At 39.7% G+C, this 144,179-nt stretch overlaps 5 protein-coding genes across 11 annotated transcripts; 2 read left to right on the top strand and 3 right to left on the bottom strand.

Annotated features, from left to right (window-relative positions):
• Nucleotides 1–24,763: 24,763 nt before the first annotated feature.
• Nucleotides 24,764–39,918, bottom strand: znfx1 (zinc finger, NFX1-type containing 1). Of its 2 annotated transcripts, XM_026166879.1 has the most exons (20): nucleotides 39,904–39,918; nucleotides 39,123–39,297; nucleotides 38,186–38,272; nucleotides 37,252–38,081; nucleotides 36,583–36,817; nucleotides 36,060–36,412; nucleotides 35,707–35,886; nucleotides 35,464–35,570; nucleotides 34,391–34,629; nucleotides 34,139–34,270; nucleotides 33,734–33,882; nucleotides 33,330–33,473; nucleotides 33,119–33,236; nucleotides 32,528–32,760; nucleotides 31,418–31,557; nucleotides 30,744–30,876; nucleotides 30,020–30,187; nucleotides 28,283–28,393; nucleotides 28,032–28,127; nucleotides 24,764–27,825 (listed from the first exon to the last, which is right to left on the bottom strand). In XM_026166879.1, the coding sequence occupies exons 3-20, from the start codon at nucleotides 38,229–38,231 to the stop codon at nucleotides 25,372–25,374; spliced, it is 5,868 nt and encodes a 1,955-aa protein (XP_026022664.1). In that variant the 5' UTR covers nucleotides 38,232–38,272; nucleotides 39,123–39,297; nucleotides 39,904–39,918; the 3' UTR covers nucleotides 24,764–25,371. The 2 variants fall into 2 exon arrangements, with proteins under 2 accessions (XP_026022664.1, XP_026022665.1); XM_026166880.1 differs by lacking the exon at nucleotides 39,904–39,918 and having other exon boundaries at nucleotides 39,123–39,310.
• An 11-nt stretch (nucleotides 39,919–39,929) lies between these two features.
• Nucleotides 39,930–45,771, top strand: tbc1d20 (TBC1 domain family, member 20). The gene is made up of 8 exons (XM_026166883.1): nucleotides 39,930–40,372; nucleotides 40,495–40,680; nucleotides 40,793–40,873; nucleotides 42,498–42,684; nucleotides 42,852–42,953; nucleotides 43,607–43,748; nucleotides 44,254–44,432; nucleotides 44,591–45,771. The coding sequence occupies exons 1-8, from the start codon at nucleotides 40,321–40,323 to the stop codon at nucleotides 44,853–44,855; spliced, it is 1,194 nt and encodes a 397-aa protein (XP_026022668.1). The 5' UTR covers nucleotides 39,930–40,320; the 3' UTR covers nucleotides 44,856–45,771.
• A 1,419-nt stretch (nucleotides 45,772–47,190) lies between these two features.
• Nucleotides 47,191–54,613, bottom strand: rbck1 (RanBP-type and C3HC4-type zinc finger containing 1). The gene is made up of 12 exons (XM_026166881.1): nucleotides 54,335–54,613; nucleotides 53,817–53,961; nucleotides 53,405–53,501; nucleotides 51,598–51,796; nucleotides 51,320–51,462; nucleotides 51,039–51,212; nucleotides 50,403–50,563; nucleotides 49,560–49,656; nucleotides 49,189–49,368; nucleotides 49,000–49,098; nucleotides 48,154–48,297; nucleotides 47,191–48,054 (listed from the first exon to the last, which is right to left on the bottom strand). Exons 1-12 carry the CDS (start codon nucleotides 54,372–54,374, stop codon nucleotides 47,974–47,976), a joined length of 1,560 nt encoding a protein of 519 aa, XP_026022666.1. The 5' UTR covers nucleotides 54,375–54,613; the 3' UTR covers nucleotides 47,191–47,973.
• Nucleotides 54,614–55,219: 606 nt separating this feature from the next.
• necab3 (N-terminal EF-hand calcium binding protein 3) lies at nucleotides 55,220–97,945 on the top strand. The gene is made up of 13 exons (XM_026166878.1): nucleotides 55,220–55,517; nucleotides 59,947–59,971; nucleotides 70,533–70,641; nucleotides 72,278–72,303; nucleotides 73,701–73,798; nucleotides 76,435–76,571; nucleotides 79,654–79,775; nucleotides 83,986–84,065; nucleotides 89,631–89,684; nucleotides 91,623–91,735; nucleotides 92,109–92,186; nucleotides 92,740–92,831; nucleotides 96,860–97,945. The coding sequence occupies exons 1-13, from the start codon at nucleotides 55,395–55,397 to the stop codon at nucleotides 96,886–96,888; spliced, it is 1,086 nt and encodes a 361-aa protein (XP_026022663.1). The 5' UTR covers nucleotides 55,220–55,394; the 3' UTR covers nucleotides 96,889–97,945.
• An 8,703-nt stretch (nucleotides 97,946–106,648) lies between these two features.
• cbfa2t2 (CBFA2/RUNX1 partner transcriptional co-repressor 2) lies at nucleotides 106,649–142,963 on the bottom strand. 6 transcript variants are annotated; one of them, XM_026166871.1, is made up of 11 exons: nucleotides 142,711–142,963; nucleotides 117,597–117,755; nucleotides 117,167–117,408; nucleotides 116,985–117,074; nucleotides 114,693–114,877; nucleotides 114,346–114,599; nucleotides 112,651–112,736; nucleotides 110,919–111,111; nucleotides 109,479–109,547; nucleotides 109,128–109,315; nucleotides 106,649–108,546 (listed from the first exon to the last, which is right to left on the bottom strand). In XM_026166871.1, the coding sequence occupies exons 1-11, from the start codon at nucleotides 142,736–142,738 to the stop codon at nucleotides 108,205–108,207; spliced, it is 1,836 nt and encodes a 611-aa protein (XP_026022656.1). In that variant the 5' UTR covers nucleotides 142,739–142,963; the 3' UTR covers nucleotides 106,649–108,204. The 6 variants fall into 6 exon arrangements, with proteins under 6 accessions (XP_026022656.1, XP_026022655.1, XP_026022661.1 ...); XM_026166870.1 differs by having other exon boundaries at nucleotides 109,128–109,318; nucleotides 142,711–142,962; XM_026166876.1 differs by lacking the exon at nucleotides 142,711–142,963 and adding an exon at nucleotides 127,974–128,206 and having other exon boundaries at nucleotides 109,128–109,318.
• Between the last annotated feature and the right edge of the window lie 1,216 nt (nucleotides 142,964–144,179).

The raw sequence follows: 144,179 nt of genomic DNA, 5'->3' as shown, positions 1-144,179 counted from the left end.
ACTCCTCCAAGGCGAGCTTGATGGCAAGAAGTTCCCGATCGCCAATGTCGTAGTTGCGTTCTGCGGGGGTGAGACGACGGGAGAAAAAGGCACACGGGTGGAGCTTACCATCCCTCTGTTGCGAGAGGACCGCTCCTACTCCCGTGTCGGATGCGTCCACCTCCACCACAAACTGCAGGGTTAGGTCGGGCTGGACCAGAATGGGTGCTGAGGCGAATCGCTCTTTCAGCTCCAGGAAGGCTGATTGGGCAGCATCGTTCCACTGAAAAGGAACCTTGGGAGAGGTCAATTGTGTTAAAGGCAGAGCTACCTTGCTATAGTCCCGGATGAACCTCCTATAGAAGTTAGCGAAGCCGAGGAACCGCTGCAGCTGCCGTCGGTTGGGGGGTTCAGGCCACTCCACCACGGCTTTCACCTTAGCTGGGTCAGGACGTAGGTCTCCCTGCTCGATGACGTAGCCTAAGAAGGCAACTGTGGACACGTGGAAGACACATTTCTCACCTTTTACGAACAACCGATTTTCCAGCAGGCGTTGCAGGACCTGTCTGACGTGGGTCTCATGCTCTGACAGTGATTTGGAGAAGATCAGGATGTCGTCGAGGTAGACGAAGACGAACCTGTTGATGAAATCCCTCAAAACATCATTAACGAGTGCTTGAAAAACTGCAGGAGCATTAGAGAGGCCGAACGGCATAACCAAGTATTCAAAGTGTCCAAGGTGAGTATTGAAGGCGGTCTTCCACTCGTCGCCCTCTCGGATCCGAACTAAGTGATATGCGCTCCTCAAGTCCAATTTGCTGAAAACTGTCGCCCCCTGGAGCAGCTCAAAAGTGGAGGTCAGAAGTGGGAGTGGATATTTGTTTTTGATGGTTATGTTATTTAATCCACGGTAGTCGATGCACGGGCGGAGAGACTTGTCTTTTTTCTCGACGAAGAAAAACCCTGCTGCTACGGGCGATGAGGATGCGCGGATCAAGCCGGCGGCGAGGGACTCTGAGATGTATGACTCCATAGCCTCTCGCTCCGGTAGAGAGATGCTGTAGAGACGGCTAGTAGGCAATGGCGCGCCAGGGAGTAAGTCGATAGCGCAATCGTACGGTCGATGAGGAGGCAACGACTGGGCCCGGTCCTTGCGAAACACTTCGGCGAGATCATGATAAACAGGGGGCACTCCGGACAAATCGGAGGGCGCGGTCGACTTGGCGAGGGAGGCTGGTGTGTGAGGCGGTGAGGCGGATTTAAGGCAGGTCATATGGCATTCCTCTCCCCACCCCGTAATGCGTCCCGTAAGCCAATTAATGCACGGGTTGTGTTGACGAAGCCAGGGGTGCCCGAGAACGAGCGGCGTCCGAGTGGCCTTAAACACAAAAAAACATATTTCCTCAGTATGGTTGCCAGACAGAGTAAGAATAACGGGCTCAGTGACGTGAGTAATGTCAGGTAGGCGCTGGCCGGACAAAGCAGTGACATGCAAAGTGTGGGGAAGAGATTCCTGCCCTAGCTGAAGGCGGTCTGCTAACTCAGAGTCAATAAAATTCTGTTCCGCCCCTGAATCTATCAAAACGGAGAGAACATGACCTTTGGTGTTGACCGTGAGCTGGGCAGACAGCATTAACCGTGGAGGAGATTTGTCTTGGCTGAGACCGCCCACCAGCACTCCTACCGTCACTGGTGGGCGCGACCTTTTGCTCGAGATGGGCAAGAGGCGACCACATGTCCCTTGTGGCCGCAATAGAGGCACTCACCGGCAGAGATACGGCGCTGGCGTTCCGCGGAGGAGAGATGCGAGCCTCCAATCTGCATGGGTTGCTCTCCTCCGTCTGCGCTCTCTGCCTGCCGGGAAGAGCTGGGCTCCGAGGTGGAGCCAGCCCTCCACTGCCCCGTGGCCTCCTGGGAATTGTAGTGCCGCGGCAGACGACGAGCTCGCAGCCGGTCATCCACCTTGATACATAAAGCCATTAACTCGGTAAGAGAGTCGGGGAGATCTCGCATAATGAGTTCATCTTTCACCTCTTCACGAACATTATTGAGCAGTGCACTCCGTAAGGCCTCCGGGCCCCAGCCTGTCTCTTCGGCCAAAATCCAAAAATCAATAGAATAGTCAGACATTCTCCGCTTCCCTTGTTTGTAGTTCAGCAGACGAAGCGCGGCGACTTCAGCGCCTGAGCCTTTATTGAACACAGTCTGGAATTTAGACAGGAAATCAGCATAGGCAATCCCGGGATCCGAGCTAAGCACGACCTGAGCCCACTTTAAAGCCCGGTCCCGCAGCAACTGGACAAAAAAGGTTATTTTGGCACCGTCGTTGTTATGGAAGCGCCGCTGCTCACGGAACACAAGAGTACATTGAGCCAGAAAACCAGCACACTTGTCCGACTCACCCGTAAAAGGTTCCGGCGTGGGCAGGGGTCCGTCCGAGGGTGGCTGAGGTGCCGGAGGTGTGCTCGCAGCGGCAGGCGCAGGCTCCTGGGGGGCGGGAGCCGCCGGCCGGGGATCACTCTCCAGAGGTGTTAAGCGAGCGACCGCCTGCGTAAGCGCCGCCATTTCGTGGTGGAGCCGCTCGAGCATTTGCTCATGTCGAGCCAGAGCAGCTCCCTGAGCGATGAGTGCCTGAGCGACAGGGTCCTGAGCGGCTGGGTCCCGACCTGCTGAGTCCATGATGGCTGGATCGTTCTGTCAGGTTTCAGTTAACGGACTCAGGCGCAGACCGGGACTCCTTACAGGATTTACAGATTTTATTTACACAACGACACCAGGTGATGCTATTTACAAAGTGCTGGAGGGAGGGGAGGGGGGTCCAGGGTTCCGGGGTATGTGAGGGAAAAGACGGGAATCTGACATCCTCCAAAGGCTCTCTCTCTTCACTCCCCACACTGGGGAAACACCATCCACTCACTCGTCCACGGGATGACAGGCAGGCAGGGAAAGGTCCGGGATAGATCTGTACACAGAGATTATAGTTAGAGGCGAACAGACGGAACGAACTCACAGATCCTTATTTACAATCTACTGAGCGACTGACGCTGATAACTCAACGATCCAGCGACGAGTGACACAGTGCTGCTGTCTTAAATCGGCCTTGTGATTATCCCGATCGGCAGCAGGTGCGTGGGCCAGGGGCGGGAGCCCATAATGAGCATCGCCCCGGCAGGAGAGAGAGAGAGAGAGAAAACATGTTGCCTAATACAGAATCAGCTGGTGAGGCACAGGGACCATGACATCTAGTCTTTCTAAGTACAAGAGAAAAATGCATAGCAATTGTATTGCAAGCTAACAAGTTGATGTCAAGGAAGTTCAATTCTAATTGTTTTCTGATTATCGACTCACGGACCGGTACCGGTGTGAAATGTATAGTTTTCAGGGTTTTTATCGGTTTTCAGCGTTATTTTGTTATCGTTTTTATCGTTTACTCGGTTTCCCTGGGTCTTTTCATGTGTGTTATGAATAAATTTTCTTTTTTTCGGTACCGGTACTAGTTTTATTTTGTTGTATTTATCCGCGACACCTTAAAGGCCGGTCCATGAAATTATTGTCGGGCATAAACCGGTCCGTGGCGCAAAAAAGGTTGGGGACCGCTGTACTAGAGGTTCCAGGTCACCGTTCACATCTGTTAGTTTGACAATCTGTTTTTATCAGTTTTATCTTACACTCATTACCAGTTGTCCAAATCCCACTTGCCATTTTATTTTTACTCTTCAAACCTTTCACCATAGCTAATGTTTTCCCTTGTGTTTCCAACTGGTCTCCTTGTTTTTGACCTTTTAGGTTGTTTTATGATCTTTGTCTTTTGCCTGCTCCTCACCTGCTTTGTTTGCCACACTACCCGCCTACCTGTGCATGACCACTGGCTGTTTTGGAATAAATATCTGGATTTTGGACTTTTTCCCAGCCGCCTGTATCCTGCATTTGGGCTGTGATGTGAAACTGTCACATCAGTGATGAAATACTATTGCATTCTTATAGCATTCTTAAAGTATAGGCCGAAAGTGTAGAAAAACCTTTCCATCAACTTCTTAAGACTTTTTTCCCCCCACTGTTATGAAATCCAAGTCCTAAATACATTTTATTTAGTTCCCACTCTAATTAATTATATTTCATTTCTATTTGACAAAGTGTTATGTTTGTACTACATGCACAGGTGCAACACAAAGCTAAACTATTCCTTCTTACAAAGTCATACGGCATCTTTATTTTTTAAGAAGATCCATTGTTGTTAATAAGAGGTTACATTGAAGAAGTTCTCTATATTTTCACACATTATTCTATGTCGTTTATTCTAAACGTAGCATTTCCAGTGGAAGAAACATATAATCACTCATCCAAGTGAATTGTTCTGTCTGGAGCGAGACTTTGAAGAATCAATTCTTTTGGATTTCCTTACCTGGGTGATTGGGCATCAAGACATTATTTCTAGTATTTGTTTTTTTCTATGTGTGTGATACGCGTGTTGTCTGTTCTGTCCTGAAGAGAAGTATATATATCTATCATCCAATATCTAGTAATATCTCGTCAACTATTTTCCATTAACATTTTAAAAAGAAGGAAAACACAATCCTTGACTGCAAAAAGTTGGTTCTGCAAAAAGTTTTGTTGAATGGGCTACGTTCAGAAAAGGTTAGCTTGATTAAAACTTACCTTTTAGTCAAAGGAAATTGAGAGACACTCGTCAAAAAAATGAATTACCATTTACTCTACATTAGAGATAAGATAAGTTAAACCTTTATTAGTCCCACACGTGGGAAATCTTTTGGTCATATTCATATTATTTAGTTAGAAAAATTATGTATTGAAAGATTATTTGGCTTTTTAAAAACTCAAATTATATTTGTTCTTAAATGATGGCAATAGCCATCTAACCTACCACCTTTAAAAACGATTTCAGAATTGAACACTCCGTGCAAAAGTAAAGATGGTAAATATTTTATCACAGTTCTGATTCATTCACATTCAAATTTCAAAACTCAGATATTTATATAAGATACATTTTTGGCTAATTATATTAAACATTCCTTTTTAAAGTTCACAATGATGTTCTTAAATTTCACAGATCAGTCTTTTGTCAGGTGGATCTTTGACAGCCACATTAGCCCAAATGTCTTGCTCCAGATTGAAAATAAAAATGCCTTATGAGAATCCCTACCTTACCCCACCTCTTCAGACATTTCAATAATAAATGATCCCTCCTTCCTGAACCTCTCCCGTGGATCAAGGGCTGATGTATGGGAGCCCAGAGGGGACATATGGATGCATTAGCTGGGCTCAAGTCTGCACAAATAAGAAGTGAGTGATGGCTGAGAATGTTGACATCCTCAGACATCTTAGACAGAGAGAAAACAAGGTATTGGCATTTAGGCCATTGCTAACTGCAGACAGAGTCAATTCATACTGACACAAAAGAGTATCTGCAGGACTAAAATACAGGGCCATGAGATAATTTCTTGCTAAACTCAGGCAAGCAGTTAAATGTTTTTGTAATCACGAATCATCCCTCCTTGGTATTGAATTTCTGTTACAATGTGCCTGCTTTGCATAGTGCAGGCCAATTAATCCAACTTGGCTGCTCCCCTTTGAGTGCTAATGCGATTAATGGGATTGTGACTAAAGCTAGTTGGATGTGGGTGACCATACCCTTGCTAGAGAATAGAAGTAGTGACAGAAAGACATATGTTTAAAGTTGAAAGCTGAAAAAACTAAAGAGATATAAAATCACTTTGTCTAAAACACAAAGGTGGAAAAACCACTGTCATTTTACAGAAGAAATCTATAATCAAGTGCAGGAGGGAGACCATACATTTATGCCTGTGTTGATTAGGCAAACAGAAATAAATCTAATGACTTCATTTTAATTATGTAGATTATGTTGAGTGACTGTGAAGTTGTTCCACGATTCAGTAATTATTTATTTATTTGTTCATTTTTTATCCTGTCAAACAGAAATTAGCAGGCTTTAGATAAGTTTACAAAGCTGGGCGATAGCTATTTGCCGTTTTAGATGTTACTGTGACACATGCCGTGATAAAAGCTTACAGTCACTGGACTGCACCTAAGCTTCTTTAAAAACCTAAAAAAAAAACATAACTCAGTGTTTGTGATGAACAGATAAACTGGAACTTCATCTGTGTGGTCAGTTCAGCTACAAAAAATGGTCCACGGTAAACTCCATCCCACAGAGGCCACTGCCCTCGGAACTGCAAAGCGGCTCAAAGTGTTTCGCAAATCCAGAGACAAAAGGCAAGCAAGAGTGAGCAATTTAGTGCTAGCTGCTTTGTGAAGGGCCTTGCAGCCCACACAGCACCATTCAAGGGACTAAAACACAGGCGAGGATTACGCTTATCAAGCATCAACTGTTTGGTCACACAGACAAAGGCTTATTGCTGTGGGACAACTTTAATGGCCTGTGGCTGAGTGCAAAGAGCGCCTCTTATAACACAGAAAGAGGGTGAGTTGAGGGCGAGAAAGGCAGGGAGCGACAGCAGCACAATCACTACTTTCGATAATGATGAGAGCAAATGAAGGGATGAGCAGTTAGGGTTTGTTGAATGGTATTATCTCTTTGGACCGCAATGAAAAGGAAGCAGCACATGAACCACAGAGGGAGAGACTCAATAATTGCAATCCCTAATTATCCAGAGGTCCGTGTGAGTTTGAGAAGTTACAGTATAAATAGCTGGACAGATGAAAAGTCCACTTGAGGTGCTGAGGAATTCTGATCTTGTCCATAACACATAAGTAGCTGTTGCTGTTCATTTGGCAAAGACTCATAAAATCTGGTACAAGCTTTCATGACCTTGGTCCTTTCTCATCACTCACTAAATGTTGCCATTTTAATCAGTATGTGGCAATATTGTTACAATGAATTTACCTGAGACAAAATATGACAGACAGGTTGTAAACAACCTCGGCGAGGTAGCTGTGGTCAAAAGAAAAATATTGTAGTAATCCAGTAAAACACTGGTCAGGTTGTTCAGTCCGTCAATTTTGTCTGAGCTGCTTTATTTAAAACCCCTTTCAGCTTTCATATGTCCATTGCCTCTTTTAGGCTCTCACTTTTGAAGTGTGTGAGGAAACCATATTTCTGGTTCAACTGATTCTCTTCTATCCCATTCTAAATGACACCACTTCATCTGCACTTTTCTGCCTACAGTACTTTAGCTCATTTCATGTAATACTTTTATCCTGCGTCAACATTACACAGAGCTCACCTACCTATTGCCATAACCACTGATACACTCTCCCAAATCCATCAGATATAGTCTTTTTCCCTGCAAATCCATTCAAAAGTACATTCTATGTAAATCCTGTTCTCCTTTTTTCCCCAACTCCCTGTTATTCTTATTTCTATAATCCTCAGCTCTATCTGTTCTCCATGTCTCTTTTCATATGACTTTATTCCTTTCTTACATGGTCTCTCTCACATCCTCGTCGTGTCCTTCCGACTTAAAAATGACAGTCCTCCGATGTGCAGCTACTCAAGGACAATATGTAAACAAGAATAAGCGATTTGGTGTTTCTCAGTGTAATTCATTTCCTTGCACTTCTCCTCTGTCACTTTAGTGCTGCTGATGTAATCAAAAGGTATACAAAACATGGCTGCACGACAAGCTCATCTGATCAGTGATCTACAGTACAAGAATCTATTATATGATGCTAACTGCTGACAAAAAAATGAAACCTACCATTAGATGCTTTTCACCATGCTTTTTGACTGATGTTTGAGCTTGGTATTTTTAATTTATGTATTCATTTGACAGTTAAGCACTGCTAAATTATCATTTGATGGCAAAGCATAACTACTGTCATGGAGATATGTCACAGTGGATCTAATTTAATTAATAAGATGACAGCTAACTGTTTGGGGGATTTCCTGTGATCTCAGGACAGCAGTTGTTCCAATAAGATGCGTGTTTGTGTCTTTGTTAGATAGACCCAGCATTTGAAATGGCAAGCAATGGACCAAAGCCTTCTCTGCCATCTCGAAAACCAGGCCATTACTCTGCCTATTGATATTCCATAAGAGTTCACATTCTAAGGCTTCTCCTCTCTTGCATCCCACTTCTTTGCTCTGATGTGACAATCCTTACTTGCACACAAAAAACAACATAGGGCAACACAACTCAACACAGCGCAACACAACAAGGTTCCACAAAAACGCAGTCAAAGGGAGGGAGGTCGATCAGCCATTCTCCATTTGCGTTTGTTCTCAACGTGACAGACTTTCCTGTGGAGTCTGTGGCAGCTGAATACTAAAGAGAGAGCAAGGCTGTGATGTAGAGAAGGCAAACAGGTCTCAGTCACCTCCCCAGAGACACCAGGTGCTTCAGAGAACAAGGGAAGAAACGGAGACTTGGACTTTATTCATTGATACCGCCCACCAAGCTAAAGAGTTTCAAATGGGTGGAATTACAGGATCAATAGTGTGATTAGCAAAGGCCTTGTAGCTATAGCATGTTGCTGGCAATCCATTGCATCAAGCTAAACTCAGGGGACAGGGGGGTTGTTACTCCTTCCAACCGTGGAGGCGAGGGGCGGAGGAGAAGTGTGTGAAGAAAAGACTCAAACAGGCCTAACTTGTGCCAGATATAGCAAGCATTTCAAACGGTTAAAAGATTTTTGCCAGTGTCACAGCAAGAATGAATGTCACTCGTTGTTATTGAATATTTGAAAACTTAAGCATGTTGAATAACTATTATTATAGTTATAGTTATATTGTAGTTACTGGTGATTTGCCAAGGGTGTGAATGTAAGCATGTCTGTCTGGTTGTCTCTCTAATCATTCTGTGTTAGCGCTGCAACAACTGCCAACTTGTCCAAAGTGTACTGAACCGCTCAGTGTACTGATGGATGGATGGATGACTTGAAATAAATCTACTGCTATCAAGGTTATTCCATTTGATAATAATAATAATAATAATAATAATAATAATAATAATAATAATAATAATAATAATAATAATAATAATAATATAGGTGAATTCCACTAGTGGAGCTAAGTAGTGTTCACAAATATAACTGCCTCTACTATAAAGCAAAAAAAGACAAACTGAATTTTTTTAAGAAAGAAAAGAAGACAATAGAACTTGTGAGCTTCTGAATAATGCGTACATATTTGTTCTGGCAGTGTGTCAGTTTTGCTCTAGTTTTCTATTTGAAAAGCAAATCTAACTGTAATAACTCAAAAAATTAACCACAAAGGTATTACTCATATACTGTTATGTTCATCAAGAGGCTGGAGACCATCGCTGTTCTGTTTTGCAACCAATATATGTATATAACCCAAACAAATATATAAAAGTTTCACATTTCAAGTTTCAGGTTTGCCTTCAGCTACTAAGACTTGCTATTGTCCTCTACCCATCTGTGTATATCTATTGTTGCTGGAGATATTCTCTGTACTAGCTATTGAAAAATGTAGCTTGTCATGTTGCCTCTGGCCTGGTTGACAGTGCCAGGAAAGTCCTTCAAAACACAGTCAGCACAGTCAAAGCAATGCATTTCAAGTCGGTTTTTGGATTTTCATGAATGGGTAAAATGGATGAGGATTCCAAACACACATTTATTTCAATAAAAGCTATTCACCAGTGCATTCACTGTAAAATCTTCATTTAATCTTTATTTACATTTTACATGGGTGCCAATAAGGCAAGCTCATTAGTGTCCTTTTCTGACTGCGCGTATATGTATGCATAAAAGGCACCAAAACAATAATTTGATATGGTTCTTTTAGACTTAAGTCCAAATGAAATTAAAAAATACATTTTTTTCAGCTGCAGCATGCAGTGTTTTCAGCTGTACATACATATACAGTGCATACACAGTGTGAGCTCTTTATATAATTTCTGTACTTTACTTGAATATAAATTGAAAAATGAAGGCATCACGTTGTTGTTAATGCGCTTTTATTTGGTTATCTTACCTATCTCTGCATTAATGGAAGTGTGCAGGACAATCATTTTTAAATTAAATTTCAGTTTATTCAGTGTTTCACACTGATCTTAATTTTAAAGCATCAGTCTAAATGAGCCATGAGCACTTCCAAAAGTGCAGAAAATCAGAGAAAATCTGGCTCATATCTCATTGAGCTAAGCACAAAATGAATTTGGCCTTGCAACCTCCAGTAATGGACTAAGGAGTGAGTGGTCCAGCTGGTTTTGTTTTTTGGCACCAAAACCATGCCTAAATGTGACTGCCAAAGAAAATCCCTAACAAACGGCTAACTACAACACAAGTTCATGACATTACATAAAAAAAAAAAATCCCCTGCAGGTCCAAACACAGAGTGGTTTTCTCTCTCAGCAAATTTGCTCCACTGTGTGCCAGCACCTGTTAGAGATGTGATGCACGGTTGCTAACCTTCACTTAAAGTGGTACACCATGCAGCAGTCACTCTGTCCGCTGCCTTTCCTTTGTAGCTCTAGTGTGTCACCAGTTTACTCCTGTTCAGCCCAGTCTTTATCAATTTAAAGCCAACATGCTCTGAATACTGGCTGAATTTCATTATAGCATTCTATTACACTAGCAAGCTGCTGGGGTTGGCCTCAGGATGAGAGGGCCAATCAATACAGTCAGTATCTGCCCCCTCTAATCTCTGTCGCCTGTGTCAGTCGAGCTATCTGTAATAGATCTTAAGGATTAGGGGACCCTTCTTAAAACACTTCTTTTTGCTGAGAAGTGGCCAACGAACAAGACCCATGTGGACCAGACGCCATCACGCTGCTCCAGCATCAGTCACATGGGGAGTGTTGGCAGGACGGTGGGAGCAAAGCACTCAAAAAAAAAAAAGAGAAGCGGTGGCAAGAAAGGGGTGGGAGACAGAAATAAGGGCATGTCACACAGGAGGGAGGTGAAGCAACAGAGCAGCTATGACATGGAGAGATTGATATAGATGGGCGAGGAAGAAAGAAAAGGACACCACACTGGGAAAAAATGGTGATTATACAGAGAGGAAGACGGAGAAGGTGAGGCAGCGACGAATGAAAAATACAGAGAGCGAGAGAGAGAGATGAGCTGAGAGGGGGATAAGCAGCAGGCCAGGAAAGGAGAGAGCCTATGTAATTTCTCTAATCCTCCTGGCATTTACACTTTCACCAGACAGATAATAAAAATGAAAAATAAAATGGAAAACTTTCCCTCTCGGACTGGGCCAAGGTTTTCCTTTTTTTTTTTTTTTAATCTCGGTGTTTCTTTTTTTTCTCCCCATAGCACAACGCCAGGTGGGTGTGTGCTGAGTCAGCAGAATTGTTGTGTTATTACTGAATGTAATGTGACTAAGATGATAGATAGATAGATAGATAGATAGATAGATAGATAGATAGATAGATAGATAGATAGATAGATAGATAGATAGATAGATAGATAGATAGATAGATAGATAGATAGATAGATAGATAGATAGATAGATAGATAGATAGATAGATAGATAGATAGATAGATAGATAGACTGTTGTGACTGGACTGTTGTGAGCAAGGTAGGGGGCGAGAGCCATGTCCAATTGTTTTTAATGTGCTTGGCCTGAGAAAGCAGCTTCTTGTAAAAACACACTTGTAAATAAGGACAGGCAGCAGCCAGCCAATTAGAGACATGTCACTGTTCATAACTTACAATGCATGTTTCCATTGCTTATGCTTGTCAGGAATACAAGACAGGCATGGCAGAAATCAGTGGTCCAGTCATTCCTTTAACATTGTTTTCGACAAAGAGCATGTGGAAGAATCATGTCGACACTTTTAATGTTGTGTATAACACTCCCTGTTACTATTTTGGTTCTGTAGCTTGCTTTTACCAGCCACATCCTTTCAGAGCACATGGCTCCCTGCACAAAGCGCTGAGATAATTACTCAACAAAGCAATGAGGAATTTTATATTTAAACTTCTTGTGAAGATTTAAATTCACTTGGGTGCTTCACCAAAGGATACAAAAGGGCTCCTCCCTCTTGAGTGAAAAATCAAGATGAGAGAAAATTGCAGCACTTTCTAGGAGGTACACAAAGCACTTCACTCTCATCTACAGCTCCTTCTGGGCTCAGGCAAACCTGTCCCTTTTTTCTAAGCACATCACAATTAACTCCAAGTGCAGCCAGGTCAGAACGAAGTCATTTCAGTCATTTTTATTCATTTTTATTCATTTCTACAACTTTGATGATGCCACTGCCCCTAAATCTTCCTGAATACTCACTCTGTGATTAGTTCAGCCAAGACCAGGATTAATGTGTGTGTCTATAGCTGTAGGCAAGCGATTGTAATAGCAAAAAAGAAATGCACTCATTACAACTATAATCCGGTTTTATATCACTTCCGATGTGTGTAATCAAGAAGAAATTGGAAAAACTGTGATATTGTTTATCATTCGATACTTGCAATTTGGAATTGTTTTTGTTTTTTGTTTGGTTAACATTTTTTTTAACCTTCCATTGACAACAAACGCTGCTTGACTGACTTCCTCATTCATCATATAGAAGCAGGAGAAACTCACTGTTAAGAAATAATCTCTTGAAGCTGCCTGAGAATTTTATAAATTCTCACAGACTGTCGAGGTTTTCTTCTGTTTACCAGGTGATTTCTTTGAATTTCACTCCTTTTAACAATCCTAGCAGCCCTTCAACCATCTGTCACAACTCTTTCAGTACCAACTGGACGCTTTTGCAAACAACACCACTGTGACTCCACCTATTAATTCTTCTGTGTTAAATCACAGAGGAAGGCAAGGCATGCTGTGTTTACAAGGCTACCTACTGCTATGAATTTCTCCATTGTGGGTATTTGCCATTCCTTCAATTGCTTCCATGAGAGAGACATATATAATGTGGGATGAACCGCACTCTGTATCCCGGAGAAGCTCATGACCCAGAAAGTGTTGAAATTACATGCATATGAACACATGTAGTGTGTCCATCAGCATGAACATGAACACACTGGATACATGCTAACAAGCAAAAAGGCTACCTACAGTCAATTGCTACTTTCCACAATGGGCTAGGGACAGCTCTCTAATACATACATACCACACACCAAGCCAGACCGTGTGGGTTTGATAAAGAGGGGAACAAATGTAATCTATCAAGTTGGTATATAAGGTTATTATGTTCTTCAGTCTGTGGTAGGCTACACCACAAAACCTGTTGATGTTGTTCTTGAGACATTTCTTCTTTGCTTCTGCAGAAGACATGTGGCATGTACAGCTCATCACGATCAATATCATTTAGACTGATTGTAGTGCAAAGTTTCTTTCATCATTCAGTAAGTGGAAAAAACTTTTCCAGGCATCATCATATGTATGCAATGATTTAACAATTGTTTTCAAAGGCTCCTGTTTGACAGAAGAAGAACAAAATCAAAGTTTCATTAGATGTGTAATGATCTCTACTTATGTAACTTTATTTTTTGCTATTTATTGAGCTCTTTACTTTTTTGGATATTCCATTTTATTGAGCTCCTTTTATATAACTTTTTACGTTCCTGAGCTATTTGGTTTTGTTATACTGCATGTATCCCTTAGTGAGATAGATAGTTCATGTTTTGGCTGCTCTAACACAAAAATCTTCCATCTTCTGGGATAAGTAAAGTGTTTCACACACATTCAACTATTTACACACATGCTCCCACAAATTCAAAAGAAATAAAAGGAAAAACCTCTGTCACCCATTCAAGGACCCACATCGCCCTAGGTCATAAGGAGCTATTTTTCAGTGAAATAACTATAACCGCAACCACACACACACACACACACACACACACACACACACACACACACACACACACACACACACACACACACACACACACACACGCACAGGAAATTTAGTGAAATGCAATGATACTTATAAACATTTACATAAAACAAAAAGGGCCAGCTACATGAAATTAAAAGAAAAGAAACTTTTGAGTGGAGTTCATTCTTCATTTATATGACTTTAAATTATAGTCTGCAACTCCAGAGTAAAACGTTTTTGAACCAAGTCAGTTAAAGTCTGTCGAATCTTACTGTCATCACAAATATTAGCCAGTGTATAAGTGGCTAACAATGGACAATCCTCCATTTTTAATTTTTTTATTCAGTGTTACCCAGAAAGAGTGAGTGAGCCCTTTAACTCATACATTTTCCTTCCTTTTTGTAACCACAGCTATCGCCGTCTGTTGTATTTCAGGCAGAATACAGGTTTAGGTCACTTCCACACATGCTTAATTTTTCCAACCTGGAAGCTACATCCAAATTTTTCACTGTCTGTAGGTACTGCCATCTGCTGGAATCTGGGTCCTCTACTCTGGATTTTCCTCTTAGAAAAACCTCGACTTGCATTAAAAAAAATATGCATTCTCTGTATCCCATGTTGTACAACATTATGCTAGATCAAGACAACACCAACATAAAGTACAGTTTCTTCACATTTTAAAGATAAATGTTCTGGCCCTTTGGTCAACTTCCAAAATACTCAAATAATGACAGAACTGGTTTTGACAAAGGATGAGATGGTTAAAAAAAAGTGACATTAAACTGTTTCAGTTGAGCTCATAAGTAAATGCCCAAGATATAAATCATGCATGCATGCCAAATGTGACCATTTAATTTTTCCTTTCTTAATGAGACAACTGCATACATACATATATTTGAAGCTGCAGTGATAATCAGGTAAAGGTCTGGTCACTGTCAGTGTGGGCGCAGTTGTGTCACTAACAGGACAGAGGGAAGGCTTTTCAACGGCTTTTCTCGCGAATCCTGTTTTGCTGTTGCAGTACAATGTGACTATCTCAACCTTGACAGCTATCCAAATTCATTCTCCCTGCTCACACAAAGCTCAAAGCCTAAAACATTTCTTCTCAGTTTTTTTCTACGACATGGAAAGAAAGACACCATAGAATCTTCAAGGTCTATAGCTGAAGTACCAAACCAGAGCCATGGACTTAAATAATTTACTGCTGTAGGCCTCCAAAACATTAGCCACGGCCATTCTTCCACTACAAGGTATGAAAGTAAAGGGAGTTCTGAAACAAATTTTATTCCCCATTTGAGGCTTTGCCTCCATATAAATGTCTTCAAATTGAAGCAACCATTTATCGGTTCACAACTCCTTTACTCCAGTTAATGTCTTCCATATTTCAGACAACTACAGTTAAATCCATTTCACCCTGTGTCCCTACAAACTTTTAAAGCTGATCTGAGTCGTGCATATAACAGTGTCTTTCGTTACTCTTATGTTTCAAAACTGCATATTTCTTTAAAACGTCCTTCGACCTGCAACATTTTCAAAAACTTCAGTTTGGTTCGGATGCCTATAGAGAATCGCTTTTCTACAAGGTTACAAATATGTTCAAAATATGAAAACATCAACGTTTTCATCAGGATACAGTTTTCAACATTTTTATTACAGAGGTACATATTAGGTAGTTGAAAAGATGCAGATAAGTGCTTTAAATGACCATGAATAGCGGAATACGGACATTTAACTGGAGGCTTTCATTAATTTCCCCAGCTCAGTATTTTGAATGCACAGAGGGTGGGAATGACACCATTGCCTCTGTGAATTATTCACGAATGCAACTTTTTTACTTTTGCGCTACAATTTTGGACACAAATCTTGTTTAATTAGGTAAAGGTAACCTGTTGATTTTGTGTTATATAGTATTTAACATTTATTACAATAAGCCCCTCACTGAATAAGGATGGCACAGCAGTACAAACACATCAATGAACCCAGCAAAGCATAAAAGTGTGAACAAGATAATTGTGAACCTTCCCTGCTGGGAAAGGAGCAGAGAGACGGGCTGACGCTTACTGAACGCTGTCAGAAGTAGTCATGTCTGAATCCAAGGGGCTGTAGTTCACATAAACCCAACAAAACCTACTCATGAATTAGAACATGCAAATATAGTCAGAGTTTTTTCTAATGTGCGCTTTATTTGCTTCCTAAGAAGAAGAGCCGGACCTTATTTTTTTTAAGCACAAGGATCATTAAGTAGTGTGAAAATGAATTCAAGTGAATCAGAGTTCTTTAAACCTAGTAGATATCCACCTATTATTTATTTATATATTATCTCATACAAAGCTCATTAATTTGCCAATGCAGAGTTCAGTCTGACACTCATTACCTAAATGTATATTACATCTGTATCTGTTATATATCTGACATGTTGCAGTAACAGTTGGTAGACATACCTACTTAGTTTGCCAAGTACCAAAAGTCTGAATAAAAAATAAAAAGTTTATAATCATAAATTACTCATGAGTTATAAATGAAAGATTAGCTGGGAGGGTGCCACTCCAAAATTAATGTTTCATGTTGAGCTATAGGTATGCCATATAGCTGCAATTGGGGTTTTTTTTTTAAATGGAGAAAAACCCCCACTGACCATTCTGATTACAGGTTCTTACATCACAAAGGATCATTGACAGAGAACAGACAGTGTGTGCAGAGAGCACATTAACCACACAGCAGACCAGTTTACTACCTGCCTGTTATCAACCCGCTCATGGAATTACCTTTAATTAGCACAAGTTGATTTGATCTGCTCCTGGCAATATTTGTCATTTTAAGCAATGAAAGTGGCAGTCCTCACTAGCTAAAGAGGAAAAGCTATTAACCTGAATGTTTTGTATGTTGCTCATTTCTAAGGATAATTAAAGTCAAAGCTTTTGCCAGCCTCAGTATTTGAAGTCATTGTGATTCATTGCTGTGTCCAAATAATTTGTAACATTCACACACAGTGTAAGAAAAATCTCACATCGAATTCTGTGAACACCCAACTCAGAGAAAGAGGAGTCACATGCATCAGAAAATCCTGATAGCTTTAAACTTTTGAATTAATTAATTCAATTATATTAAATTATTTTTAAGTCTTGATTTTCTAAAGAAATTATTTTGTTACTTTTTCTTTGAGGACACAGACTTGGCACCTTGAATTGATGCATCAAAATGTAATATATTCCTACTTCTGTTGTTCATGCCATTCGTGATTGATTGATTGATTTTTTTTCTTAAAGTATCATGTGTTACTAGTGTCTCTGTCGATGACACTCTTTCACGTACAGATTAACATTTGGTTAGTACTAGCCAAGTGAGTCAGCCTACACTGAATGAGGCCACAATCCCATGCTATGGTGCTGTAAAATCTTTAGGCTTACTCCGCTTTGTTAACCCATCCATCTAGCTAGCAGAAACAACTATTTCCTTCAGCCCCAGTACTAAATTACCATGTCATTTAATCTCAGTGAACCAATATTTGCATATGAATGTGCAGAATCCTTAAAAAAGGGCCAAGATTTTTGGTACTGGCAATTGTTTGTTTTTTATTTTGTAGTCTTGTTGTACTGCACAGGTTTTTCTGCGTGCAAGTAAACCGTTAGTGTGGATGGAAAAAGACATTACTGCATTTTTCAAGATGCAACGGTAAAGCCACCAGTGATTATCCAATAATAATTTCAGGTATAACTTCCTGATCAGCATGCTTTTTCGTGTGTGTGTTCAAAATTGCAGGTTACAGCAGGGCTGGACTGGGACAAAAAATCGGCCCGGGCATTTTGACTAGAGACCGGCCCACCAGGATAAAGATTGAAAATGTGACGTCATTCAGGGGTAAAACCGCAAAGGATTCTGGGAACTTGTGGCAAGAGGTACTAGCGATAAAAAGAAACCCAAAAAATGCCAAGAAGCTGTTGTATTATTAACTGCAATAGCTGGTCGCATGACAGCCACGGGAAGCCGACGGGTAAAGAGATCGTTTTTTTTTTATCGGATTACGTCGCTGAAGAGAAATTTTTTAAGCCATGTTTCCGAAGTAAGAGCCGACGGATGGTCTGGATATACCAAATATAACGTCTCAGAACACTCCAGCTCACATGTTAGTCTGCTCCAAGCATTCCCACAAAGGTCAGAGTTTTGTTGTAGTTAATGCGTCATTTTTCTTAACATAATTGGTGATATAGGTTACAAGCAAGTCTGGCGCTGAACAGAAATTGTCGCGCTATGCTCCTTTATTTATTGTGCATAAATAGTAAATTATCCTGACACAATATTGCGTTTCGCTTCTGTTATTATGGTACATTGACAAAAACATATACTTTTATTCACAGGATAAAACAGTTTTTTTGTATCACTAATTGCCCAGTGCGATTACAGCATACAATATTATTGTCACTGCTACATTTCTGTGATGCTACCAGAAATTATTTCCACTACTAATTAATTACCGTTGAGCTCAAAGGTCCTATTAATAAACGGTTAACGAATGTGTATTTATGAGGACGATTTGTGAGACTGGTAAACTTATGATACGTACGATGGTCTTTCGTTCTACACGGTGCATTTCAAGGTCCTGCACCCATCTGTCGGTAAACTGTACCTGGGCTTGTTGCAGTGATCTGAAGTTACTAAACTTCACGAGTGTATGCACTCACTCCAAGAACCTTATAATTATAAATTTGAGCGTGGTGAAAGTTGAGCAGCACGCTGACGTCTTTTGTCCACTCTGGGTGCTTGTAAGGGTCTGACCCTTTCACTCCTTTGATTTTTTCCTCGTATTTTTCTTTGTCTTTTCGTCGAGTCTGTCTTTGTATGGACCGGCATTGTTCTCCTTTTGTTTTGTACATTCCTTTTTTGTGCGGCAAAGAAAAAACAAGAAGGTATTGGAACCGGAGAATGAACGTTTTGCGGTGCTGCAAACGCTTGCATTTGATGCGGTACTTGGATTGTTTTGCCACGAGTTCCCGGCATGCAATGCGCGAAAATCACGTGATTGCTAAACAAGGGGGCGGGTGCATCCAGCCTCCTCGGCTGTAATTGGTCCAGCCCAGAGTCGATCATGACCAATTGGCCAATCCAACACCTTTCATTATATATACCCTTCCTAAAAAAAAAAAAATCCATCGGCCCATAAAAACAAAAAATCGCCAGCGGCCCACCGGGCAAATGCCCGGTATGCCCGATGGCCAGTCCAGCTATGGGTTACAGGATCATCATTTTGCGAGTCTCAGTGGGAGGAGTCAACAATGATACAGTATATGTTTTTCCAGGTGAGACAAAGACAACTTTGAGGAGATAATTACCTTGTTATTGGGCCTAAAATCTTGCAATTATGTATCTTTTCAATTTGATGAGTTTTATTATTTTTTCCCACTGTAGCCTTTTTACAAGAACACTGTTAAGCATTAATGCATGATCTAAAATAAAATCAAAATTTCCTATGTTTTTAACATGTATTGTGAGGTTTTTGTCATTTGGTGTTTATTTAATACAGTAAAACATTGTGAGTTAACTTTACTAAATTTAAGAGAAGCAAACTGAAGAGAAGGGGTTCAACAATTTCATCAGATCCAGAAGTCATTAGCTTAGAACAAGCGTTGAAGAAAAAGGGTGGTTACCTTGGCTTAATGAACAACCTGGGAAATGTCTTCTGGGATCACCAAGCTATCTTGTTTCAGTGTTGTGTTTTCTTAGCAAGGTGCAATAAGGAGCATGTGGTTTGTTCAGGGTTAAGGGGTGAGCAAATCCCTCATTGAGCAGACAGGACTTTTTGATTGCTGCTGGATGCATCCACTAGAATTATGCTGAACATTAACGGCCTTTATTTCCCCATGCTCTACATTGTCTGTCTATTTCCACTGTGATACAGACTGAGTTTGAAATAAGAACCCAAGCGATGCAACACATTTAATTCCATGCGTATGCATAAAATACTATTTGTAGCATTTCTGACATTAACTCAGTGTCAGAAATGCTGACATTGAGTTAATGTCAGCATTTCTCATCGTCAGCAGGATGGAGCCTATACACCAACTTTCATGGGGCGAGAGGCGGAGTACACCCTGGACAGGTCACTAGTCTAACACAGACAGACAGATAATCATCCACACTCACATTCAGACCAATTTAGAATCACCAAATAATCGAACAAGCATATCTTTATATCATAAACGACATGGGACAAATGGCCAGAAACTACACTGCCTGTGTGTTGGAGTGAATGCACATGCTGATGCTACAGTGTTAAAATATGGACGATATGTGCATTCTGGGGTAAAACTAACAGCTATAAGGTTTATTGTTCTGTTAATGTACATTCAGTTTAATGTTTCATTCATCCTGACATAAAGAGATGTACTGACAACCACGTTAATCCAGGGCACTAAAAACGAGGAGCTTGCCAACAGTTGTTCTGTACACAAGTGGATCAATGAGATTGGGAGTTCACAAATCATGCAAATACACATTTCCATTAAGTTCTCAGGCAGATTCAGTCATACCGGGGTGCCGAGGGGGATGTGCATCTTTGCTTAATGTTTTCCCTCAATGGTGCAGAAACATAGTTTGTTTTAGTCCTGTCATGGCCTGTTGGGATTTTGCTGGATGGTGAGATTCCCTAATACATATTGATAATAATACACTGATGGTAATGGTAATAAACCACCTTTGTCACAGCACTCAGGCATAGGAGAGTAGAATGGATTAGCCTGGGTTTTATTTTCACTTTCTTGGCCATATTTCACTGCTGCTCTGTGAAACACTAAGCCAAGCTCATTGCATATTCTGCAAAGCACATATGGTCTTGTATTAAAAATTTGGAGGTAAATACGGAGTTATGAAGCAGCTGGAACAACACTTGGAGGCCCAATGCAGCAAAACAACTTAATGTCAGTCGCTAATCTAGTTGCAGGTGTTCAGAAGAGCAGAGCTCAATTAAACCAAATTGGCTTTCATACAGTTATTCAAATTAGTTTAGAATCAAACCCCCACAAACTAAATATGCTTACCTGGGCAGAATTGTCCTCTTCCCTTTAACTCTCTACTTTCCTCCCATAGCAAGACACTGTCAAGATGGGAGGAGCTGAAATAAAAATAAATTTACATTTAAATCAGCCTGGAAGGTGCACAAAAATGTGATCAGGGTCTGCACTTTTCCCACTGCCTTAATCAAAGTTTTGATGTAATGACACACACCCCCATGTGGAGTAGCCTGCCTAGTATCTCAAGAGAGGACTACGGTAATAACTTATTAATGTACTGCCCACGCTGCAATTAAGCATCAATTAAAACCACAGGTTGTGTTTCTGACACATTACTGGGCTCAAAAGCTTTTAAACCTCTCCCAGACTTCTCACTCAGTTCTGAATCGGAGAAAGTCATTTCGTTTCCTGGTTATGGTGCAGAAAATTGAATGGTAGCCATGCCTAGGATTCAAAAAAACTATTAAATAGTACATACAATGACATATTCAAGGTTAAAAAACAACAAGATTTTAAGAGGATAATACAGCTGCTTGGAACATTTTAGCTTTTTACTTGTGTGAAGTGCATTAATCATTTTTTGTAAGATAACAAGTAAACTGGACAAGAATACAGTATTAATATTTGCTGCTGTATTGCCATGCAGCAACAAATATTTTGGTATATATTTTATGACTGGCAGATTATCACGTTTGTGAATGATACATAACATTCTGCTGAATTAGACCCACTGCTTTAAGGCTTTCAGCATTTTTTGTTAGCTGACATTCTTCTAGAATAGAAGCAGGTCTTCACTGCAAGTATGATCATTTTTCTGGTAAGAAAACAATCTGTCTCCTTTGTGGATAACTTTGCAAAATGCTAAGCAAGCTTGTGCATCTCAAAACCCAACATCTGCTTTGTAAATTTTAGTTGCAAGATTTATAATTTTCTCTCAAACTTAATAGAAATTAAGCATGCTGGAGCTGGTTGGTTTAAATGAATCATAGTCATAAAGAGCTGCATTTAGATTTGCCGTAACTGATGAGGTGCTTGGGCGGAAATCTGAATTTAAATGACTTGGCTTTTGCAGCTCTGTATATGTTTCCACAATGAAAATGTACTTCCTGATGGTATTACATTTAAGAGCCTTAAGTCAAGACTGGCAAAGTATAAAGATAGCTTGTCAATCTAGTGCTAAAACAGAAACATTTTTTCATATTTTCTATCCCTTCACCATGTATCCTCGTTTTTTGGTTCCTTTTGTTTATTTTTTCTATTCCTTTCTGTCTGCCTAAATATCTTTCTCCCAATCACATTCACTGGTCCAGTGGAGTGGAGGATCACTCAGAAATAGTCAGCTCCCTTCTTATCAAATCATGCCTATTCTCCCTCCATATCCTCCCGCTTTCTGTCTCTCTCATTTGTGCTCACTGTCTTCTTCCCTATATCAGCAGAGTCTCTGGTGGACTGGAAGCAGATCAGTCAATCAGTCCAGTGCAACCTCATCTAATATCACGTTATTCCTTTTGATTTTTATCTTCATCTGTGCTTCTAATTTCTGTATGAATGTTTATGTAACTTAGTTTCTCTCTTTGTGTGGCTTACTCTCTGGACTTAGATGGATATCATTCAAATCCAGTGGGAAAGGAATAGTTTGTTAACAGAGCCAAAAGACTAAGTCTGTCTACCACTGCAAACTAGAGAAAAAAGGTCTTGTAATCTCTTACTTTTGGTTGCAGATAAATGTTGAAGAAATTAGAGCCAGTGGAAGTGTAGAGGCAAGGAAGGTAAGGCGATATTTAATAAAGTTGTGACTACTGTCTTTTATTTTGCAACAACCTGTGTTGAACCAACTTGTAAGGGCTGGAGGCCAGATGGACTCTGTGGATTATGACCTTCTGCACAAGTCAGAAATAAATTAAATGGAATGTTATTGGACAGAAATCAAAGTGCAGCACTTTTCAAAAAAAATATACAGTGTTACAGAAAACTGCAATTATTTAAAGAAAATGTCTGAGTAATTCCCCGGCTTTGTAAGATATGTGTAATAAATTCCATGAAGAAATATGTTGGAATTATGCAGTGCATTAGCAAAATTAAAAGACAACTTCTTTGGAGGACAAGCATGTAAACAGCCGCTCATTTATTATTTAACACAGAGACATGGTTCACAGCAGATAGAAAAGCTTGGAGGTTAATGCATGACACCAAAGACCAGCATTTTAGTAAATTTGCTTTAGATCTTTAACCAAAGGATTACGTTCGTTGTATACTCTATCTATGACACTTCATCACACACTATTTCTGTCTGGTGGGAACTTTGGACCACAACCTGCTTTACTGATGAAATGCCTGCAAGGGAACATTAATGAGCAATTTTCTGATAATACAAACCCATTACCCTTAGCCAGCATAATACCAACAGTTCATTCTGTGAACGTAAACCTTGTTGCATTTTCTCAGAAGTAGATTAATACCGAGTGTTTTTTTCCTCTCTGTTTGCATTTTAAATGCAAGGAGGTAAAAATGTATACTCACAAGCCAGCCATTTATTTAAAAATAAATATTTATATTTTGTTGAGTTAAGACAAAGGTTGCATATGGAATACAAATACCAGATTCATTTATTCACTTTCTTTACTCTGTTTTTTAACCATTTATCCAATTCAGGGTGGTGGGGTTTGGGGAGCTGAAGTCTATCCAAGCTGTCATGAAAAATGTATCATAGAAAATAATCCAACACAGAAAATAAATAAACTAAAATTACTAAATAAATGAAAAGTGATTTATTTAAAAAGCTGCCGAATGTTTCATATAACATTAAGACTATACAAATGTAATATTATCTTAGGAGAACTTTTCCTTATTTCTCACATGGACTCTTAATTTTTAACTGCTCTTACAAAGACTTCAGACACTCTTTATCTTTGGCCTTGGGGATTCTTTGAAAACCACTATTTAAAATAGCCTTTCTGTATTGAATTTTCCTTGTCATTCAGTATACATTTAAGCTCTTGTTAAAATACACCATGTCAATCACTAATCTTTTACAATGTATTCAACAGTTAATTTTGACCAGATGCTGTGGTCACATCCTTGTCACTGATTTCTTCTGTGTCTAGTTCACATGTTCACAAGTGGCTTTCCAATTTATTCAGGCATTAAAAAAGATGCTATGTCAGTGCCGTCAATCTTGACCCATTCTAGTTCAAGTGCTCAAATTCAAGGCTTTACATGAACTGACACATTATCATTCGTGGCACCTTTGCTGCTTTACCAAGTCGTTAAACTCTGCAGTTTTTTTTCTCTTCTCAGTGATCAAACCACAAATTGTATGTTGGAAGGAGTGGTAGGGAACTCTGTAGTGTCTATTGCATGGGCAGACTACCTGGAACTCTGACAATAACATATTTTAAGGCCACCTGAAATGATAGATGAGGCAGTCCACCCTGTAGGATATTACCATTTTTCTCAGGTGCTGCCTTGCCATCCAGCTCTCTCTCATCCTGATGCTTGAATACTATAAATACGGAAAGAGTGGCAAGCTTTTAAAGTTTGCTCAATTTTAACACTTGTCTTGACAGCAGATTTTTGTTGTTTTTTTCACCCTGCAGACAGCACAGTTTGCATTGGAGCTGTTTTTGTGACAAGGACGCATTCATCATGTAATAAAGTGATGCAAGCTGTTACAAAACATCAAATTGAAACTCAGCAACTGTGAGTCTTGTATAGTAGTGAAAAGGAATTGCAGCTATTTCAGGGTTGTTTTTATCACCTTCGCTGCCAATGATGTCCTGTTATAGACGCAAATGTTTAACGGTTGTATGTTTGTTTTAATGATGAGGAGAAACGTTTTGTTGTTTTCCTTTCATGCATCAGTTAGGTAATAGTTAAATGATATTTTTGCAGGATGGCAACTGAAAGTGACTAAGAACATTTTTTTTCATATATTTTTACTTGAATGTGTCTTTTTATGTAGCATAACAAGTACACTTGTTAATCACATTTGCTGAGCTTATTTCTCTGAGCCTATGGAGACCTATATAAAAATAAAGACAACAAGAACACGCTTGTATTTACAGACATTTTAATCTCATATGAACAAGCATTAACCATAATAACTATCAAGTCACTATTCACTGTTATTTTACAGTGTTTTACTGCCACCTGTTGTTAAGCCATAATGCAACTGGTACTTAATGGAGTCCTGAGCAACCAAAGACTCACCAAGTTTAGCATTATGAACTACCATCTATTATTTAATCTGTAATTTACAAAGCATTTAAAAATAAACTACTACTCATCATGTTTAGAATAGCAATACTGCATGATATATGTTCATAACTGAAGGTGGCAAGACACATGTTGACATACAAGCATAAAATATTTGCCAACATAAAATCTACATTTTCAAGAAAAACGTTTCAAAAGTACAGTTCATGCAAGAAAAATATGGTCTTATTAAAAGCTCTCTGCCTAATCCATCTCGTAGGTGCCATAAAGTAAAACAGTAAAAAGTAAAATTATGCTATTTCCCTTTGCCAAGTTATTTACACTGAGTACACTGACTTTAGTTGAGGCCCTTGTTTAAGTAAATCCACAAACTTTTGTCACTCATACATGTTCCAGCTAAGAGTCAAGGGTGGAAAGAAAACAACAGGCTTTTCTAAAATGGCTTTTAGAAGTCAAGTGGATTAAAGTTTAGAAGGTTATTGGCTTCAGACCAAGCAGGGTGCTGTGCCCCATCCATCTCTGAGGCAACTTGGTTGTCACTTGCAAGTTTATGGCTTTGCCCACCAATAGTAGCATTACAATCAGGACAATGTCTGCTCTCCATAGCCCCTCCACACTCTGTGATAAGATAGACATGGCCATTTGGACATTTGTACCAGTGTCCAGGTCGCATTTTCATGGCTGAGACAATCATCTTTCTTTCCTCGTCACTGATCCCCAAGCCACTGAGTGGAAACATCTCATCTAGTTTCTTCATGGCTTCCTTCACTTTTTGCTCATCTTGCTCAGTGAATTGACCCCACGTTTCCAAAATATCTCTTATTTTTTGTACGTCTGATTGAATTTGATCTATTTGTCTCCTCTCATTTGCCAAATGGCAACGAACATTCAGTTCAGCCAGGAGACTGAGTCTCTGTAGCTCTCTCTGCAAATCAAAGACCTGCTGGTCTGTGAATTTTTGGTGGTAGCTATTGAGCCAACACACAAACTCTGCAACATTCTTCGAGAACTTGTCGCGATCCATGTCCATCATGTCTTTCTTCTCAATCTTCAGAAGCTTCTGAACTCTTATTAAGAAATCCATCTTGTTTTCCACTACCCATAGATCATTTGCTGTGAGGTAGGGTTTTTTCAGACTTTCTTTGATAAGCATATATTCCTTTTGGTCATCCATTTCATAGGTTCGAAGGTTTTCACGCCACTGAGTTCGAAGTGCTTTCGTCTTTTTTTCAATATCTGACTGCTGTCCATTTATCTTCTCCTTTACCATCTCTATCTCTTCCAGACTGCGGTTGATCTGAGATCCGTAGCGCAGATTATTTCTGATCGGAGTACGACACTTGGGGCATTCCTTTAGTTTTATGGCCACCTGCTCTACTTCATTTGCCTGGTTGTTATCATCCATACCCATGTATATGTCCATAGCTGTGTACTCAATGATGTGTTTACAATCCTCCAGCTGAATGAAGTAAGCGTCTGGCTCATTTTCAGTGCCAAAGAAAATCTCTGTGACGTCATCGTGGTGACAGATGCGGCATTTACTTGGACATTTGTCTCCGCACAGTCCAATGCACGGGTGGCCACAATCTAGGGTCTTGTTGCAGGGTTCAGTGCATGGTGGGCGATCACATGGCTCATAGCAAAGCTTATTGCAGCGATGGTGAGCACACTGCCATGCACAGGGCTCTATACAAGGAGCACATGGCTGCCCACATGGCTTCATGCACTTACTGTGAACACAGCAATTCTCACAAGGTCTCTGACAAGGGGGACAATCACCAGTGCAAGGTTCCTTGCACTGGTGAGAGCAGATGAGGAGACGTTCACATTTGTGATAACAGGCAAAGTGGAAGCGTCCCTGAAAACATTTGCCGCATGTACCACGGCAAGCATGTCCACATTTTAGCTGGTGCTCACATGGGGCCTTACATTCAGCCTTATCGATGCAATCTTTGTAAAAGCATGCATCTTCCTGGGTGTGTCCACACCTAAGTTTTAAGATGACCTTTACCTTGCACTTACTGGTGCATGGTAACCCACAGACTGACTCACATGGATGTTCACAGCTGAGCAACTTCTGGCAAGGCTCCTGGCATGTAAATGTGTTTGGGTCCTGGTGACAAGGAATCATTTGTGTGTGTTGACACTTGGGTATGATCTTCTCAACCTTTACTGGACAGTTCTTTGGGCATTCTATATGGCATAGAAGTGTGCATTTGTGTCCCATATCACATAAAATCTTCTCACACTTTTTGACACACTTATACTTCTTGTGCTCTGGGTCATATGGATGACAGACCCTAGTACAAACGTGGCCACAGTCTAAACGGAACTGGCAAGGCTGGGTGCAGCCTCCCTCGGGTGCTTGGCTGAAATCGTCAGCATTTGATACTTTTACCTCTCGATCTGGATGATTCTGACAGCACAGAGTCAGAGCCTTTCCAACCTGATCCTTCTCTCTCAAGGTGTGGAAGATTTTGCTCCACAGTTTGACTTGGTCCAGCATCACGCTGTTGCCAATACAGTAGAGACCTTTCTTGGCACGTGACAACGCCACACAGACACGATTGGAAATGTTCAAGAAGCCAACTTTAGACTGTCGGTTGCTACGGACAAGCGACAACAATACAATGTCATTCTCTTCTCCCTGGTACTTGTCTACTACATGCACTTTGACACCTGCAAACTCCTTGGCTGGCATATGTTTACGCAGACAGTGGAGTTGGCCAGTATAGGTCGTGAGGATGGTAATTTTCTCTGGTTTGTAGTCTTGCAAGAGAAAGTAGCGACAAAGAGCTACAACAAACATTGCCTCATGACGGTTCTGATGGCTTTTTCCATCTCTGATTTCTTCTTCTAGGTGGTTGTGGTCCACAAAGTACAAATTGGTCTTTAGGCCCTGTAAATAAACATTTAATAAACACATTCCACATTATTCTTTTATATTCATCGTATTATATTTTTTATCCTGTATTCTAGATATTGTATGCACAGCCTAAATTAGATTTGAGACTTAAGATGCATTTGAAAGTCTAGAGTAGTAAAGTTTTTTTAAAAATCCTTGCATGCAGGAGGCACTGCAGGAGAGCAAACAAAAACATGTACCTTGATGTTTTCGTACTCCAACACAGAAGGATGGTTTTCTAACTCTGTGTAGATGTGTGGGGTCAGAAGACGGGCAATTTCTGGCCTCATACGATGCTTAAGAACAAACAAAAATAAGGACCATAGATGAACAAATCGCATAGAGATATTGAGATATATATCTTACTGTCTTTAACTGCATAAAGATATCTACAATTTAATGACTGATCCTGCAAGAAGATGAGAGAGCTAATATATGCAGAAAAACAAACCTGATAGTTCAGTCTGACAAAAGGCAGTCCCATGTTCACTAATCTCTCAAACATGGACATCTCCAGGTTGAAGTTCTTAGCGAGTTCATATACTGTGGCACTAGGGCGCAGCTAAAGGAGAGGGAAAAAACACTTGTTTATTATATGCATTGAAAGGTAAGTTAACATTAGACATCAGGTAATGCCTATATTTACATGAAACCTGTTAAATACCTGCCTATTTCAAGGCATTGCCTTCTGTTATTCCAAAAATAACAGTACGACTTCTTTTTCTAGGCTTTAAATGCAATGCACAGAGCAACATCATGCAATCTAAGTGAAGAAACGAGCACTGATTTTCCTAGCCATAGGACCAGGAGCATCAGACATAATTACTAATGAACAGCTGTTAAATAGTTCCTAGCCATTTGTAAGCACCATAAATACAAATATGGGAAACCATAAATGAATAAAATAAATATTCTTATATGGGTGTGTATTTGGATGGGAGTATAGAATGCATGCAAATGCACTCTAACTTTCTTTTGCTGTCGTTTTAGTTTTTCTTGTATGTATGTATTTGTGTATGTGTGTGTGTACGTATGTGTGCGTGTGTGCAAACCTAATTTAGCTAGAGGACAGAGCGTGATTGTGCATGTATGTGGGAGTGGTGTGGGGGAGGCAAGACAAATTCTAGTATAAATGTGAAGCATTGTGTTCTGCTCGATTCAACACCAAACCTGCGATTAATGACCAGCACAACAATGCCAGGCCTTATTTTACTTGGACAGTGTGATCCATCTACCTTACCTGCACAGATTCAAGTTTATGTTCCACAAATATAATGCTTTAATACTTGCCTCTAGAGTAAAAATAACTGCTATCGACTAACACTAATATGTGTCACCAGGATACCTTATCTAGTTTGTTCATTTGTTCTTTTTCACCACTTACTTAATTTGGTAAATTACAATATGAATAAACTAGAAAATATAACTATACTATAACTACACAAATAATTTTATCCATATACTTTGATCATGTGTAGCACATTAAATAGTATTTAATGTGCTACACATGAGGTTCCATACTATTATGTTAATCTGATGTACATGATATAAAGAAGTATAATGATAAGGTGTAAAAACTGCCATTTATTTCCAACTCTGGGTTGCAAGAAGGTCACTCTTTAAGTCAACTTCATTTAAATTCCATTACTAAACTTTTAGTACAACTGCATGGAGCACACGCTTGTTAGTATAGTCAAATGTAGACCCTATGTATGCAGATTCATAAATAAACATGAATAAACAGGGACACTAAGCAAATGTTAGTTTTTGGTAGTTGTTGCACAGCAAGAATATACCAGAGCTGAATATTGAGATGTGTGATAGAGTTTTGTGTAGCTGTGATCACATGCTGCAGATTGGTAGACAGGCTGCCTAGCCATATGTCCTTGGCAGGCCCCGACAAGTTGTTGTATAATAGCCTCCTGATGTCCAGGATATCACTGCGTACTCTTCTCTATCTCTTGTAATAGCTAGTATTTTTTTTTTGCTACCTTCAAGGCAACACACATAAAGATATAGAAAAGCACAGAGCATCTCATAATATGTTGTCTTTAAATTTTCATGTTACAACTGTGCCTTGTTAAAAACACATATAGTGATCCAAAAATAGTCAAGCAGAGTTAATAAACCTTGCAAGTCTCCTAAGTGCTCAGGAAACATCGCCTTGTTTGTCTGTGTCAGGTCTTACCTGTTGGTGGTCTCCAATCAGAATAAGGTGTTGGCATGCTCTGCTCAATGTGGTGATGGTGTGGGCTTCAAGAACCTCTGCAGCCTCTTCTACAATCACCAGACGTGGACGCACTTCCTGCAGGGTTTGACGAAACTTTGCTGCCCCTGTTGTTGTCATGCCAACAACCTGGTGGACGGGATATTTGTTTTTTTTAAAGAGACAAGTTGACCTGAATTTGCTATTTATTTTTGTTGACTGTTAGTGCATAAGGTAGATATCAATCCTATACAAATGTAAAGCTGGAGTCTGTTGGATTAACATAAAGACTGGAAACAGTGGGAAGCAGCTTGTCTGTTTCTGTAGTTGTTTAACACTTGGATTCTTTATCGCTTGTAGCCTCAGTCTGTTCATATGGCCACAGGTGCTATTGGGAAAAGTTTTAAAACTTTGTAACTAACCAATAGGTTACATTACTGTAACATTACTGTCACTTCTTGGATTACCAGGAGAAATTCTGCTCTCTTCTACTATTTTTAAATGGAGGCACAGAAGAAAAAACTTTGGATAATATACAGTTTTTTTCTCTTGCACAAAGATGCTTGCCACAAAATCTGGGCAAATGAAACCAAAAATAATTTATCTGTTAATGTTAGTTAAAATAATTTATAATAAATCTGATAAATTCTATATAATTTATGGTTAGGATTTTTAAAAGGAATATGCTAATTAATATATTCTGTACCGTGGCTTTTTTGAGGAGACAGAGACTTTCATGCCGTTTTACATCAGCCAATCTGTCCACTGCATTCTGGTACGCTTGTTCAGATAGCAGGGCTTTTTCGCGAAGCTCCGTCCTGTAGCGTGCCACCCACAACCTGAAAACACAAAGCCAATATGAAATAGTAAAACACTGAACTGACTGAAAGAGCCATGCAGAAGCCCTAAGATTATTATTGTTTTAATCTGAAATAACATGGAGCAAGAGCAAAAATATATAGTATGATTGACTAATATCTCTTCATTACTAATACAGCATATTTAAACAATTAAACAATTTAAACAATATACTGTTTGTGTCTTCAATTCCCTGTTTGTTAGTTTAAATGAGAAATAAAACTGTGTACACAGTTCTTTCAGTCCTGATTTTACAGTAATAGAAGACTAGATTTACATCTTGGCTTTCTGCTGTGATAAAATCCTAAGAGATACATTTTCTTAGTGATTACTTGATTTAATTATACACAGTGGGAATATACGAAGGTAGGTCAGGGAATAGAAAGAGTGTAAAATAAAAGGGGAATTAAGAAAGAAGGAAAGAGGACAGAACTGTACAGAGAATGCAACAGAAGGAAAGAGCCAGAAAAAAGGTACATAGTAATAAAAGAAAAGAAACGTTGAACACGGATGCAGACATACCGATAGAGCTTCCATCTGTCTTGCTGACTAAGAGTCCAAACATCAAACACGTTATCTTCCTCTCTTTCAGTCATAGCTGAGGTCTTCCCAAGTTCGTTTCTGATTTTTTTCTTCATCTTTTTCCTCTGGTCTCGTTGGAACTGTATTGATCAGGATGGTAAAAAACATTATAACCTTCTGAACCTCAGTTAACTAAGTGATGAATTCATATTATAAAGTAGATTTTGTATTATTTTTTTGTTGTTTTCTTTTTTCTTTTTGTAATAAGTTGTCATAGTGTGCACTAGATACTGGATACTGGAGTTAGAGACATGGTTACATTGACTGACAGATGTTCTGACACAAGCATCTGGAGCTGATTGTTATCTTTTAGACCTCACCTCTTCTAACTACAATCACTGAACTAGATTTCTACACTTAGTTTATGCAGTTGATTGTTCTTGGAGCATTTTAATGTAAGTCTCTGACTAATATTATGGTTTGCTGTTGAGGGCAGACCATCTAAGAAGTTTGTGCTTCAATTTTGGTGAGTGAAATTCTAATGTTTCATTAGTTTGTTGAGCACTAATTAGCTGATGTGCCTGAGCACTGCACATAGGAAATTTAAACTAACTTCCTAGCATTAGGCGATAATTTAGTACTCTAACCTTTCACCTAAACATGGTAACTTCTGCCTCTCCAGAATAACAGCATGCGGGAGACAAAAACACTACCACTGAATCTTGTAAATGCAAGACCCTAAACCAAAAGCCCAAACTGCTGGGTGACTTATAGTAACTATGTCCATCTTTTACAATGCCTGAGAAATCTTTCTCCTGAAGCTTTTGGTTATTACACTTACACAGTATTCACAGCAACATGCCAAGTCCTATACTTATCATCAACAAAGGGAAACCTGAAACTGCCATCTACCAAACATGGATGTAAATAACATATTGTATGCTGTGGACTTAAGATGTAAATATACTTCCATTGGTCAGATGTTGATTTAATGTAAGCATATCCTTACATCAGACTCCACTCAGTCTGCTATGGTTCTACATCAATGTGCTCTTAGAGAAATGATAAACTCATTACAATCACTGCACTAAACCCTTCAATTAAATTTACCTTAAATCCTTCTTCACTCTGCCCAGCCTGTATTTTAACTTTATCCAGGTTCATAGCAAGCATGAGATCCTCGACTTCTCTGACAGCATCCTGCATTTCTTCCTTCTTTCTGGCATCTCTAATGCCTCTGGGACCAAAGTTGTCTTCAATAATCCGCTCTGCCTGGATCAGATCTGCCTCCTCAGCGATTTCAATGAGGTCCTCTTCTTCATCCACCTCCATTGATACTTTTTCTATATGTTACCCATTCAGAGCAACAGAATGGGTCAGAATGACAATTCTTTCAAACACCACAACAAATGCACATATTTCTTTTTTTATTGACACCTCATAAAGTGAAATAATTCTATTTTCAGCATGCTCAGCATATGGTATTTATGCTATTCAACATACTGTATGTGCATGATAAAATGTTTATAGTCTTCACTGACAGCAATTGCTGATCTGAAATGACTGTGACAGCAGTTTTAAGTTTAGATTTAATGCTCATGTTGGTGTTTTGGAACCTTAAGTGTTTACATTAGATGAAAGTCAGTTATTAAATAATCTTTCACTTGTTCAGTTGAGCACTGCTTAGAGTAAAAGTCTTACCATCATTTCCATTCGCATTCTCTGTCTCCCTCTGCAGGAAGACAGTGGAACCCAAACCCAACCACTCCATCATCAGGTTGGGCTTCTTCTCATTCCAGGTCTGAAATTCATCCATTGCCTACAAATCATTTCAAACTCATGAGTTTGGACTCATTCTGTCAAGCTCATTTCATATGCATAAAATGTGAATTTCTTATTCAGAATGACTCACAGGGGGGCGATGCAGGCTGTCCCAGTGTTGGCGCAAGATGAACTTATGTAAGAAGATTTCCCTCAACACACCTTTCAAAGAACATTCCAACTTTATACTCTGTTCCTCGATCTCCTTCTCCTCTTCACACAGCTCCCTGTAAACCTGTTAAGCAGGTGAGCAAGCCACACAAAGCAAAAAGAATGATTGTGTGATCATTGACAAAAAAAAAACGAATAAGCGCAATAGAAAACCTATTAGATAAACAAAAGATGTTTAACAGGAAACAAAAGGCATTTACTTAAACCTGTTTCATCTTTTTATATATTCTGAGTCTTTTTCTTCATCTTTTCTGTGAACAAAAGGAATACACAAGGAGCATTTTAAAATAAGATTCAAACTGCAGTTCACCTGCAAGAGCTCACCTGATTATATGCATTACGCAGATGACCGGGCAGTGTTCGTCTGAAGTTAGGTGAATGGGTCAGCTCCCTCAGATTGAAACGCTTCAGGATCTCACTGTTGCTGCGACCTCCAACTCTCACTATGCCATCTTTTAAAAATTTATGAATACCTGAGATACAGAGTTAAAATAAATGCATGTCACATCCCAGAACACTGAAAGCTTTTTTTGCATTGCATTGTCCATTCCAGGAAACAGACCAGAAGGATAAATAATTAAATATAACGTGAAGTAGAGGTCTGTGGCCTTTTAGTGAATGTAAATACACTTGACACATAAGATTCTTTGTACCTGAAATTGAAACATCCTCTTCCATGACAAGTGAGCAAACCAAGCGTGTTATTACGAAGCAGCTGTCGGTGCTTACCCTCAAGGAACTGATCCAGGGCGTGGTTGGTGTAACACACAACCAGCATCGGAGCCATGTCAGGTTGATCTCTCCAGAGTTCCTGGTTGGTCAAGAGTGCCTGAGCAATCTTTAGACCAACGTAGGTTTTTCCTGAGGCCAAAAAACATGTTGATTTTTGCTAGAGAAAACTTAACTTTGCACTTCTTAAAATTCTGTCATTCAACAAATAAAAATGAAAAACTCACTAACAATGGTCTTTCAATTGCTTACCTGTGCCTGGAGGTCCTTGTATGATAGACAGTTCTTTTGTGAGGGCCAGCTGGAAGGCTTTCATCTGAGACTCATCCAGACCCAACTCCTCCATCCTTGGCCAGGCCTCTGCCTTCAGACTGTGAAAGGGCCGTATTCTGGCCTTGTAGTCAGGGTCAGCAACAGATGACAAGTCATAATTATCATTTCTTCGAAGATAAGCTGGCGGTTGGACATCTGTCTTGCATTCCACGATGTACCTGAAAGAATTAAAGATCCTTAGTAATATATTTCTTTAAAGAAAATCTCTCCCTAAACAATTAAATCAGCATTTTAATATTGCAAGGACTTTTGCTTAACTACAGAAACTGTGCTGTTAAAATCAGGTTTCAATGGGAACTTTCAGTTGTCAACAGTAACTTTATTGTCCCCAATGGGAAATTGATATGCAGTCTGTCCATACACAGAGAGACAAAAACAAGCAAAAAACACCCCAAAAAAGCCCAGACAGAACAGCCCAGATTTTATCATCAACAAAGTGCAGTGTGCAATGGCAACAACCCTTATGGTTTAGTGGTATTAACCATGATAATAGCAGCAGCAAAAGACACTCTATGTCTCTTGGTCTTCACTGCAGGCACTTACATGAGTTTTCCTAGTTTATTTGTCAAACTAGTCAAGTGTGGCAAAACCCTTGACACCCTTTTTATGTTGTAGTTCTGAGAGAAAAGGTTTAATGGAGTTTCATTTAAAGATACTGCTAGGCAACAAATATAAAACAATATTTTTTCAGTATTTGTTAAGGGTACTGAAGGTGATGTCAATATTTGAAGTATTGAAAAGATCCATATGTAAAAGTTTTTGGGGAATTGTGAGATGATATGATAAATTAAAGTGAATGCAGAACTTACTTTGACACTTTTACGCCAAACACCGCTGTCAAACCCTTCTTGCTACTATTTTCTCACTCAAAACTCTTTTAAAAATATTTGTGGTGTTAATTGTTTTGAAATAACTTTTGGATTATATTAAAAAAAAAAACCTTGACAGTAAAATCTGAAAGTCCAGGGCAGCACATTGACACACATCCTTACCTTTGAAAGGGCAAATCATCCTCCCTCTGCTCCTGTAAGCCCTCTAGAACATACCGATAAGCCTCAAAGTAGGCAGTGGTCTCGACCATCAGAAACACTCGATCTTTCTGTGATTTTAAAAAAACACATTTTGTTCTTTGTATTTCTGTTTCAAATGACCACAGATATTTCTTACATTTATGCAAAGAAACTGAATGCATCATGCCCATTTTAACATATGGTGCAAACAATGTATTACTCTACCTCAATTCTTGCCAGCTTTAACCTGCTCTCCTCTGTAAATGTAATCTGGACCTGTCCTTCCTGCAGATGTTCAGGGTCTCGATCTGACACTGTGGCAAACAGGAAGCTCTCGAAGTTATCACTTGACAGGCATACCAGGGAGCCATAAAGCAATCTCTTGGAGTTCTGCCAGCGTACAAACTGTGGGTAAAATGGACAACCTGTTAGTAACATACATGTTTATATATGTCTTTACATTTGCCATTTAAATAGTGAATGACCAGTGTATGTATTAACACATCAGTGACACAGAATATACTTTACTGCATCATTCAAATGCCATTTTACAAAGACATCAACAACCAGAAGCTAACCTTAAGTGGCTGTGCGTCAAACTGGACAATGTAGGCAATGCCAGTGTGTGTGCATTTGGGCACCACTAGCTGTGTGTCAAAATATATTCTGATATCATCAAAGCGCTTTGTCTTTAGTGGGCTGTTGGTCCTTCCGATATCTTTTTGGTTCTGGAGCAATTGCTGAATCCCCTCACGCAGTGGTCGCACAAAGTCCTCTCTGAGCAGCCGGAAGTGTGTATCAAGGTAGAGGTGGGTGTTTGTGTAGCTCTGGGAGGTAATGTTAGGTCTAAGGAAAGGCCTATGCTCCTGTCGGAACTCCTGTGGAGTTGGGTAGATTGGTATGGTCCTGAAATCCTGTTGATCTTCTTCATCTAGGTTAGAAATGTGGAAGTATTAATAACTGTCCCATCTATACTAACATTTCAAAACCTTACAAAAAGATTTTTCTTCTGGCCAACTGCATGGTATTTGCTTCAGGACAGTCTATCCAAATATGTGAAAACAAAGTGATTCAGTAGAAATATCTCCAAGAGCCAGTTACCTGGGTTACCACCACCAGAGGGCAGGAATGCATATGTGTCTCTGTCTGAGCGCAGGGTACCCTCTCTTGCTCTATTCTGGAGGTGTGTGATCAGGTCCTGAAGTTGCTCCACACTTTCCTCAATTTGAGGCTGAAAGTCCACACCTGATGCCCTCAGGCTGTTAATGGAGGCTTGGAGCAGTGTCAGTAACAAACTCACTGTATGAACCGAACTAGCAGGGAAGATGTTAAGCACCTAATAAACATAACAAGGAAAAAAGAATTTAGCTACTTTAAAACTGTTAATAAAAAGCACAGGAAATAAAAACAGAAATGCCTAAATAAGGTTTGTTTACATCTATGTAATCTGATTTTCTCAATAACTGTATCTTTCATTATGCCTTTTTCTCTTTGCACACAGGAAAAATAAAAATAAATGTGATTTATATATTACACTATCATTCCCACTGCACTGTATGTACATATAAAAAAATCTCATTGGTCTGTATTTTAGTGTATGAAGTACATCACAGTATACACACTGTTTGTACATAGTAAAATTACCCTTGTACTTTATTGCTTCATCTATTGAGCAAAGTCCTCATATGTTTTTCAGATATAAAATCAATTATCCTTCAGCTGAATTTCCTATGTTTTGTCAAGTTTTCTATGTTTCATCAGTTTATTTACCTGTGAGAGAATCACCAGGATATTTTCCAGATGCTGTGGGTATTGTGCTCTGCGAGCAGGTTTGCTATCTGACACCATCCCCACAAGATAGTGGGGTAGAGAGGTGCAGAAGAACCCTGAATCTTTTATAATGCCAGCCAGGTGCTGCTGAGTGCCTCTGTCTGTCCTTGATTTAAAGGCTTTACTCAGCACCAAGCAAATGAGTTCAATAAGATCCTGCCTTATTTTGGTCTCACTGAGGAGATCTTTCACAGAAGGATGTGAGGACATGGTAATGGCCACTACAGATGGGTCTTTTAGAGAGAGTTCTTCCAGCGCTTTAAAGCCCAGTCCTCGGCCCTGTGGTGGCCTAGCTGTGCTGGCAGAATTTGATCTCCTTCCATTTCTATCTTGCCTGTCTCCCTCAACATCTCTTCTTTCACCCCTCCAACCTTCTCTTCTGTCTCCACGTTCTTCTCTCCCTGCCATCCCTATTCTCGCTCCTTGTCTAACAACTGGACCTGCTTCTGGGTTTCTTCCTACTTCTGATCTCCATCTCGCTGCACCTTCCCATTCATTTCTATCTCTTCCAGCACCTCTTTGTCTGCCTCCCCTTTCTGTATTGCGGCCCACCTCTATTGCTCCTCTTCTTCTACCTCTCTCTGCACCTCCTCCTGCTCCACCACCTCTTCCCCTTCCTCTCCCACGCAGCTCTTCACTATCTCTTTTCCTTTCCTCTCTTTCACCTTGACTACTCCCATGACTTTGTGCTCTTTTTCTGTCTCCTTGTGCTCCCCTTTGTCTTCTCCTTCCACCTCGACGAGCATTCTCACTTTGGACAGTATCAGTATCTAGGGGAAAAATAACATTTATGTAATGAGACTAAAGTAACTAATTTTAGTTGCCAGATTTTCTCAGTTTGTTATGTGACTGCCATCACATACTGTATAATTACCATTATTAGGTCCGCTTCTCCCAGTCATTAACATCAAGCTTTCCATGGTTGTGCATGTGGTAGATGATGAAGTTAAGACCAGTAACACTGATGATTTAATAGTGAGAGGAAGGAGAAGAACTACATTTAAACACAATGCAACAATACAATGATTTAGAAATTTTGCCACGAGTCTATTAAAATAGAAAACACAACACAGCACTGATTGAGGAACAGTGATTACTTTCACTCTCTATCACTGGGTCATAACTTGTAGTGAGTCAGCCTCAGATAGAAAGGATGTTCTCATTGATTACATCAGTAAAATCTGGGGGAATCAAAGCTAATAGAGTTCATGGATGAATGGATATGTGTGTGTGTGTGTGTGTGTGTGTGTGTGTGTGTGTGTGTGTGTGTGTGTGTGTGTGTGTGTGTGTGTGTGTGTGTGTGTGTGTGCAACACGCGCGCGCGTGTTTTGCGACTATATTTCAATGTCCATCGTTGTAGGTTTGTTGGTGTGCGCTATAAACGAAACGTGCCATATTTGTTTTATTCTAATGTTGTCCATTGCACTGTATTCGTATGAAATGCAAATTCTTCCCTCTGCAGGATATTGCCCGACAGGTTTCCTTTTTCAAGAAATGATTCAGAGGTTTACACCGCAAGTCTTAGTCACGGATGTGGCAATAATAACACTCCACAGGCTGGCTGCCCTCCAAACAAGCTATACCATTCATATTGCCTTTTATGTCTCTGTCTGTCTGTCTGTCTGTCTGTCTGTCAATGACTTTACATGTCGTGTGCTATATGACTTGCAATTTTAGCTATCAGTTCGCATCACTGTTCTCAGTGTACACGCTATTATTATTTACTAAATAAGAAAATACAATAAGACAAATAACTCTGTATCCTAAACACTTCCTAGATAAGCGATAGCCTAAGAAAAGAGCGAACTTACCAAGCGTGACATCCGACCAACATGAATATTTTCCTGGTCAAACTTTGTCTAGCCGTCTCTCATTCGGTCTGTGCGCAAGCTCATCGCAGCCTCTTCTCCGGCTGTCGACTTCAGCAACCTGCTATTTAAGTGCTTTGTCATTTTCGTTTTCGTTTCTCCAGAACTAACACCCCACCTAGAAGACAGAATGGATTTGTCCTTTTATCCTTGACTAAAGATAGAGCGAGCATTAAATTAATTGAAAAGCATGACTATCTAGGACCACGTAAAATTTAGGTTTATTTTAATGTGATATTGGACACACATGTTATTCTTTTTAAATAAATGAAACAGGAAGCACTGTATTGCATAACTATGGAAGTCTAGCCTAGTTAACAGTAATAACATCCTAAGTAATAAGTAGCTAGAATAGACTGCGGGTTTTTATAGCGTTGTATTTTTTTCATCTTTGATCACATTTAATTCTTATATTTGTTATAAACGCATCCCATTCCAAATTAGGCCTGCTTAAGTTTATCATTTACTTAAAAAAAGATTTTAGACAGCACCACAATCTCTCAGAATTGTTTATAATTTTTATTATTATCATTATAAATTGGTTGTTAAGTCATAATTTTATATCAAGGAAAATACTGTTCCACACAGTTTGCAGACAGTTCTAGTTTATGTATTATATAAACCCGGTAGATAAGTATTGCCTGATGTTTTGTTTTGTTTTTTGTTAGTGTTTTCCTGTTTCTAAAGTTTCGTTTCTTTACAGTAAAAATTGGGTCGACCCTACCCCTCCTCCTCCTCTTCCTGCTTTTCTTTCCTGCTACGTCATCACTCCGTATGAGCGGCTAGGCTAACTGTATCAGCTGTATACTTGGTTGCTTCCGCCAATGTAAACATGTAGCCGGTTTTTCGATTTAATCCAAGTGCTGGTAGGCGGTTGTTAACCTGTTTGTCAGTGGTCCCAGCAATGATGGCTGTGTTCCTAAAAATAGCCGCTATGGAACCAGGGCAGTGTAGCGCGAGCTTAGTAAATAGCTAACACTGAATAGCTAGTTATCTACCAGGCCGTGTTTTCATGGGGCTAGCATTGGTAATTAAACAGTTTTCATTGACAGCCACGCAAGGCTAAAACGGAGTTAGCAAAAACTAGGGAGAATGGAAAGTAGTGCTATCTAACGAGGACGCATCAAGACGTACAGACACCATGAAGAAGTCTAGAAATGTTGGAACATCGTCGCCAGTGAATGGAAAGCAAGGTAACGGTCGCTAACTGTGTCATGTCAACTGTTTGAGTACACTTCGGGGCGCTTTGCTAACAAATAAATAAACAAATGTGGGAGCATAGCTTCTAACAGTGAAACGATGTTGTCTGTTCCAGACTGGGACACCAGACGGAAGAGGAAAATAGCGGATATCACACAGGCACTGAGTGTGAGTCCAGTGGACGTAGCAGCTCTGAGGAGGATGGCTATCAGTGAAGGAGGACTGCTGACCGATGAGATACGGTGCCAGGTCTGGCCTAAGCTCCTCAACGTCCCCCTTGATGTCTTGAATCAAGAGCCAGGTATTATAATTGTTGACGATATGCAGTTGCGCGTCTCGCACCTCCTAATACAAAGGCTAGCAGTCAATGCATCATACAGTAATTGCTGGTGGCAACATTTTCATTTTTTCAGACACTGTAGACCGAGAAAATAACAAAGACTACAACCAGGTGTTGCTGGATGTCCAGCGTTCACTACGGAGGTTCCCACCTGGTGAGTGACCAATCCATGGCCAATTGTGTCTACATACACACACTGTAGACATTATATAGAGTGACTGTGTCATCATTTCTAATACAACTATAAATTCCTCCAGTTTCTTCACTGCTTTTCCAATTCATGGATTGTGGGGGCTGAAGCATATCCCAGATGTTATGGGAAAACTGAACCGGGTTGGCAAATTCTACTTGCAAATCTTGTATATTTTTAACCTTTGCTGACATGGACACAGGATCACCATCATTCTTTATATATTATTGGCCTTGTAGTGGGTTATGGTGTAAATGGCTAGAAGTTTTGTTGAGAAATGTTTTAATGTTTTGCCCATACATTGTTGACAAAACACTGTTTCTTCCATTGTAACCTTTTAAATTAGGTAGTTATCCACCTGAAAAATAATCTGCATTTAATATTGTAATTATCAATGCAATATGAAAATGGCTTTGCTGCTACTAGCTGATATAGTGGCTTTTGCTGGTAGCCACTTGGCTTCGTTGCAGCTATATCTATTGCTCTCCACTGCAGGAATCTGTCGTGGTATTTTCTGTAAAAAAGAATGTCTGCAACATGGTCAGAGCTGTGGTCAAGCTATTTTATTACTGCATGAAGGAGAGCCAACACACATCACAGTTCAGTCATTCCAGCTCTGACCTTGGGACATCTCAGCTCCTCTTTTATACCCTCACACACAACTCTGTGTATCTTTTAGTTACAGCAGGTTTCTGTCCCACGGGATGTTACTGGGGAGAGGGCAACTCCCACTATCTTTTCCCAGGAAGCTCCTGGCACTGGTCAGCTAGGGAGTTTCGTCCTTCTACACCCCAACAGTTAGCAGATAACATAGTGAAACATTGTTAAGCAAAGCAAAGCAGTTTTTCACCATGTCATCCTGACACATATACTTCGGCTAAGCCTACAAAGGCTATACAAAAATCATACAGTGAAATTCTAACCACCTACATCTAAATATAATAATGGATTGCATTTATATAGCGCTTTTCTGGGCATCCAAACCGCTTTACAATTCCACTATTCATTCACTCTCATTCACACACTGGTGGAGGCAAGCTACAGTTGTAGCCACAGCTGCCCTGGGGCAGACTGACAGAAGCGAGGCTGCCATATCGCGCCATCACCCCTCTGGTCATCACCAGTAGGCGGTAGGTGAAGTGTCTTGCCCAAGGACACAACGACCGAGACTGTCCGAGCCGGGGCTCGAACCGGCAACCTTCTGATTACAAGACGAACTGCCAACTCTTGAGCCACGATCGCCCCAATAAATGTGAGGGTTAACTAGATTTTTCCCATTACAAATCCAATTCTCAAACCAAGACAATTGAGAATTCATATGATATACTCAAACGACATGCACTGAAATTGCTTTTCCATCTTTTTCAGCTAAATAAACTTTAGTTGAAAGAGCTACTATGGTGGTTAGCCTAACTCCAAATTTGAATTACATAGTTATTATTTTTTTAGTTGTGGAGACATTTTGAATGCCAATGTAAGCTAACAGCTGTATTTTATTTGAAAAATGCTGAACGGGCTGGTCTATTTAATTTTGAGCACTCAATGCACTTTCGATTCATATAGCGCTATTTTGGCTATGCATGCATAGGTATGCCAGATGAGCAGAGAGAGGGTCTCCAGGAAGAGTTAATCGACATCATCCTCAGAGTTCTGCAACGTAATCCCCAGCTGCACTACTACCAAGGATACCATGACATTGTCGTGACCTTTTTATTAGTTGTGGGAGAGCGTCTTGCAACTGCTCTAGTGGAGAAGCTCTCCACACATCACCTCAGGTACTTATCACAGACACAAATGAATCTACAGCAGGTTATTTTCTCTGCTACTTAATCTTCCACTTTTTTTTTTTGTATGCACAGTCTGTCCTTATTGCTTTATGCTTCAATAAAAATCATACTGTGAGGTATTAAAAAAATGCTGTCTGTCTTATTCTCTTTCTCAGGGACTTCATGGATCCCACTATGGACAACACAAAACACATTCTTAACTATCTGATGCCCATCATTGAAAGGGTCAACCCTGAGGTGCATGACTTCATGCAACAGTAAGATTCACTCCTATTCTAGTGAAAGTAGGCCAAATGGGTTTTGTTCTGCATTAGGATACAAGAGGATGTTAAACCTTGCATTTTTATTTTTTAGTGTGTTAAATGACAAGCCTGAGATTGCATACCCAACTTTTAATATTAACTTCTTAAATTTACAGTAAAGAATTGTGCATGCAATAGTAATTTTTTTCCTTTAGACAGAAAATCTTTTAGCGTCTGTTGTAATGACAGTACATCATCATACTAATGATGATCATTAGTATGACCCTTTACTACTTTGGCATATCTACAGCGGTGTCTCCTTTAAACAGCTAAGGTTAATGTTAAAACAGGTACAACTATAAAATGAAAGCTGTTTTAGGTGAAGGAATGAAGGGTGACTGCTCTTACATCACACTGATCCAATTATGATAGCTCAAGTTTCAGTTGTAAGGCATCCACGTCATTAAGGCTGCAACCAAAGGTTACCATTACAGCTGGCCTTCATGTTTGATTTTCAGTTCCTGATTATATCATAAATATATAAAGTATATAAAGTTGTAGAAATTTCTGGTTGTAGGTGCTATATAGAGTACTTTAAGTGGAGCAGTTGGCAAACTAAATAGTTGTGTGTGTCATTGTAAGCTGATCTCATCACTTGTCATTTTAAGGGCTGAGGTGGGTACAGTCTTTGCTCTCAGTTGGCTCATCACATGGTTTGGCCATGTCCTATCAGACTTCCGCCATGTTGTCCGGTTGTATGACTTCTTCCTGGCCTGCCATCCATTGATGCCCATCTATTTTGCTGCTGTGGTGAGTTTCCTGTTTCCTGGTTTGTCTCTCAGAGACACTCCCCAAACATCAAGTTACTTTAACACTACATGAATTACATATTCTAAATCAGTGTAAGAATAAACCATTTATATAATCTCCATTTGTGCATATGGAAAGCTCATATTTTTTCACTGTGCAAAGGCCATTGTGACAGCTGAAGATATGGATAATGTTGTATTCATGAGGGTTGTGGAAACCAATTTGGTAATGGTTGAGCATTTATTGACATTATATGTGGCTAATCAATCAATCCCTTTATTAGTATTATTATTATTATTAGATCAATGCAGTGATGTCAGATCAGTTCTTCTTTTTAAGTTGCCCCTATTTAGTTTAATTTAGTCGGGTGTGTTATTTTAAATGATTACATCTCTAATGGGAATGGCTTCTTATTTCTGTATGAATGTATCATTGTTTTCCTTGACAAATATGCTGTTTACATCTCTATGTTTATATTGGTATGCAAATTGTATTTATGTTGTAGATCGTGCTGTACAGAGAGGAGGAGGTATTGGAGTGTGAATGTGATATGGCCATGGTTCATCACCTGCTATCCCAGATTCCCCAGGATCTACCCTATGAGACGCTCATCAGCCGAGCAGGAGACCTCTTTGTACAGTTTCCCCCGTCTGAATTGGCTAGAGAGGCTGCTTCACATGAAAGGTAAGTTCTTATAGTTATTTTAGTTGTATGAAACTGTCATCACTGATTTTTCTTATATACTAATACTCACATTTTAGTTTCTTCTACTTCAAAAACTGCAGTTACTCACTTTCAATAAAACCTTTTTCTGTCTCTCTACATGTATCTGTCTCTTTAAGCATGGCAAGCTCTACCTTTAAGGACTTTGAACTTGCATCTGCGCAGCAACGACCAGACTCAGTTCTCCGTCGCAGACGCAGACAAAAGCAGGCTGCACTGGAGAGCTCAGGAGTGAGCTCTGTAGTTGCAGTGGCCCAACCTTCAGCAGCACGGCGGTTTGTTCGACTTGCAGTCATGGGTCTCACAGTGGCTTTAGGGGCAGCAGCTCTTGCTGTGGTCAATACTGCTCTTGAGTGGGCCCCCAAGCTAGACTTATTTCCTTGAACTGCTTTTCTTTTACACCAACACTCCATGTATTCTGTCCTCTACTAAATCAAGCTGGTGGGTCTGCTATCAAGAACCCTTTAATGGTTTAAACCACAAACCGCGGAGTCGGCAACACTGTCTGGGTGCACTCTCTAAAGTCGAGGATGTCTTTCTACTCTGTGTAGGGTTTGTCAAGCCTTTTTGCTTTGTAATTCCTGAATAGGCACCAGTGTAAATGCTGCTGTTGTTCTGAATTGAAGAATATAATGAAGAGACTATGTATAAGAACCATTATTGATGGTCATCACGAAAGCTTATTTATATTTAGTATTAAAATAATTTGAAGGCATTATCCTCACAGGGATTTGCAGAAAACTTGGCAGACTCACTACATTTGAAACTGCTGCCAATTACGAGCGCCTGAGTGAATGTGTGTGTTTGTGTGTGTAGTTGAGTGTGTGCGCAGTCACAAACCATTTGTAATCTATTTGATACCTGGACCAAATAGGGAATTCCTGAATTCTCGCTTTGTAAAATTTACTGTTTGTTAATTTTAAGGTAAGTAACTGTATAGAAACATGACACGCAGGCACTTTAAGGGTCACCATTTCATTATTTTTAGATCATTTTGTGTATTTCATTAGTTATGTTTAACCCTTTCAGTAAGCGTATAAAGGTATCTTCTCTAAAGGACCGAGTATCTTTAACACATCAGCAGCTGTTACCCATGACTTGGTTAAATGAAACTGGTCTTACACAAGTAAATACATTGTAGCTTACTTGAAGTTTTTGTTTGCCTAAACATATATTTGAGAATATGCCCTCGCAATACAATATAGCTTTCATCGCCCAGGAAAATAGTATAAGAGTAGCTAAGTGATAACTTTTAAGTTATTTAATGCTTGCACACACACACACACCTGAAAATGAGTTTGTGTTTTGTGTACCCAAATAACTAGTTTATGTAAAAAAAAAAAAAAAAAAAAATTCTAGAGAAGATGGTCATATCCTAATAGTTCCCACAATATGGTCATTCACCAAATGCCTAGTAACCGTAAATATCAGAGGTGGAATAAGTAAAATTAAGTTGATATTGTTGTCTTCTTATTAGCAGTATAGCAGACCTGGCTTGTACTGACTGCATTAGTTTTGTAAAATCACTTTGATTTGATAGTTGCTTTTACTCAGTTTGTTTGGAAGGGTGCTCCTTTTAGAGAAGTGCCTGGGCCTTCATATTAATTCTGTCTAATATTTTAGATTTATACGTGATTTTTTTTTTGCTTGATTTGAGCAGATGCTCCTTTGTAAAGTGATTTGAGTGTAGAATTGGTCCACGGTACCAGATTGTTCCAGTCATTGACATTAAAATCACATCCTTAAATAAGAGATTTCATTTTAATAGGGTTTCGTTTATTGTCAGTCATTTGAAAACCCACAGTTCTTGTTTCAAATATCAGCCTTGAGTTCTTGCCCCCTACCGGGACACAGAACTGGTAGTCCTCTAAAAACTTCTTAATTGGGTGAAACTCATCAAAGTGATTTTATTTGATGCTTTTTTTCTATGTGAAGCTGAAGGCTTGATGCTCCAGTGCTGTGCTGTGTTTGATTGGTTTATTGGCCTTGTATTGAGCCTCTCATTCAGCTGGTAAGGGATCTGCAAGCTGACTGAAATGAAGGTGACTGGCACATGTCCAAGGATGCTCTTATGCTCCTAAGAGCTTAGTTGTTGAGCATTGTAATGCAGGACGTATCTGCACTCAGCGGTGTTCATTTATTTTCATTGCACTAAATGATTTATCTGCCTTTTATGTTTATTTTTGTTACTATTGGACTGTCTACTAATGTAAAGTTGTACAAGAGAATGCTAATAAACTAGAGTGAAAAGGTTTTATGCATTTGGATTCAGGCTTACGTTTTTATTCAGAATATTTTCTATGACTATATAGTGTGTTTTTCAGGATTTCTCAAATTCAGGTTTTAGCTGCCCTCTGACGGCTTCTGCTAGACCACATTAGCCTCAATTGTCCTTTGTGACTTCAGTTCCTTAGGCTTCTTAACATATTTAGATTAGTGCTATGGTTCTAATAAGAAATAATAATTAAGGATACAGAAGATGACAAAGTTGAACATCGTCAGATGCTTGAGCTGATCTTAAGCTCATTTTTAAAATCTGTTTAGATATACAGTTACATCATAATGTCCATATTTAAAATACATGGTGCTTCATGACTCAAGACATAGAATGTAAAGCCTAACAACAAGCTTTAATGCAACATCACATATAATTTATGTGTAGTAATTTAGTTCCTGTAATTCTTTAGGAATTAATACAGGAATTAGTTGCAGAGAAAGACATTATACACATGATACTTTATAGCCATTAAGTGCATTAGCGCAATCTGTTTTTCATTATGAGTACATTCATTCAATGTAAACAAAAAGAAAAGTCTGATTTGTCGACTGAACAATCCCATAACCAGCCATTTATTTTAATAACATATCAAACAAAAACAGTAACTTTAAACAGAAAGTGCTGACCATTTATATTGGTAAGACCTTAATAGTACTTATAACCACAACTGCCCTGGTGTTTGATAGATAAAATTCTTAGTTGTAAAATAAATTAATGAAAAATATTGCTATTTATCATCAGACTTTATAGACAAAATAAACAAGAAAGCCCTTATCATGCACCGTCATCTTTGGAGTGCTAATATTATATACTGTATAAGCACAAAGACCTTTTGCATCTTTGTTCAGAAAAGTAAAATGTTACCTCAGTATGCGTGTTCTGATAAATTCTGAGTCGAATCCAAACTCAAGTAAATAGTATCACAATTGGCTCATTGAACTAGAAGAAAGCAATAGCTAGAGATAAGAAGGTATTGTGGCAAAAAAACTCCAAGTATAACTGTTTTCCCCCTCACACTGTACTAACAACAGTTTTTAATACACCTGGATGCATTGCAAGCAAGATAGATGATGAGTTTTGTCCATATACCAGTGAAAGAGAGGGTGAAATAAATCAAACTACCATTAAATCGGAGATCTGAGCACGAGATGTGGTTTGAATTTATCCAGACAGTGTAATCGCTTTCACTGGAGGTTCTAATATGAGTTCATTAGTGTTCTTCCCTCAGTGACAGTTTTGGCAGTTAGGATGACAGGGCTGATTATTGACTCGACATCTACATCCACCAGTTATGTCACCGCTGCCCTGTAAAAAAGAAAAGAAAGAAATGAGAACCATGTCTCAGACACACAATAGAGAAACCTTTCTGAATATGTTTATCTATCTTAATGCATATATATTTACATTTGGGCCCCATCGAGCTTGTTTAGTGACCCAACAGATTTCTGTTTTGCACATCAAGCAGCAGATCCAGTCACATCCATCTTTTTTCTGGACAATGATGTCACACCGTGGGCATTTCATGGCTTCCCCATTCTGCAGCAGGCTCTGTAGTTGAATACAGTGAAACAGTGTGAAGTAGCCATAGAGGAAAATGCCTGAGAGGGTGATTTTAAAAAGTACAGAAAAACATCAACATAATACAATTTATCCACTTGACTCAAAATCTGAATATAATATGATCTAACTTTGCTGGATTCCATAAAGTAAAGCCCCATATCAATCCAATGCCTAAATCCTTGCCATAGCCTGCATATAAAAGATGGACCTAGCCACTGCATGCAACTAAACAGAACAGATACATTTACAGCATGTGTTGAATACCACAAGGTTATTAGACAGAAGGTGTTAAGAGCGCAACAGATCACCACAGCCCTTGTTTCCGCCACAGAGAAACAAAGGCTTCCCAAAGCTTGCTTCACCCTTAATAACGACACTAGTCTAAGATACACCTGAGGATTTGGAAACTGCCTCCTTAAGCAGCCATTAATGAAAGAACATTTAATTGTAAAAAAAATGACTGATTGTTCTATGATTTATTTTACAGGGTTAAGATTCTACAAAATTGCCTATTTGGTTTATTTCACTCTGGATAAGAGAAAAATTATAGTCCTTGATAACAGACAATGTATTATTTTGTTTGTAATGTCATTTGTGTTCTGCTTCTTGATCCACATTGCTTTGCTTTGCCAGCATTCATAGATTTTCACTGTTCAGGGTAATTAACAAAGCACTTTAAAGTTGACTTACCTCCAGCATCTGTTTAGTTTTCTGAGCTGCTTCATCATTCTCTGCTCTTACACGCAGGTCATCCTGGTAGTCCTTGCAATTCATGTCTTTGTGGATGGCCTGAAAAATATACGTCCTTTACATCTGGCGCCCTCTCTATTACACGAAATGAAACTTTGTTCAGTTAAGGTATTAACGTAACAAAGGTACCCTGCAGAGAATGCAGTTGGTTTCGTCGCAGAGTTCACAGTGAAATTCATTGACTTCATCCTCATAGATGCACCACCCACGACAGTTGGGAGTCTGACAGTGGAAGCTGTGCTCTGAGCGGCTCTCTGCAATGCTCAGACGCAACTCCAGAAACCGCTGGTGTTCCTCTTCCGTGAGCAGCTGGACCCAGGATTATACCATAAACAATAACAGAGACATATGAAGAGTAAGAGATTACATACTGTGTGGCTGTCAACATATTTGCTTCTCTTAAAGTTATTGTCTGTGTTATTTTTTGGGAAAGGTGATGTATGACTGTCAAACATAGACCATGTGAAGGTTAAGGTTGTGTCCCCGTGGCTTACACTCACCTCTTTGATCTCTCGGTCCAGTAATTTGCTGTCACAGTTGTCAGGACAGGACACCTCAGCATCTTGACTGTTTACTATTGTCCCTTTTAGACACTCCCTGAGTAATCACATACACGTCATTATATACATAAAATATTAAGCACAATGCACATTTTGCATACACTGACTCTTATTATTCAAAACGAGCATACATATGAAACACTGCATATGCATAAAGTTGATATACACAAAAGAAATGACACATGTAGTTAAAATTATAGGAGAAGAAGGTGTTTCGGGTCTAAAACAAGACTTGCACCAAGACATGGTTCAAAAAGATGCTTGAGGGGTACAGAATAAATTAGCTAAAGATTTAAATCCCACTGAAATGTTGTGAGTGAACCAGGCAGTACATGCAAGAAAACTCACCACTGTAGCCCATCTTGCCGAGCTGGCAGCCCATATGAGAAAGACTATTGCAGGGGCCTAGTTCTCCCCCAGACCATTTCCTGCATATTTCCCCTCTGACTCATACTACTAAAATGCCAAATCTTTTCTGTTTTGTTTTTAAATAAAGGCTCTTTTTTCAAAAGTCAGTTGTAAGTCAAGTGTGTCATGTAACTCCACTGTACAGTTAGTAGTAACAGTAGTAAATGCAATGGCTAGATTTGTACAGGCATCAAATTGATGATGACATTAGATGCACTTTGGTAAAGGACGTTATTGCGAAGGTCTAGCAGCAGGGAAGTTGGGATATGGTATGGGTGGTGTAAAGGTCAATGTTAGCTAATCAGAAAGTGACCAAGAAAGCAGACAGAATTTGATAATTTTTCTGTCATGTTACAAAGCTATTTTCTGTCATACCTGCAGAAGGTATGGAGACATTCTCTGAGCACGATGCCCTCTCCTGGCTGCAGATTACTGAAGCAAATTGGACAATCTGCCTCGTTGGCATTTGGGATAAGGTTCTGTTCTTCTGTTGCCAACAAGTGCAAATAGTTCTCTTCTCGTTCCATCCGCTGAGCCTTTATCACAGAGTAGCATGCGCAGCAGAGGTTCAGATAAACTGCATGACTCATTACAAACATAGTAATTTAGCTTTTCCCGAAGATAGAAAGTGAAAGCTGAGAAGTTTTATTGTGGCCCGAAAGTCAGCTCTCATTATTCTTTAATGGTAATGTGTGGCAAATCATCTAGGAACAATGCGCAGTTTAAAATGTGGAATTTAAACAAAAAAGTGACACAAAAACAAGATTTAATGAGTTAATTAAACTGATGGTTTTTCTCTTTCTTTCTGTCTGTTTCTTTTATAACAAATATACCGATGTTTTAATATAAACATTAAATTTTTCTTTAAAACCTGTCAAGCACAAATCTTATTTCCTATAATATTTCAGGTTTTCCCATGACCCCAGGTGATTAGGGTTATTTCACACATAAATGTGAGACCGTGTTAAAAGGATTTAATTTTAGCTGTTTTTTAACAAGCAGCACTTTTACCTGTTCGTACTGCATCATGGCAAGTGTTTCCTGCTGGATCCTCTTAATCTCCTCCTCATCTGGCTGGTAGATGTCAGGCACAGTGTATTCTGCTGGCCGTTCCCCTCCGCACATCTCACAGCCAGGACGTGTTGGCTTGTTCAGATATGTACACACTGAACAGGCCCATCCCAACTGCAAGACATACAATATGTTTACACATCTCTAAAACATGCACTACTGTATTTAAACAATTATATGTGCAGGCCCATTGCTAAAGCAGGGTCTAGTTGTGTTCTGACCTGAGGTTTAGGAGCCACAGGAGGCTTGGGTACAGTAGCAGTTTGGTCTCTAGGAGGAAGAGGAGGAGGAACTATCTTCTCACCACCACCTCCATCCAGACCTCTGGGAAACAGCTGCAGTGATTGCATCGACTCCATGATACCTAATAATATATTTTAATTGTATAAAACTTCAGTGTTATTAAACATCAATACGGCATACTTTGCTGTCTGTATTTATCATAGCCAAAGCACTTCTTCTTATCGTTCAAAAGGTAAGACAACTGTTTACTACTTACCATCTATACGTTGTTGCTCCTGGTCCAGGTTGTGCTGATGCCGTGTGAGATGAACAGCATGGGCAGACCTGATAAACAGGAAAGCCTGGTCTCCACTATTTCGAATCCCATGGCTATATAATGTTTCCTGGTCCTGAGCTAGCCGCTTCCCAATCACCCAGCGCTGCAGCAGTGGGTGGAACCCAAAATCTTGGCTGATCTTTGAATATAAAAGAAAAGAAAAAGTAACTTGTCCACTGGAATTTCAATGTGGCTTAACAAAATGCAGTGAAACTTTAAAGACAATAACATAAGCCAGCTGGTGTACTACCACTTCCTAAAGGGTAATAAACACTTTAATGCATAGAAGACATCAAGAATGGTCAGGAGGGTTTTGATCTCTTGTAGCACTGTGGGGCTGTTTTTGTATGAATCGGTGCACAACTTTGCTACTGTGTGTATGTGGTAAGGTTACTATAGTTAACTAACACCAAACTGAAAACTAAAACTAGATGTGAAAAAACTTTTACTTAACTAACATTTAAAAAAAATAATACATACTAGACTTTGGAAAAATAAAACCAACTGAAATGATTTTGTGAACTTGGAACATGAACTCAAATGAAATAAAAAATAGAAAAGAGGAAACATCCTTAGTTTTAGTATTTATTCGTTTGGTAAAAATGTCACGGCCAGGCGGATCAGCTGATCAGCTCTCTCTCTCTCTCTCTCTCTCTCTCTCTCTCTCGCCGGCGTGAAACTCACTGTGGGTTCACGCCCTTGGCCCAGGCCCTCGACAGATAAGACACCTGGGTCTCATTAAGACGATCAGCAGTTAAACCAGGAGGCGACTGCTGTTCATCGCTGGATCGTTGTCTACCATGCGTTAGTGAAGCCAAGCTACAGCAAGTCTAGTTAAGAGTATTTTCCGTTGTGTGTCGTACTTAACCCTGACTCCCTGCCTACAGAGCTTCCTGGATTTTCCCCTGTGTGATTTCTGTGTGGCAGTGTCGGAGTGTGAGCCTGTGATCGTTTGTGTGGATGATCTGAAGAACGCGTGCTTCCCCCCTGGACTTCCCTGGAGACCCCTTCTTCCCTCACTCAGCTGTATATAGCACCCCCCGCACCTTCTTGTATATACACCAGGTGAATTGTAAATAAATCCTTCTTGTGAGCATCAGAACCGGAGTCCTGCGCTTGAGTCCTCCTCCAAACCGTAACAAAAAATTTGTTATCACAGCTTGGCTGAGGAGACTTTGATGAAGATGTTTATTAAGACTTTGGATATCTACAAGAATGAGTCAACTGTTTGAAAAACGTTTTGTGTTTTTAAGGTAATAGGATACTTACAATCTTTATAATACTTATAATGACTTTCCTAACTTTTACCTTTAGTGTATACGTGCTAGACAATAAAACAGTAAAACTAACAGTGAAACTTCTAAAAACAAGACTAAAATTGAAATGAGCAAACTCACTTTGGACACGAAGTCTGAAATAAAGCTGAATTTAAAATAAAAATAGAAAAGACTGCTTGCTGATAAACACTGATATAAACAATACTGAATTGCATTTAGGGGCAAGGCTTTACTGACAAATGATACACTCCATGATACACTCACTGCATTATTATGAGTGATGCATAAACATTTTTGGTTACAAGAAAACTTCACAAGTAGCCTTTAATAGATCATAGCTCAGCTCCATTTTAGGTTTTATATGTGTAATGTATCATAGGTTGGTAAGAAAATATTTACGTAAAAAATAATAATAATAAAAGAACAGAAGAAAATTGCCTCTTGTGTTGCGTGTGCTTTCACATCAGTACCTTGTCTTTTAATTGTGCAATTGTCATGCCAGTAGCAACCTCAAGAATCACAGGGATATTGTCTTCTGACTGTCCATCCTCCACTCCAACCTTCAACCTGTAGAACAGGAACAACAGAACATGTCAGCCCTCTACTATTTTCACTTGAACATTCATGTCCATTCATTCGTGTTCTTATTTTGGTATTTCCAGCATGTAACCACAGACAAACAGTCATATATGCATGTTTTGTTTTTTTTGGCACTTGGCCTTAATTCTTGTTTACATTGCATGCTTCCAAATTAAAACAGAGCCCATCTAAAAATAAAAAGGGGAACTCTTCCCCCATAAACAGCAGCGTTACTGTCATGGAGGCATTTTAAGAAACAGGGAAGTACACACAGGCATATCCCCACACACTGCTGTGTCCCACCTTATGGATTCCTGGGGGTAGATCTGACTGTTGATGTTGACTGACACCCGGACGGAGAGCTGAGTCAGCCTCTGGCACAGTTTAGCTGCTTCTTCAGAGTCCCCGCTGCTGAGGGCTTCAGTCAGAGACCGGGCAAGCTCCTCCGCTTCATCGCGAGCAAAGGAAGAGGGGCGTCACGTGACTTATTGTCAGCATAACTCGTTTTTCTTTAATTCTTCGTATTATCAATTGATTTCTTTCTATCCTCTATGCCAACATACACGTACGTAGCAATGGTAAATGAACATTACGAAATTGATAGTGGCTTGTCTGTTGATTTTGACAATATAAAGCGTTGAGTCTTACCAAAACAACAGTGACACTTTCACAATCTCTACACTAAGAAATCGATAGCAAGTAGTGACACACACAAAACGCTTTCTGTTTTACTAGGACAGCTCTGAGATCTTATAAAACGTAGTTGTCAAGAAGTATTTGGAGTCTTCATAACAAAATCGAAAGTTAATTGAGCTGCTTACCCTCAGTCAGATCGACCCTCGGTGCCACCTCTGAAGCCATTACTACACGGGAGGTAATAAAATTATTAAGCTGCTTGGCAGCTGTAACGAAACACAGCTGCCTTTAAAACTATTTCAGGCAATACTTCCTCAGTCCTCATCCGACAGAGCCTTTCCAAGTTCGGCTTAAGGTTAAGAAAGGCAGCTATAGGGCCAAAGAGAGCCAAGTAGAAGTCAGAAGTACCACTCTAGCGTCGCTTTCTCACTTCTCAGTCCCTGTCAGGTAGAACGGAAAGTGAAACTGACTCACGCCCAGGAAGAGATATTTTTAAAGGATCGCTTTGGAATTTATTTCGCTCCACCCCTCGTTGACACTTTTTTGTTCCTATCTAAATCAGTTAAATGCATTATTGTAAAACTAAAAACCACACGAATAAGTCCAAAAATAAATAACAGCCGATGCATGAAATCTAATTATAAATTCACCCCCTTTAAAAAAACAAACAAAAAAACCCCCATCTGAAATGGTGACTTCTCGCATCCAGCAGATGGCAGTGTATGTCAAAGGCTGAACTCATTTTAACATTCAGGTTTTACAACTTTGGACCTAATATTTAATTCAGATTAATTACATTCGCTGTATATTTAACTTAAGAACAACGGAAGCCCTTTAAAATAAGCCCTTTTTTATCGGTATTAACATCTCTGGCGATGAATGAGCACTCCGAGGGCAAGTTGGTCGTATATTGCAGCTCTAGTTTTAATAGTGTGTCTTTGCGTTCAAACCGAAAAAAAAAAGATATACAAAGGGTTATGGGAAGATAAGAAGCTTTAGTGATGATCAGTTTAATCCAGATGCTGATAAACGAGCCAATCACAGCGGCTCCAGCAGGAGGGGCTGGCGGGTCTGTTCAGCTGCGCACCACAAAGTTGCAGAGCGTCCCCGAGTCCCCGCCTGCCTGCTTGCACTTGTCATCTCTCGCACCTGGAGCCCTAATCTCGTCCATAGCAACATCTTCATTTTACTTTAGCCTTCTAGACTTCAACAGTTTGATTTAGACGTGTTTCGTTGCGGTCGAAGATGCTGGCTTGTACAGAGATGATCACTATGTGCCTGCAGTCGGCCAAACAGAAGCATCTTCGGGCTCAGCAGCAACAGCAGCCGCCGCACAATGCCGGACAGGGGCTTACTATTTTTCATGATGTGAGTGGATCCGCTCTCTTACTCATGTATTAGTGTTACTGATGCAACACATTGTTGACGCTTTTGCTTTTCATTCATTTTTCTTGTATTTTTTATATTAACTGTAAATCTAAATATATTCATTGTTCAAATAATATTAGATTGAATGAAAAAAAAAAGAAAAAAGAAAAGAAAAGATCTGGTCTGAGTTGATATAGTGCTGCAAATTTAAATGTTTTTTCTCTCTCCCTCTTATTTACTTATTACTTTCTAGAGAATTTAGTGGAAATGAAAACTGCATCGTTACAGTATTGTTTATCAGATGTTGTGTGGTGTGCGCTTCGCCATGTACGCGCGTGTGCGTAGGAAAGTAGGAAAAGCTGCAGCTGCAGCTGCTGTCTCTGCATGATAAATTAAGCCCCCAGTCTGACAGGTTTAGGGACTGCTGGGGGTTCTCCTCTTTTTGTTACGCACAGATGCAAACACTTCTGGGCTTTCAGAGGCAATACGTGCATAACAGTGAACCTATTCAATATATATGTATTAAACAAACAAACAAACAAACTAAGTGATCAACTCAAAAATGGTGCTATGATTTATAATGCGCAGCTTACCCTAAGTTGTGCTCAAAACAGTAACAGCCTTATTAACCTGCAATGCTGCCATAGAAACCACCATCCAGCTTGTCATCTTGTTAGAGGTTAGCAGACCAGTGATGTTTCCAAATCTGAGCTCTCACTAGCTTGAAGCTTTCCATTTCCCTTTGACTACAACCTTGTGTAGACAAGGACATTACTTTTGCAGAAATGTCTATTTAAAAGTGTGCACTGTCCCTGAATGGGGTATGTGATTGAAGTGCTTCTCATATTCAGTCTTCGGCCTTGAGCTTTTCTGTTGACTGAGCACTAACACACAAAAAAGACCATTCAGCTTGACGGTTCTATGCTCAAAATATAATTATGCTTAAATTGTTTAAAACACTGTGTGTAGGAGACGGTACTGAATACAATAATAATCAGTCTCAGTCAGAAACGGACATGCTGTCTTGAATTTAAGTGCCATGTTGCTCTGTGCATTGCATTTTTCTCCTCATTCTTTCTTTTTATTGCTTTCCACCTTTATTTGGTGCAGAAGCACCATGTTCCAAGACTGGAAACATTCCTAGCTGTAGATTGACCAAATATTCCCCTGGGACAGCTGAGAGATTTTAAGAATTTTAATCTTTTGTGTTGGTTTGACATTTCCATTAGTACAGGTTTAAGTCTGCATAAAGATTTTGTGTTCCTAAAGTAAAAGCGAGTAATGTGAACCCTTTGTTATTGCAGTGCTACCTACTGATTTTCAAGTGGTTACGAGACATACACAACAGAATGACAGGGGATTAATGACTAAATGCTAATTGATTCAGAACATTTTGTAATTGTTTGTAACAATTAAACTGATTTATTATAAAAGCACGTTGCTTGGTTTTGCATGCAACATATAAGCTTTAATTTGCAGACAGATCTGCACATCAGTGCATCAATTGCAGGATACTGAGCCAGTCACTAACATTAGAGATGCAAAGATTGCAACAAATCAAAGAAAAAGCAAACCTTTAAAAGTGACTGATTGTGCTAGGGTTGTATGAGGCTGTTTCATCATTTACATTGTTGGCTACTCTTCTTAGAGTCTTTGTTTTGTGAATGCAGCAGGCCTGCTTTTCTTAGGCTTTCTTGATTCCTGGCACTTATTTCTGCTTCTTCTCTTCTTTTGCTGCTACTGAGAAAGAAAAATATGATATTTTGGATTGTCACAGAAAGTAAATCATCTGGCATTTACTAACAACAAAGCATATTTATTAGGGTTGTTTTGGTGATGTTATGTCTTTTTTATTAAGCATTGCACCAAGTGGTGTGAAAGCAGAGCCTGAGATAACCCACCGTCTTAATACCCTCTACCATGACATCAGAACAGCAACACAATGGGAAGCAGGTCTGACCTTTCCTGGGCTTGCTGTAAATGATGCATTATCGTCTCCTGACACCGGAGAGTCAAAAGCCACAGCCAAACAACAAACACATTTAACGCTATACCTGATCTTCCTGGAATAGAGGAGGAGTGGAAAATGTTGGCTAGATGGGTCACAGTGCCAAAGTGAAAAAGAACAAGCTGCTGACTGAGATTGTGCAGTGACAGAACCCTAAAGCCGGTACAACATCAAATTTGTATTCATGTAAGATAAGTAGAGTGTTCTGATTGTCCTTTCTATGTGCAATCCAAGTGCAATGTTGCTTTTAATAGGATGAGGAATCAAAAATAGAGCAGCCAGTGTTTCGTGAAGTGAGTCGTTATGACCCGGCTCTTGTTATAAGTCAGGATTGAAGCAGTGGAGAGACAGACAGACACACTGAGGGCACAAGTGCAAACCTTGAGCTTGTTGACCTATAGCAAATTAAAACGAGGACCAAATTCTGCAGGATTAATAAACTGTAGGTCAAAACCAATGAGCACGGCAGTTGTGCTGCTTAACACTGGACATAAATGTCTCAGGGAGTGAAAGAGAATCAATAAAAGAGAACAAATTACGAATCTGTTGTTTTCATTGCAGATCTTGCATTCAAACTCGCTTAATGAAGCTATTGTTTTCTGCTCACCTGAATGACAACCAAGCTGCATACAGCTATAAATGCACATATATGTTTGTTTGTGTGGCTGCATTAATATTTGTGAAATTCTTATTATAGTGCACAGATTAAACTAAAATTGGTTTAAAAATCTAAGTTTCATGTTCATATTTTCAAGAAACACATCTCAGTGCACAGTAGACTTGAGTTTTATTTGATTGTGTATTCAAACGCTTTGAAAAATATATTTAGCCTTCACAATAGTTACTTTAGTCGCTGTGTTGTGGCTGTGATCTTTAAATCTAGATCTAAAGCCCTGTTTTACCGCTGTTATTTATTGATGGTGTGTTGGTATAGCTTTCTGTTTTGCTTCTATTTTATGTTGTTTGGTGAAGCCAAACAGTCCACTTTCTATTTTCTGGACAATAATGTTTTCACTGAGCTAAAGAAAAAAGAAATGAAACAAGTAGATTTTTACATGTTGACCAAAAAGCAACTCTTTTTCTCAAAGCAGTCGCACAGGCTTTACAGGATCAACCCTGAGCTTTATCCTGTTGTGTGGACATTTGTCTTTTGCGTGTCAGAAAACAAATGGCTTTCCTCAGTTTTAGTGATTTTTCTACTTTTAGTGAATAATCTATACTGTTGATTTTATCTGATGGGTGTTTTTTTCAGCTTGAGAAGTGGGCTTTTTATAAGTTGCCATTACTGGTGGTTCAAAACTCAGCTAAAAACAAGAAGATTCTATCTTTTTTTAAACTCCATAACAATTGCAACAGTAACTACTATCAAACACAGACCAGTTATATATATATATATAAAACAAAATCTGTATTTGTTTTGGTGTTTTTTTGCTGCAGCTGAGTGATGTGGTGTGTGCAGTCATAGTTTTGTCTTCGTATAGTCATCATTGGTGTATTAAATAATACAACTGACGTAAGTGCTCCATCCGCTACTGTTAATTCAAGCCAGTTTTGTACATGAGAGTCCCCCACGGGGAACAGAATGGAGGAAGCCAAATCTATTAAGATTACACAGCATTGTTTATATACAGCGCAGCATCGTTGTGATTAGACTGATAATCCATGAAATGGCTTCAAACGAACATTGTTACCGCGTTATAAAACTGATACGATGGCTATGTTGAAGTAAGCAAAACAGTAAACTAATGCAGGAGCTTTGTTTCTGCTTTTCCTGCTGTCAAATGTTCAGATGCTCATAGTGAAAAAAGGATTTAGTGAAAGGTGGACTTCTGTGTTGTTTGCAGACAAAGCTGCATGCCAGAGAAAATAAGCTGCAAGTGGATCAGATAGTATCTTGTGTTTGGAGTCCCCATTATTTGTGACTTACTGTTACTCTTGCATATTATTGCATACTGTATATTTAACAGAATTGTGTATAATACATATAGCAAATGATTATCCTTCTTACTACCTACCATATTGGCCCTCCTAAGAAATTAATGAAAAAGCATTAGTGAGTCAAACAAATAGACAATAAACATAGTGTGGCGTTACCGTACAATTATCACTTCTGAAGTAAATGACTGTTTACTTTAGAATGATAATTGTTCAACCTATTTTAGAACTGACACTATCAATTTGCTTTCAACCTAACATGACTCACTCATGCAGAGTATAACAGCCTTTGTAAATGTCCTTCTTCTTGTCATCTTTCTAGTCTGTGCACCAGGATAAACGAACCGCAGGCGTTAAACATCCTATTATGTTTTTGACAAACTGCCATGATTCTTAATAATTTACACCTGCTTATTGCAAGAATCCCTTCAGTGATCCTATGCTAGAAATAAAAACCATCCTCTCCCCCCTCTTTTTGTTTTCCAGATTTTCCGCAGAGCAGACAAAAACGGTGAGTAAACAGTACATAATATGCTTGGTGATGAATAATTTGTCACAATGCATGCTTGTTATTTCTCCACATCCTTCCACTTGTTATTATGCCCCAAACAATCTGGATGGAGAAAAAAAAAAGGGGGGGGGGGGAATTTGCATGAATGACTCTTCAAGTGAATCTTCTTTCCTCTGCATGCTTGAATAAGTTTTTCCACCCAATTAAAATTATTCTGAGATTCTGGATTGTAGCCCAAACTTGGAAGAACATGCCACACAAAATAAAGCTTCTTCCTGTCAAACTGCATTGTTTGGGTGCTGCGGGTGCTGTTTACAAATTATTATGAGTCATGTTAACACAGCCGCAGCCAAGATATTTTTTCTAGCAACAAATTTATTGCCAAATGCGTACAGGATAGACTTCGTATTTCAAGAGTTGGACATCTGTACACATACCTATGTCTGTGTCATAATCAGTTGTTTGTTTTACTCATTTTACCTCATGGTAATGGCACAGTCTACCAAGAACTGTGCTACTTCACAATGATACTGTAGCTCCATACTCACTGTCGGTTAGCCGGATCAGTTTGGTCTGAATGCACAGTGAATGCACCTGTAGATGCCTCCTACGTCACACTGTATAGGGCTCTTAAGGGCACCTTGGGTTTGTAAAATTTGGCAGTGAGAAGATATAAGCATTGCAAGCGCTTACTGTAGTTGTTATTTGTGCCAGTAGCCCCGGGAGACTCCAGCATTAATGCATCAATATTATTGGTGCGTGATGTTTAATGCATTCAGCTAATTTTAATGAAATTACTTTTTGTTGTACAGACTTCCCCCTCAGATTGGTTCATTATAGTTTTCATGAGCAATTTTCAGGAAATTAGATTGAAGTGAAGCTGTAGCTTATGCAGTATTTGCTCTGGGATTATTAATAAATTAAGTAAACAGACAAAGATGACTGCAAAAGCGGCTGCCGTGTCTCTTGTATGTGTGTATGTCTCTTGTATTACACCAGAGACTTGTTTTGTTGAGAAAAAAATATTTTGTGATTTTGCTAAACTGATATTTGTCATTGTGTCAGATGCAATTTTCTTTTTTTCATTGAGGCACAAAATGATCCATTTTTATTTTGTGATTGCTTTTGACAGTGCAACAGAAGGCACGCATTTCTTAGTGTGCAAAGAGAGAACGCTTTTAGATTTAAGATTTATTTACAGAAGAAAATACGTAAAAAGACTGGCTCACATCAACATCTACCATACTGGGATGCATCTTGGCATGTATTAAGTGCACAATCGATAATTTTAGGAAAGGCAAAGTTCTGATGGGTCAGCATTTACATTTTTTAGGCCCTAAAAGTGAAAACATAAATAATAATAATAATAAGAAGAAGAAGAAGAACTGTCCTCTTTTTATGCTCCAACAAAGCTTTATTTCTTTTTGTTAAATCATCTTTGTGTTTTTAAATAAACAGAACATTGAGACCAATGGAGTCATCTCAGTAATATATATTTTGTAAATTAGGTCAATCTAGTTATTTCATATCCCTTTCTTAAGCTACTCCCTGATTATTGGGCAATAATCAGGGAGTAGCTTAGAGTTTGGAGTCCAAGCTCTAAATAAATTTGTCATGGATGTTGAGGTAATTTGATGCAGGACCTCCAACAGTCAGCCTTGGTAGAGAAATTAGATAAATATTATAATAACAAACAAATGACTAATTTCCAGCTAAAGATTCTCCTCGAGAGTAAGCATGCTGTTAACCACTGTATCTCGTTTCTCTTGTGTTATTATGAAAGGACCTTTGGCTTCCTATCTTACTTTAATTTTCATGCTTTGCTTTTCAGTTTTTAAAGAGCTCTTTAAAATTATCATGAATTTCTATCTCAGTTGTGACTGAAATGCATTTCTACTTTATGTAGTTTTTTTACATTTAACTTTTTCAAGGGAGTTACTTATTCAAACATTTTTGTTATCAGAAATATGTCTACTTACTAAATGGTTTTGAACATTAAGGACTGCACATTTAGTCTGACCTATAATCAGGTTCAAAAGGTAAACTTTTGCTTGTCTGTTAACATCTCATACTCGGTTTTCTTTTTCTTTACCTCAATTCCAAATATCTTCTTCTGTTTTTGAAATGAAATCAATTGAATAGTCTTGGGTATATATTCATTTTTATTGTATGTATTTTATTGTTTTCAATATAGTACAGTATAGCATAGGATAGGATAGGCTAGGATAATTCCATCCATAATGTAAAATAATACCATTCATCTAACAGAATCAAATGCTTTTTGGCATATAGATTGTCACCAGAGCCCTATGATTGAGGAAAAAAACACATGTACAGCAGGTTCAGCACCCTTACTGCTCTGTAAGAGAGATATATTTATTTCTAACATCAGATGAAATAACATGCCAAAGCAAATCAAGAAGAAGTGCACATCAGTAGGACATTATAGCGTATACAGGGTCTACCTCCACACAACAATTACTTCTCAGCAGCTCTTAACAATCTCCTATGACAGGAATTTGACATTATGAATTGTTCTGTTGCTTCCAGCCAAATGTATTCTCTGTTTCGTTATAATGACAGAAAAACTCAAAGAAAATATTCTCTCCTACAACCCCTGCTAGTTATTTTTCATTAGTAATTGAAATATAAATCCCACTGGAATTAGGCGAAGAATATAATATGATGACACCGTCAGAATGCACTGAATAATAGAAACGTGGTAGTTACTAAGCACGTCCTGTCTTGGTAAAACTTATAAAGTGTTACTATGGTTATAGTAACAATGATGGATAATAAACTTGAGTAAATAGTTATTAGAATGTCTCTGTGTAAATATCTAAAAAATATTAGCAATATTATAATTTATGTTTAGTTTTGTCTTGGATGTATAATAAATGTACAATATTATTCAATAACTTATATATAGTGTCTTGTGTCATAGCTCATATGGTATAACAATTGTATTTCGATCACACCTGCTGATACAACCTTTTATATAGTATATTTTTATATACTATGCGTTATGTATTTGTTTACAGTTGAGGTGTATTTTAACCCACACCATGATCTTTCCTGGAAGTTAAAAACTAGTTTCTGTGCATATGAAGTGAATAATAGAAAATGAGAATAAATGGTTAAAAAGAGCTAAAATGAGACCGAATATTGGGCACGTTTTGGTTAGACAGAAACCAGATTTAATGAAAAACAAAATCCGAAAGTAGCTCGACATTTCAAGCAGTTACTCCTAGTTAAACAGTATGCTGTAAAGACTTTGAAGCTATATATATAAATAAATAAAACTTTCTCTCCATTACTACTCCGGAAAAGAATAATTTATGGACCTTAATTTGGAATAGCTTAGACAGCTATTCCAAATTAAGGTCCATAAGAGAAAAAAATCTTATAGTTTTTAACTTAAGTTAAAATCATGATTCAAAAGTTTTATACTGCAACTGCATCCTGCTTTTAATGACTACTCTGAGACCAATGTGCATGAAATCCTAAGAATAATTTAAATAACCCCAACTTTTCTTATGAAAAAATGTTATTTCTCCATATTCAGCAGATCACACTTGCAGTGTTATGACTGAAGATGAAACCTCATCTTTCTTCTAACATCTGCTCTGTGGTGGATAAGACCTGTCAGCGTTATGTTATTACTGAAGTGGAGAATCAATAGGTTGTTTGTTCTAAAAGCAACTTAAGTTGGAATATGGAAGATATAGAGCAGCTTTAGACTTTCTCACAGGTGGCCAGGTGGAACACATCCTAAGTAGAGCATTTGTGCTAAGAATACCAGAATCTGTAACGATGCGGGCATTTTAGTGCATAGAAGTTTACCAAAAGGAATCAAGACCCATCTTTCCTCGTAATGCTTGTTGCTATTGAAGTGATGCATTCATGGGGAATTTATAAACCTCTTAGGAGAGTCTGCAATGGGACTAACCTTTGGAAAGATATGAATGTGCCCTACTTTGTGCCCTACTTTACAGGACGTACTCACTTTCATGTTCTTGTTTACTCTTGCCTTGTGAACACTTTGTTATAGTAATCTGACTTTTATAAACTAAAGTAAAGAGAAAATGTTATATATGATCAGGCCGTGTCCCATTAGCTTTTTTTTTTTTTTTTTTAAAAGCAGCACTTTCTTTCTTTGGAAACATGTTTTTTTTTACATCTTGAAACTCCTAAGTGATTTTTCTTTCTAATGAAGAACAATATATGCATATTGCTTTTGCCCCAACCGTCAGCATGATTTAAAGCCGCTTCCTTTTATAATGGAATTTTCTCTACGACGGAGTGTTAAATGGAGGCTTTGGCTATTTAAATTTTGGTTCACTTTAAAGGGTTGTTTTACACGCTCAGCTTCAAATATTCCCCTCCACATCTCTGTTCAACACATTTGTTGTTTTCAAATGAAACAGCTGCACTGACAACTGCTTCGGTGATAAATGGTTAGAGTGTGGGTTCGGGTCGGGTAATGCCCATCCTTTTTACGATTCTCCCTTGTCAGCAAGTTGTAATCCTTGCATAGTTTCCATGTAGTCTTTTTGTCCTTACTTTCTGAACAGAAATGTCTTATTTTAAAAACACCCTGACTACACGAATAAAAAGTTAAAAGTATCATGCCCCATGTAAAATGCATCGAAGGTATTTTGTCTGTTTCAGGCAGCTCGTGTGTTCTTTAAAACCAGGTCAAAAAACACGCAGACAGTGATTCATTTTGCAGACTGTGGTTTCAATTATTCAACATCAAAGTCATTGTTTGTTCTCTGAAAGTTTGTTCTCTGAAAGCATTTCTGGACTGGCTGCTGTAAAATCGCATTAACTTCACATTATCTGGAAACATGACCATTACAAAGCCTCAGAAGTCATGTTTTTTAGGAAGGGAGATCTGCTTAGACACCGTATATGCCAGTGGGCCATGCGTGATTTATTAATTTAAGGACATCAGCTGATACTTGGTTTGTGAATGTTTAGTAGCTAGAGACTGTAGCTGATCTAGGAACAACCTCCTTCTAAACGTCAGTAAGACAAAGGAGCTGATAGTGGACTTCAGCACTAAGCAGGAGAGGAACTACCAGACCCCCGTCATCAACGAGTGCCCAGTGGAGAGAGTGGACAGCTTCAAATACCTCGGCGTTCACATCACACAGGACCTGTCATGGTCCTGTCACATCAACACTGTGATGAAAAAGGCCCGACAGCGTCTCTACCACCTCAGACGCTTGAGAGACTTCCGACTGAACTCCAAGGTGCTCAGGAACTTTTACTCGTGCACCATAGAGAGCATCCTGACGGGAAACATCTCAACCTGGTTCGGGAACAGCACCATGCAGGACAGACACACCATCACATAGTACTGACCCACACATATGGTTCTTACACACACACTGGACATTCTGGACTTTGTTTACACTAATTCGATTAGATGCGTGGTCATCTAATCGAATCACTTCATCACTAAATCACTTTAAGCATATTTGCACTGCACAAGACGCTTACAAATGTGGATTGCACAACACTGGACATTATATTTCTTCATTTCCATTTAATACTTGTACAGCTGCTGTTATTGTATATATATGTTTATATTTCTTCATACATTCTTATATATTTCTATACTGTGTATTTGTGTATTTTGCTGTACAGTTATTTTATTTTCAACTTTAATTTATATATTTTATCTTATTCTTTCCCAGTTAAATTTACCCTTCATTCTAATCTGTTGTTGTACAGTTATTTCATTTTTAACTTTAATTTTTATATTTTATTTTATTCCTTCCTAGTTAAATTTACCCTTTTTAATTTTCATATTTATTTCCTATCTTATTCATAGCCTTTTTTTTCCTTTAGGTCACGAGCAGTTGTGTAAGCCTTTCACTGCATATCGTACTGTATATGACTGTGTATGTGACAAAAATTTGAATTTGATTTGATTTGATCTAATAGGACTGTAGAGGATGAAAAGAGCAAATGGAAGTCAGTGGCATTTTAGTGCACCCCTTTCTGTTATATAAAACTCAACACTGATTAATGGCTGGAAGACTTCATTCATTTTAGTGGTGATGCTAATTTAAACTAGGTTATACTGTATGTACTCATGTAAAATGCAGTTCACATAGTTTATTCTCCCACGAGGAGGGGAAGAGAAGACATTTCCTTCAATACTTCCTGCTCTTTAAGTGATCTCAAGGCAAACAATGCAACTGTATAATGTATCATAATTGATCAACATCATTTTAGAGTAACACTTGGCTGTACAAGAATTTCCCATTTTAGAAATAAGTGCTCCAGCATCCACTGTTCTCATCTTTACATCCATCAGAGGAGATGGATGTGTCAGATATGAGGATGGAACCAGATGTTTCCTGACGCTTAGACATATTTTTTTAATCTTTTGATGTCTTCTGTCAGGATTATTACGGATTTTTTAATTAATTTAATGCTGCAAACATAGCTGTAATGTAAACATGCAAATCTGCATGTTTTTACAACTTATACTCCTTATGTCTCCTAAGACAGGTCAAAAAGTCAAGGTAGTGCTGTTCCCTGGGTCAGGATGTCATTGACATCAACTCAAAGCCTTTGAAAAATGATGATGTTCAGGCTTGTGTATTTGTCTGGGTTTTTTCCTTTATGATAGAGACATTTAACCCAGAAATGTCAAAATGAACAGAGGAGACTGCTACTTGCTGTCAATTGGCAATCAAATGGAGAAGTGTTGCTGCTGATCCTTGTTGCTGTGTGTCTTGTTTGGCACTCCATGAAGAGGAATCTTTCCGAGTACAGCGCTGTGACATGTGGCAGGATCTACAGTCTCTGGGTCAACATACTGAGCACAGACGGCATTAAATTATAAGGAAATTGCATAAAGTATATATAAGTGGAACAGCACATATGTCTATTAAAATCTATTAAAAGAAGGCCAGCTTTTAATATGTCATGCTTTTTTTCTAACCAAGAAAACATCAATCACTCTTTCAACATGCACATCAACTAAAATGTGATTTTTAATATGAATTAAAAATTGTCCAAGATACTAGTACATGTGTGGTGATCCAAATGATTTATAGTACGTAAGAATTCTTTGTATTTTGACAGAGAAAACAAAGGCAGTGAAAGAGACTGGAAAAAACAAAAGACACTTTTTGTGTGACAAAGAAGATTTGATTTTTATTCGAAAAAAAATGTGGGCCAAAGTGGCGAGAGCAGCTTGTTGTCTGGACCAACACATTACACATTCTGGTCAGAGGTAATGTTGAACAGTGTCAGTATGGGTCCACTTGAACAGATGGTCTTCCAGCTTGCCCTTGAATTGCCAGCTTTGCTGAGCCAACCAAGTGGAATGGCATATTAAACCACTCTCCTTTTGCCTTGTCTTTGCATAGACAGGGTTTGATTACTCAGGGGGTTAGAAGCCAAATTTTAAAAGTGTGAAAGTGTGAGTTTCGTAGCTGCCCTGATTTTGCCCTGATATGACTCTCTGTGCAAAAAACTGTCTATTTGGTGGATTTACCAACCTCATATCCATACTTATTTGTGCATATGACTGTCTTAGCTGTATTTCATCATTCTTTATTGTAATGTTACTCAGTTGCATTGATTAATTATGTCTCCAACTCCTTCGAGTATACTTTTGCTTCCCTTTTTAGGTAAATATGCCTAGTCTATTTATTCAGCTGCACTTAAAAACATCTAGCAGCTTCTTTCTGGCAGGCTAACTGCTGACTGATCTGTGTAATCTGTGCTTGCAGACTGATTTATAATAGGCTCACGAAGGAACACTTCTTCACAGATGACAACCAAGCTATTTATCATCTGCTATTGATTTTCCTGTGCATTGTCACAAAAATCTGTGCTCACTGTTAACTAGTCTGAGCAGAATGAGAAAAAATTCAATGTGCTCACCATCTGTAGTGCTTTTACATTTATATTTTGTGGAACACTTATGCATAGTATTAGAATTTAGTTTTTATCTGTTAGAACATTCATATTTGTTTTGTTTTTTTTGCTTTTTACAGACACGCGTCATATTTACATGTTTAAATAAGTGACAATTCTTTTCAAATATGACTTATTACTTTATCAACAATTCAAGCCATTATATATATATATATATATATATATATATATATATATATATATATATATATTAGGGGTGCAACGATACACAAAATTCACGGTTCGGTTCGGTTCGATACTTTGGTGTCACGGTTCGATATTTTTTCGATACAAAAAAATGTTCATGCCTTTTTAATTTGTCATTTATTAAAATTATAAATATATATTTTAACTCAAAAGTACAGTTTTTAAATTTAACCCTAACCCTTGTGCGTGTTTTTTATTTTGACAGCGAATGCGCACCTGCGGACCACTTATGTGCAGCCCTGGTTATTTAGCTCGTCATATTGCTGCCACAGAAATTCTTTTGTCCATGAAACCATAAAGCTGCACTTTCTTTTTGCCTTATAGTCTGATTTGTCATAACTTCTCCGTTTTGTGGTAAGCTCTTCTTTGGCTGTCACTTCTTCACACTGACCTGTCTTATTTGGCTCAGCAGAACTAAAATATATATCTGTCTGTGAAGGTTCTCAGTCATCCAGGTCATCGTAGTCAAATATAAATCCTGCTGCTTTTACACACGGACTCACATAAGCTCAGCGATTCTCTGCGCGATCAACCTCTCACATGTTTAAGCTGCGGGAGATTTCACTTGTCATGTTTGCATAGTAAGCTAACAATTAATAAGACGATGTCAGAGGAATTGGTGCACAAATTATCATCACTCACAGATCAGTGCTGTCGCTCTCTATACACAGTTCGCGCGATTGCAAAGTGAAAGCAAAAAAACAAGCGCAAATTCAAACGCGATTTCAATATGTCACATATTGACAGTGGCTCACCAATGCCAATGACATAATTACCCAGCTACATTTCTGAAAGAATGCAAAAGCATTGACATAAATTTTTCCTTCCTACAATAGCCCGACGGGCAGGGAAGAGATAGATTTTGGTACCCCGACTGAAAAAAATCGCTAGCTCCAGGACGTCGGGCTAGCGATATTGCGAGCCCTGTATCTGATTGAGGAATCACTCATCTTTGGAAAAGAGAGTTTATTACAGAGAAATGTCTCTTTCCAAAATAAAAGCTATACTATCCGCTTCTTCTGGGCTATATTCTCAGCAGCATATTAAACAGCTGTCTAAATGACTCGGCTAAAGTTAGCAGCATGCTTGCTTGTTTTTTTTCTGCTTCCACTTGTCTTTGCACTAGGATGATGTCGGCGTAAATGTGCAGTCATATTCGTTGTGTTCCCACTAGTGCTTTCAGGTTAATCTCGTTGAAATGACCTTAACGCCACAACACGGCAAATCTCCGTTAACGCCCGTGCATGGGGCTAGACGGCCAACACGTTAACGAGCTAACTGCGCTAACACACTAGTTCCCACCCATGTAATTAAGCATTGCATGGCACATCCAACATACTGTTTTACTTTAGTCCATGACTGCTTACCTTCAGGGTCATACGTCACATGAAAACCAAAATAATTCCAAACGCCAGATCTGAATGAGGGTGGGGGAGGTCCATGTTGTAAGGAGAGCTTAACTTCTGTCTCGCTAGCTTGCCCTGCGCTCTTCCTTCTGACGATGCTGTCTGTGTTGAACGCTCAGTGAATCTGCGTTCGACTACTCCGCCTAGGCTGCACTGTCGACCCTAGGCGGAGTAGTCAAACGCAGATTCACTGAGCGCTCAACACAGACAGCATCGTCAGAAGGAAAGTTGATAAAATAAATTACAAATTTTGTATTGTTCGATACATATGCGTACCGAACCGAAAGCACTGTATCGAACGGTTCAATATCGATACGAATATCGTTGCACCCCTAATATAGATAGATAGATAGATAGATAGATAGATAGATAGATAGATAGATAGATAGATAGATAGATAGATAGATAGATAGATAGATAGATAGATAGATATTGAAATATTTTGTCAGTTAATTCCAAGAAAATAAGATGTTTTATTACTTTTTAGTCATTCAGTTCATTTTTTTTGTTTTCTTTATGCATATTATCATTAATATGAAAGGTTGCAGCTGTGGTAGTTACAAAACAATACTGACTTTCCAGCATAGCAGAAAAGCAGAAAAGGGCTACAGAAGCTCTTGAGCCTTTACACTGAGATTAAAAGGGAATTAAATGGAATAGTTTCCAGAACTAAGTACCACATGTGTAATGAGTTATGTAAAAAGTCCAAGCTAAGATAGGTGGTAGTGTCTTATCCAGCATGTAAACACATCCAAGTACGATGCAATCAGGTGGCTCAATTTTCTCTTTAATGTTAGGCAAGATGTTTCTCCTGAGTTTAGTATTACTGAAACTAAGATTTGGTAGAAGCAAGAGCACAGAAACAAGAAATCATTCAAGCAAGAAGAAAAAAAATGTAATATACATGTTATACACGTAACCACTAGTGAGCCTATCATCTTATAACTGTTGATACAAGGCTGCCTGTCGACTTTGTGCAGTAAACTTTCTTTCTGTTTCAGATGATGGCAAGTTGTCATTTGAAGAGTTTAATACTTACTTTGCTGATGGGATCCTGACTACTGAGGAGCTACAGGAGCTTTTCTATTCCATAGATGGCCAACAGAATAAGTGAGTTTTTGACCTAGTGTTATATTTAATAGATTCTCTCTCGTAAACTTTGTGCTTTTACCTTTTAAAGAGGGCAAAATAAAAGCATGCTTAAAGGCAGTGTTAATGTGTTCTTTTCAAGTCACCAGCCACAGATTAAATGTCTCACAGCTGGAGGGAGGTCCTCGGTAAACTCAACTCAAGCAGAATTGATGTTTACCCCCTCCTTTGGACATAAAATACTGTGGGCTAAACCAGCTACTTCAAAACCTAGACTACTTCCCTGAAATTACAATCAAGGAAATCAGCCTCAGGATAGCTGCTGAAATCACCGCACTGCAGTGAACGCTTAACTCTTTTAGCCACAGAGGAAAAGACCATTTCTCCCCTGCCATGTTGTATTTAATGTATCTAAGTCTGATCCTTACCTAAAGCCAGTGTGTTTTATTGCCTTTGGCAGATCAGGTATTTGTATTCATGAGGCATTTTGCAACTTTTCTTCTGTGCCAACACTGAGGCTTAACAAGGTTTCAAAATCTTTGTATAAGCTCAGGTGATATAACAAATTAACCATGATTGGTAAATCACTGAAATGCATCAGTAGGCCCAGTCTCACACACAAAAGCAGACTGGAATAGATGCATATGTGTTTTGGGGGGGGGGGGTTTCTTCCTTTTTTGCATCTAACTAGTTTGGCTACAGTAACCACTCTGTATTTATTTTTGTTGTGGTGCCAGTTCTTCCATCACTGTGTGATAAATTGCTTTTGAACATGCTGCTAGGCTAGTATTGCCGCTGTGATGAGAAACAATAGCCTCGAGACCTCTCTAACCACCCTCCAAGCTTTGAGGCAGTTGGCATGAACTGTGCTCTGATGTCTAATTAAAGGTTTTTCTTATTCTCAATATAACAATACAGTTAATGGAGTGGTGATAGGAAGAACGTGTTTTACCTGTATATGCTTGATAATGCTTAAAGTTATGCAGAAAATGCTGGAACTGAAAGCAAAGGGAAAAGAATGATCACATTAGCTATATCTTAATAGCCTAAAAGAGAGATATGTGGGAGCTCATTGTCACCATCCAAATGCAGATTTGTAACAGCAACTGCCAAAAAGGCATTTGTTTTTGTTGTCTGCAGGAGCTGTGTGAGCATTATAATAATGCAGCTATTTACCAGCTTCACTTCCAGTTTGATTCAGTCTTTAAAATGTCATTAAAACAACAGGGGAATTTTTCACATAGTAATGGTAGTAGTAATGGTCTTTATCAAAGAGAATAATTTCTCATCAAATGTAAACCCTTCTGCTACGAAAAGTAAACAAAGACGTATTTATTGCAATGTTTTTACCACTGTGGGAGAAGTAAAACAGACAATGGTCTAACATTTTAAATAATGATAAAATGCAGAAGACATCATTTCTAAGGAGAATAAACATTTCAGGTTAACATGCTGCGCACAAGTGTGATTTATATGGTTTTAACACTTTAACAAGTCTTGTGTATGTCTTTATATGACAACACTGTTATCATATTAACTATATTCACACATAGTCACACCAAACCCCTCAAGCAGAAATGAAGAGCTACATAACTTTGAATTTTCCTAATTAACTCTCAGTATCTTCCCTGCTTCTCTCTTATGTTCTGCTCTGCAGCAATCTGGACACTGACAAGCTATCAGGTTGGTTGGACTGTGCTTACTCTGATTTCTGTATAACTCCTATCATAAAAGTTACTGTCATAAGTGCTTGTGTTACCCTATCCTTAGATTCTTTTTTTAATTATTATTAGTGTTCATGAGTAACTTCATAGCAACAGTTTAAAAACTCTGGGAAATTTGCATTTTCAAATGAAAGCATTGTATAAAGTTAGAGGCAGCAGGTTTTGCTGTGTTTTCTGCGCACGCCAAACAAGCAACACAACTAAATTATATATCAAAAGCATTTGTGATTTAGTTTGATTTGAATGTGTCGTCTGACATGTTTAGGTACTGCTGAGCAAAATCTGGTAAAAAGTCATGTTTCCCTATTGGTAGACTTCTTGTGTGGAAAGTCAACCAGGTGCTGGTTTCTAAAATTTACAGACATACAGTAAGAGTCATATCGATATTGTTATATAGTATACACAGTAGTAGTGATATATATAGTAGTGATCTATTGGCCTATTTTTTTAATCATTTTAAAAAATACATGTGTGTCAGATGACCTGAATAAAGTTAAGAACTAGGACAGAGACCGGTAAATATGACTTGTACCCAGAATAAAACTTCTGCATAATTTATTGAATGGGAATGGCATCTTTTGCATCTGACATCAACAGAAGTTGACTGTTTTTCCATAACAGAATGCTTCTTTTATCTCATATGTAGTTCAGTGAACATCTGTCAGCCACTGCTCTATGTTCTTTAGACCAAATTGTTTCTGATTAACGGTTTAAAATTCAGTAATGCAACATAAATGAATGTAACTGAGGGGAGTGTAAAGGCTGCCACCATTCACCTTGGATCACATTGTTAACTGTGTGTCATGTCACTCGTACTCTTAGCTAGTGTAAAATCAAGTTTTTAATTAAGAATCAAGAGCTAATTACTATTGAGCTTTTTCTTTGCTTTACTCTGGTGAACCTTCCTCGCACAGCCTTTTTACCGTGACACTTTAAATAAGCCTCGGTACACTGCTTTTGCAGTTACGTGAGCTCATTTGTGACATAAACATTAAAATGTGTAGGAGTTTCTTTATAGCAGTCGGTGCTGTCTGGTGTGAAATGAATCTTGACGCTTGCTATCATTAACACTACAAGAGTGAATGAGATATCTTATAACACTGCCTTATTAAAATTAGTAAAGAAAAAACCCTCAATTTCATGAAACGGGGAGCGCTAAGTGTTGCTGACGTATTGTGCATTCATTATATTCTCACTCCTGTAGTCGTCGTCGTCTCTTAATTGGAGTCTGTCATGGCAACATATTAGAGCTTGTCTCCAACTTTTAAACGTTAAAATTAATGTTTGATGACTATTCATGTTCATAGTCCGTGATTGCAATAACACTGACAGGTTTTTTTTGCTATTCCCTGTTAGACTATTTTTCTCAGCACCTTGGAGAGTATCTTAATGTCCTTTCAGCTCTGGAGAGCCTGAATATTGCCATCTTAAAGGCAATGGATAAAACTAAAGAGGTAAGAATTCACCAAAGCACGTGAAGACTCTGAAAGCTATACTATGAACCATTTAGTTTTATGTGAATCTGTCTTAATTTTGGCAGACCACATGGCCACCACTCGCTAGCTCTGAATTCAACAGATTATTGAAATGACTGCACTATTCTCAAATTGGAAGTTGGGCTTCACACAGACTTTGTACTTGAGAGCTGGCAGGTTGGATGTAGTCTCAAATGTAATACATGCACCATGCAGGTAATAGCAAGAAAAACTGAGGGCTGAAAGCAGTTAGTTTTTATCAATTCAGATGATTCACACTGACTTACATCACCTGTGGTCTCGTTATCCTTGGTCCCACTTTGGAAAATACCGCCAAACCCCGAAACACAAAAATGTTGAATGAGTCGGTGAACGGATATTTACCTGTTAACGCTTACCAAATTTTATGTAACAAGGTTAGGACACTTTGACGGGGTTTATCCTATCTCCTATTAAAACCTCAAACTGAGTCTTCACCTTATAATATACTGATTTGCATTATGGGGACATTTCTTTACCTTAAAGGAGGTGGGCCTACATAACGTGAGTATCCAAACCAATCCCCACAATGTAAGTAATACAAGTAGACACAGACACGCTCACCAAGTTAGGTTTTTTTGTGCTATAAATCTCCTGTGTTTAGTTTTGTGCTGATTCTTGTCTATTAGAGGAAGCCCCCGTGTACACAGATGGAGCCACTGCTGCACTAAGTCTCCCAGAAGTGATGAATTAACAAAAGAGGGACAAAAAAAAATATTTCAGGCAGGGATGGGCTGGGAAATAAATCAGATGGGGAGTTTGACCCAAGAATGACTTAATACGTTCTGCACAAAACACAGCAGTGTTGTCTCAATATCCTAACTATAAATGAGTCACAGATATCCTATATAACACAATAATCTACCCGATACTTTGGACACAACTGTGATGCTGTTTCTGTTTATTAACTTGTCTGTCAAAGCTACAGCGTGTACTGCACCAGCATTAACATGTAACTAAAATCGTTGACTTGACTTCCCCTTGTTACTGCTTGCCCTTTTTTTTACTCCAGGGAACTTCTTAACATTTCTGTTCCTGTCCAGCAGCACAGCACTTTTGGTCCTTTTTGCTGCAGCAATTACTGCTCCCACTGCTAAAGCTGCAGATGGAAAAAAACCACTGATTAGTATTTAAGCCAGCAGTCTGCCCACCTATGTACTGCGGGTCCCATGGGCCTTGATTGTGTTCAGTCCAAGCAGAAGAATCAATCCACATAATCAGTCTTATTTTTAACAATTATAGTATGCTTGATTTTAAGAAAGTAGCTTCCTTAAGTGCACATTCTCTTCCTGAGCATTAAATGAGGAGACTGGTAAATTGTGTGAGTGGTTAATGAGAAACTGCTGCAGGAAGAAGATGTTTTGATGTACCTTAGTGCTTAGACTAGAGCAACAGGAAGAAGGTAGTCTGGTTGTGTGCGATGGTTTTTAGTTTTCTGGTTATACTAGATTAATAAGAGATAGAGACAGAGATAGAGCAGGAAGGCAATTCTCCATGAAGAGGAAGAAGCACAAGCCATGACTTTACTTGAGAGATTTTGTTGTTTTTAATACTTGGCCTGACTGCAGAGATGTTCTGTGTTTATTAGGTAAAACAACCACACATGCCATAATCAGGAATCATGCACAGCACCAGTTTCTTGTAGTGTCACCAAGTGACACTGCAAAATTATGCAAAAAGAAGCTTTGCAAAGTCCTGAGTAGCACCAATGGACTATCAGTGCAGTGCAATCCCATGACCTTAAGTCTTGTTCAGTCTGCAATTTTCAGTCCTAACTGCTACAAATATTCTCTTGATACTCCTGATGTCCCACGGTGTGTGTGTCCCAAAAACCTCATGTAATAATATGTACCGGTTTGGCACAGCCTAGCATTTCTGTACCTGTTTATTATGTTGCTCAACTAGAGCTGACAAAATGTTTTAAAAGTGCTTGAGGATTTTTTGAGGTAACAGCTATGAATCAGGGATTTAAAGTTTAATAGGAGTTGATAAATGAGAAGAGTGGAGGAAATGTGTTCTGAATAATTATGGAACCTGCCTTAATTAGATCACCTACCTCCTCTATTTGGCCTCTTCTTTAAAGCTGTTGAAGTGGGTAAACCCCTAGAGGATTGTGCAGTCACTGGTTAGCAGCTGTGGTCTGTCAGTGCTTTGGACTGCTAATCCCATGATGCTTTTTCAGTAGAGGCTCGTCATCGCAAGTTTTGACAATGAGCTATGCAATGTTACTTCACTCGCACATTGCGTGACTATGTCTCCTTTGAGAATGCGTAATCACATTTGTGTTTGGGGACATGAGCAGCAATTATGTCTCCTATTAAAGTTCTTCCACCTTGGAATTTGAATACGCACTTCTGAATAATGTATGTGTTCTGAGAATTAATTAGCCCATTTAATTGCAGCTGTCACACATTTCACAAGTGCCTGCAGTTGTTTTGGAGAAGTTATCACATGATCGCTCTCTCTCCTTCTCTGTGTGGTGTGTCTTGTCTCAGAGCTGCTTTTCCTTTCTTTGCGCTTTGGTTTGAGCAGTTTGTCCTTTAACCCTTTGTTCTGTTTGTCGCTCTCTTTCTCAGGAGTACCAAGGTGCCAGCGTGTTGGGTCAGTTTGTCACCAGATTCATGCTAAGGGAGACATCCAGTCAGCTGCTTTCTTTACAGAGGTCCCTGCAGTGTGCCATGGAGGCTGTGGAAGAGCAGAGCAGCCCTGCCCCGTTAGTACACTATGTGATACAGTATTTTGTGTTTTCTGTTATTTGTTACATTTTATTCAACACTGTTTACATACTATTAAAGTCTTAGTCGTAATTTAAGTAGAGAACTTATGAGCAACAGCATTTCTGATGACTGGTGCTGTAATGCTAAACTCAGGTATAAGGATTACCTTGTGGTTTTTTTTCATAGATGCTGTTCTAATGAAAATTTAGAATTTTTAACTCAACTTTACTTTACAACTTTAAAATTCTGCTGCAACACTGCACAGAAAGGGAGTACAGTCATGCTTTTCTATGCTGCATATATTTTAAATGTAATTTCACTGTTGTAAATCTTTAATTCCAGTTAATTAAGGCTTCTGCTTCTACTTTTATATGTAGATTGGAACATGGTCGGTGGTTTAGGTATGACAGAGTTGTCAGAATTAGTCCTCTTTTGTTGCCCACTGGATGGACTTGCAAAGTATTTAGAAACACAGTGCATACTTTCGAGAGTGACACTGTATTTTGTACCAAGTATTTTATTGCAGAGTGGATCACACTATGAGAATTGTTGTCTGAACTGTTAATTACATGTGAGCCAGAAGCCTGAAGCATCATTAGTTATAAAAGCGCATTACTTTTTTCCTCTCACTTACCACAACACATAGAAGCTGCTTCAGCCGAGGGGACGTGCTGATGCTTCTCTTTGATTTTTCAGATTTTAGAATTTGTTGCGCTTGCATCATTCTTATGATGTTCCTCGGCTGTTTTTTAAGAATGATTTTTACACTGAAGGAAAGGAGAACATTTAAAGGTTTTTTTGTTTGTGTTTTGTTTTTCTTAATGCAGTGGTTAAATAAGTTCAGCCCAACTGAGATGTGCAGCAGACAGTCCAAACTAAAATGAATAAAACACATCTAAGAACTCATTCCAGTCTACACAGTGTGGTAATGATGGATCTAACAGAGGAAATGCTGCATATATGTTCATTCTGCTTAGTGAGGTGTGGTATAAGCCAGCGTGTTTGTTAGCTGAAGGAGAAAAATGACTCATGCTGGAGGGATGATTTCTCTGCTAGACTTTGCATTCTGTCGTACCATGATGCTCTGTGTAATTTAATATAATAATCCTATATTTTTATATACAGTGCACCATAATAACTCAGAATGTTTTTCTCTCTTTAATCATTCAACAATGTTTTACTAATATCTCACTTTATAATCTCTCTTTAAAAAATATTCAACCACAGCATTTCAAGACTACTACTGCTAATGCAAACTGCTTCAAGAAATACACACATACTATTTTTTAATTGTGTCAACAGAAAACTTCCATAATTCATTATTAGCACAACCAGGTATGAAAAAAACAGTTAGCATTGGTCTAAGCAATACTTTTAAGCAAGAAATTCACTTAATCAATGCTGTATCATGAAGCTTTCTTTCAAGACATGCCTTTGAGCAGAAAGCTTTGAATTTACTGTGTTCTCACAGGCTTTCAAACAGATGCCTCACTAATAGGTAGACTGTTTGAAATTCAGAATTTCTGTCAAAGACCTTAATGCTTTCATTAAATGTAAATGAAGGTCATGGAATAAAAACACAAATAAACTGCTGTCACCAATTAAGAATTTGGCAAACACGATCCATCTAGGCATTTAATGAGTAGAAGTCTGTGTCAGCACAGGTCAAGATTATGACTAATGCTTTGGCAACACTAACTGTTCTCATTTAAAATAATAAGGATACTTTTCTACATTTTTCATGGCTAAATAATTTGGTAGCACTAATCGCAGCCTGGGTTGTCTCTTTTCTTACCTCTGGGTGCCACGCTGGCATTATTGAAGATAATAGAGTGATTATAGCCAGGGTGAATTATTGAGAGTTGACTGGGGGAGGCAGAGCAAGGGAACAAGGCTAAAGGATGATATTGGTAGCAGTGACATATATAGACAGTAATTCACTAAGAGAGAGAAAGCAAAGCAGAAAAAAGAAGTAAATGGATAGCAGAATGATACAGAGAGCCTAAGATGAATTGGAGAAAGGAAAGAAGGCCTGTACAAATGAACATAACACGGAGCTTTTTGGTCAGACACTTTTAATATTGCTCAAGCAGATATAGATTTGGACAGACACAGTGAGTGAGTGTGTGTGAGTGACAGAATTAGAGACATATTGAGTTAAACAACAAACAGCTTATTTCTCTCTCCTTTGCTTCACTGCAGTAGATTTATGGTGGTTGCAGTGGCCTTTGGGCTCCAGGCTGTTCTCAGCATGATAACCTCCTAGCAATGCACTCCCTCTGCGCTGTCAGCATGATCCTGCACACACACACACGTAGACACATACACAGACACACGTATTAACGTGCACACATAACAACACAACAAAAGGAGGGAGACACTGGCTCACACTACCAAGTACAAACAAACGCGCAGAAGCATTTAGACACACAGAGAGCCACACACACATACATAACTAAATCAAAGTCTTCACACACACAGACACACACACACACACACACACACACACACACACACACACACCACACACACACAGACACACTATCTCGATTGTCACACCCTCATGACTACAGAGTGCTTAACATCCTGCCCTTGACACTCTGCATTTAGCACAGCAAACACTTTTCCATCTATAACAGAGATATAGATAGTATGTGTGTGTGTGTGTGTGCATATGTGTGATTGAGGAAAGGAGTAAGTGTAAGTGTCTGTCCCCCTTAAATCTTTACCCTGTGGGATAATAAGCTGTTTTCACCTCTATTCTGGATGTCTCTTTGTGTGTCTTTGTGCCATTGATTATGCTGTGTCTCTTGCATCATACATTAACCTATCTCAGTTTCTGATTGGAATCAATTATTAATGTATCATTCTCCACATATTTTTCTTCCTCTCTTTGCATTCTCTGGCCCCTCAATCTCCTCTATTCCTTCCAATGTTTCGTTCTATATATGCTTCATATTTTCCCATGTGACTTCCCCTGTTTGCTATATTTTAAGAGGTTTTTTCCACATTGCTCTGACAGTTGCTGTCTTTCTCTCTGATGTTTGTCTCGCTGGATTTCCACTGCTGTCATGGCAGGAGAGAAGTAAAGGCGCCAGAGCTGACAGCAATACAGAGAAATGGCAGGCGCTGTGGTCGCAGGGTCCATAATAACCTGTGCCTCTCTCCATCAGATCCCTGCACTGGCATCCTGACCATGGGTAAGAGGAACAACAAAGTACAGGGTGGGCCATTTATATGGATACACCGTAATAAAATGGGAATGATTGGTGATATTAAAGTCCTGTTTGTGGCACATTAGTATATGTGAGGGGGCAAACTCCTCAAGATGGGTGGTGACTATGGTGGCCATGTAGAAGTCGGCCATCTTGGATACAACTTTTGTTTTTTCAATAGGAAGATGGGCCATGTGACACATCAAACTTATTGGTAATGTCACAAGAAAAACAATGGTGTGCTTGGTTACAACGTAACTTTATTCTTTCATGAGTTATTTACAAGTTTCTGACCACTTATAAAATGTGTTCAATGTGCTGCCCATTGTGTTGGATTGTCAATGCAACCCTCTTCTCCCACTCTTCACACACTGATAGCAACACCGCAGGAGAAATGCCAGCACAGGCATCCAGTATCCGTAGTTTCAGGTGCTGCACATCTCGTATCTTCACACCATAGACAATTGCCTTCAGATGATCCCAAAGATAAAAGTCTAAGGGGGTCAGATTGTGAGACCTTGGGGGCCATTCAACTGGCCCACGACGACCAATCCACTTTCCAGGAAAGTGTTCATCTAGGAATGCTCGGACCTGGCACCCATAATGTGGTGGTGCACCATCTTGCCAGAAAAACTCAGGGAACGTGCCAGCTTCAGTGCATAAAGAGGGAAACACATCATCATGTAGCAATTTCAAATATCCAGTGGCATTGAGGTTTCCATTGTTGAAGAATGGACCCACTATTGTTGTACCCCATATACCACACCAAACCACTTCTTGGAGGGATCCATCCAATGTAGGTTAGTGTCAGACCAATAGCGGTGGCTTTGTTTGTTAACTTCACCATTCACATAAGTTTGCCTCATCACTGAACAAAATCTTCTGCGTGAACTGAGGGTTCTGTTCCAATTTTTGTTTTGCCCATTCTGCAAATTCTGTGCGCCGATCTGGGTCATCCTCGTTGAGATGCTGCAGTAGCTGGAGTTTGTAAGGGTGCCATTTGTGAGTAGCTAATATCCGCCGAAGGGATGTTCGACTAATGCCACTCTCCAGTGACATGCGGCGAGTGCTACGCTGTGGGCTCTTGCTGAATGAAGCTAACACAGCCACTGATGTTTCTTCATTAGTGACAGTTTTCTTGCGTCCACATTTTGGCAAATCCAACACTGAACCAGTTTCACGAAACTTAGCAAGCAGTTTGCTAACTGTAGCATGGGAGATGGGTGGTCTTGTAGGGTGTCTTGCATTGAAATCTGCTGCAATGACCCGGTTACTGTGTTCACCAGATATCAACACGATTTCAATCCGCTCCATGGCCACCATGGTCACCACCCATCTTGAGGAGTTTGCCCCCTCACATATACTAATGTGCCACAAACAGGACTTTAATATCACCAATCATTCCCATGTTATTACTGTGTATCCATATAAATGGCCCACCCTGTAGACTTAAATTGCTAAAAGTGAAATATGGTCTTTTTAAATTGTTTGTTGTCTGTAGCAAAAGAAGGGAACACCAGACGTCAACTTATTGGCTTCCTTTTTTTCTCAGTCATTTGCCACCAGCGCTTAGGTGCAGTATTTGTAACTTAATAATAATGATAACAATTTCTTATAGAACAAAATCAACAAAGTATTAGGTGATCTTTCAGTGTCAGCTGAAAGATCCGAACAATCTCTTGGACATTTATGTTTCCATAAATGACCAAGAGATGTGGGAATGTAACACAATGTAACCATATTGAAAAAAGGAGACAAAGAGGCAAATTGGCAACAAAATAAATTATTTTATTAATAATTAAACTAAAAGAGACAGACAAGCTTCTTGCACCATCAAAGGAAAGAAAAAATTACAAAACCCAGATGTTGGTAACTAATTAAAGAAGTAAAAAAAAAGGTTAAATGACCAATAACTCTCCTCTTCACAGAACAGAAGCAAGCAGCAGTAATACACAGCTCACAAGCTGCAAAACAAAAAGGCAGACTGTCACTAGAGCTCTCCTCTCTAGTGCCAGCCTTAAGCACTCTGGCCTAATTGCCAAGTAGAATCAGCTACACTCAAGGATGGCACCTAAGGCTGGACAGCAAGGCCCACCCACTGGGGCAATATTACAGCAGGTCCTGCTGGGGTTATAACAATATTGCTCTCATTTATTCTGGTTATGTCTATCAACACAAGGCCAATTTGGTTTTACTTAAAACTGAAACTTGTCATGTATTTGTGGAATTGCTTAAAAAATCAAAAGAACAAAAACCTATAAACTATGTAGTTCCTCAAACAACATGAAATAGTTTCTTTTCTGTCTCTTGGGATCTAGAGAAAGCTTACAATAGGGTGCCACAGAGAGGAACTGTGGTAGGCTACTGCATAAGGAAGTCAGGAGTGACAGAGACGTTTGTGAGGGTGGTGCCAGGAATGTATGAGAACAGCAGGACGGTGGTAAGATGTGCGGTAAGAGTGACAGTTTAGTTCAAGAAGAGTGTGAGATTAGATCAGGGATCAGCTCTGAACCCTTCTTGTTTGCAGTGGTGATGGACAGGATGACAGATGACTACTGGCAGGAGTTTCCATGTGCTATAATGTTTGTAGATGACATTGTGATCTTTATTGAGATTAGGGAGAAGGTAGAAAAGGACCTGAAGAGATGGAGGTATGAACTGGAAAGTCAGATGAGAGTGTGAATGAGAAGAAAATGTGACAATACAAGGAGTAGAAGTATTGAAGGTGGATGGGTTTAAATACCTGTGGTCAGAATACACAAGAGGGCAGGCTGGGTGGATGGAGATGTGACAGAACGATAGCAGTAAGAGTGGAAGGCAAAGTTAGGTAGTTAGACCTGCCATGATGTATGGTTTGGAAAAGGTGACACTAACAAAAACACAGGTGTCAGAACCGCAGATGGCAGAGCTGAAGATGCTAAGATTTTCAAAATGAATATATCAGAGGGTCAGATCAGGTTGAGTGGTTTGGAAACATGGCAAAGATAGTTTGAACATGTACACAGAGGAACAGTAGACACTTTGGATATGGAGCTGCCCGGGAGAAGGAAAAGAGAGAAGACTCGTGGATATAGTCAAGGAGGAGATGCAGAGGGTTGGTGTTACAGAAGTGGATGCGAGGGAGATGAAGACAAATGATCCGCTGTGACGACCACTAATGGGAGCAGCCCCAAAAAGAAGATAATTTGCTACAGATTATTTTCTAATAAACTTGCACAGTAGTTGGAATTTCAGTATTATGACTGATTCAATATAAAGATTTTTCATCACAATACCAAAACACAGAGTGATGTGTTTTAATACTTTTTCGGGGCGGAGGATGGAATATATTGGCAAACGCTGCAAACGGGGTTTAACTGTAACACATTTGTCATCAGGCTGAATTTATGCATATTCACAGGATTTGGAAAAAACAACATCTTGGAAAATATTGTTGTTTTTTTCTTTAATATCTGCTACATGCTGTAAATACATCAAGGTTATCTTGAAATCTGCTAACTCTGCCAGAGTACAGTAATTTAGCAACAGTATAAATGTTATAGTTTTTACAAAAGTTTAACAATAAAGAGGTGCACTTTGTATCGTTTGTACCTGAGGTACATTGTGCTCTGTGTTGTAGAAAAGTATTATCCTCATTACTGCTGTTTGTGTTATGCATAATAAGTGCAGACAGTGAGTATTCCCTCAAGTTTTCACCGACCATGATACTATTAACAAATTCTAGAGGTAAACGCTTTAGGTTTGCCCTCATTTGTTTCTTATTCACTATTATTGATAGACTAAACTTGTGATTCTGAAATGACAGAATGAGATTTAAAATCAGTTTTCAATACTCTGTTTTCAGATACAGTATTTTCAATGTCAGGGGTGTATTATGCCTTCTTTCAAATGTTCTTGCATCTTGAATCCTTCATCCTTTTGAATTTCAATTCAATTTTATATAATTCAATTTTATTTATGAGGTGACAAATTTACAACAACCTTGCCTCAAGGTGCTTTATTTTTGCTTTGACAAGATGTCTTTGTCCTATAGGAATGAAAGGCTTGAACACAGAAAGAATGTTGAATTCTCTATTCTAACCCAATTTTATAGTACAAACAGACCATCCAAATCTGTTTTGATAAATATGTTACTGTATGTAGCTATGCACTTACTCAAAAACCAATCTGATGATTTAGCACTGTGTTTTTCCAGGTGTCAACATGGAAGATGGAGAGAACTGGTGTTCTCAGATCAATAGGCTGCAGCAACTTTTGGATAAACTGGAGTGTCAGGTAGGAGAACTTTCCTTATGTAGGCTATATTTTAGAGTGGACAGCAAAACACTTTTCAAACTTTGAAGTATGTTATTTGCTCCCACAGTGACTAGTTCTAGTTCTTTGCTAAAATCTCAGTAACACAAACTTGAGTTTCTACAATTCTGTGCAATGGATCTTTTGAGCATTTTAATGATTTTCTGCCCTCATGGTTTTCTGCCCTTAAACTATAAGTCTGTATAGCCACAGTCATGTCATTTACTTGTTTAATAACTGTTATTTTAAATCCTCAAATTTGCATTTTCCATTTTAATGAGCTGGATGTGATCACATGGTCAATAAGACTGTAAGGTAACTTGGTTTGCAAGAAAACATTTTAGGAATTCTGTTCATAAAAATGTCTGCACAGCTAACAATAGTTTTATCAGGTTTGATTAAAGCACCACCAGCAACACAGTACAGAGGTCCATTTCAGGAAGTCAGAGAGACCCTGACAACCGCCAGTCACACAAGAAGAACATGTATTCCTTGACCAGTTAGCAAAAGCCTCTTAGTAATTGCTTCATTGCTGCAGTTACTTGTAATTACCATGAAAGATGCCAATTTGGCTGCAAGCACTCACCAACTTCTCTCCGAGTGGGAGTGGAACTGTTAAAGTGTGACTCAAACCAGAAATGAAGACAGTTTGCCTTTAAAGAACAGTTGCACCTTTTGAAATGTGGTTGGCTACAACTCTGTGATCTAAGGAGATCCCAGATATAGAACTGGAAAAAGCTTCTCACATGAGAGGCGAAACGTCTTTGTGAAACTTCCAAATCCAATCGCTTTCCTTTCCAAGCTCTTTAGATTACCATGACCTGGATGACTGAGGACCTACACATACCTACAGCTGTGTGCCACAGCTTTTATTTTGAAGGTGAACCTTCTCTGTTTCCGGTCTGCATCACAATTTGCTAGTTTTGCTAATTAGTTAACATGTAAACTACAGATGACCGTGGCAAACTGTAGTCACAAGGAAGTTTTTGGTGCAGCACCTTATATATCACCTAGCAACAGCCACCAACCTCCAGAAACCATTCACCAACTGGTCAATTTTCCCTTGAGGCCAGTGGTTGTATCGAGTCTATTATAAATTTCTCTCAAGCAGTCATAGCTAACATGGTGGACAATATGCAAATAATGGCACACAAGAAAGTGAATATATCATACATAAAAATATACCGGTGCTATTGTTTCCCTAGGTTTAATAAAGACCAAGGAACGAGACTGTAAGGTACACAGTGATCTGTACTGGACAACAAAATTGAAGAGAAAAACAAAGAACTGTGATACACAGAGTCTAAACAGTGAAGTGTAGGAGACAGGCAGCATGCATGTAGATAATACCACCATAATAAGTCTTTTACTGTCCAAATAATCTCTATAGTTATTTATATTCATTACAAAGTATTTTAACTTGGACAGCAGCTTATAATTGTTTTAAAAATTACTGTACAAAACAATAACACTTTGTTAGTTATGACAATATATTGATTCTCTGAAGGTTAAACAAATAAGACTAAAACGCCTTCATACTGTGCTATGCTGGTCTTGGTGTTCACCGACAGAAGAAATGAATGCATAACCTTCCTGTGAATACAAATATGGAGCAATCATCAGCACTGAATCCATTAACTTTGTTGAACCGGTAATGGAATTAACCAAGAAATAAAATAATATATCAGACAATAAAGCCCTTCCCACTCCTTTTTTTCTGAACATGTTTTATACTAAACAACCGGTGATGAATTATGCAGAGAATGTACAAAATAGAAATCCCTAATGCATTCCTTTTTCAAACATAATTTTGCTTCGAGCCACAGAATATTAGCCCTTATAATGAGAAATAAAACGGCTCTTTAGATTTGTGGTTGTCTCTGTAGCATCATCTATAAAATACTCACAGGACTTTAAAGCCAACATGAAAAACATTATCCAGCCAATGACGTGGAGATCCAGCTTTTTAAAATAAAACCACTCAAATAGATCCTCTAGAAAAGAGTAGAATTCTTGAAGCACAATTCATTGAACAGAATCATATGAACAGCAAAACAGTACATCACAGTATACAGAACAGAACACATAGCAAAGCAAGTAAAGAAAACCACAGAGTACAAAGACACAGACAGAATAAGGTGGAGGGAGGCATATCTGACCCTTCTTTTATAGGTGACCATAACCCCTCCTCCTGTTGCTGGGTAACTTTTCACTTATTTGGTTTTAAGTTTAAACTATTTGTATTTTCCCAATTTTACAAATATCAATTTAATATGTTTGTCAGTGTTTTTCAACAATCCATATATGTCGATCTTACATATATTTGTTCTCTTTTTGATCGTCAGGACTTGTCTTACATAACTTTCTGGGTTTTCTTCCCAGACCTTTATGATCTATCATTTCAATTAGTCCTTTTGACAGTTTTATGGCCAAAGTGAATTCCAAAAACAACACGTCGAGTGCCAGGTTCAAGGCAGCTGTACACGGTATAGGCATATAGTAGGGGTGCAACAATACTCGTATCGATATTGAACCGTTCGATACAGTGCTTTCGGTTCGGTACGCATATGTATCGAACAATACAAAATTTGTAATTTATTTTATCAACTTTCCTTCTGACTATGCTGTCTGTGTTGAGCGCTCAGTGAATCTGCGTTCGACTACTCCGCCTAGGTTGCACTGTCGAGCGCAGATCCACTGAGCGTTCAACACAGACAGCATTGCCAGAAGGAAGAGCGCAGGGCAAGCTAGCGAGACAGAAGTTAAGCTCTCCTTGCAACATGGCAAATTGAACCTCCCCCACCCTCATTCAGATCTGGCGTTTGGAATTATTTTGGTTTTCATGTGACGTATGACCCTGAAGGTAAGCGCGTCATGGACTAAAGTAAAACAGTATGTTGGATGTGCCACGCAATGCTCAATTACATGGGTGGGAACTAGTGTGTTAGCGCAGTTAGCTCGTTAACGTGTTGGCCGTCTAGCCCGTCTAGCCCCACGCACGGGCGATCAAGGGTAGCTCGTTAACGGAGATTTGCCGTGTTGTGGCGTTAACATCATTTCAACGAGATTAACGCTGACAGCACTAGTGGGAACACAACGAATATGACTGCACATTTACGCCGACATCATCCTAGTGCAAAGACAAGTGGAAGCAGACAAAAACAACAACAAGCATGCTACAAACTTTACCCGAGTCATTTAGACAGCCGTTAGCACATAATTCTCCTTATGGGGACCTGATATGTTTAATATTGTGGCGAGCTCAGACAAGGAGGAGACGGAGGTGTCGTTTGGTCTTGCTTCCCGTGAGCTAGCCAGGGAGCACAGCCGTTTATTGACATCTGCAGAAGAACACTGCCGCTAGCTAACTGCTCAGCGCGGCAACCGCACAGCAACAACAACAACAACACACAGGGCGCCCTCTGACCCCGGAAGGACACACCGTCGCAGCGAGAGGGCGTCACCCGTCACTATGGCAAGCATAAACAAAACATAACTGTACAAACAGAACCCCGAACAGCCCTGACCCGCTACATAGCCCCCACCTAAGGGGTCAGTCGTCCCCGACGACCCCATTACCCCACACAAATGCCCAGGTGCCTTCTTTTGGCGCAGCGCGGCAACCGCACAGCAACAACAACAACACACAAGGCGCCCATGTGGAAATGTACATACAATCAATATCAGACTCCACCAACAAAAAGGCTCTCAAAACAATATATGTATGTGAAATTTTGTGTGTATTCCTATAATTGTTACCTTTTTCTTTTACCCTTGGCTTTTTGTGTTCATGTTCTGTTGTTTTGTATACTTCATCTGTTCGTATGTTGTATACTCATTGTTTGTTAAATAAAGTTTAAAAAAAAACAACACACAGGGCGCCCTCTGACCCCGGAAGGACACACCGTCGCAGCGAGAGGGCGTCACCCATCACTATGGCAACATAAACAAAACATAACTGTACAAACAGAACCCCGAACAGCCCTGACCCGCTACAATATGCTGCTGAGAATATAGCCCAGAAGAAGTGTATAGTATTGCTTTTATTTTGGAAAGAGCCATTTCTCTGTATTAAACTCTCTTTTCCAAAGATGAGTGATTCCTCAATCAGATATTAATTTTTTTAATTACTTTTGTTTCAGCAACATTAAATTTAAAAACTGTACTTTTGAGTTAAAATATATATTTATAAGTTTAATAAATGACAAATTAAAAAGGCATGAACATTTTTTTTTGTATTGAAAAAATATCGAACCGTGACACCAAAGTATCGAACCGAACCGAACCGTGAATTTTGTGTATCGTTGCACCCCTAGTATATGGGTATATACAAGTATAAATGATTTCAGATTATACATATCATCAAAGAAATCCACAACAACTAGACCATTTAATATTGTTTTTTTTATCAGTATGCAACCAGGTGCAAAAAAACAGTCCAAACATGGAGTATATTTTCAATCAGAAATGTTTCATCTCTGAATTGTTGATTATGATGTTTATTGTACATTTTTATATATTCATTGTGTGTGTGATCAAAAAGAAAATGGTTAGACTCGCAAGATAAAATACTGCTTTTCTAAATGGAATTCTACAATCTTTGTCTGTCAAACACAAAGTCACATCGCTCTCATCATGTGACCCATTCTCACTACATCATCCCAAACCCTTTTTCACGCTCTACTGCCTCATCTTATGCTCCATCTCCTTTCTTCTGTCTGTTCTTTTGTTTATTAACTCCTGCTTTTCACAGTTTCTAATGTTCATCCTTTCACTTGGACCATTTTTCTCTCCTCAGTTTTGTCAACTCAGAGAGACTCAGAGAGCAATATCAAAGCAATTCATAACCTGCAGGATGTACTGAGTGCAATATCCATCCCCACACCTCAGTGCTGCCAGCATCACACACTTCTTCTGTCCATCTCCCTCATATTCACTGCTCTCTCAAATGCAGCAGAATGAGTTTGTGCTTCAAAGGTTATGTTTTATGTGTTCGTAAATGTGCACACACAAGAACCGTAACCTTTATCACAGAGAGCTTGTTGTTCTTTTTCATTTATTATATTTTATTATCAATAACATAATACTCTCATAGACTACATTCATCACTAGGATATGGTTCCAAAAATTGAAAGTGATAGATTTTCTATTCTCTACTTGTTACCTTTATTATCCTGTTTTGGACAAGTAGCTGTTGTGAAAGATTGTGACAAATTACATAAAACCAAAGAAAAATCAGATCGTGCACTGTGGAAAAAAAATAAATGTATCCTATTTATCAGTTCTTAGACACCTGTGCAAATAAATGTGTAAATTAGGTTATTCGGTGTGTTTTTGTTCATTTTATAACTTCTGCATTGTTATATAATTAAAAACTATAACAGTATAATTAAAAATGCCAAAGTAACCTTTAGGAATTTATTGTAAATGCAATATGGGAGTTTAGCTTTGTTTCAAGTATCACTCTGATTTTTTTTTTAAGTTAAACTGATCTTTGATACTGAGAGACATTAACTTCTTCTCTTATCTGTTACCTTCTTCTTTCAGAGTCCCAAGTTGGAGCCACTTAAGGAGGACACACTGGCCAGTACATACAAGTCTGTAAGTCAGCACTGAAGCAGAATTTTTGTATTTTTCTTGTGACCTTCTTATAGGCTGGCACAGGACTTCAAGGTGAAGTTTCACGTTTTTGTCACTAAAAAAACACAAACAATAAAAAAAACAGTTTGCATACTGTTTATGGCCACAAATTCTGAAATATGATATTTTTGTGGCTGAAGCCACTGCAGCTTTACAGGACGACTCTGTCTATACTTACAGTATCTTGATTGACCTTTGCTCATTAAAACAGCTCTAGTTGAATAGCAAATATTTTTTCTCATATGTGCATTACTCAACATAAACACAATACATGGATATACAGAATTGGATCATGTTCTTGTTTTTTTTTTCTCTATCTCATCTCATCAAGTTTATAACACTACAATAATTGCTACCAGTCATTCAAATTAATCGTGTATTTTGTTTTGTGTATTTGATAAAATGTTATACAGGAAAAAATTTTAAAAGGCAAGTTGTGATGCTTTGTTTTCTCAACACTTTCTCATTGAATCAAGAATAAGAGAGAGTCATTTCTAAATTGTCTGATTTGAAAAGGTAACATCTGAACAACATCTGTTGTAAGATGTATAATTGGCAGATTTTTGACTTCTTTTAGTGTTGGAGTTTAGATCTTCTGCTTGTAACAAGTTCAAAGAGTCTTAGTCATTAGTCCTAAATCACAAAAGTTTGTCACCCATGTTTTGTAAAACAGATTTTTTTTAGTGTGTTAACTCTTAGAGCTGAATATAATTTTTCACCTGACAATGTAGAGCATTTTTTGCTCTCTGGAACGATGAAAAAATGCAGTAATCGCATTTGGTAGAAAATAATACAGTGAAATTACTTTACAAGGATTCTGTATGCGTCATCCGCTTTTAAATATTACGAGCACTGTAACTTATATAATAGGCAATACCATCCACCTCCATCTGACTCGGGTAGTGACAAAAAAAACTCCATTGACTGGATGCACATTACATTTCAAATCAAGATATGTCTCAGTGTACATTCATACATTTTATTGAGCTGTAGGATGGACTCACCGTAACTTCAAATTGCTGGGAGAGAAAAGTGGAGAGGATGTTGATTCAGTGCACTGGCAGACCAAATGGTAAACATGGCCTGAGTTCAAGCCCAGAATGATTTGCTGCCATTTGCAGGATTGTTCCCAGGTACATCAATCTCTAAGGAACAAAAATGATTTTTTGTCTTTTTTCTCCTTTCTTATTGAAAGTCGATAGACTGCCATGGAAAGCATTTAAGAAACTTGAGATATGTTTTCAGAATAAAAAGCCTTCAGCTATTGTCGTCAGTATATAAAGAAAGTGGCAAAGTACTGAGAAAATCAAAACTGAGGAGTCATGGCAACATAGGTATTGTAGCCCAGCTCTAGTATCAGTATTCTGTAATCACTTTCTGGTATTTTAAATTGTGAAATGTCTATGAATTTCATTAAAACCAGGATTTTGGTAACATTCACAATCACAACCAAATCTACTGAAGTGAGAGTAATGCTAAGTGAAATAACACTTATCTATTTGAATTTATTTGTCATCTGATGTGATGGATGGTGATATCAGTACATATTTGCTCTGAAAGTATCCATCTTGATGCCATCTATCCTCATGCCTGCATTGACTTTTAATTTTTGTAACCAAATGTATCACATACTGCATAACCTAAACCCCATATCCAAATGCTAACCTACCCTTAACCTAATATAAATGTCTCCTCTAACAATCTATTGTGAACCCCAACGCTAAGTCCTAAGCAAAGAGCTGACCACTTTAAACAAATGTCATCATCCTAAACGTGCAAATCTCAAAAAGATCCTCACAAAGACAGACATACAAGGGCACAAACACACAGAGTGAGATCTTTGGTCATTTAATCTCTTTTTTTTATCCCTTTCTCTGTCTGATGTCTTATTGCCAACAGAATATCCTGCTGGTTCAGAGGCAGATGTCAGTGACTGATGTCAATCTGGACAATTTCCAGAAAGTTCTAAAGAGCTACATTGACGCCACCTCAGCTCACTCTGACAACCTGCAGTGAGTGTCTTGCTAGTTTCCAGGAAAAGCAATGCATGTTTGAATCAAAGCATGGGACTCTGCTGCTGTGAAAACTCCTGGAGTACTGAGCAATTGCCAGTATACGTGGTCCATAACTGTGAGCAGCATAATACAAATTACATCTAAAGTAATAACGATTTACTGGTTCAAAAAGTGACTATATCGCTCACATAACTAAAACAACACTTTGGAACTTGGTTTTGATGTTGTGCTTTTGTCTTGCCTAATTTTAATGACATCCCTCAAAAGATTCAAAGTTTTCATGTACTTTATCCCTGCTGAGTGCAAACTCTGTTTCACTTTGTATCCTCTTCTTGCCCCACTCTACTTTTCTTCTCGATCTTGCTGTCAGTGTGTCCGTTCAGAAGCTCCCAGGAAAGTCGTGTTACATAATGCATGAGTTCTGGCAAGACCGCCTCTCCTGGATGAGGTCAGTATGGTGTGTTTGTGTGTGCATGCGTGTGCGTTTGTGTGTTAGATATTGGCAGACGGTTTGGCACTCTTAACTTTTTGATGGAAATGTTCCCCACCACTGAAGATGAGCAGATGGCCGAGCTCTCAGTTCGCATACTCAAACACAGACGCACAGATGCACTAAAACATACACACACACAAGAAAGCAGCTTAAATGCTTTAAAGGGTATCTGTGCTGCACACATATCAATGAATATATTAATTTATCAGTTGGAACATTGCAAGAAAAAAATCCAAAAGACTTTTGGTAATAAGGGATTTTTTTCTGAGCACATATAACTTTGTACGTGCTCATATTTATTCAGTTTTTGAAACCTTTAAAACATGATGTCGCAGAGAAAATCAATAAACTGTTGTTTTATTTGCTGCTAATATGTACATGATGTACAAGATTTTTTTTTTTAAATTATATTTTAAATAATATCAAGTCTGCTACGATGTATTTCAACAAAATCAACAGCTGATTGACACACAGGTCTGTTTTGTTCTGTTGTTGTCTGTGTCCACAGCTATCTTCAGTCTAACAGCAGTAAAGACTTCCAACGCTGCATTATTGATATGTTGGAGGATGCTGAAGTAGTATCCACTATGTTGCTCCCAGGTTTGTATATGTGTGACTGGGAGAGCAGGATTTGTAGTGTATGTGAAACTAAAATGATACTATTCTAGAAAATCTGCAATCTCTGCTTAATGTGCAATCAGTGCATGAAAAATGTGGCCAAACCTCCAAAATTGTGAAAATATTTGTATGAAAGCCACATATATTTATGCTGTCAGTTTAAATCTGATTTATATGTGTGCTTGTCCCTAGAAAAATACCCTGAAGATATTTATAGTCTACATACATCAAGATATGTTTGAGCTGCTTGATGATGATGTCCATTTATGACTCATAAGTCCATTTTTGGCATCGAAGCAGATGCATTTTAGACTTTTTCCAACTGAGAGAGTGCTAGCTGCTCTTGATTTTCTTTATATCCATTTGCTCACTGGTTCTATGATCTGTCATTCTTCTGATGATTTCATGGCAGTTGTTTGGCCAGGTTACTCAAACAGTTTCCCTATTTCCCCTTTTTTTTAGTGATTTCTTTAGAAAAATAACCTGCCTGGATATGAGAAATGTAAATCATATATTGTGCTCCTAGTATCGCTGAATTTATTTGCATATAGTGACCAATTACAAGTAATTGTGGCGACTAACTGGTTGCTTGGACATTGATTGTGCAACACCATTGATCACTAGGACACAATTTTCAGGGAGGCAGGACCTGATGGGAGTCTTTAAACAGCTGCAGGCCAGCTTGGACAGACTGCTATCACTTTCAGAGAGATTGGCTTAGAAATAATTTACAATTGCCTCCAGAGTGCACGCTGCAGGCAATCTGTGTTAGTCTGCACCAACAACACACCTAGGATGAGTCTCTTTGCACTTGGGGACTCATCTCAACTGGTTGTATTCTTGTTATATTCATATATAAAAGCGAGGTTGCTGAGCTTCTATGTCAATTTGCAGTTCAGTTGTTGTCCTGCAGCAGCTATGTCAATGTTTGTGAAGGAGGTTATAGCTAGACTCTGAATCTAAATAGTTAATATTAATTGATGTTTAATGTGGATTTATGTGTATGTAGAAGGCAACAAATAAGCAGCAGACAGCAACATATATGTGATTTTTTTTATTAACCATTTCAAAGGCCAGTGTGATTGGAGCTTAATAGTGTTTGGAGTAATGGAGCCTTTTCCCTCAAAACTCAAATAGTTGCTACTGGTGTTGTGTTTATCAGAAGTGAACCTACATTTTATTTATGATTTTCACTGTGCTAGCGCTACTGTTGTGCGACGATACTAACTAATAAAAAAAATTTTTCGAGGTGCACATACTAGATAACTATTCACCCCTGTATCTGGTATCCCTGTAACTAGTACTGTGGTCATTTAACATTAGCTGAAAGTAAGTTTAGTTACTGTGTTAATCACTCTAAAGGTGTTTACTAAGTTAATACATTAGGTTTAGATGTGTTAAGGTGCACTAAAGTGTCAAACTATGCATATGTGAGCACATTCATAATTCCAGGCAATAATTCATTTACAGTGCAAAATAATGGATTGAATAATGGAAAATAATGGATTTCTCTAACTAGCCTAAAGGAGATACAAACACTAGATAACATGTTTGCAAGTCACAGAAATCAGGGTAAGGTAAGTGCGAGATATATATGGGTGACCGTGGTTCAGGGGGCTGGGAAGCTCATCTTGTAACTGAAAGATTGCTGGTTCGATCCCCAGCTCTGTGTTGTGTCTTTGGGCAAGACACTTCGGCTACCGGTGAAGTGCCGATGGCACGATATGGCAGCCTCACTTCTGTCAGTCTGCCCCAGGACAGCTGTGGCTACAACTGTAGCTTACCTCCACCAGTGTGTGAGAGTGAATAAATAGTGGAATTGTGAAGCGCTATATAAATGCAATCCATTATTATCATACGCCTGTTTTCTTTCAGACACATGCATAAATATTTTTTAAAAAGTCAATTATGAACACATTTAGAAAAGCGATTTTCTGTGTGACGCACATATTTACTTTGTTCGTCATCACATCGCTGACTCCTCAACACATGGAAAAGTCCAGCAGAGGCTGCAGTGGGTCTCATCTCATTTCTCTCGTCTTCACATTTGAATAACTAGCTACAGGAAACAAATAAAAATTCTTCAGAAGCCATCAAGCCAATGCTGTTAATATTTATTTTTGCCTCTTAGCTCCATTGCAGTGCTGATTTAACTGTGTGGGATGTATGGGTTGTGCTTGTTACTAGGTTACCGTACACAGTTGTTTACATCCACATCTCTGACTGGTATGTCACGTAAGCTTGCTGACTATTATAGGCATACGGTACTGATCAAATATCTTGAGCCACCCCTCATTTCTTTGAATTTTTCTAGGAAAAAGAAAAGTAGGTTCAGCGGTTTATTGAAATGTGCAAATGTACATGGAAATACCAAACATGAGGGAAAAACAGAGTGATTCTAACAAGCTTAAAAGTCAGTATTTGGTATAAAGTGTGTGAACTCTCTTAGGTAAGCTTTCTGGCAATGTCTTAAATTAGTCTTCAGGAACAGTTCGCCAGACTTCTAGAAGGACATTCAAAGCTCTTTTTTGCATGTGGGCTGCCTTTTGTTCTGCTCTCTGTCAAGATGATTTCACGCTGCTTCAATAATGTTGAGGTCCAGGCTCTGGGGAGGTCTGTCAATGAGTCCTAGCGTTCCATTGTGTGTTTTTCAGGTATTATTTAATTGGATTGTCAGTAAGTTTATGATCACTGTCATGTTAAAAAATTTCTTAAGGACATGATGTTCAGTAACTGTTCATCTGCTGTAGATATTTTCTCTTTTTTTTTAGGCCTGCCACTTTTTCTTCTGCACACCATGTTGAGATATGCCAGCTTTTTGGCTAAAGCTCGTTGGGAATCTCCTATTGGTGCAAAAGTATTATTTTATGCCTCTCAAACTGTGTGATGATTTTTAGGTTAGTGTTAAGAAAAAAAACACTCCTCTGTAAATGGTAAAAGAACTGGACTGAAAATGAGTGAAAAAAGCAGCCAATGTCCAAAGAAAAACTTTCAACGACCTTCAGAGAGCCTGAAGAACTGTAGCTCAAGACCAGTTTTAAAATGACACTGCTCGGAAGCATGGGTTCGAATTTAAGGTTCACAACCGTAAAGAAACTGTTGTGGCCCCTGAGTCAGTTGTCATGGGGAAGGAGGTAGAGTACACATCTACAGGTTGTTAGGGCAACCTGGTGGGTAAGCATCACAGGGGGCTTAAGCTCCCCGTAGCTGGTGAATTTGAACCCAGGGCCTTCCTGCTTTGAGGTGACAGTACAAATACTGTGTTATGCCTTGAGGCTAGAGCAGAGGTTTGGAAACAGGTAAAATCCTTTACACTGAAAATGGTTCAGATGAAGAGAAGTAAGAGGCCATTGGGAAATGTGTCTTCACACGTTAGCAATAAGATTGTATTTAATACGTGTATAACTGCACTTTATTAAACTCTTTTACTTAACTTTTCTTTACTGTTGTTTCATTACTTTTGAGAAAAAGAAATTGTTTCATATGTAACTCTATGCGAAGAGGTGCGTTTGGGTTAAGAAAAGTATTTTTATTCAAGTAGCTGTTAGCTGCTTCTAAGGTGTTGGTTGCTGGGGGATTCTTGTGAGGGCAGATGGCAATGATAAGAGGAAGAGAGAGGATAGTTTATAAAATGTAAGAAGAGGAGGAAGGGATCGACCTAGGAATCAATAAAGTTAAAAATATATAAAACAAAACAATCTGCTGACCCTAAAAGCTGTTTTTTTTTCTCTGCACTTTTCTTTCTTCTTCTTTTTCTTTGGTCAGTTGTCTGAAAGCCAGACTTTATTGATTTACAACTAGGTATCTATTTACATCTTAAGTAGTTATAGACTTAAAAGCTCACCAGGTGAAACATAAAATCAGTGGACAGTTTGAAACAGCAACACAGCCTTTGCGCACACACAAAAATTGGAGTAGACTGTTTGATTGTTGAACACTGTTGACCTTTCATTGTATATCATTTTGGTGTGAGTTGGCCAAACTTTCTCGATTTATGTGTGTTTCTCCAGCTTCCTGGTGGATTATGACTAACAACTAGCAACTAAATCCAGAATGTCACATCTACTGCCTACACTGTCACACGGACAAAGGCACGCTGGCGCATCAACCCACCCACCCACATGTACTCTTGCACGCATACAAACACACAAACACACACACACACATACAGAACATTTCAAAAGACATCCACGTGTTTGAAATCAACAGGAGACCGAGACAGTGGCGTCATCCAGCATTCTCCAGCAGCATCTTTTCATGTTCCTGTCTTGGACTGCTCATTATTGTGCCGCTTTATGAAAAGGGATAGTTGCACACACTAGCTACTATTGACCTGAAAGTAACTGATTCTCTGCAACGCAAAACCCGTTCTATGAATTTTCTCCCCCTTGTCTCAATTGTGGTATGGCCTCCCTTTTTTTGCAGTGTTTGTCTGATATTATGCCAATGGATGGAAACCAAAAAGACACTAAGGTAGGCTACTAGAGCACACGCAAATTGGAATGAGATTACAGTACCAGTAGGGTTTTGTGTATTTTGATGAGTTGTTTACTGTTGAGTACAATTGATAAGGATGAAAAAGCGGAGAGGATGAGGAGATAAAAGGTTACTGTAGCCTAAACATGCATGTTGATGTGGCCGCATCCTGGCTGTACATGCTGTGTTATAGTGTAGCAGTGTATTTTTTTTTTTCATTTTGCTATCCTACTATTATGTGCACAGAATGCCAAAAATGCTATTAAAATGACCACACCTGCCCTGACATTTCTCTATTGCTAGATACAGTGTACTAGTGGTCTGCTATTAGTTGCAGTGCATCTCTTCAGTCTGAGACACATTATCAGTCTCAAATGTAAAAATATCTTAAAACATGCATATTTAAAATAAATAATACTTTGTGAGAAGATTTCATTGTATCACTAAGTTATAAAAGAAAAAAATGTATTTAATGCATCATGTATTTATTTTGATGATGGTGGAGTTTATACCATCTGTACATATAGAAATTACATATATTCATATTTATGTTGTGCTTTGGTTTGGCAATGTACACAGCTAAATGACTGAAAAGCAACTTTAATAAAAATGAAAGATAACAACTGCTTTTTTTCATTAATTCTCAAATGGCTGGATCATAGATCTGCAGAGGAAAGAGGGGGGGGGGGGAAATGTAAGTGCCAGACCAAAAATAAATAAGCAAAAACAATATGAAAGGTCTTTAAACTGGCTTAACAGTGGAAAGAAGCCTATAGGGAATATATTGAACAAGCTAAAGAGCAGTATGTATATATATCCATCAGGAGTTGATGTTGGCTGAAAGAGTGGAAAAAATGAGTGAAAAATGACTACATGAACTTTCATGACATTGATTTCTGATGATGTGGTATTTTAGGTTCACCAGCTTATAGCAGCCAGCAAGATGACAAGAACACAACACACGCTGACATGTTAGCAAACTTATTGAACACACAAAACTTTGCTTACTCTAAAGAAAAGGTCAGTGGCTTAATTGGCTAAGAAATTCTCTGTGATTGTGTCTGTGTCTGAATTGATTGCAGACAACAGATAGGGATATGTCTGAACATAACTGGGGTGAATTCAAATAACCCATATGGTAATCTGACAAGAAGAGGGGCAAATTGTGAGGCTTACAAATAGGGAGCATCCAAACTTCTCCCTCTACCTCTGGCAATAATTTTACTATCAGTGTTCCCTGAACCGTGAACTTCCCGCAGTGATTTGAAATAAGGGCAGAACTTGAAATTTAAACTTGCCCGACCCGGTTCATCCAAACGTGAAACGTCTAAGCTACAAAATTCACTCCAGTGGTTTCCAACTACATGTGGTTGTAACTTCATCACAGCTTGCATCACACTGTGTTTAATCAAGGTGTGAACAGCAATGCACTTTTACATGTGAAAAATGGTCAAAGTATTTTAAATCTACACAGAACACACAGAAAGTTTAAAAGAAATGTAGTGTGTGTGCTTCCTTTTCCTTTGTAATTAGATTATTATAAGCTCTAAATCAAAATCAAAGTCCAGAACCTTCCTTTCAGCCAGTGTCTTTTTACAACACAAATGTGTAACTGTGGAAAATGTTTGTGCCATACTTGTAAGTGAACACAAATGTGTTCAAAGGTTTCATGCATTGATTGCTGGGCTGTAATATTTGATTGCAAGACTGATGCTGGCAAACTGAAGCCCTATCTCATCCCAAGCCTCCTCTCAGGCAGGCTGTCTGCTGTTAAGGCAGAATGAATATGTAGGCTCAGAGTAGAGCTGGGCGATAGAACGATAACGATATGTATCGCGATATAACTTTTACTCGATAGAGAAATTAAGCTATCGCGATAGACCTCGCCGCTCTTGTTCTCTTAAAAAAAAAAAAAAAAAAAAGGTCAGCCGATCCAAATTCAGTAGCGCAGAGCCGAACCAATCACAGCCGCAGCGTCACGTCGCGTGACTTGTTACGTACAGCACAAGTGCCAAGCCCCACGTGTGTTTGTTTGGGAAGCAGCCAGCGGGTAATGGAGCCAGCGCATAATGGAGGAAATGAGTGTGCCGACTAGAAAAATCAACCGAGCGTGACCGAAGAGAAAACAGATGATGGTTCCAATGCCGGAGAGATTGTCGAACGGAAGAGCCATAGAAGTTCCGTAGTTTGAAGGTATTTCGGCTATTTCAAGTCTGACAAAAAACAGAGTAGCGTGCACTGTAAATTGTGCCGAAAGCAAGTCTGGAAATACAATAAACTGGTGCATGCGTCACACTGTGCGCCACGTTATTGTTTCGGTGAAATGAATTTCTACAATACTGTTAATTCTACTCTCTGCAGTGTTTAAATGCTTACATATACACACAGTTAGTCCCTCCACACATACGACTCGGTTCTGCTTCTATGCCGCAGCTTTGTTTACTTTTTCCCACCGAGGCTTCTAGACTTCTGATTGGCCAACATTTCTGCACGGTTAGGAATCTAGCGCCACCTGCTGCTTTGGCATGTTCATAGCAGCGTTTTCCTTCATTTCTGCCTTTATGTGTGGACGGGATTATTTTTTAAAACGAAAACGGAAAATCTCAGTTTTCAAAAATACCCGTGTACGTGTGGACGTAGCCTCAGTCTCTGACTGGAAGCGCTAATTCGTCATTCGGCTTTTGTCAGACTAAAGTAACTGTTAAAACTGTTTGAAAAGCTAAGCTATACAACAAGGAGAGATTGAGAATTTCCTTTTAGTTCTCAGTTTATTTGATACTGACAAAAGTTAGTCAGTTTTGTCTGTTCTTCTGTAAAACAAACTAAGATTTATTTTTAGAATTAATATTTTGTTTCTAAGTGGAATTGACAATTTAGTCTGTTTCATTTGTTCTATTTTGAAACTTAAACGCTTTAGCGGCTGCCTTTTGTGTAGTTTGCAATATTTGCCTTTATTTATCTGAAAAAGTCTCATGTTCCTTAAGTACATCTACCCTGTTGAACTTATTATGGGAAATAAATATTTAAAAACAAGCTGCTGATTATTTCACATTTTACTTGTGAGCAACGGCACATTTAAATCTTACAAATATAGTTATTTGGCTTATATCGTGATAGATATCGTTATCGCCTGAAATGAAAAAAACATATCGTGATATGAAAAAATCTCATATCGCCCAGCTCTAGCTCAGAGGATACGCACCCCCACCCCCTATTCCACTTCAGCTTTTCAAAATGCTGAGGGGTGAGTGTCACCACTACATCCACTGTTATTATGGTAGCAACTAGCAAGCGAAGGGTGTGTTTTTAAAAATTGCTGTTATGACAGAAAACAAAGCAAGTTGATGTTTGAAGTGAAACATTTCCATCTTCCCAGTGTCAGCCCAAACAAAATACACGTTTTTTTACATATAGTGAAAGATAATCTGCAAATATTATTTTTTCCTTGTTTTAAATTCTCCCACAAAAACTGCAGCCTCTGTATGCATCTTTAATAGAACTGTTATAAAATGCTGTGCTGTATCTTTTCTTCAGGTGTTAAGAAAATGATATAGCATGGGCAAAGAGTAATTGGAATGACTGAAGTGGTACCAACGTATTTTATATTCATGGACTGCTGGCCTATCAGCTTATTTAACATTCTTTGATTCTGGTATCACTCAGTTCTCAGTAATTTCAAGTAAACTTTTTTCTGTGTTGTATTTATATGATGAAACTAGTCAGGGTAATTTTTATACTGGTAAAAAATAATTGAAATAAACACACACACACACACAACCCCGTTCAGCTATCTTAGTGAGGACCTTCATTGACATAATGGTTTCCCTAGCCCCTTACCCTAACCCTAACCATTAAAAATTAACGCCTAACCCTTACCCTAACCATAACCTAATTGTAACCCTGACACTAAAACCGCATTTTGAGCCTCAAAAAGGCCTTCAAACTTGTGAGGACCGGTGTGTGTGTCCTCACAAGTGACTGTTGGTTCTCACAAGTATAGTAGAATGCAGATTTCGGTCCTCACAAAGATAGCGAGAGAGTGACACACACACACACACAGATCTTCCTAGCATGTTGTGGGTCTGCTCTGGGGCTTTTTCACCACCTCTTTCTAGGACAAGACACAAGACAAGCTCTCAGGAGGCATCCCGGTCACATACCCAAACCACCTCACTCTGGCTCCTCACCTCATGGCTGAGCGATAACCCAGAGGAAGCTCATTTACTGCTTGTATCAGTAGTCTTATGTTCTCGGCCACTGGCCAGAACTTGTGACCATCACTGAAAGTCAGAATGCAGATTGACATATAAATCGACAGCTTCAGTTTCAGCTCTTTGGTCAACACAGCAGACCATTACAGTGTTCACATTACTGCAAACAGCACCCATCTGTCAATCTCCTGTTCGACTCTCTCCTTATTCATGAACAAGGAAATATTTAAACTCTTCCACTTTGGGCAGAAATTCATCCTTTACCTGGACTGGGCACTCCACCCTTTTCCAGTTGAGAACTATTATCTTGGACTTGGAGGAGCTTATTCTCATCTGCGACAAAAACCACACACTCAGCTGCAAAACATCCCAGTACAAGCTGAAGGTCATGAATTGATGAAGCTAACTGCATGATCTCCAAAAAGCCAAGATGAAACCACCAAAGCCTCCTTCCTCTACCCAGTGACAGCACATAGAAATTCTATCCATAAATATTATGAAGAGAAGTTGTGACAAAATGCATCCTCCTCTGCCCAGTTTGACTTACTGCTGGCAATACAAACCAAGCTCTCACAGTACAAAGACCAGAAATGACCAAAAACAACTAAAGCTAACTGGACACAAAAGACAGCTACCAATTTGCCTTGTGCTATGCAAACAGCACCTTCCTGCCTGTTTCAGGAGTAACCTTTGATGAAAGGATATTCCAGCTGAGTACTGGGTAGTCAGCTGGGTGGAGTTTTCCTCACTCCTACAAGGGTCATAGCTGCTCAGATTAGAGCTTGGAACGTAACTTCAATAGCTCTCCTTTTCATGTGTGACATGACCAGGGCATGACCCAGCTATTTCAGGTACAATAGATTCAGCAACATCTCTGTCATTCTGGAATTCAACTCTGGGAAGTTCCCTATCCAGATGATGAAGGCAGTGATGGTTTCTGGGTTTTTCTTCTTTAACATGACTGAAAAGGTCCCCCTTAGCCCCTGGATATTCTGTGTTAGTTTAATTGAAGACCCATGGCAAATATTAGATGTAGAAATAATTAACTTATTAATAAAAGTCAATACACTGAATTGGCCAAACTGATCACTATATGCAAGAGGTTTGATTTGTGCATTTTTTGAGGTTTATTAAAGATAGTATCCGCATTTCTTCTGCAGTCTTCAACAGAATATATCCAGCTCCTCTTTAACTCCTGCAGCACAAGAGAAATGAGTTCTGCTGATTCTTCACTGCACAGACAGTGGATGCAAAAATAGACAATAAATAAGGTAGGTCACCTTATTTATTGTCTATTTTTGAGGTACAGCAGGGATTGTCTATGCCATTTTTACAGACAATTGGGATTCTGTGCAAGCAGACGCAGTGGATGAGCAATGTATATACAGAAACCACAGGGGTATGTGTTATTCATTCAGAATACAACCCTTGAGCATCAGGGGATTTCTCCTTGCAGTCACACTACATATGCCAGCATGATACAGAAATAACATGAGCTCGGGAGTGCTTCTTTCATTTTAATAGGTTTTAGTTTATATATATTTCTGGTTTGAAATATTACTCACTGCAATGGTTTTAATAAACAAAAAGATGGACAGTGAGCTCTAACATATTTATGTACTCTATCATTTCTTTACTAAAGTACTAGTTTCCTTTAATTAAATTCCAGGTTGTGAAACATGTTTCTCTTTGTGTTGAAAGGGACACCAATGAATAGCCAAAGTGAAATTTAAAACCTTGTACTGTTATTTTGAATCCAAAGAATGCTGCCGCCGCCTCTCTGTGCTCATCTCCTTCAGAGCAGCATAGAAAAAAGGGTCTTTTTATGCTCTTTCAGGCAGGTGCCCTTGGCTCTGATGTGTGCAAACACAGCTCATCACTTCAAAAAGCCAAGGGCTAGGGCTAAGGTGACCAAACGACATCTGTTGTCCCGTTTCATTGTTCTCTTTTCAGTCCCCCCTCCCCACCTATGTTACGTTCTTTTGCTGAAGGCAACACTCAAAAGGCACCTAAAGTCAAATCCTGTGCCACCTCTCTGTATTTTTCCCTTCTGGTTTATGGTGGATAGCAGAAAAGTTTAAACAATGTCAACGCAAAATAATAAAGGTACGACTGTCAGAAATTTTAAATATTGTCTGCCAATGTTTCTTCTCTTAGAAACCTGATCTCTAACAAGGAACCCAACCCCCCAAATAAACAAATAAATAAATAAAAATAAATAAATAAAAATAAACAGACAAGCAAAAGCTCTACATAAAAATAAAAATATTGTCTTCACAGATTTATACATCAATCATTGTACATTTGTTGTGTATGTCTGCCGTCTTGAGCTGTAACCTGCTCAGAAATACCTAGGCTTGGGGACAAAGTTGAAAATGCAGCAGCTGTTGTCCCATTTCATGCCTCAGTATCTCCATTTCTTTCGAGCTGAAGACTTGATTGTGTGGGAGGTAACGTGTTCAGAGGGCATCTTGCCTCTGAAATACTGAGTCACTTGTCCTCGTTGACTTAAAGACTCATACTCACTTGGGTTCTGCTATGAGTGGAATTTATTAGCCCATGCAGTTAGATTTACATAGATTAGGATATGAAGCTAAATTTCATGCAGCGGCTGATGCAGGTCAAGCACAGCACTAGCAAAGTACAAAAACGGGTTTCCGAGTAGATTACTGTAAAGCACTGCTGACCTTGAACAATACTAAGTGTTGATAATAGCGTGCTGTCAAAAACCATTAGCAAATTTTATCAAAGGGCAGACAGACTATGATGGAGGGAATGTGAGTTGTCTCTAAGGAAAGTTCTGAAAAAGATGATGAATCCTAAGTGACTTCTATTAATATGCCTCAGGCAAAAAGTTGGGACAGAAACCAGACACATAATTAAGCCAGTATCTCCCCACAAGCACTACAACAGTGTGGTGAGAGAGCCAAGAAGCAAGCTAACCACACAGAGAGATGCCCCTCTATCCACAACAAAGACTGGCACATGTACACAAACAGTCTGACACTATCACTACTGTGATTGCTTGCTGATTCTACTTTTTCTTCTAGCATACTTTGTAGTGCAAGAGCTAGAAACTCATGGAAAATTAGTCCAAAAATAACATTGGATATGCAAAACAGAACAAAAGAATAGTATTTACAGAAGCAGCAGAAACAGTTTCATGTCTAAATAGGGAGTGCTCCTACACAGTACACATAAACGTCTTTATTGATTCCCAGTTATACTGGGAATTAATATACTGAGCATCCTGTTACATGTAGAGATGAGGTAATGTTTAATTTTCCTTTCAACTAATGAGCAACAAAATCTCTTTATAATCATACTATTACTACTAATACTTAAAGTCAGTAGGACAAGGCAAACGAACAGAAATCCCTGCTTAGTGGAAGGTCAGCAGTTAAGAAGACTGTCTATATTGTGTGTTACGACCCGTCTAGGGCCAGGCCATAACATGAGCGAGGCACTCGCTTCCCCCCCAAGACCCAAGCAGTCACACGAAACAAATCCGTTAGATGTGAGGTGATTTATTTACAATGTGAATAAAGAGAACCAAAACGGGAGTGTCAACACTTCAGGGTGAGCCAAGGCCAAAACAATAAACAAAACAAACCTACACAAATCCCGCACCCCTGACCTTACCAAAACAAAGTCAAAAATAAAGACTGAGTCTGACCTCCTTAACTAACTCAAAACAGGAGAAAACGGGTGATCAAAAGAAACGGCAGCTCACCCCTACCCACTCCACTTCCACAACTTTCAAGCGTATACTGCAGCCAGCGGCTACCACAGGACTACTGCTGGGTGATGAGGAGAAACGCGAGGACCTCTACCGCTGTAGCACTCCAGCCTCCTTTTAATGGGCGGGTCCTCCAGCTGGATCCAATCACGCCGGGGCAGTATATCCACGCACCAATCGGAACAGGGCCCTGGCACAGCTAAATTAACATAGAAAAAACACAACACCTGCACAAACAAACACATGGACATACAAGTTCGTAACATGTGCCTATAATTTAGTTCTTGCAGCTACTTTGACAATAAGGATCATAGCATCAGTCAAGCGATTGCTTTAGATTTGAAATATATGATTTATATAATGTAAAAGTATACTTTTTTTAGTTTACTTTTCAGTGTTCCTTGCAGCTACTCTGCTTATTAGCTGCTTTGCAAATAGTGAGTTTAGTTACAAGATGAGAGAGCAGTGACCAACTGACATTTTGTCTTCTAGGCCTTAAATATTATTTCCTAGTAATATGCAATATATCGAACAATATTTTGCATGTTTTTAGTAGTTTTTTTGATACTTTTGTAACAACTACAATTCTGCAATGGACTCATCCACATACCGAATCTTCTAAACCGAAATCAAGAGGCTTCACTATCAACATAGGGATTACACTGCCACCTTGTGGTAATGTGTGTTATTGCATCAATCTCAGTTTTCCTTTTTTTTTTTAGAGTAGCATTTCTTTAAACGTGACAATGACAAAATCGTTGAATCACAATCTCCCGTGATCACTTTTTTTTCTACATTTGTTCTTCAGTAAAATCACTAGAATATTAATCGAATTCAAAGGTGGAAAACATTATACATAATACATGGCAGAACTTTAACTCAACCCACTTTAGAGTAGTCCGTTCTCACCAAGAGCTTACTTCATTACTTTGTACCTTCAGACTTCAAAGATGTGTCTTGCATTTTTAAACTGGACTCACTGAATGATTCAATAAAGAGACAAAGAGGATATAAAATTCACTGCCATGCAGCTTTTTGAAAGAACCTCAGAACTCCAGTTTAGCACTTTCATTACTGCTATTATTATCTATTATTTGACTAATTGTAGAAAAATACCTTATATCATGACCAAATAACTTATGTAGTCATATTTTATACATAGGAGCCGTTTTATTCACTACTACTCTCTAATATCATACATTAACATTTGCAGCTGATTGTGATTATGTGAAAAAAGGAGAATTTCTTAATTCAGTGTCAACCGAGTATATATGACACCTCTATTAATAGACACATTTTACTTTATCGCATATTACCAGGAAGACCTTTTTTTTTTGCATATTTTTAAAAATGAGCACAAAAAACATCAGGGAAACGCTTTGAAGTAACTCTACTTCTTTATTTCATACTTCATGTCAAGATATGATTTCCATATGAAGTTATGTCTCATAACAAAAAAAACATGTTCAAAGAATGAAGAGGAAAAATTGTGGCTCACAAAATAAAGGCATTCTCTCATAATATTCTTTACAAAGTCATCTTACAACACATGGAAACAAGCAAGTTTCAGTTGTAACAGCAGAGTACCATAAATCAAATTTCCACACTAAACATCTGACTTTCACCTAACCGTCAAGTTATACAAGGTTTCATTGTTACAAAAGAACAAGAACGGTCTGTACATACAAATACAGTTAAGCTCCTGAGATTCTCTGTGGGACAGAGTCAGCGCTCTGCACCTTCACCACGGCGTTGTCAGCATCAGTGAAAATTTCAGCTGAAGTGAAACGGATTTCATTTTCATAGCTTAATACCTGTATTTGTTGGAAACGGTGCTGGAAAGCATACCACTCCTGTCCCCTGATGCAAATATTACAGTGGTGGAGGTGTTCTGAGCAACATCTGACCTGCCATACACAGCTGGTGATATGAACAAGTGCCAAAGTGAAATTGCAGCCAGAGAAACGCCCAAACTGAATGTTTCTGTGCTTACTGGATCCACCACCATCACTTTGCCTGTGTTCCTTCTAATGATTGGAAATGGCAAAAAAAAAAAAAAGTAATGACCAGAGTTTAACTTTTTTTTTAAAGTAAATATGACGTGTGGGCGTTAGTGTAGCATTATCTCTTTTTCACAAACACAGTTACAAGCAATTACAATAACTTTCTCTTTAGCGACTTTGGTGATGCAAAGGTCTTGAAATACCTGAACAATATTTCAGTATTGCTTTGACAAAAATAATCATATGCTTTACAATATTCACCAACAGCACGACTCTTTGACACACATTCACACATATGATAATCTGACAAGATTGGCGAGCAAATATTTATGTATACACCGGAGCTGCGGAGACGGCTCTTCCGTGGTCTACGGTCAGATTTTTCCTACAGGACGAAGACAGATGTTTTAGCGCTGGTACTATTACACTGTTTACAATTACCACCACCTCCTCCCAAGCTTAGATTTATACACATCAAAGTGAGGATATTGGTACATGGGGGGAAATATCTTTATACCTCATTGTTCTTTAATCTCCTGTGTTTGTTCTCGTATGCCTCCCTTTCATAACTTCCACGCTGCCACCAGAGAACAAACGGAGATCAATCAGTTTTTTTCCACTCCTCACACATCCAAGATTTTGGTTTTTGGACGATGAGAAACACGTTTCCATCTGCTAGGGAGATCTGTTCATCCAATTAATGCATTCAAGAGGAGTCCTTCTGTTCTTTGCCAAAGCCAAAGTCCCAGTTGACATATCACTCAAACAGTCATCCATAATCTGTCCTTTTTTATCTGCCAAAGAGTATGTTGAAAAATCTGTTATCCTAACTTAACCCACAAATAGTTCCCTCATGCTGCTGTTTCAGTTCTTCCCGGTTTTTGAAGAGGGTAGGTGACACATGCACCGCCAAGGTCCTTTGCCTCCTAGTGTCCGTTCGTCTCAGGGGCCGAGGCAGGGGTGGAGGGAGTGGATGAACGCGAAGCGACTGAAGCCTTCTCCCCACCTGGACTGCAGACTGAAGGCACACTGTCAGGAACTTTGACCCCAGCCAGACCAACAGGAGACACGACGGTGGCGGCCGGTGCTGCTGTAGCCACGGCAGCCACTCTGCTTGCAGGTACCGGTTTGGGTTGAGCCTGAAGTCCTGGGCTGCAGATGAGGTGATGCCTCTCCCAGTCTTTGTGCTGGCAGAAAGACCCACAGTAGCGAGCGGCGTTGCAGCCGCTGCACGTCTCGCTAGCTTTGCGACCACAGTTCCAGCAACACTAATGAGAGAGGAAAGATATAGTTCATTTCTATCTCTCACTTGTACAAACTGCATTTGTATTCTTTCATTTTTAAATAAACCCCTTACAAAACAAAACTACAGTAATTTGTTGGACCATTTGGGGGCAGCAGAAGCAAACGCAGCAATGAATTGGAGTAATCATTGTGAACTTGTATGCATACAGCTGTCTCAGCAGATTCAGCAACTAAAGCATTCATTTTGAGTAATTTTTCTGCCCTCCCACCGAGTCCCATATGGACTCTTTACTAAATCATGTGAGGCCCTTCAACATGTTCAGAAAAATCTATGTGTGGAATCATCACGATAAACACAGTGCCTTTTTCCACTTTAATCTAGTCATTTGCACCACTGTTATTGCTTTATTACACTATTAATCTGTAATTGCTATTAAAAATGCCCAAAAGACTGTAACTCTAAATTATGCATACTTGGAAGTTTAAGTGCATGCATGCATGCATGCATGCATACATACATACATATAAAACACACATATATGTACACACACATATATACACACACACATCTTGTTGCTGTAGTTTCTCTGCAGTTCTTGCTCACCTCACTGGAGTCCTCTTGTTCATTAATGACCATGATGGCATCTTCTTGAGCCTTCCGCTTGGCCTCAGCCACAGTCTTTTCCATCTTGGCCCTCTCAGCAGCAATCATCTCAAATGCTTTCTGCTCAGCCTCTGCTACAGCTTTCTGAACCTCTTCCATGGCCTGACGCTTAACTTCATTCACCGCTTCTTCTATAGAGAAGACAAGAGATTTAGGTGGGGCTCACCTTGTTTTTACTCTGCACACTTGCATAAGTAAAGCACACAGCAATCTGCTAAGTGTGTCAAAATATTACTTTGTAAATGCAACAACTGGTTGAGTCTTTATACTAATTTTGTTTCATGTTCTTACCAGCTTTTCTCCAGATTTCATCTGTAACATATGCTGAGCCTGGCCGTGGAGCAAAATCACGCTGAGAGTCTGCAGGGGAGGCAGAAACGGAAGCAATTAGCACCTGCCGGGGCTTTGAAACTTCATATATTTATTTATTTTCATTTATTTATACTGGGGCTGACACTCCTTGAAGGTGATGGGGGCATATAAAAGAAAAGGCCTGATAGACAGACAGTAATAGTTTCTTTGTCATCTTGACATTTATTCTGTCACTGGTGCAAACAATTCCGAATATCTAGGCCACACAACCAATGTTATTGTTAGTTATCAGAGTCCTGGACGGATCTGCGATCTGACAGCTTCAGAAAGGAATGTGTTTGGCTTGGAGAGAAATGCAGACCATCAAGCTGTGTCAATACTCTGTTTCTTCCCTCAAATCTGTCTCCCTGAATCGTAATTCATTCCTAACTCACTACTGGGCTCTGCCTCTCTAATACTGTTGCCTTTCTTATCTCCTTTTTCCGCTTCTTTCTCCATCACTCACAGCTGATCTCGCCACCTCTTTCTCTTTTTGCCTTCATTTACATCCCTTCTCTTTCACCAAGCCTTTATACACCCCCACTATAGCAGACCAAGCCTAGGCAAGCAGGCAGGCTTTCCGACTGGGAGCCCAGATGGTGCTCTGGCGAGTCAGCTAGCTCTGGGTCTCTGTGCCTGCAGGACGGCAGGACGGCCCTTCTGTGGCCGATATGGCGGAGGCCAATCCTGGCACCTGTCTGTGACTATGGAGCAGCAGGGGGATGGCAAGGCTGGCACGCAGAAAGAACACTGCCAGTACACAGCAGACTGAGGGACTAACTGTGGATGGACTCACTAACACGCTGACGTGTGACTTCGGCGCAGTTCTATTAATGACCACTAGATGATGTAATGACTATGAAACAGAAATGACTGGACATTTGCATCGCCTAAATTAATCTCAATGTCCAGATCATTATGTGCTATTATTCACAATGCTTGTAGTTTATCTAGCATCATTATCCCAGAGTGAACAACCCATGGTTATATTTCTTTAGAAAAGACATTTGCTTACCCATTCTAAAGTTCATTTAATGAACTGATCTCACAATAAATAACACTTTTAAAAGGAAATGGAAACATCAGTCTTTTAACCCGAATTGAACTGTTAATCCTTAAAGCAGTTTCCAACACCCAAAACATAGTAGATGTTAAGGGATAATTAATTAATTAACCCCCCAAAAAACTGGGCTTCTGCATGTTACATGTTACTAGCAGGTTAAATATGAAGTTTAGAGCATGTGCAACATCACGCATTATATAAATTTGGCTTCTTTCTGAAAATCATGAAACATTTACTGTAGTAAAGCAGCAAGCGTAAACAATGAAAAGTTATTGGTCCCTGACAAAAGCGAAACCCCAAAAGACAGCGGTGCCCACCTGACTCAGAAGAGTGAGGGCTGTGCGTCTTGGAGAATGGAGCAGATGCCGGTCCTCCTTTGCGCGGGTCTTCCTGCTCGCTCGAACGTCGTCTCCAGTAGTTAAGCTCCTCACGATCTGACTCCTGGCATCGTCTGAGAACGCTCACTGACCGCCGTGTCTTTTCTACCATGTCCACAATACAGTTCAACACCTTGATGACGACAAACAAAATTTTATTAATTGAGATCGCTTTTAGCTACTTGAGGAATTATTTAAATCTTACATCATTAAGCAACTATTTAATAGCTATGTCTGAAGTTTCAAAAAGTACTTATATCATCAAATCAAGAACCAGTTTCACAAACCATCTCCTTGACTTGATAGAATTTCATCCCAGTAAGCAGTTAAACATAAATACCTTGTTTTAATGCCTAAAACACATTGACTTATGTTAATAATTGTAATTTCCCAGCAAACTTTTGTGTCTTTGCTATGTTTCTTCTTCTTGTAACCTTTTCAATAACCTGACCATTTATCTCCTGGAAAGGTAGTTCAGGATGTCTTAATCACAATCCATTAAGAAACTCATTAACGTCCACATTCACAGACCTATTGCATAACCCTTTCTTGACTTTATATTTATATTTTACTTCAAATTACCTACAAGCCTTTTTTGCCAATAAATCACACAATCATACAGTCTATTATTTCAATAGGTACCTATGGAAAAGTGTCATGGTCCTGGGCCATGTTGGCCCAGTGTTCTTAGTTTTCTTGTATGTTTGTATTTTGTTCCTTATTTAGGCCATGTTTTCTGAGTTGCCCTGTTGTGTTGTTCCCTAAGTGTTTTCCCTTCATGGCTTTTACCCCCTGTGTGCCCCTCTGTGTATCTGTGAGCCCTCGTCTCTCCTTATGTTTTATTCCATGTTTCCCCTGCCCATTATGTCCAAGTTCTCCCCGTGCTCTCTCTCTCCCCCCTGTGTGCCCTGTGTATTTATGAGCCCTCGTCTCCCTTTGTGGTTGTTTCATGTTTCCCCAGCCCGTTATGTCTGTGTTTTCCCCGTGCTCTCTCTCCTCCTGTCTGAACCTCTGTGCACTTCCTGTTTACTTTGTGACTCTCACGCCCGTACATGTCATGTTCAGTTCACCCCGCCCTGTCTCGTTATGATTATCAGTGTCACCTGTGTTCCCCGTGTGTTCCCACTTTCCTCGTTTACCCTCTGTGTATTTCTGTCTGCGTCTCCCTCTGTTCGGCGTGACGTCGTCCCTCATGCTGTGTGTGGATCTCCCTGTGTCTCGCTGTAAGTTCTTAGTTTGTGGCTTCCCAGTTTAGTTTAGTTTGTATGTTTGTTCTACCGGCAAATAAAGCTGTGTTTTGAGTTCATTCCCTCGAGTCTGTGAGTCCTGCATTTTGGGTCCAACTCCCGCCTGCCGCACAGCGATTCATGACAGAAAAGTGTCTTGCTGAGGGAGCATTTCCTACATCATGAAAAGTTCCCCTTAACAGCTAATAATAATAATAATAATAATAAGTTTAATAATGAACCCCCAATAACATGTTTGAACCCATACCAAATAAATTAATTGCAGCTTATAAACCAATGATGTCTTATCAGAAAGTTCTGGCCTGCCGATTATGTGTGCTTTTAAGCTGTGATAGATTGCTTTAGTGGTAAACCCCAGTAAAACAAATCACATTCTTTCTGTATCAAAAGTCAACAGCACCAGTGGTGCCTGTCCGCAGACTTACATGGTCCAGATGCCTCCATTCATCAGCCCACTCTCTGTCTGTCAGTCTGTGGTCCACTGGCTCCTCACGGTAGCCCCCATTAGTGCCTGATTGAATCACACACAAGACAAACCACAGGCCATCATGATTAACATTCTTCTTAATGCAAGAGAAGCCACAAGTGACAGTGAGTCAAAAACACCTACGCATGTCTATATATGGTAAATAAGTGCTTCTGTTAAAATTACAAAAAACATATTTACATTAAACTTAAAGACAATTTTATCATTTCCCACCATGAGAAACTAAACAAATTTAAAAGTACTAAATCGAGGCAATTAGCTAAAACTCGAACACACGACAATTAAGGATGACAAAAGGAGTTTTATTTATTTTATTTTTGTTCATGGGATTGAGGGAAAGTGAACATGCAGAGGCAAGAAGATAAAGGGACAGTGAGAAACAAAGATTGAGCGAAAGTGAAAAAGAGACCCCTGTGATATAAAACAGACTCCCAGCGCCCAGAGCTCCAGAGCTTGCACACATCTGGAAGTCAGCTGTCAACCACACACTCACATACACCCAAAACGTCTCCCTTAGCACCTCCCCTCCTGGAGCTCACAGCATTCCAGTAGGGAGACACTCAGGCTGAGTGGAGTGGCTCCACTTCTAAACACAACCAGCCGTTCTGACACTCATTGTAGACTATTACGGCTACACGCACACACACACACACACACACAAAAACAAAGCTAATCTGATTCAAATCCAGTCATTACACTGTGACATCAGCAATATCCAAATACATTTAACAGTAATCAGCGTTTGCACACAAGTTTGTACTCACACAGAGGCTAAAAAACATCCACATGTTCATGCAAGTAGACCCACGCTGTCTACAAAGATGCAAACCACAATCTCTTAAAAATTTGGTAAGAAAGAGCCAACAAGACCCAGCACACAAGGGTTGTTTAGGAGAGCAATGATACCCTCATGCACACTGCCTTCTCAACATCTTCGCTACTTCTGGTTCTCATCAGTGTCCATCAGTTCAAAGCCACCAGTGTGTGGACTGATGTGTTTATGCGTGAGTGTGTGTGCCTATGAGTTAAGTGGCGGCAGGCGGTCGGGAGGCTGTCAGACAGGGGACTAAGGACTCATAAACACAGCACCTCTACCAGGAACATATCAAGGTGTGTGTCTGTATGTGTGTATGTGTGCTACCGATGTTTCCACTGAGTGCTGACAAGCCCCAAATGAAGGCTAGATATACACCAGAGTACATCCAGCTCTCCCTGCCTGGACAGTATGGCTCTGTTTATATACATACGTGGACTCCTGAGATATATGGGTCTTGCCTACACAAACACACAGACCACCCATTATCACATATAGAATATGATATTTGTGTGCATCTGTCTTCATGCAAGTATGTTCATTTCTAAATATGGTTAGCAGCTACTTGCATTCAAACTACTGTAAAGAGCCAATAAAGTTCTGTTGTACGGATGTTCTACAGAAATGTGCAAACAAGTTTGACACCACACACTTGTATATTTGGTTCACAAGGATGCCTACAACACTTATTCACTGCTGCCACAAAGGCTACAACTGAGACTGAATATGCATCACCTTATCACCCACAATGTAGACTGGAAACAACTTCAGAAATGAAGTTCATCAGGAATATCCTTACACTGAGTTTGCATCACATACCAGGAAGTCGTGGCCTGTCTTTGAGTTCGCGGATCTCCAAAACACGTTGGCTGTGCTCACGGTGCAGGATGTGAGGTGCTGCGATGTCATCCAGGGCGTAATGCTGCAAGGGTGGAGGGGTCGGGTGAAGCTGGGCGGTCAGTGGCAATGGGTGAGCAGGGCTGTGTCGGGGAGCTGGGCTGATGGTGCAAATCCGCTTTGCGGCAGGCTCCATAGCTACAGGTGGGCGTTCACGGAAACCGTTCTCTTTAGCCCTGAGGGGAAGACAGGAGTGATTTAATGTAGCTCTCTCACTGTTTACCTATATACTCTATGTATTATAGCTCTTTTTTATGCATTTATCTAACCTGCTTGGGCTGTGTCTCTTGGTTCCAGGCTCTGGAGGCTCCATCAGGAGCTCAGAGGAGTCTGGAGAAGATGCCAGAGTGGTGCTTAGCAGGAGGTGCTCATGCTGGGACAAGTACTGAGCTGGGGTCTGCTTGGCTGCCCGTGCACAGTGGAGCAACTCCCTCTGCAGCAAAGGGAGGTTTGCCTGACAAGAAAGAAATTATACTTGTTAAGTTTGATTATGATTTGCAGGTAGTTATTTTCATAGAGCACATTGAACCCATGTATAAGTAGACTTTGGCCACTACTCGCTCCTATATCAATGAGCATTGATTTTACTCATTCAAAGACGAACGCAGACAGAAAGAGAGAAACACCAGAAAACCTGATAGTGACAAACAGGAGGGGAGATCTGGACCAAACACACCAGAACTATCCTAGACAGACTACGTTCATGCTGCAACAGAGCCAACAGATACAGTGCAGATCTGCCTCCTGGGGAAGACGCCTGGCTGGAAGAAAATTGGTTTTAAGGGGGGCAGTGACTCCTTGGGGTCTGGCTGTAAGGCTAGATCTGTGTCTGGGTGCTGTTCTCCAGCTGCCTCCAAGGAGGCTGCGGCTTTCCTAATTCAAATGAAAATCAGAGTTTTCTAAGCTGCAACTGATGTTGGTTATGAACCTCTTGCAAGCAGCATGTGTGCAGAGCATAATGTGTTGGTCACAGCAAAGGTATGCGTGATGATACAGAGGCTTAGAAATTTAGAAACATTTCAAAACAAATGATACACAGACTTCTCCCTAATTCCTCATCCCCTCAGTTTTTTTTCGTATTTATCTGGGACTGTCTCCATCCAATCTTTCCATCTCTCTTTTGTTCCCTGCGTTTCCCTAATTAGGAACAGACTTCAGTGTGTTTGCAATTACACCACTTCCTTGCTCCCTCCTCTCTCTCTTCTTGAGCAACCAACTAAATAACCAGCCGTTTTCATTTTGTGACTGACCTCTTATTGTTATTTAGTATTTGAAACTACATATAGTATTAGTTAAACATCACTTTACTACTCTGCAAAGACCTCTTTTTGTCCATTGAAACAAACATTCCTCTATGCCTCAGTGAGCTGATCCTTACAGTATCGCTTGTAGTTCCCCTATAGACGCAGACACTTCTGCTTTACGATCGCCTCTCTATAATATCCCTGGGCTCTCCTTTTTTTCCTGTTTCCCATGCTCCTCTGCATCCCTTCTTTCCCTGGGGCCCCAGCTAGCGGACACATGTGCTATGTGTCAGTTGAGCATCGGGTTCTCTGGGCTTCAGCAGGGCGGATGCTAGATTGGCGGCGCCTTGGCAGCTGAATGCTCTTTTAACGGGACAACGGCTCCATATGGCGCAGTGGAGACCATAAAAAAGGAAGGGAACACTTTATAGGCATGTTTCACACTTCCGAGTTCCCACTTTTCCCTCTCTCCTTCTCATCCACTTCTCTGTCTTTTCTATAGATCTTGTCCCAACTGCTCTCTTAAGAGAGACTCCAGCAGTTGCTATTAAATAGTGAGAACGCCACATCATTGCAATAAATCAGTAGAACAACAAAAACAGAGCATTCTTGTCTCAGCCACCAAAAGTCTTGTTTAACTTTTTCCCCATTCGCAAGTAAGATAGTGTCCGCAAACGTCTGAGAAATGTACATTTTTATCATCACCTATTGAGTGCGATGGTGCATGCAGATGTCCAAATGCCTGCCTGTTTTTCGTGACTGTGTGGACTCGTCCGTGTAAAATTTACATCACAATGCACGAAATATGTATGCTCCCCAGGCAGCGGACTTCAAAGAAGTATAAAAGGAATGAATAGCTGTCCACAAGAGACTATAATCAAGGATTTAGACAGACGGAAGGGCTCCAGAGATAACCAAGAAGTAAGTGTAAAAAAAAGCCGCTTTTTATAGCTTGAAGTCCAGTTATACAAGATTTATGGGATGCTTTACTGCAAGGAGCTACTAAAAGTATACACTTGCAGACTTCCCTGGTTACAGAGGGGCTCAAGAGGCTGTTAACACACAGTCATCTGTTGCTTGTCAAGTCAACACGTAAATCTTGACGGTTACTTTGAACCTGAAATGGCCAATTCAATTAACAAAACTACACTTAGGCAACTATCTGATGGGCAACTTTACACCACAAGGAGTAAAACCATTTAACTCAACGGAGGAAGAACACTAGTGCTGTGAAAAGAAAAGGGAAGTAATTCCATGCAGAACTGCACAAAGCAAATACAGAAAGATGGGAAAAGGAGGGGGTGGAGGCATGTTTACCTTGAGAAAAGGAATAACAAAGGGTCGTAAGGGGAAGTTGGTAGCCTCCTGAAGCCGTGAGTGAAACTCCTCAATGGTAACTGTTGAATTCTAAAAGATAGGAAAAGGGAAGGTTTAATTTAAATGCATTTCTATAAAATGTTGACTTGTTTTTCTCTTCAGTATGCCATCATAGAATTTACCACAAGGGCCAGAACTAGGCTTCGGACGCTGTCTCCAATCTCAGGAGAAATGTCGTTGCCAAACTGCTGCAGTGTGGTCAAGAAACGTTTCAGCTTGCTCAGCTGGCGTGCCCCACAGGTGGCTGGCAGCTGCTGGTTAGCCAGCGATGAGGAAGAGGAAGAGGACGGTCCATTGCTGTAACGCTGTGGTGGAGATGGCACTGCATTCAGTGTTGGTGGGGAATGATGATTCCCATTGGTCACTGGGGAAGGACGGAAAACCAACATGAAGAGAAGAGAAATCAAAATAAACCCTGCTGAGTGTGGTTACAACTCCAGCTTGTCTACAACTTTGGTTTGTGAAAAGGAACAAAGACTGAAGAGGAAACAAAAAGACAAGCTGGAAGAATGAGAGAAATTCTTTAAGTATAGATTTAATTATTACTCTTACATGCTGTGGTGGAAAAAGAGGCCGGTCGTGGGCCACTGGGGTTGACAGAAGGTAGGGGTGGCATAGTGGAGCTGGCGCTGCTGCTGGGGGCTGATCTGGAATGAGTCTTAGCATCCACAGGAGAACCGGGCATGGCAGGGCTCTTCTTCTCTCTACTGTCTGCAAAGAGGAAAGAAGGTAGGTGAGGTGAGGGCATCAGAAACCAGCAGGTCTATATGAGTGAACCAAAGTTAAATAACTGTAACTTGCTATGACATCCACAAAAATTAAAAAAAAGAAGCACTACTTTAACTTTACCCCCCATTAGCTCAGTTGTTTAAATCAATTCAAAAGCGTCATGCCTATTGTTACAAAAGACAACAACAATGCCCAGCCCCCTCTCCTCAACTCACTTTGCATGATACAACACACACTGCCAGGGCACCAACCACCCTGCCCCCATCAAAGAGCCAGATGTCTGAAGTTTAGCCCCTCACTCTCACCCATTCAGATCAATAACAGAAGAAATTCTGAAGAAGGCCATTGTGTGGGAGTAGAATGCCTCCTCATTGAGCTCCCCAAGAAATAGGAGAGACAGAGAAAAAGGGACGGGCTATTTCACGCTTTACTAACAAGATCGACAAAGCTTTTGAATGTTAAATGCAACTTCTCAATATGCTATTGACGTTGAATGAGACCACCAGATAAGGGCTATGGAGAAAGTGTAATGGGGGGTGTAGTGGTGGGGAGATGTGGATCAGAAGCTGTCTTTGTCTTTTCGAGAACCATGAGGGCCGGATCCCGTCTCCATTTAGAGTGGATCAGACTTTTCTAACAGCTTCAAGAATTGACAATTAATAGACAAGCATGGTCTCACAGGTCATAGGTTAGCAGAAAGCAGCTTCTAAATGTGGGTTCATGGTTTTAGGGCTTTGGACTCAATAGCACCCTTTATTTCTTTTTCACAGCTATGAACTCTGGATGGCCTTGAGCCACGAGGTCCGAGTTTATAAAGGCTTAAGTCAAAAGGTTTAAGCTGTCAGTAGGTAACTCAAAGAAAACTGAAAAGAAGCCCACGGAATGAATAAAAGGTACTGTTGTGAGTGCAAAAAATGTGAAAACATGCAGAATTATTACAAAAACAAATGGATCTGAATGCAAAAGTGCAAATTTCCTCAAGTTTTGGCAACAAATCTCTTTTGCATCCTATGCTCGCACTTTCTCAATCTGCCCTGTGCAACTCATCTGTCATGTCTGCAACTCATTATACAGCTTTGAGTGTTCTTCCTTCTGTTTTGCAGTCCTCTTAAAACTCTCTCCCTCGTACCATTTCATTCTTTCTCAGCCCCCGTGGCCTGCCTGCCATCACTCCACCTGTTCACGAACATAGGGGGCAGGAAGGAGGGATCTATGCAGACATTTGGACTGCCGTACCCACCACACACGCGGTCTGCCAGTGCACTGTAGGAAGCAGCCTGCAGCACACACACACACCGGCTCCAAAGCTCCGCACACTCCATCCGTATGGCCAGGAAATTAGACTGACATCTCAATAACAGAATCAACGGGGCATATGGCCTCAGTGTCAACACTCTTACCAAGTAAACAACTTCATACGCACACAAAAGCCAGGATTGGAGAATTCAGCTTGAAGTGTATTCCCAAGTTCTTTGACACATTATGAACCATTAACCACTGGTTGTGAACAGTAGTTTGGATCCAAACTGACTGCCATACTTGTAAGCACCATTTTGTGTTTGACTTTAACTGGCAGGCATGCATAATTCTGCAGAATGTAAACATAGCAACATATTGTATTTATATTCCTTACTGCATGACCTTTGAGCATGCAACAGAAACAAAGCTGCAGCAGGGTTCATGCAATCTTAAGATGTGGCACAGTCTGCTGTTAGCCATGCCAGAGGTAACAGCCAAAGCAGGAGACATCAGGTGTGTGCGCGTGTACTCCTGACAACCCTTAGAGAATTGCCTCTGCTTGTCAATTAGACAGCACACATAGCTAGATGACTTCATCTGGCTTGCGAGCACCTGAGTCCATGGTATAGTCACAGGGCTGTCTCAGGAGGCAGCTGTCACAGCAGCCACAAAACGCATATGCACAGAGTGCACAAAGTGGCCTAATGTTAACTCAGGTGAATATTGGCTTAGAGGAGGATGTGGGGTGTTTGTCTGGTCTAAATGCCACCTGTCATCCTTGCTTTAATGCAACAAAGGGAAGGTACACAAAGCTCCTCACCACACATCAACAGGATTACACAGAAATGCCACAATGAATAGGCAATACTTTTGAAAAAAGCAGATAGCACTGTTACCAGTGCTTACTAAAATATAAAACTGGGTACTCCATCAACTCATTTCTGGTGGATATAACCAAAAAGGATTACATGTTAAACTCACACCATATTGTGCTGCTGTTTTTCTGTCTCACGTCTTCATGCACAAATAAGATAATCCATAATTTTACAATCTTGAAAGTTTCCTGACCTTAAGTGTTTGCTTTCTACAACAGTTGTTATCACAGGGATGGAAAATAAAATGCATCTGCAGTGATGGCTGTTGCTAGCCAGGTGTTCCTTGTTTGTTCAGCTTCAGGTGACGCTCATCTGCATTAAAACATTCAGCTGACTTTAATTGCTGCCTCTGCAAGTGATGATTCAGAACGAGGCTCAGAAAGAGAGGAAAGGGATAGAGAAACATAATGTGACTATTCCTGTTGAGCCACCGCTGTAAAAGCAATCCATTAACTAATGAAATTGCAAATGAAAAGACAAATACACTTTCGAGAACATTTATCGACCTCCTTACATAAAGACGGGATGGATAAGCTATAACGAGTCCACAGAAATAAATCACACTTGATGTGGTGTATAAATAAATGGGTTCAGTGTAAGGGTTTATTAAGCTCATGTTTTAACTCTGAAGTCTAAACTCCCTGTGAGAGGCTGGCAGCTGTGAAGCATGTGTGTGTGTGTGTGTGCGGCGCTGTGCGGTGGTGTGTGTACTCGAACCACACTGCTCTCTGTCTTGTCACCGTAGATGAGGTGAGAGAAGATGTAACACGGACCGAACTAATTTATCAGTGAGCACAAAGAAAATTTGTGGCATGTGCAATGATACAAGTATGTAGGGGTCAAGACACACACATGTTAACGCAAACACACGCACATGAAAATAACATTATGAATTCTTTTTTTCAAGAAATGCTGTCAAATATTTAGTTTTCTTATCATGAGTCAGACAAGAAGACATCAACAGGATATTTTTTGGAGGTTTAGCCCAGCTGTGCGTACTATCTATGAGAAAAAAAGTCAAGCTTATTACCCTAGTTTTGCACGACAGTGCCTCACATCTCATCTGACTAAAAAAAGTTTAACTATAGCAACTTATAAGTCTCATCAAAGTGAGAACCTTTGTGGTGACAGTGACATCTAACAGATGCAAGAGAACCGGAGTAACTACAACCCTATTTTCCTCTAACTTCAGTGCTTAGCTTCCTTTAACCTTTTCTACATTTTGTCCCAAGCATGGCTAAAAAAAAAATACTACACGAAATGACATTTGTAACTCTTAATTAAACAGCGCACAAGTATATCTTCCAAAATGCTGCCGTATTTCTGCAATCCTAATTCTAGTCTACGAAGTCCTGAAGTGAAAGGATAACACATACTTTAAACAACTGACAGAGGCTTAGTATTCAACCAGTGAAACACTTTGAAAAAAAAAGAAAAAAGGAAAGCAATTGATTTCAAAATTAACCAGGTTCCCTCTCCTCCTCCTCCTCCTCCTGTACCATATGGATCTAATCGGCCAAGAGCTGGCCAGCTGGGACCTCCAACAGTCACCTGTGAGAGAAGGGGGGGCAGAAGGGACTGCTGCAAACCCTTCCTTTAAGCCAAGGCAGCCCGGCCCACACACACAAACACACACACACATCTCTGCCTTCCCTCCAAGGAGAGGAGGAAGGAGGAGGGTGCACAGAGGGGAGGGGAGGCACGAGGCAGCTGAATGCGAGCGAGTGGACTTAAATGCTAGAGAGACAAAGGCTGCACCTGGTCCCCGTCCATCCGCGCACACAGCCACAATACAGCGCACATCTGTTCCTCTATCCTGCACTCCGTTCTGACCTCCACCCACACAAACACAAGCACACACACACACACACACACAGCACAAGGATACATGAAGCAACATACACACCCGCACACAGCCACATCCACTTTTAAAATAGATAATAGTCCATGTCCCTCTCAGTGCCATACTGTTGCCAAACAACGAGTTACGTGACTTTGTATTTTATAATATCCAGTTTGAGAGATGAAGAAACTCAGGTGACATCATCTCTGCTTTAATCAACTTCATTTACATTATTACCCTCTTGGGACTGACACCTCCTCAACTGTTGCAGCAACACAGATGCCTTGCTTCCATGTAACAAATTGCAGACCCACATGTTACAAATGTATTTTTTTAGACTATTAAAATTTACATCTATAAAAAAAGAAGACTTTTTAAATTTGAATTTACTCCCACTATAGAACAAAGCCTGGATAGCCCTTTACGATAACAGTAACGTGACTTTATCACAGTTAGCATCTGACAAAATGGCTCCCACATTAAAAATGTAATATTTGTCACATTTTCACACAGAGTTTTATAAAGCACAGAGGGAGACAATGAATTAGTCTGCGAATCAGAAGCACCAGAGATAGAAAAGGACAGGATGCAAGCAGAGCGAGGAAAGAGGTGTAGGATGGGAGGAAAGGAATAACAAGGACAGAAAATACTGTTTTCCTTTGGTTTCATCAGAAGGACAAGCCTGGTTGTTAGACTCAGAGCCAGGCTGTTTTTCTTGGCTTTCATTACCACCTTCCAGCCTCGTAGACTACATATTTGGATAAAACCCAATGTCAACACTCTGCTTCCAACTCTGCTAGGAAGGGGAACGATAGGAAGGTGGCAAGGTTGACAGTACAGGGAAAAAGCAAAGAAAGCTGTAGACGTAAGGAGAAGGAAGAGGTATGACTTTGGACAAAAAAGTACTCTCATTCTCACATATGAAGAAGCACAGACATGTCTCCGAAGTGAATTTATCACATGTCCCTATGACAGGCTGATGGTGAGAGAAGCCCTCGCATATCCTCATCACTCAGAGAGATAATTGCAAAAACACCACCGTAATCCAGCGTGCCACATAGTGAAAAAAGGAACTCTGGGATGGAAATATACTTAGTGGCAAACTGAAAAGGAAAACGAAAAAGAGGGGACAGCAAGGCAGACAGAAGTTGTCTATAAAAACTAAGAATGAGCAGTAAAAAGAGGTACAGTGACGTGATGCTGGAAGCAGAGGCGGTTTGGCAGAGGCTGGATAACAATATGCACAGTGTCCATGTGTATGAGGTCAGACCACAGGGAGAAGACTGACTGGATGGGATCTGAAGTTGCTGACCTTAAAAACACTTGAAAACACCACACACCACATTGCAGTCACTGATTGCTGTTAGATTTTTTTTTAAACATAGCAGTGGATCAGAAAGGCAGAAACTTAATGTGGTGCATATGACTGTGAAGGTTCTGGTAAATCTGGGACTCTCCACCATTTGACCTTAGAACTGAAGAAGCTACTCGGATGAGAGGTGAAATGTCTTCAAGCAACTTAAAGAAGTCCAGACGCTTTTCTTTCCAAGCTCCTTTGACTTAATGTGGTGCAAACACCTTTTACAGAGCAATATAATTTACTTCAACCTATACTGCTGTTAAGTTCTTTTAGAAAGCCCAAATATTTAATGCCCAGGTATTTCAGACACTGAAGACACTAATGAATGCAAATATTGTTATTTTTGCTTTAAGATTCTTGCATGAAGGGTAATACTAATATATCTGGGAAAGACTCACACCGAGCTTTGTTCCATAATCAATAGGTTAAATGAATGTGACACACATCTGGGCCAAAGTATAGAGCTCTAAGTGTATTTGTGTCATCCTGTCCGTGCGTTGTGTGTGCGTATTAGCCCTGTTCACCAGGTGTTGCCTGCCCAGGGCGCATATAAACATGGCCACACAAATAACAACAATGGCACTACAAGGACAGTTCATATCTGTCAATCACACACACACACACACACACACACACACACACACACACACACACACCAGCCTTCTCTGAGCCCAGTGGATTATCTGCCTATCTGGTTACAACCCTTCTCACCTCTCTGTAACTAATTGGTTAGCCTGCCCATCAATCATCAAGAGACTGATGAGTCTTCAAACTCAAAACCAGCAAGTGGAATATAATCAGTGGCAATATTCATGGAAGCATGACAGTATAAAAATTAAGTTGCGTAGCCCCCATTTTCTCACCCGCTGTACATGTTTCATGATGAAGATCTCAAATCCATATTAACATACATTCACACACGTGTGCACAATAAAGCACACATTGAACTAGTAAGTTACAGTAATCCATAAAACAAAAATACAAGCTCTAGACACAAGAAAACAAAGCTAACATTAAGGCTGGCCTGTTTTGGACCAGGTGTCAGAGGCTTTATGGCCTCAGCTCAGGTCCAACCAGATGTTACATCCCCACATGGCATGCTGAAGTTAAACTGCAGGTTTTGACCGAGACTGGGAGAGCTGGTACAATGGCTTAGTATTGGGGTTCATGTTTAAGTTAATCTTATGGATTTTTTTTATACATTAATCCTAAAATGCTAAGAAGGAAATGGATCAGCATTGATCTTGCTTTCAAAAACATACTGTTGGCCAAACACATGAAAAGGAAGGAATATGCTTAGTTCACAAGCAAACCATAAAAAAACTACAAAACAAATATAAAGCCGGATTAAAACGTCTTAAAGCTTCCAGGAAAAAAATCTGTGGGATTTTGGACCGTTTAGTATCCGTGCACTGATTTCTCAGCTAGTGAATGTGGGACATGTGAGAAAGGACAACTCTGGACCATGTCCCAACCTGACTCTCTTAACATTTTCTGGAGTTCATGCTTGAAAGCAGCACAACTGTAGTAAAAATCTACTTTTTTCTAAACCTTGACTATGAAGATGACTAATCTGTCACACTCGGATTTTGGCGATCCAATCACTCAAAGCTGAGTACCATAAAAGAAAAACAACAACAACACGGAGCTGTGGGCAGGCTTTGCCCAGCTGTATAAAAGACCAGAGCTCAACAGCCGCTGAGAGAGACAGATAAGTCAAACAAAGAGGCCGGCTGTGCTCAAAACAATGTGGAGAATGAGACAATGATAGTAATGGAGGATGGGTAAACGTGTGAGCTGAGGTGTGTTTTGATGAGTGTTATTGTTGTGTATGAGTACTGTATGGTTTTAGCAAACATACGGGTAAGAACACAATGTATTCCTTATTATATATCTTGGGAAAATACGCAGCGTACTGTAGCTGCAACAGAAAATGCTGTGGAAGGAAAATGTAGATTAGAGTGATTTAAAGTCTCAACCAAATCGCAATAGGCAAAAGACTGTTTTTGTTAGTGAAATGTTCTCATTTACATCCACACTTCTTCAGACTGAGGCAAAGATGGGGGGTGGAAAGCCAGAGAAAGGAGAAAATAATGACTATGACAGACAATTCATGGAGAGAGGCAACGCCACCCATTGCTTGTCCACCCACACACCTAACAAAACAGCAAATGCATTTCTTCTTCTTTTTCTCTTGAGTATCACTTTTTGACTTTTGGGTTTAGAATTGGAAAATTACACAATCTTTCCATAAAATTTGCACAAGTTAAATGCCGTTTTTTTAGGGCGGGTAGAAAAGTGGTGTCCGTCTGTGTGCCCTCATGCTTAAGTCTTGGACATTTCAGCTTAACACTGAAATGACTTAATGCAATGTGAGAAGGAAGGTAATGCTGCTGAACAAAAAACAAGGTCTGTGCCATACCCTGACCTGGCACCTATTTTAGTCACGTTGAGCCAAGTGATTTAGTCCTCTGCACTACGTACAGACTATTGGTAACATGCCACCTCTTTCATCAACTCTGAAAATACAAGTGTTAATCTTCTATTTTCAAAGTCACTATATATCAACCCAAAACTACTACTTACGCAATTTTACAGCGTATTAATTATATGTTGATACTTCTTCTCCACATCAGCCCAGTGAATAAAGGTTTTGTCATGGGTCACCGACTGGGTTTCTCAGGTCAGTGAACCACTGGAGGAGAGCTCTTAATAACGCACTTTGCAAGGTGAGACAAGTTACAATATCACTGGCCTGCAACAGGAAGGACGGCCAGAGTGGGGGTGCCTACTGATGCTAAAATGTCTCTCGATACCCACTAACACTCCGGGTTGTTACTTGTATTGACTGCATAGTCTCGCTTGATTAAATGATGTGACCCTTTCGTGTCCACACACGTAAACATATAAGCAAGAACATTCAAATTCATTCATAAGCACACGGTCTCACTGAACCCCTGGGGCCAGATATCACAGACCTCGCCACTGGAACTAATAGAGCACTTCCTGCAGCAAACTCTTGAAGCAGCTGCTCTGTTCTGTGTGTATATACGCATGGTGAAACAGGGGGTATTCTCTGTAGTACGCAAGGGTCATGGTGGTCTGTTTCTCTATGTATTACTTTGCTTCTGGCAGAGAAACTCAGCTGGGTTTGAGGTCAGAAGAAAAAAAGCTTCAGAAAGCTGTAAGGCAAGCAACCTTGTAGTTCAGCAGACACAATGTCTGCAAGACACCTGGCACGCACATGGAGACACGTTCACTTCCTTAGACTCAAAAATACTGTACGCTTGTGAAGTGTGCAATCGAAAACTTCAAAGCCACATAAATTTAAGACAAAAACTATAACTGCTCAACAGGAATGAATGTAAGTGGGATCAAATTTCTGAATAAAAGAAGCTTGAATGTCCTCTGCACAAACACATACACTAACTCACAGATACAGCACGGTGCCTGTTGTCAGGAATATGACACAGTCCAGCAGACCAGACAAGGGTCTCTGGTTTGAGTCTGTGCAGCCGACAATTAGTCGCTCCTATCTCCCCGATGAACTGGCCTGGTCTGGTGTGACACTGGCCAGGTCTCTCTGCCTTTTCTCTTTCTGCGTCTCCAGTCAGATCCTCCCCGCGCACAAGAAACATGAACACATCCCCTGCATGGCACTGTAAAAGGCCAACTCAGACAAAATATACAGCAATGCAACAATGTGACATTTGCACTAGTATCAACGTCTCCACTGATGTCAGAGTGTAACATGCAGGCACAGCGTGAAAGACAGACACAGCAGTTTCCCTCCTCTTCCCATATGTCTGGGATACTGTACAGCAGATGCACACGTCTTCTTTACCTAGTTTCTTCTGCTCTGCTTGCCATGTGGAAAAACTGATTACTATCTGAGGAAATGACAGCTGAGAGAGATAAGCCCCTTTCACACACAAAGTCACTCTAATTGCTCAGTTTTTTAAAAAGAAATCTGGTTGAGGTTGCCGTTTTGGCTGTTCACACATGAATCCCACAGAGGAAAAAAAAAGTATGCTCCAGATATCACAGCCAATCCAGCTAGATTAAACTTTGTGGAAGAACACATTTGGCTCCTTTGCACCAATTTTGGGGAATGCTGCAACTTTTTTCTCATAGTAGTTATCTTTTTTTTCCTGCATACTGAGACAAGCAACTATAGGACAAACATACATTTCACTAATAAGGTAAGGAAAGAGAATGGTGAATGTGAAACAGAAGAGCAAAAATGTTCTGTTTATTGTAGTTTCTCTAAGAAAAGTCAAACCACACAGTCTTGGTTAAATGTTAAAATATTTCTAAACATAAGTACAAATTAGTATTTTTTAAAAGGCAATTAATATTTTGCCCATATGGCAGGAGACATTTTCTGTGCACAGGTAAAAGAGGCTTCTACCTCACTCAACAAGGATGAAGAGATAAGGATGAGGCACCATCTGTACAGCACAGAGCAGCTCTGGGATTTAGGATGGAACACACACAGAAACACACAAACTAGGCACATAAAGTGGACTATCTGCCACACTCACTCACTCGTGAAAACAAGGCATTTTTCACACACAAACACAAAAATCCTCCAAAAACACAAACTGATATTGGAACACGCTCAGTCCTACCTCCACTCTAGTGTAGAGTCCACTCAGTCCTTTGAGAAACTCAGCTGCAGTATTGGGGTTTTGCTTTCTTATCCTTTGCTTTTTGTCCCTTCTTGTGACTCCGCACCTTCATATGTCAGGCATGTGTTTGCATTCCCACATATGTGAGCCCCAGTGTGGTGAAGGCCAGAGCCAAAGACACAGATGGCACCCAGATGGAGACAGATAACCGAGCAGACCAGCGAACACTGCACTACACGCACTCTTACTTACTTTTATTTCGCTCATGTGAAGCTCTCTCTATCACTCTTACTATCTCTGCTACCGACTCCGCCACGGCTGCTTTACTTAATTCTCTCTCTTTTGCTGACTGAATTTCCGTCCTCTCTCACGCTTGCTCTCTCAAGCTCTGTCTCCCACCCTCTCAATCTCTCTTTTCCAGCTCTAGCTCCTCCCCTATTTTCCCACACACTGTCCCATCCTCTGTTTTCATGGGTCGAGTGTTCCAGCAACGTCATAACCCCCACTCCCCTTCCCCTGTGGATCCTGGCCAATCATCCACTGCTGACTGGCCCCATTCAACCTGCATTCAGTGCAATGGACCTTGCAATTAACATAACTAATTGCTTTGGCACCTAAAGGCTAAACAAGAGACTGTGCCAAGCAAGACAAAAGTACATGCGTGTGTGTATGTGTAGAAGTGGGGGGCACACTCTCTCCCACCCCCTCAAGAGAGTGGGGATCTCCCCTTAAAATGTTTTTATACTAACAACCCTCCCTCCCCTTTTCAACCCTTTCGGTGTAGCCCTCTTTTTTTTTTCTTCAGTTCCTTAATGCAGCCAGCTCAACTCGCCTTGCCAGCAAATGGACTGAGGAGCACTTGATGAGCATGAATGAGTTATTCTTCTTTCCTCTTCTACTCTCTTGTCCTCTGCTCTCCATTTTGACTGAGTTAAACTTAAATCACTGCCTGATTTATGCACGAGACAAGTAGCAGGTTAAGATATTTGTGCCTAGCTGAGGCTGGGCAGTCTACACATACCCAGAGAAAATATGACCTGGATTCAGTTCATTTTAATATTTTTTTTTCTCACGTGAAATACTATGATCAGAAATACTATGATCAGTTAAATCAAAGATCAAGTTTGTTTGTTTTTGTTTACTTTACTGTACTTTGATTGATTTATATAGCACTCTTCACAGGATGAAAACCACAAAGTGCTTCACAATAATATAAAACTGATAAACATAACACAGCACAATCAAACATACAGCACAAATCTAGTTAAAAGCTAGTCTAAATAAATGAGTCTTAAGATGATGTTTAAAGGAATAAATACAATCCAGGCAACGTAAAGATGGAGGGAGAGAATTCCACAACCTGGGGGCCATCGCTGTAAAAGATCTATCACCTCTGGTTTTAAAACGTGTTCGGGGGACTACCAACAGCCTTTGATTAGATGATCTCTAATAGAACTATCCCCAAACTTTCCCCAAACAACTTCTAAATATGGAACAATTTGCAATCTATCTGGTCCACAGAAGAGTGAACAGGACCCTGAAGGACAAATTTTAATGTTCTCAGGGAAACATGGTTCAAATGTTAGATTTTTAAGGCTTTTTGATTGAAGCTGTTGTGAAGTTTTCGAATCAAAGAATTGCTACAAACACATAGCAGTCAAAACCAGCCACAAGAGCCAGTTTTAATATAGCCACATTATTACACAGCAATCATCCACAGTTGTTTCTGTTAAGATCAAGTAAACACAGAAAAGAAATGTACCTATAGTAAACTATACAGTCATAAAAGACTTCACTGGGGGTGTTGATGTTGCTGTGGGCTGTCAAAACTTAAATTGTACTGAATATTCTCCCTTAATAACCTCTTTCTCTGCTCCTCTGTTGTAGAAGGCCTGCTCTATTCAGGGTGCATCTGGTCAGTCAGCAGGCTCAGAGGAAAGACCAGGTGGTTGTGAGAAAGGGAGAGAGAGGGGGTGAAAAGGTGGGGAAATTAGGAAGCCCAAGCATATGAAGCTATACTGTTACCAGTACGTTATGGCAGCACATACTGGAGGAGCTAACGCCAGTGATAGATATCAGATACTAACTGATTTACATGTACAAGCATGGTCTTTAGTCTTTTCCACCAATATTGGCTTGAAAGTCCTCATTGAAAGCCCAAATTTAAGCAACGTCACATTTGACCAACATAAATATTTTCAGAAAAAGGTTATGTTAAGGTTAATACACACAGCCAAAGCTTGGTCAGTGTATGCCATTTGCTTTATAAACATTCTTTTTCTAGGGTTCGCCAAATAAAAGACAGCTATCTTCAGGTGAGAGTGTTCTTAAAAGCAATAGAGGCGAAATGATTTGTTTCAGTGCAAGAAAAATGATTAATTTGAGCTGTTGTATAATAAAAATACAGAGCTGAAAATGAGCATAATAGGACATTTGAAGGATAAATGATTTGCATATAAATACTAAATATACAAAGCTGCGTGCTACATTACCCAAAAAGCTCTTTGGAGAAGTAAGGTAGGCAGAAGATGAAACAGGCGAATACATCCATTCTATTGATTACATGGATGGATGTATGGATGGTCTGTTGGCACAGGAAGGCTTAACAAGACTATAATGTGTCATTTTAGAAAGTGGTTCTCACACAATCCCCTTTATGCAGTTTTTGGACAGACAACTGGAAAGGAACCATGTCCCTGTCCTATCTATCTATCTATCTATCTATCTATCTATCTATCTATCTATCTATCTATCTATCTATCTATCTATCTATCTATCTATCTATCTATCTATCTATTATACCTGATCTTAGTTTTATCCAAAATTTATAAATAAAGTTTTGATTGACTGATATTGTTTCTTTCCATCCTTATCGTCTGCCCCGCCCCTTAGTTTCACCTGTGTTTGATTGTTTCCACCTCCAGTGCCTAATCACAAATCATCCCTGCATATGTGTATATGTATATATTCTGTAACCAGCTCCATCTTTGTCTAGTTCTTCTCAAGTACCTCCTTTTGGATTTCTGTTTTACGTTCACTTTTTAGACGTGCTTTATTTTTATTTTGTTGAATCAACCATTGAAAGGTTCACCTATAATGTATTTATTGTGCCTAAATTTCATTTCTCTCTTCAAAAGTTTTACATAACAGTGTCCAATGCATTGTTACACACTGTGATGGTTCAACTTTTCTTTTTACAACAAACCCTCTGCTGAGATTTTGAGATCACTACACTCACTACACAAAAACTCTTTCCAGAAGGGTCCCAAATAAGGAAAACAATATATTCTATGTTAGCCTGTATTAGTTCTATAAAAACTTATCATGGTGCATGTATATATTTTATGCGTTCTTTTTACTGTAGCTGCTCAAGCCTCTTGCAGCTGTTTGTCATTGTGTGTATGTGTGAGAGATAAAGAGTGAGACAGAGACAGAACCAGAGACTGTGCAGCATCTGTTACTGTTCACACGCTCCCGAGCCAAACTTCTACTTTTAGAAAAAGTAAACAACATTTTTTAGAAAGGCCAGAAAAAAATTAGTGGAAGATGGATGAAAAGGGGAAATATATGGGAATATGGTGATTGGGTAAACAAGACAGAACATTAGGTCCTCTGTGTGTGCCTGTGTGTGTGTGTACACATTCAGGACCGCTGAATGTTGATGGGAAAGAACAGAAAAAAAGTTGAGCGTATCATGTGTCTATCCCTTCATTTGGATTGCTTTATTATACCCTGCTGAGTACTTGAGACCAATCCGAAATTAATTCCATCCAATCATTTTTAACACAGTTTTACACGGTTGGATCACTGAATGCATGTGTTTCTAGTGAAAACTGTTTTCTAATGGGTCATTATTGTGATGACAGATACGTTTATAGCTCTACAGCATATACAAGTGGCGCAAGTACAGAAAGTAGAATACCGTGTTTTTACACTCACATAGCTGGTCCTCATACAAAAAACAGGAATGCAGAAATACAACAACAATGGAATCTGCCAGTATGATGCCTCACGTAAAGAAAATAATAATCCGACACATTAACAAAATTGAATTAATCCAAATATACTAGTGGTTCTAGAGGCTACTCATATGTTGATTGTGCATGCAAATAATTTACTGGGTAACGTGGCTGAATGTTTAAAGAACTTCAACTGTATGTTGAGGCCAGCCAATCATTTTACCTTTGCAAGCGTAGTAGGCGGGCCCAGGTACGTACGTTCTGTTAGAGCAGAGCTACAGATTAAAAATGCCCAAGGCGAAGCGTTCAAAGTCTGGCTGTACTTCACAGCAAAAGATGCAAACTCAGCAGCCTGCAACAAGTGCTTTAAGCTGATACTGTGCAAAGGAGGTAACACCTCGAATCTGATGAAACACCTGGCGACGCATAGCGTTTTTTTAAAAGCCGAGAAATGCGCCGTATTTGATAGCTTGCTGCAAGATCTCACACCGAGCACATCTACTGCGGGTGTGGTGCCTGTTATCGGACCCGGAGTTAGCAACATCCCCCAAAAACCCGAAGAGGAGAGTCCTGGCCCCTAGCCCTGCCAGTGTAGCAGAAATGATGATGATGGCCGCAGCATCATCTACTCTGCATGAGTAGCTTAATGTTGTTCGTGTGTAATTTGCGTTGAGTAGGCTAACCACATTATTACATTAATGCATGTAAGGTGAACTAGCAAACACCGTCGTAGTTACATGCGGCTGTCTTCTTGTGTCATGGCAGATACTCCCTTCACCCTGGCCAAAAAGGCTAAAATGACAAAAGAAAAAGTGGAAAACAGCTAAACACGAGAGGTTTTTGGACAAAGTTTGTGTTTTTTCCATTGTTTAAGCACTGCTTCCAGCCAAGAGTGATGCCATAAATCCCCTATAGCTGCAGAAAAGGCTAACATTGTTATCTTTTTACAAAAAAAACAGCTAAACATGAGAGGTTTTTGGACCAATTTTGTGTTCTCCATTCTTTAAGCACCGGTTCGAGCACTGTTTAAGCACCGGCACTGTTTCAAAAGTACCGGTTTGGTACTGGTATCGGATAAAACCTAAACAATACCCATCCCTATTCAACACTACAAGATAATAATAATTCTGGTCCCACACACACTGAATTCCATATTCATTATGAAAACTTTTTATTGAAATCCCACTAAATGTTTAATATTTCCACCATCAGTTTCCTAGCAGATATAGATTTTGTAATTTTTACGTATGTACCTCAGACCTGAACTTGCTTAAACACTGCTTCAGTGAGGTGTATATGAAAATGCAAAAGTCTGGCACAGTCATATCTTACATTAACCTCCTTTAACCTCTCAGCACTCCAGTCTGTTGTACTTGCCTGCTTCAACCTCTACCCAGGCAGAAGCTTCACCTAAACCAAATAGATTATTTCCCACAGTGACATGCCATTTGACCATCTCCTGCTGTGTTCATGTCAGAAACATGAAAAGGGCAGCAATCATGTAACCTAATTCACTAGACATTATCCTAAAATCATGTAAAAACAGTTCCTCTTGCTCTGTGGATCTCGGTTAGTTCGTGCGGGCATACTCAAATGTCTCTTTTTGTAAATCAGGCTAGTCAGGCCAGCAAAGAAAGGAGGTAGTTGCCAGGCTAGCTGATAAGAATTATGGGTAATTTTCCATATTGTTGCTATTTTTCCCGCTAAATCTCATCATTGCTGCCCCTCTTCTCTTTACGCATCTTACCAGCATGGACCAGCCCCCCTCGGTTTCCTTTCCCTCTATACCTCCATCTGATCACTGTTCAGAATCCTGATGTTGGCTAATTTGACACAGCCATAGATTTCCCTGTCTGATCTTGAAAGAATGCATTTTCCATTACATTGTCTACACCACATTTATCTAAGGTCTACTGCTATCTGATGGACCATTTACTGTAATAAAAAAAAGAAAAAAATACAGATAGAGGCAAAAAATAGAGATCAAATAAGATGCTTCTCGGTAGTAATCAAGGGTAAAGTGAGGGCTATTTTCTCTCTGTCTTTGGGATCAGATAAACAATAGGTCATGCAAACAAAAAACAGACAGTGCAAAGCTCCTTTTTACCGTATGTGTTGGTTATTGACGGTGGGAAAGTATTGGAGGATGGTAAGATTCCCAGAATCTTCCAAACACAAACTCTTACTTCTGTTTTAATGTCCTTAATTTTTATGGAAACTGAATAAAACACTGAAGTCATTATTTTCTTCCATTATTAGTTAAATGGAAGTTCACAATCTAAAAGCTGTGTCTTGTAAGCAATGTTGATGAATGATAATTAGACACTTTTTCACCAAAAATTAACAACTGATGCCACCCGAAAAGTGCAAAGTGCAAAGGTTGCAAACCAAAGAGTGCCAGTTTATGTTAAGCTGATCTCTTCCTTGTTTGTCACAGAAAGGTCATTCACACACCAAACTGACTCACCCTGCAGTGAGATGATGTTTTTTGGCTTTCTTGATGTTTTGAGTTTCAAATAACTGAAAATTTCCACAAAATCCCTCAAATCCTTCCCTGTTCAAGTGAATTAGAAGGCTAAAAAGGACTCATTTTTAATGAAAAATGTGTCTTCAATCTACTAATAAACCCACAATGATCACTTTACAAGCATCATTTTACACCAGATCATAGGGAAATTTATCTTCTTTCAAACAATGCATTCCTCCAAGCTAACGCATGTACACGCTTTGATTTAGATGTATTTGAGTAAGAGAAGGGCTATGTAAATGCCAAATTGACTCCCATTATGATTCAGTCAAGGAGTTTAGGGGAAAAGCATAAACAAGCTGCTTTTTATTTTTCCATTTTACTTCCCTTACCACATTTTTAAGACTAGGAACACAAAAAACAGCAACTTCTTGTGACTCTTATGGTTTTTTAAATCATGTTGATACAACTTGTGGTTCTGAATTTATAAGCTTTTTCTTGAACAGCAGAGCTGAGAGAAATTTTACACAGACCTCTCTGGTTACACAGACACATGCCATCCCCATAGTAGCCAACTGCTGAGGTGCAAGCTATTGACAGTTGATGAACTGATTCATTTGAATATTACCATATGTCCCTTGTCTCCTTCTCAGAAAATTGGACAAATGGCTAATCTGTACACATTTCCAACCTATCTAAACTTATCTATCCTTCTGTTGGTGTCCCCGACTGTTTGTGAATCAGTTATCTAAGCTTGACCATTTTATTGGGGCCACCTGTGGCCAAGCAACAGTCTGACTGCAATTTGTCCAGAAATTACGTAGTCTGATTTGCGCAGCAGTATTGTATGGCCCTTAAACCTCAGAAAAGAAGGCGTAAGTGATGTGTTTCTTTATCATGCTTTAATCATTACCACCTAAAACGTCAAACATGACTTAATAAATACTTTACTACGAGACAGTTTTATAATTCTATTGACTTAAATTTTGGGTAGTGATAGCAGGAAGTCTTTCCTAACTGTAAATGCTCAAATTTAACACTAAATTGAACTCACACTGAAAGGAAGGCACATGCATGCTCTCTGGCTCTCTTGCAAAAAAAGCTATGCACACAGATGGCTCAGTTAGACTGAGCTGCAGATGCGTTTGCGTACAGAGCTGTTCCCTTCAAAACTTCCCGTACCAACAGATTTTCACTCCCAACTCATGGCATTACTGAAACTTGCTCAAGAACTCCCTCTCTGTCATATTTCAGCACAAAGGGGAACCCCTTTAGCGAATTATCTGATGCATCATGTGCAGACATGCAAAGCACAGATACAGTACGTCTGTCTAAGAGGTGTCTGTCCAAGGAGCTTGGAAAGAAAACACAAAGCAACTGGACTACTTTAAGTCCAGTCTTAGAGACTTAAATATGTCCAGCAACTTTTCTTTCCTAGCTCCTTACATCACAGATACAGTTTTACAGACTTTTTTGCCTGATAAAGAAGGAGAACAACCACAAAATGTGAACTTTTAAAAAATGCTGCATTGTTTAAAGTGGTAAACTGTGAAATGCTGAGTGCATTTACAGCATAATATAGGAACAAATCAGTCTGAACATATGAGATATGACATACACATTGTCTGCATTTCAAATGTATTGAGTTTTTAGGGAATTTCCAACGGGATGTATTTGTCGGTCAGTTATGGTCACACAGTTGGGATGAAAGGCAAAAGAGAAGAGAAATGTTTAAATTATCTGCATTAGTTTGAACAAGGCTATACCGACTCCCTCAAGACTTGTTCAAAGCTCATCCATCAAGACATTAAGAACAAACGGGTGACTGGTCAGGAGGGGTCCCACGTTGCTCTTACACAAAACAACTAGCGACTGGTACTTTACCCCCTCCTGACATCCCACAAGCTCAAACACGCCTCTCCCTTCACCTCTTCCCCCGGTCTACGGACCTGCCCTCACCCCACTCTGTCCTTCCATTCAAAGACTATTGTGCCCTCCTTTTCAGTCATCCTCATATCACCCATAACAAATGAGCCCCGTATTTTCTTCTTTCCCCTCCTCTTCTCCCCCCGCTTTCTTTTATTTTTTTCCTTTCTCTAACTCGCTCTCTTTCTCTCCTTCACTCAGTGCCGATGAAAGGCAGGCATTGAGCCGGCAGTGGCATTCCAAAACCTCAGGCCTCGGCTCCACTGTGTCTGGCTATTCAACACTGCTGGGAGCCATTAGTTTAAGTAAGGCCTGACCCGCCTGCTCACCCACGGAAAACCATCACATCTCCTATTACACTCCACGCACGGAGGGGAGACACAAAGCTGCTCTTTGGGTGCGACAAGTGTGTTTAAGAGAGCAAAACAAGATGGAGACGAACAGAGACGAGAAAGTGTAAGAAGTGGGAGATTCATGCATAAGTGTGTGTTTATGAGCGAGAGGGAAAGTAAGTGAGAAAGCGCTTGTGTGTTGGTATGAGGGAGAGTGAGAGAGTGGCTGCATGTGTGCTTGAAATTTATGAGCGGCGGGTCACACGCTCGCTTGGCTGCATCTTCCTAAAGTTTCCACACAGCAAAGCCAAGTGCATAGCCAGACGCCAAACCCTTCTCACCAATAACGCCGCTTAAACGATATTCAACAACCACACACTTTTCAAAGTCTCTCCAGCTGCTCTCTTGTTTAACTTATGTAGCAGATTCCCTGTCGGGGATATCCATCTATGGCGCTTATAGTTAAATCTTTAAATGCAGCAATTTTGCTAATTGGAAAATGATACCGCAGATCAGAAGTCGCTCTGCGTTGCCAGCCTCACCCAATTGTCGGCACATAAACATGAATAGCTCTCATAAACAACTCCATGTTTGGGAGACGTTTTGTGTTAAAAGAGTGCGTGCTTGCTAAAACTTGGACAAGCCCACACACAGATGTAACATATACAGTGAGTAACTACATTCTGCACATTCCTTTAAGGACAACAGGATATACTTTAGTGGCAGTTTTGTTTAAAGCAGGGAACGAATAACAGAAAAGTTTTGTTTTTTCCACATCTGAAATTCATAATTTATATAATACGGAATTATTTCTTTGCAAAGGACGTCACTTTAAGATGACAAACTTGAACCTCCAAACCGTTCATCTTCTCTGCTCATTAATACACAAAAAAAACCTGTCATAACAGAAGATTTTCTTTTGATGAATTAAAATGTCCAAAGGTTTAGTTTTAGCAACCTTCTCTCAATTTCACTGAGCTCTAGAAATAGCATGACTATCACTCTGTTTTCAGTATAGTAGTCCCACACGTCAGTGCTATCACTGATTCAGTTAAACGCACACTGCCGTGAGCTGAGCTGAACAGTTGTTTTTTTCTATAAGGAATATGATGACAACAACACCTATGATTCAATGTTACTTTAGACTGTTTTTGTACCTGATGTGTGAAGTTCCCTGCTACCAGCAGGTCATTCTCTATGAACCTTATATCTCTCTTTCTCTCCCCGAGGCTGCAGGAGCAGCTGTGTTGTTCTCTTCCCTGGCGATGGCCACACCTGTGATCTGCAGGTGGTTCATCTGGCAGTGGAGCCGGGAACACCTGGCCTGGCTGAGATAGAGCCTCCAGGCTTTACTTTCAGTGTGTGTTTGTGTGTGCGTAATAGTGTTTGGGATTTCTGAAGGGCTCAATTAAAGCTGAGGGAAGATAACGGCTGGCTTTGCTAACACACACCCACGCACACATTCAGGGGCATGTGTTGGCATTTCCCTAGGTTAAGCCTCAGGGATGTTTGGACTTGTCAATGTTGCAGTATAATTTTCAGATGTGTCTGCTGAAGACTAATAGAATGACGGTAGTATTTACAGTTTTGCTCGGTGTGATTCCTTTTCTTTTAAAGATATAACAAACAAAGCCAAACCTCCTCCTGCTTTCCCAACCGTCATGCTTAATCTTGTGAGCCAAGTCCCCTAAATATCCCGGCGAACAATAGGGGACTGTGGCATCACCTGCTTTGCCGTTGCTTTGCATACTCACTGCGGGTATGACATCTTGCTACAGTACTCTGCTGGGACAAACAAGCAAAGACAATAAGCAGAGACACCAGCTGAGGACAAGATAATAAACAGTTGCACCGAGAACATGTTGAGAGCAAGCACAGGCAGTCTACAATGCAAGCTTGTGTATGTGTCTACGATTAGCAGGCAAGGAATCAGAGTGAGGACACATGACGTGAACTTGACAAAATTCATAAAATTCACAGAGGAAAAGAACAGCTTGAGAGTTATATTGACTTTGGCAAAAATCACACATTCAGTGTTGCATTCACTGCATGCGTGTGTGTGCGTCAAATATGAAAAGAATATCGGGCCAAGGCTTTACATCATCTCCATTCAACTGTTTGTCATGGGAAGAAGTGATATACTGGGTCAGACACAAGCTGTGCTTGTTGCACATGCTTACCATAAACACTACACATGTTACAGCTGACAATTAATGATTATTTTGATGTATTACTTGAATATACAAACAAACAAAACAAGACTTAAGGAATTTATTTATGTTAAAAAAATGTTTCAGAAGTGACAACTTCAACAGGGGGAAAGGAGATTGGTTTTAAAGCTGCGATATTGCTTTTTCATCTTGTCAGACCCTGCACTGTGTTTTCTCACATGAGTCTTCAATAATAACTCATACACAGCTGGATGTCAGCTTTCTTCTGGCCAGTGACAGGCAAGCTGCAGCTGTGTTTAGCTGGACTCAACACAGTAGACCAGACAGATGAGTGCGGATGGAAAGAGGGGAAAAAAGGTCAAATAAATAGAGGAAAAGGGGACAGAAACATAGGGAGGGAAGAGAGGGAACAAAGAAAGGATGGATGGAAGGAGAGAGAAACATGAGACAGAAACAGGGGGTGAGAAAGGAGGCGTGGAGAAAAGGGTAACCAATGCTAACTCCTCTTTGTCTGAGCCAAGTGGGAAATGATGGAAGGGGGTGAAAGGCATGAGAAGTGGGAACAGAGAGACAGGCATTAAGAAAGCATAATGTGGTAATCCATTTCTTTCACTTGCTTTTTCTTTTTTTTCTCGGCCAAATTGCTCTGAAGTGACTGGACACTTTTGTTCCTAGCCAGTGTCCCTCCACTTAAAGTCGACAAACAAATAAATGCCTGCGCACAACCGCAGGACTTGCATTTCTTCCTCAAAAATGATAAAGGATGCTTGGTTTTTTTGTTGAGTTTTTTTTTTTCACACGACAATTTAAAGGAAAGACTGTTAACAGATGAACACACAAAAGGGAAAGAGGCTTTAGTCCCTTTTGGCCGAGTCCTTAAAAAGCCATATGACAAGTATGCAAAACCACTCTCAAATCCTGCAAGCCGCCTTTTTGGAATAGTCAAATGTGTCAAAGCGATGTTTACGCTACCAGTGACACCTGAGTACAGAGGTCATGGCGGTGGTTGGCAGTATAACAAAATGAGAGTATTAACAACACTCAGAAACCAAGCTGAGACCTGCAATCAAGACTGAAAGGCACAGCTGGGTTATCTTTCAAAGGTGGAGAAGTGATGTTTTGTTAAAAGAGTAGACGAGCACGGACACTCTTAATATCTCCCGTCTCCTGTACGCCTTCTATTTCTGAGGATTGTTATTGCCGGGTGATCCTCAGTGCAAGATCACATCTGGATCCTATTGTCTCCGCCGCTCTGTGCAGTACCGCACAGCAACAAGAAACAGCTGTGCAAAACTGGCTTCAATTAGCCTCACATTCTCCCTGACAGTTAATCTCTTTCTACTCCCATTCTCTCACTGTTTTGTTCCTTTAACTGTTAGGTCACTTCTGTCTTTCCCCCCTTTTTTTTCAAACCTTTGCTTCAGGTTGCCACACTGTCTGAAGTAATAGACATGGGATCACAGAGGATTGAATTGGAAACAGACAATGGGACGGAAAAGCTCAGAGGTCTCACGAAACATAAAACATGACAAATCCCATCTGTTTAAATGGACTGATGATGCAGTTTGCAGCGGTTTAGGCTGCAGAGATGATATATTTTCATTTCCTGTAAGAAGGGAGTAAATTCTGTTTATTACAGTCAGAGTTCATTTCCATCTTTGACTACAATTTTCACTGTAAATGACGATTAGCACTAGATATATGGCACTTGCAATTAAAGTCTATTCAAATTGTCTTTTCAGATTATTACTCAGACAGATGGTGCCAGAATCTTTGCTGTGTATGACACATTTGCCAAATCGGGCTACAAAGTAACCCGATAAATCCAGACTTTAAACATCTCTTTAACCACTAAAACCACACTTAGCAAACACTCCAGTGTGATCCAGCAGTGGAACATGCTGAATAAAATGTTGTCGCTCACAAGTAATTAATCAATCTCAACTAAACTCAAACTTGTTTAATTGTCCACAGTCTTGACTCAGCTGAACTGCAAGCAATCCAGCTCAGAACGGCCCTGTGATAGGAAATGGGAGCCAGATTTAAGGCAATGGAGTCGATCTGATGGGCTTGATGAGCAAATCTGCAAGGTTCTGCAGTCATTGTAGCCTTGGGGCCTGAGTAAAACACTAACAGGTGGTAGTGCTGGTTGAAAAGACCCACGCAGAGACCAGAGGGAGTGAGAAGGATACTGGGCTCACAGCCTGACACACAAAACACACACGCACACCCAAGTACATGCATTATATGAAAACACAGCCAACCACATGCATGACACACACCCTTACAAGCTACAAGCATTTATAACACACTGGGAAAAAAATATTTTCACACATTACAAGATACATAACACATAATGCAGACACAACTGCATGCAAGCTATCAGTCTACACGAACAAGAAACAGTGCAGGGGTGACTCGAAAGCTCTGCAGGCACCTTTCTCTACCTCCAGGATGGGGAAATTCTCCCACATGGCAAAACACTAAGGGCCCACGTCTGGCAATGCTAACAACCCACTCAAGCCAAAACCAATTAAAAGTCTCTAATTCAAACCTGCAGGGCCCCTTTGTCGTTTATTTCCTTTTTTAATGTCAGAGGATTGGAATCTGACTCTGTACCCCAGCCCAAAGAGAACAAGAGAAGGAGGAGAATAATCTGAGTTGAAGATTATCCATATGTTTTCAAGTAGAGTTAATTAAATCAAGAGAGAATGGAAATGATCAACTATGGTGTAGCAATGTTGAAACAAATGCTCTTCAGTACATTTTTTCCCAGTGAACTTAGAACATCCATCCTTCCCAGAGGGCTTTTTAGCTTTCTGCATAGCATCAAATTACTCTAACTAAACAGCAATTACGGTAAAACAGAAGAGTACCCACATTTTATCCTTTCTGATTTAAGAGTGGAACCAAATTTTCCAAAACAATAATCACTTTCAAATCCAGCATCCATCATGTATGTAGTTTTGCATTACAGTACACACTCTGCTGCTCCCTGGTGGCCGTTGTAACTCTGTCATCATCATTACCACTCTCACCACCAAAACATCAGCATCTTATTAAGTTGATGTGTTTGTCATCTGATTATCTGTTATTCTGTGGTGAGAAAGAGGCCAAATGGAGTCCTCGCAGGGGGTCACGGAAACACATGTCCAGAGTCAAGCCTTCAGGCTCTGCTGACCCCACTTGCATCATATGTTGGTCACAATTGTTTCAACAGAAGATGCCAGACTCTTTATTGTGGTTCTCACATGTGGACTACTGAACAACTAAGTGATGCTATAAATCCAGCGTTTAAACACATCCATTCCCATCAAATCCACACTTAGCAGCACACATAAGTGGGATCCAGTCACACCACAGTCAAGCTGCCTTGCATGGCTGTACTATTGACCCTCAGTGTCAGCAGTACAGCAGGAAGAAACTACAGACAAAGAGGAAAAAAAACTCCTCCTGGCATAAAGCAGGAGTTCCAGCCTGGCTTCACACCGCCTGGTGTTTTTGTCTTGAAAAGCTGTAAACTCCAGATGGTGGAAAGAGAGGAAAAAAACTTAGTCTGGTGGATTAAGGGCTCCAAATCCTCCACTGAAAAGACACATAGACCACAAGCTGCTATTCAATCAAATGGGAGCATAATAGCCTTGTTGTGGGGGCTATATAAAGGATAATGCATCCAACAGAGTATGTGTTATGCATAGTTTATTCACTCTCTTTAATGGATCGTAATGAGCGTAAGATCTTACCAGACAAAAGGATAACCGAGTTTTTGTTTGCTCATCATAATGATTTGATGTAATGTGAAGTAACACGTTCAAAGGGTGTTTTTCCGAAGACTCAGCCTCCCCTCTGAGAGAAACTCTGATAACAATACTCTTTCCCTCACATATTATGTAAATAAAGTTCTGCTTTATTTTCATTAGGAGGCAAAGACGTCTCTTTAACTGAGATCCTGGATTCTTAATTATGTAACGCGAGAATAGGACATACCGGCCATTTGTTCAACAGTATGCATAAAAGCGCAGGTGCAAAAAAATCAGGAACACACCTGTAAATATTCACTATATCAGATAAAAGATCGCATAGTCACACAGGATGCATTTCAATATGGAATAAATGCATTAAAGGTTCACTTACAAGTTAAAGCACTCGGCATTCCGACCATGCCCTTCGTCTTTATGAGTTTTCTTGCTCTTGGCGGAATGTTGGTTGGCGCTTCTTTTCAAGCACTTTCTCTCGCTTATTTTTTGGCAGACCTTCCTCCAAACCAAAAACCTTCTAAACACTTAAGAATAATGAAGAAACAATGAAGCACGATGTGCCGGAGACAATCGATCCAGTCCAACGCCAGGCATCAGGTATGTTTTCTCAAACGCAACAGAGAATATCTGAGTGGGCGGTACTAATTGTAAGCATTTAAGCAGAAAGCCAATAACGCTCGTTTGCAGCAGGGAAACAGTAATGATTAACTCCCAGCGGCAACAATAGGACACCAGTTCAGCTCGCATAATCCTCACAGCAGACACACTTCCATTGCCTTGAGCAAAGTCGTTTACGACCTCAACTTGTTGGTGTATTGATTTTGTTTTTCATAGCCTAAATCTATCGCTCGGAAAGCTTTCACAAATTGTCACTGAAACGAGCAAAGACGAGAGAACTATGGTGGATATTTACCCTTTAGGGATGAATTAATGTTGAACTTTGAACAATAAACTTGCACGCAAGTTAAAACAAAGTTGAATATTTTGTGTGTCATCTGTTGAGTCGAAGCCACAAATTGTTTTGGATTGCATCCAGAGTCTCACGTGTTATTTTTTTCTTTACCAGCATAATATTTGGATGCTGGCTGAGAAGGCTGTCAACTGTACCACCCCCGAGACACGCATATACACACCCAGCCACCATCAGCTCTCCATCCACCCCTCCCGCACCCATCCACATATGCCACACGCTCCTGTCCACCCCACACCACCACCTCCTCCGCCTCTTCTCCCTTCCAGCAACCGCCCCCCCCCTTCCCCATCCTCCACTCCTGCCAGGCTGCCACCTGCTCTCTGCAGCATGCTGCACAGCTGCTGTGCTACAATGACAAATTAAGGTCCACCGTGGCAGGCAGGAGTCATTACCTACTACTCCTGCCATGGAAGACTTGAAGAGCTATCAGCTACCGGCGCTGTGTGCCTCCCCCCTTCATGTGCAAAGAAGGGGTAAGGGACACTAATCGTTTTAATGAGAAGCAGGAGATCAGGGGGAGTTACAGTTTGGGGACACATGAGCCAATATGCTGTGTCAGTCAGTGTCTGTGCAAGTCAGGTGTTATTGACTGTGCTGTTCTCACAAGCAACATAACAATGAAAGAATACACATTCACAACACATTCCTTATTATTTAAGATAAAACTGTTCAGAATCTTCAGATTTTACAAGAGTTGCATTTGCCACTCACTAGAGCACTTACTGTTCACATTCAGATAGCATTTTTCAATAGTTAAGTTACACTTATAGGAGAGTAACACAGTTTTAACTTTCTTTATAATAACATAAGAAGCCTATTTATAGTTCCGGTAAATAGGGTTGGTTTTATGCCTGACAGGCGTGGAAAACATA

Source organism: Astatotilapia calliptera, chromosome 5 (genome assembly GCF_900246225.1).
Source record: "Astatotilapia calliptera chromosome 5, fAstCal1.2, whole genome shotgun sequence".
NCBI lineage: Eukaryota > Metazoa > Chordata > Actinopteri > Cichliformes > Cichlidae > Astatotilapia > Astatotilapia calliptera.
This window is presented reverse-complemented; position numbering and strand designations above follow the sequence as displayed.

Coding starts and splice junctions, on each gene's coding strand:
- znfx1 (XM_026166879.1), bottom strand. CDS start 38,231: ATGGAAAGCTTGATGTTAATGACTGGGAGAAGCGGACCTAATAATG. Junction 33,237..33,329: donor ACAGCCTGCATCGCCCCCCT/GTGAGTCATTCT, acceptor AATGATTTGTAG/GCAATGGATGAATTTCAGAC. Junction 32,761..33,118: donor GAATGCGAATGGAAATGATG/GTAAGACTTTTA, acceptor GGTAACATATAG/AAAAAGTATCAATGGAGGTG.
- tbc1d20 (XM_026166883.1), top strand. CDS start 40,321: ATGAAGAAGTCTAGAAATGTTGGAACATCGTCGCCAGTGAATGGAAAG. Junction 40,874..42,497: donor ACTACGGAGGTTCCCACCTG/GTGAGTGACCAA, acceptor ATGCATGCATAG/GTATGCCAGATGAGCAGAGA. Junction 42,685..42,851: donor CTCTCCACACATCACCTCAG/GTACTTATCACA, acceptor TCTCTTTCTCAG/GGACTTCATGGATCCCACTA.
- rbck1 (XM_026166881.1), bottom strand. CDS start 54,374: ATGGCTTCAGAGGTGGCACCGAGGGTCGATCTGACTGAGG. Junction 51,797..53,404: donor TTGCACAATTAAAAGACAAG/GTACTGATGTGA, acceptor TTATATTCAAAG/ATCAGCCAAGATTTTGGGTT. Junction 51,463..51,597: donor GGAGCAACAACGTATAGATG/GTAAGTAGTAAA, acceptor ATATATTATTAG/GTATCATGGAGTCGATGCAA.
- necab3 (XM_026166878.1), top strand. CDS start 55,395: ATGCTGGCTTGTACAGAGATGATCACTATGTGCCTGCAGTCGGCCAAA. Junction 70,642..72,277: donor ATAGATGGCCAACAGAATAA/GTGAGTTTTTGA, acceptor TCTGCTCTGCAG/CAATCTGGACACTGACAAGC. Junction 79,776..83,985: donor CACTGGCATCCTGACCATGG/GTAAGAGGAACA, acceptor GTGTTTTTCCAG/GTGTCAACATGGAAGATGGA.
- cbfa2t2 (XM_026166870.1), bottom strand. CDS start 142,738: ATGGTCGGAATGCCGAGTGCTTTAACTT. Junction 109,319..109,478: donor TGAAATCTGGAGAAAAGCTG/GTAAGAACATGA, acceptor TCTTCTCTATAG/AAGAAGCGGTGAATGAAGTT. Junction 108,547..109,127: donor AACAAGAGGACTCCAGTGAG/GTGAGCAAGAAC, acceptor CTCTCTCATTAG/TGTTGCTGGAACTGTGGTCG.